Source organism: Pangasianodon hypophthalmus, chromosome 15 (assembly GCF_027358585.1).
Source record: "Pangasianodon hypophthalmus isolate fPanHyp1 chromosome 15, fPanHyp1.pri, whole genome shotgun sequence".
Taxonomy (NCBI): Eukaryota; Metazoa; Chordata; class Actinopteri; order Siluriformes; family Pangasiidae; genus Pangasianodon; species Pangasianodon hypophthalmus.
The window spans coordinates 9,833,262-9,977,440 of NC_069724.1; the positions used below are offsets into that span (position 1 = coordinate 9,833,262).

Below are 144,179 nucleotides of genomic sequence, written 5' to 3' on the forward strand. Positions count from 1 at the left end.
ACGTCCTCCTTCCTGTGGTAGAAAACCTACTGACTTTTACAAAGCACTGACACTGGAGACTCCTTCCATAAATGTTAAATAAACGTCCCCTCACGGAATATCAATAATTACATGTCTTTCTTTGTTAAATAACACCACATTTTAATCTATTTATTATTAAAGTTCGATTATGTGAGCATCTGGCATAAGTCCCAGGGAAAGAGCTGTTACTACAGAAAAGATAATTAATATTAATTAATATAAAGTATTAATTAATATTAATATTAATATAATTAATATAAACCTAGGTATTAATATAAACCTATGATTTGCAGCTGCACTACTGACAGAGCTGCTGTTATAGAAAATACATCAACACCTTCTGATTAATCAGATTCCAGAAATCAGTAGCGTTATCGTATAATATGATATCAATCTGTTTTAAATGCATCCTGGGTCATACTGATACTCAAAATGAGTGAAATGACCAGGTGTAAATGGAGCCTATGGCATCATATACACTCACTGTCCACTTTATTAGGAACACCTGTGCATTCATGCTGTTATCTAATCAGCCAATCAAGTGGCAGCAGCACAATGCAAAATATCATGCAGATACATTTCAAGAGGCTCAGTTAATGTTCACATCAAACACCAGAATGGGGAAAAGTGTGATCTCTGTGACTTTAACTGTTGCATGGTTATAGGTATCAGATGGGCTGGTTTGAGTATTTCAGAAACTGTTACTCTCCTGGGATTTTCACACACAACAGTCACTAGAGTTGTTGGTGCGAAAAACAAAAAACACACTGTGAGCAGATGGTCTGCAGGCTGAAACACCTTGTTGATGATAGAGAACAGAGGAGAATGAACAGTCTGGTTTGAACTGATAGGAAGTCTTTAGTAACTCAAAAATGCACTCTTTACAACCGTGGTGCGCAGAAAAGCATCTCAGTACGGACAACACATCAAACCTTGAGATGGATGGCTACAACAGCAGATTTTGGTACCAAAATCCGTGCCATGATCAAAATTCCAGAGATAACACTTTTTCTTCATTCTGATGTTTGATATGAACATTAACTGAAGCTCTTGACCTGTATCTGCATGATTTTTTTGCATTGCGCTGCTGCCACATGATTGGCTGATTAGATAACTGCAAAAAAAAAAGTGGGCGGTTAATGTACATTACAGATTGACTTATTCTGAAAATTTCTAAAAAAGACTCAGAGACAATTTTTTGGCATTAGTATTTTACTAAAAAAATGATCAAAATAAATATTTACAATTGATGACAGAGAACACCAGAGTAGTTTGAACTTTACAGAGCTACAGAGCAAAGATCAATGTAACACAATCCTCACTGCGTAGCAGGGCAGCTGTATCTTATTTGTGTGTGTGTAAGTACGTGTGTGTGTAGGTAGCTTGTAGGTGCTTGTAACAGTAGGCAGCGTTTTCTTTTTTTTCAGCTGGAACGTCTAACCTACTACATTTGAAAGCAAAATTGCATTTTGCCTAATTGGGTGCATTTTATTCAAAACCACAATTCTACAGTTCAGACAAAATTGAAAACCTTCCGCTCATGAACACACTCCAACAGAAACGTACTTTTGTTGAATATTTTTGCAACAATTAAACGTTTGATCTGTCTGTGAATATATCAAGGATAGGCTATGAATTGCAAATTGTAAAAACAGTTAGAATCATAGAATCATAAAAAACTTTAATTTGATGTGACACTTTAATTTAAAATTTTTAATTTTTTTGAGGGAATAGATTTTCAAGGTTTAGGAGTTCACTGTGTCTGTCAGAGTGCGAGAGAGAGAGAAAGAGAGAGAGAGAGAGAGGCTGAGAGAGAGAGAGAGAGAGGGGCTGAGAGAGAGAGAGGCTGAGAGACATAGAGAAAGAACTAGTGAGAGACGAGGTGTAGTTGCTTATGATTAGGAGACCTGAAATTGCACTTTCTAAGGTAAAATGCCAGCTTTGAGCAGGAATTTGTTGAGCGTTCAGTGTCCCATTTTGGTGCCCTGAAGCATAGAGGATGTCCTTTGTGTCCAGATGTCCAGTGAAATCCAGCATGGACATATTCACTTGATGGTCTCGAGACAACTCCACTGCTACAGGTTCTGGAGGAGAACGTGCTCAAGGCCTGATTGAGGTCACACAGTGTTTTGTAGAAAAGGCCAAAGCTGGGCTCTGACCATGGCTCTCGACTATGCAGTGTCTTCAGCATCTTTTCTACCTAGTTCACTTTCTGAAAAGGCTCCACCCACTCATAGTCTCGTCTGATTCATAAGCACACGGCTGCTCAGAGGCAAATACGGAAATTTCAACCTGACGTGAACCTTTTTTTTTTTTTTTAAATATACGAATCAACCAAAATAAAGTCTGTTTCTGAGGAAAATAAAACAGTCTATAAAGGTCCATGTTCTACAACAGCACAGTGAGTAAGCGGGGCATGGCGTCGAGGATGGGCGTCCAGGTTTATTTAGATATACCGTAAAACTGCCTTTCCCCGAGTATCGGCTTGAGGACGTAGTCAGTGTTGATAACATGCCCGTTGAATTCAGTTTATAGAGATTTATATACTGTATGTCTATATAAATAAATCATTTTTTTATTCCTTTACAATTTTCTATCATTTATTGCATTTTTCTAACTAGGAGAAAATAAAAAAAAGAGAATTATACTTTTGTCCACGACAGAATTGACTATTTACACATGTTTAAAAAGCAAGCGAGTGTGTACAGTCTTTAGTTCTATTTACAAAGCAGTGTAAATAATTTCTTTAGTTATGATTTTAGAATATACAAGAACTCTTCACAGTTTTTTAGTACGTATTTATCATTAATACTGTTTGAATTATTCTTATTATTCATGTTACAGCTGAAACCCTCCTGTATGACCCATTTTAGTTATCAATACTGAATTGATATTTATATCTCTTCTTTAGATTTTCCCAAAAAGTTCTGGGTGTGTTTCTGAATGACAGTTTTCTGGTCCTCTGGTCATCTTTGCTCCACTTGAACGCAAGTTCTTAATACAGGTTTCAAGCGCACACCTCTCAGGAGCTGGGCTGAAAACATCTCATCACGGCCACACGTGGGAATTTTGAGTCCTTTTCCGTATTTTCAGTATATGGAGCAACTGAAGTGGGCCATTTATCCCTCGGATTGTGATCGTAGCTGTTTTGCGTTGGTTGGATTTGTAGATCGGTGGGATTTAAGGCACTTGAATGTTTTTGGTCTTCACGGCAGGTCGGATGAGACCAGAGCCAGCCCGGAGCTCTGACGCAGGGAGGGGCCGGCATGCACGGCCTTGGGGCAGTCAGGGGTCAGGACACGGCCGTTCTCGCCCACGCTGCCTGTGATGGACAGCCGAGCCTTGTTCCGCATGGCTTCGGTGAAGGTCAGCTGTATTAGGAAACAAAAGAAAATGCAGAAAGAAAGAAACAAACACAGAAAGAGAGAGAAAATGAGTCCATAGATTTATCGAGAGGAAAAAAAGGAGCATTTAAAGGTTATGTTGTGAGCACACATTATTAGCAAGCATGGACAAAACAGCAGATTTAAACACAATTGAGCGATGAAGCATCTCAAATACATCTGGCCGAGCCCTGCAGAGCTTATGTAAGAAATAACGCTCAATAAAGCGTCTGAACATCGTTGAAAATAATGTAGGCGGAGGGAAAAATTTTTTTATGTCAATTTGTTAATTTTTCTGCACAGCTCCTATAAATACCTCCTTTCTGTCATCCATGTTATTTATTATTTTTTTCTTGATGTAGCGAGACGTTTAATCTAGGCCTATCCTGATGTGTTATTGATAATCGTCATGGTTACATTCCAGCATGGTTACGTAGTAACAGCATCACAGATTATTAATTAAGTCTTCTAATTATTGCTCAAAGACGTGCTTGTGCTTCACTGCGAGTTTTGCTTGAGCAGGCTAAGATGTCGTATGAGGTTGCCTGGTAACAGTGAATCATGAAACTGACATGGTCATGGCAGATGTCATATGCAGTCAGGAGTTGTCATGACAGATATCCAGTGAGATTAGACTGTCATGTTACTAGGACATGATATAATAATGTATGATGCCATGTTAGTTTGTTACACATGCTATTTTTTTATTTTTTTTTTTAAGAGTACTATAGTTAGACTATGTATTGTCTCAGTCTTAGAAGCTCCAGCTGTGGGCCAATAACTTTTGCACACTTTTCTGGCCACAAGCTTCTGGATCTTGAAGGTTGAAATCTCCATGTGTATGTACTTATTTGGTTTCCAATGAAAAGATGAATAAGTTAAATGTTGTGACACAATGCTTTTCAAAAAATATAACGACTGGATTGAAAACAGTTCATGACATACTGTCTACATTTTATTTTGGCAATCAAAGTCAAATGGCCTCTTTCTGTAAACGTAGGCATGTCTTGGCCATGTTTAGTGGCAAAACTACAAGACCAGGTTACATTCCTAAAGGTCTGGCTTGCATGACTAGCATTTGTATGACAACACATTATGTCAAGTTAATAATCTTTAATACTGCAGCACTACTATGCAACCAAATATCATAACAGCTGTCACTATTACTATATTAATAACTATATATTAATAAGATTGTTAACATGACACTGGGTATGTCAGTGGACATAAACATGTGATGATCATGATCATGATCATGTCAGTCTTATGGCACGTTTGTGTTCTAGTGATGGTTTTCTGTTTTTTTTTCCCGTTTATTCTGCAGTAAGACTGTAACGATAATTTATTATCGTTATATTACTCGAAAAATTACTACTTGAAAAAAAAATGCAGATTTACAGGTCTAAGATTCAATTTTGTAATTTTAGTCACATCTATTAATACATGCGATTCTTCAACTTGTCAGTTAAATGATCCCTGAAAATGGTCCTAAATAAATGCATCATTTGGCACACTATATATATATTTTATGTGTTTTAATTAAAAATATGTGGTCTAAAAAAGATATTGCATGAAAGTACTTAACAACTGTGTTAGAGAGGTTGTAATATCAAGCTAAAGATCAACAAATTCAATATGTACCATGGGAAAATAAACAAAAGCAAATCTGAAGCACTAAAGTTAAAGGATTAAATTATGATAGTGCCTCCGAGACTAATGCTAACATGCATTCTTGCTGTAGTAGAAAAAATAGTAATTAATATTCAATTGCATTCAATACTAAATTATTTCATTATAATTTGTATGCTAATTCATTTTTAAAAAAAATTAAACTAAAAAAGACGTAATCTGACAGCCCTATGATCTATGCAGGGCAAGTGCCTCCATTTTGGGTACAATAACACATGTGCAAATGCAGACGTCTCCACTTGGATTACACGGAACGGAAATGAGGACGTCACAGACACAAGCAGGCTTTACCACACGCTCAACATGGCAAGCGGTACTGCGGCATTACAGATGAGCTCCACTTACAACGACGGGACACCTACGTACGCCTGAGAGCCTACATCTCTACGCCATCAGTCCCGTAGACGTTGTAACCCTCCCTATATGTGGCTAAGCTCTGGGTGCTGTGGGTGGGGCTAGGCTGAGGCGTGGGGCGGGGGCTAGGGACAAGGGCGGGGCTTGGGACAGGGGCGGGAGAGGGAGGGGTTTGGCATTCAGGCGCGTCCACCTTCATTCTCTTGGCCTCATTTCGCGACTTGTAGCAGAACTCGATGAGGGCCACCAGCATGGCCAGGCCCAGACCCCCGACCAGGATGTAGAAGACCCCAGCCACGTTACTGAGGCTCAGGGCCTGCGAGCTCTTGTCCTGGAGGCGGGAGGATGGAGGGGACACAGTTAGAAAGATGAAATATATGTAAAAGAAAAGATAAATCACAACACAGACATTCACTCACAAATCATAATTCTACTCACTCACAGCTATGATTACTACAAGACTACATTCTATATCTCTCTCGATCTATCACACACATTTTCTAACAAACACACACTCACAGACATACACACACACACATCTATAATGCATACATAAATAAATTCTTACTGCTATGATGTGTCTCCAGACTATACTATTTGCATCCTTTTAGCATTGATGCTTTTATCTCTTTATTCTAATCAGGCATCAATCCTTTGACTGCAGTTTAACCTGGAGCAATTAGAGCATAATTACCCTACATTCACACTACCAAGCTACAAAGTGGCAGGTTCATTTTCTACGCAAATGTGCAACATGGAGCCACGATTTCAACCACAACGTTGCGGTGCGACGAGCAACATTTGAACTTTCTCAATTCTACACAAATTAGGTATGACGTTTTAAATCTAAACAACTGGCTCAAATAATTCCTCGCTCGCCCATTCCTCGTTCCCTACTCACAACTTTAGCTCCTACCTGCAATTAGTTCCAATTTACTGTTTGACGTACAAAAATGGAAGGAAACCTTTTAACTGTGATTTCATCTGTCATAACCTGTCATTTACAACCTCTCATTAAATGTGTATAGAGACAATTTGAGTAAAAATAAAGCTGGGAAGGGAGCAGCAGAGATTGTCGGTGCCTCTGGTGAGTGTATGTAGGTAGTACAGTCAGCTTGCTTTTCTAATCTGCTAATGAAGCTAGTACAAAAACTAGCAAAAAACATGTACACCACCACAATGGATTTGAAATAAAACAATCACGATGTGATCGAAGTGTAGACTTTCAGCTTTATTTTAAGAGGTTCCACAAAAATAAGGCATTTACCATTTAGGAATTACAGCCATTTTCAGCAAAGTACTTCCATTTTCAGGGGCTCAAAGGTATTTGGACAATTGACTGACAAGAAGTTAATTGACCAGGTGCGGTCCATTCCCTCATTACTTCAAGACAAATGAAGCAGATAAAAGGTCTGGAGTTGATATCAGGTACTGAGTTGGCAGTTGGCAGCTACCAATATGAACTCCAAGGAGATCTCAATGCAAGTGAAGGAGGCCATCATTAGGCTGAAAAAAACAACATAAATCTATAAGAGAGATAGAAAAAACCTTAGGTGTGGCCAAATCAACAGTTAATCTTAAAAGGAAAGAAAGCACTGGTGAGCTCACAACATCGAAAAGCCTGGAAGACCACGGAAGATAACTAAAGTGGATGAGCGCAGAATCCTTTCCTTGGTGAAGAAAAAACCCTTCACAACTTCAACAGAAGTCAAGAATGCTCTGGAGAAGGGAGGAGTATCATTGTCAAAATCTACAATCAAGAGACGCCTTCATGAATGTAAATACAGAGGGTTTACAACAAGGTGCAAACCGCTTGTAACATTCAAGAACAGGAAAGCCAGATTAGACTATCTAAAAAAGCCTCCCATGTTCTGGAATAAGATTCTTTGGACTGATGAAACCAAGATTAACTTGTACCAGAATGATGGGAAGAGAAAAGTATGGTGAAAGAAAGGAACAGCTCATGATTCAAAGTATACCACATCATGTGTCAAATATGGTGGAGGAAGTGTTATGGCATGGGCATGTATGGCTGCCAATTTAACGGGCTCACTGGTGTTTACTGATGATGTGACTGCTGACAGAAGTAGCAAGATGAATTCTGAGGCATACAGGGCTATACTCTCTACTCACATTCAGCCAAATGCTACAAAACTGATAGGACTCCGCTTCACACTGCCGGTGGATAATGACCCTAAACACACTGCGAAAGCAACTCAAGACTTTTTGAAGGCAAGGAAATGGAATATTCTTCAATGGCCAAGTCAGTCGCCTATAGAGTCAGTCAACCCAATAGAGCATGCTTTTCACTTACTGAAGACAAGACTGAAGGCAGAAAGACCCACAAACAAGCAGCAACTGAAGGTGGCTGCAGTGAAGGCCTGGCAAAGCATCTCCGGGGAGGAAACTCAGAATTTGAGTTTTGAGAACATGGGCTCCAGACTTCAGGCAGTCACTGACTGCAAAGGATTTTCATTCAAGTATTAAAAATATGGTTATATTTACAATTATGTCGCTTTGTCCAAATACCTTTGAGCCCCTGAAAATGGAAGTACTTTGTTGAAAATGTAATTCCTAAATGGTAAATGCCATATTTTTGTGGAACCTCTTAAAATAAAGCTGAAAGTCTACACTTCGATCGCATCTTGATTGTTTTATTTCAAATCCATTGTGGTGGTGTATAAAGGCAAAATCACAAAAACTCTGCCATTGTCCAAATACTTCCAGACCTGACTGTATATATGTATACACAGTATCTACTATTGCTTCTCATTGTAACTTGGAAACTGGAAAAAAAAAAAAGCGAACGCAAGACCCTCAAAAGAGGCACGCTACAAGTGACACGAGCGACTTGTTGCTTGCTAGTGTGAACACAGGGTTACTCAGCTCTGGTGTGCATTACTAAGCCCTGTTCTTCCACACTGTGAGCTGTCTGACACTGCATATTTGGACAAATCAGTAGCCCGGGTTCCTGGAACAAGCAGACTTCATGACTGCTTTATTTGCTTTTCATTTGTAGTTGTTTTGGGCAAGTAGGTTCAACCAGTTGGGTCTTCATAACACATTCATAAGCACTACATTAATTTGCATGTTTTTTTAATGCTGAAGGATTTACTATGCACACTATGTATCAAAATTTGTGAGGTAACATTGTATGGCTTATTTTTCTGTATTGTATAATAAAGAATACAGGTAGTATTTTTCACTGCCGGCACAATCTTAGAGAGAGTTTGTAAGTTAGTATGTAGTAATGTGCAAGTTGTAATAATGTCATTTCCCAGTGAAGTGAAAAAACATGGCTGCCTTCACAAAATTGTGCCTTTTGTTTGCTCTATCAGAGAACGTGAAGCTCATAAAAAGCTACTTTAACCTCAGGTTTACAGTTACAGGCCTAAAGGCAATTGGTACTGTTTTATTACAGTGAACATTAAACATTTATGCAATATTTTGGTAATTTCTGCACAACAACAGCGGACAATAGTGAGTAGCTTAGCAACAAGCTAGCCAGCAGACAACAGCGAGTAGGGTTAGCAGCATGCTAGCTGGCTAACTTTAGTGATAACTCTAACGTTGACGATTACCTTCACAAAACAGTGATTAGTATGATCAATGTTATAGATTTAACCAAATGCTGTGTCTGTATAATAATTGATCTAAAGCCAATACTGCTATTATCGAATTTTAAAATAAAGACAGCGGTCATAACACTGTTCATGTTGACAAGTTGAAATTTCATGTTGAGAGGGTGTTTTCAGTGGTTTTTACCAGGAATTACAAGTTGCAACTTTGCTTCGAATGCAGCAATAGTTTGGATAACAATTATATAGAGTTTATTTTGGAATAAATGCAGTACACAATCTTAGACTTGAAGGCAACCAGATGAATGATTTTCAGAGCCTTAAACTGAATTAATAAATTATCTGGTACGACATTGTTATTAATGTCATTAATGTACACTACTAATGTATTCTACAACTTCATTATGTAAGAAACTCATGTGTCAGCTAAATGAACAGCCATGTAATGGATACTTTACAGAACATGTCTAGTGTCATGAATGTGCTGTTACTATAAACGAGGTAATAGCTTTTAAGATAAGAATAAATAAACCAAATCTAAATATTTTGGATAAAACTATAAAATTCATATACCGCAAAGTGCTATACTACAAAAAAAAACCTGTAATGGTTTGACATAAAGCCTTTTTTAAATCCAGCATTACTTCATAAAAGATTTATAAAATGCTTCTGAATGTGATATGAACGTCCAGTAACGTGTTATCTTATATTTAATTCCAACATTAAAGCCAATTACCGTATTTTCCGGACAATAAGCCACTGTGGAGTATAAATTGTGTCTGCTTAGAGAGAAAATAATCATTGTATACTTTGCCACTCAAAGGATTTTTAAACATGGAGAATTTTTTTTTTTAATGACAGTTAACTCAATACTTGTAGTTAAATAAGCAAAAATTAAACACGTTCCATCAAATACCTGAATCTTTGTAGTTAAGGACCTCCACTCCCAGATTCTAATGGGACTCTAAAAAAAAATTTATTTATAATACTCCAAATATGTGCCTAGTTATGTAGATTCATCCTGATCTACCTTTTCCAGTTACATCTAGATTTTCCCCCCACGTTTATCACTTATACCTTCTTCCTACATTAAAAATGGAAAACAAATGATTTTCAATTCAGAGCTGATCTTCCCCCTTCTCCACTGACTTTAGGTTATCAGTTTGGTTATAGTTTATAAATTATGCAGATAATGCCCAATGAAGCATCCTGATATCACAAGCTTTGAAAATGTATGGTTTCTGCATATCTGCATGATACGCAAATAGCGAAGTCATTTTATTTTGTTAAATTTGCTCATCCCCCCATGTAATCTCTATCCAATGTTGGACACCTGCTAGCCAATCAAAAGCAAGTACTGTATATTCTATGGCCATGCTATGATGTTATTATAATAAGTTAATGAGGTTCCATATCTCACATTCACTTTATGCAGCATGTTAAGGAAGTCATTTTAATTTATTAGGAATTTGCATATGATTTGTTATTCATATGATCTGTTAAATGAATATATTTATGTTAAAGACTTATGTTATTTAAGTATTTATGTTGTGAAAGAAAAATTATTTAAATTTTAAAAATCATTTAATCACAACACTTACTATAAGAAACGAAAAAAAAAGCGACTTATAGTCCGGAATGTATGCTAATATTTTTTTCTCTCAGGTAAAATATTGGACTGTCCTGCTGTAGTGAGACACTGTAAACTGAGCGAAGAACTCGGTCCAATTGTTATTTTCATTTATTACATAAGGGATGTATAGTAACACTGGCATCTCTTTCTCCGTCAGCATGCTGTATCTGAATGCATGATTGCTCTCTCTCTCTCTCTCTCTCCTTCTCTATTTCTCACTCGTTCTCACTGACACACAGGCTGTCACCATGTCTGTGCGAGCAATAGACAACAGTGATGGTCCCAGACTTGAGGAGACTGACCTTACTTCCCGAGTCCTTGGGTCCACACTCGCCCTTATCGTACCACCATTTGTTTTTCAGCTTGTCTAAGATGCCTGATTCACTCAGTTTCAAAACGGCAAGGTTTACGGGAGTTCTTCAACCACGCAGGGGAAATAACATAAATAACATCATAGGACATGTTATTTTATGTTATTCAGTTACATTAGCTGACACAGCAGTTGCAGTGGCAAAGTGATAGAGTGCAGGGTCCCACTGGAGTACATGTCTCTATGCTCCTTCAGCAGGAAGAGTCCAGGCCTGGGACTGGAGCTACAGACATGTGCATGGGACCCTGCTCCATCGCTTTAGGCAACGGGCACATACTGCCACGGCCTGGTTCTTGTAAAAAAAAGCTTGGGACGCAGTTACTGTTAGCCCACAACTATTGGCGAACACCAGCAGTAAAACACATATGTGATTATGCATGTGATATTTTTTTGTTCTCCAAAAATGTGAGGATATGTTTTAAATAAATTTTGTGTTTCCATCAAATTTATGCACATACTACAAATGCTGAAATAAAAAAAAATTGCTTATTATTTTTAGGTGAGACATATTCTGACATATTCTTAGGTGAGACATTTTTGCAATAAAATGCTTACATAATGACATAATTTCCTACAAATTAAATTCTAATAAAAATATTGGCAAACCAAAAAGCCCTCTTTGGACCAAAAAAAAAAAATCCTTTTTGAAAATCCGAAATCTAAGGTATCTTCGAAATAATATGATTATATTATAATATAAATATATATATATATATATATATATATAGATAGATAGATAGATAGATAGAAGAAAGTTCCACTATTTAAACAGTATTTTATCAGTATTTAAAAACATACTGTGATTTAATTTTTGCTAATGTATGGACTTACTCTTTGTCACTGATTGAACAATTCAAACTACGTCACTGCCGGCGGATTTATTTAAACATTTAAACAAACTAATACATGTGTTACTTTGTTAACATTGCTTATGGTGTATTAATGCTGAAGTTCATAGTTTGCTAATGTTAACCACAGCAGTAAATAATGTTAGTGTAAAGGAAACTGTAATATAAAGCGTTACCGTTTTCTCATTTTTTTCATGAGTTTCCCACTAACATTTGTTACAGAAAGAGAATGGACTGCTGATAAATGTTTATGTCCAGTTCTTCTCATTCTCCTGCTTTTCGTGCTCTTCTGTTGTGTGGGTCTGTCTTTGGAGAAGCATGATGAAAATCTGGTCATGTGACAGTAAATTAATTTCTGATTGGCACTATAGTTTTTCACATACTGTACATTGTATTGAATCTGTTTTTTTCCCTTTTTTTCTGCATAAATTCCCTTTGATGGAAACCAGCCCAATGTTTTCAGGAATTGTGCACAAAGCCGTCTTTTGGAAGCTGGAAGCTGTTAAATATTCAAGAAATGGTCATGGTGCTTCATCTAAGCTCTTCACAATGACACGGCTTTGACTAGTTTCCTGTGCCAGCGTAAAACACGTCTGCTGCAGTTCCTGTTAAAAGCGGCTGAATGGATCCTGCATTATTCATCCTAAAAGATGGATGTCTCTTCCAGCAGAGAATAGGAATGACACAAGGAAGCCAATAACATTTTTTTATGTGATAAATTGCGGAAGAAATAGAAAACGTGATACATCCCCTCTAAATACAGTGCATGTATACCATCAAAGTCCCAGCTGAAAGCGAATATTTGTGCTCTGACAGTAACTGCTTTCCTTCGTGTCTCATTACAATCTGAATAAGGTTAAAGTGATGCTCGGATGTGTGTGGCTGTGATGTGGCCCCGGCAGATGCGCCCGTTGCTGAGGAATCTTTTTACCCGCGTTTGTCGGCATAGTGGCTAACCTTCTCACCACCTCCTCCGCTGCCACACTCTCCTTTGTCGTACCACCACTTGTTTTTCAATTTGTCCAACAGGCCTTGTTCATTCAGTTTTAAAACTGCCAGGTTAACTGCACTTCTTGAAACGATAAAACATAGTTTGTCAGAGTGAGCAGGATCCAATCAGAGGAAAGAAAAAAAGCAGTTATAGGGGTGGAAAGTTTTAGTCCCCGTTCCCCACTTTCCCCATATGAATCACATTAATGCACTGGACAAACCTCTCTTTTAAAAAAAGTCTGGGCCCAGATCTCATCTCTGAGGTACACCTCACCTGTGGTACTTGTCTGAGAAGCCAAACAGGAAGTGATGCTCTTACCATCATCACTATTTGTTGTTTCCAGTAGAGAGAAATCATTCAGTGTCATTTGTACAGGGAACTTTATGTAGCTTATGTCTCAAAATTTTTTCTAAACTGCTATAACATCCATAACACCACACTTTTCTGAATGGTCAGATTTTTTTTAATTAAATGAGCAATTTAAATAAATCCAGGAAACACTTATTTTATATTAGGTATGACAGTAAAATATAAAGCCAATTTGCTAGCAATCATATAGCTATTCAGTTTCTCTGCCCATTTTTTATTTTTAGATTTTTTAGCTGCAACTAATCTACTAATTAATCACTGAATAGTTTGTGTTAAAAAAATCTATGCTCAATATCTCAATGAAACTTGGATGAAATTTGGAGAATGGCTATGAAGATGGCGCTATCAGCCTTGGTGATATTAGCCAGACAGCTAGTTTGACTAGCCAGTCCCTTTGATTGTATCCTGCTTAAGTTTTCAGGAGTTATCCACAAAGACAAGACACCTTTAGAAACTGTTCTGGTATATTCTCAAGACTACAGGTTTCTATTTTATCAGGCTTCTATTGGTTTCTATTTTTAAAAGGCTAAGTAGATGGAGCTATCAGTAGCCAGGTAGGCAGTTTATTATGTAAATGTGTTGCATTAATATATTACCAAATTCTGTGTAATATATACGATTTGTTTATATATATATATACGAAACTAGCAAAACGTTCGAATACAGCTTGCCTCTTCAAATCCAATTTTCTGTAAACAATTGTGAGGTAGGTCTCAGAGGTGAGGTGGACTGAGAGAGACGAGATTTATAACCAAACACTGTTGCTCCTTTCCCATGTTTTGATGTAAATTACACATGCCTAATTTGTTTCTAACAAGAACAACAAAGGAGCACTAATATAAAAGAACTGGGAAAATCGATATCTCCACTGGCTACACATCTACTCTCTCTTATTCCTTCACCCTTCCCCCCGTCTTCTGCTCTCTCTCATGCGTCCTCATTAGTCAATATTGCTTTGAGATACACAGAGGACCTTTGCAGTATTGAAAACCTGTTTTTGTCCCCCTGGGCTGTCTACAGATGAACTGAGCATCTTGAGAAGTGCTGATTAAGCCTGATCTCTTGCTCGACGTGAGATTTCTAGCACTACATCAATACCTTTGGTGTCTATTAGTTCTGATATAAATGGTGAGGTAAAGCGTGAACAAATCAGCATATGCATAATCAAAATGAATGCCTCATATTAGGCTTTTTCCCTGCTGTTGTAAATTTAAGGTGTTTTTTTTTTCCAGCCTCGTACCACTAAAGTGATTTTGGATGTTCCAACTTCTGATAACCCAGTCTCTTAGAAAAAATGTTGGCATGCAACTTATCTCCAGCACATTCCATGTGTTGAATATCAACACTCTGGCACAAGCATACGTTGCATAGCAACGTATAAAACTAACACGGCGTGATAACGCAGGTATTTTCAAAACACCGAAAATATCTGTATTCTCAGTATTCTAAAGAATTTACAGGATAAAAACGATCCTCATTTTGAAAATAGCCACGTTAATATACTCCAGTACCAGGTGACTAGCAAACCCTTTTTGTTTGCAGTCTAATCATATGTCATAAAAAGCACAAACTTTATGCATGAATTGGGCTCAATATGTTTAAAAAAGAGGTAGAATTATTTATTACGTATCGATTTTACTCAAATATCTCATATACTGCATTCGAGCATTCAACAAATGCTTGTGCCATAATGTTGATATTCAAAGTAGAGCAGGTGCTACAAATAAGTTGCATATGAACGGTTTTTCTGTGAGACTGGGTTGCTTTTGGATTTTAAGGCCACATGTCAATTTCACATCCTGAACTGGTGAGTTAAGTTACAGCATGTTTAGCTAGCTTTTCCACAGACAGCATGGTACAGTAACAAATTAGACAAACCCATTTTCCTGTTATTTTCAATGCCAAGTCAGCCATACTGTAACCAAGTGTGCTGAATTTGGTTACCCTGTTTGCCAGGATACCACAAGTACCATCGATTGGTCAAACAAAAAATTGCTGTTCAACCACCATTTTCAAAAAACAAACAAACAAACAAACAAACAAAAACAACTAGCTAGAATACCTCAAAATTCCTATTGAGTACAATGGAAAAAGGTTTATTTGATCACCTGCTTTCTGTCTCGACACATAAAATCAAATCGTGTGTAAAAGGAGATTGCGTGATGACATTTAACAAACTGTACTGTGCTGTGCAGGGAAAAAGCTGATTAGCTGGTGACTAGCTGTCTCCTTACCACTCCTCCACAGTTAGCTAACACAACTGCTTGCTGTTTGATTGTATTAGCTAACTATGGAGGTACGATATCATGCAGAGTTTTACGGTATGTAAATTATTCTGAATCCAGAACCAGGCATAACCTGCTCAAGGACCTGTGTCCAGTGTAAAAGTGCTATTAGCTGTTTCCTTACTGTACCTCCAAAATTAGCTGAACTCTTTAGCTAACAGATCTTCTTGCAGTTCGTCTGCGTTAGCGTTCAAGTGGAGGTCTGGTATCACCTTGCATGGTATGATATGCAGATTTTTCTGAATCCAGAACCATCCATACCCTGGCTGAGGACCTGAGTCTGGTGGAAAAACTCCATTAGCTGTCTCCTTTCCATACCTCCACAGTTAGCTAGCACAACTCCTTGCTGTTTCCTCGAGTTAGCTAGCTAGAAACACCTTTGCTTTTTCAAGTAGGTATTAGCATAGCTCCTTTGTTGGTAATTATAAGAGGAGGGATTAATTATGCTTATTCCTACAATTTTATAAAGCACTGTGTGAGAGTTCTATATTTTATTTATGAGCAAAATAAACCTTGGGAGACAATCAGTGCTTACACCAGTCAGATGGAAATTATTTTTGGTCTGATATTTATATTATTTCAATTATAATTTTATTCAAGTCGTATGCCAAGTAACACCAACCCCCCCCGGCCCCCCAACGTAATCTCTATCCTTGCATATTAAAACTTTGCAAAGTTTTAATTCAATTATGATCTGGGAAATTATTTTTAAATTATCAAGAGAGGTTTATCCTGAATGCAACACTCATAAAGAAAGCCCACTGGAGCAAAGACAGAGACGAGATGGGGAAAGAATGCAGTAAAGCCCGTCGGAGCTGAGGAGTGAACAGACAGAAGAGCGTTAAAAAGCGTTGGAGAGTCAGAGCCCAGAAAAAGCCTCAGAAAAGCCATGCTCTGACACTGCACTCCTGTCTGTGGGAGGATCACACGCAGGAGAAGTGACAGGCAGACAACAGTAACTCCAGTGAAATGTCTGACCCAGGAGGCTACAGTCGTCTGTAAGTGACTCTCCTCACTGAGTGTTCGACTTCCTGAGCAGACCGAATGTGGGAGTTTACAGACTGAACAGGATTAATTAGTCACACTCAGTTTGCTTTGGATTTTTGCTGTAAATCTTTTGCTGTACATGCCCACACATACATATCTGAACATTCACATGCAGGAGAAGAATTCTAGCATTTTGCTTTATGCTTCCACTCTGTCAGTCTGTAAATTCACTGAGGGTGAGGATTTGTGCTTCTGTCGCAAGACATGAAGCCACTGTGGCTTTAAATAAAATAGCTAAACACACTTATGGGAGAGTGCTAATTGTTCACTTCTGCATACATTACTGAGCAGGCATCTGTGATTGCATAGTATTACACCTAGGTGGTCCTCCCTGCGGAGCTGTTCCTCTTGACTTACCCTTATTGCTAGCTTACTACATCATTTTATACCACAGTAGTGTTGAGTTCTTGAATCTGATTGGTCAGAAGCTATTGATTAATTTGCAGTTTTTCCAGCTGTAATTCAAATCAAAGGTTAATATTACCATGCTCGTTTAATATGCTCTAATGCTTGATGTTATTTGACAAAGAAAATCATTGATGTGGTGAAGTTTTCTGTAAGGTGGGGTTTATTTAAAATTTTTGGAAGGAGTCTCCATTACTAGGTTTCTGCCAAAAGAAAGTCTTTAGGAAGAATGACGTAAAAAACCTCAGAAAAACCCAGAACCTTTTTTTGTCTTAGTAACTTCAAGAGAAAGTGAGGGAATGACTTTCTGATATAAGAGTAATAAAACACTTTGGGACATGCTAGTATAGGACCAACTGCAGTATGGTAACACATCACACTATACTGTCCTTGATTATTTCCCTAAAACACCACATTCTGAAATATTTTATTCCTTAATTTTAATAATTAATATTAGAATGTAACAGCTTCTGACTTAACTATAGCTAGTTAATTATGTTTATATACTCCAGTGATAACTCCTTGGTTGTGGTTAATATGCACAACCAAGTTTTGCAGGTTTAATGCTACTTGGTACGGTCAGCTCCAGAATTATTGGCACCCTTGGTAAATAATGGGGATTATGAAAATGTTATGACAATTGTCTTGGTTTTTAATTAGGCTAATCTCACACTGCAAAGTATGTGAGAAGTCTAACCTTTAAATGAAGTAAATTTAATCTAAGGAAAAAAAACTCATCAAAAAATATGTGTCACAAATATTGGCACACCTACATGCTCCCCTTGCTATCAAAGCAGTACTAAGTCTTCTCCCATAATGCTTAATAAGATTGGAGTTAACAATATGGGTGATTTTAGTCAATGGCACAGCATATACAGTATCATTAAAGAACAGTATCTATTACGATGGGGTGGAACAGCTCACGAGAGGACCACCACACCGTTCTTCCTACCCAGACAGCAGGGCCAATTACGCTCTCTTATCTCTTAGCCTCAAGGCCATGGACGGTAAATTTTATCATTAGTGTGAATGTGAGACAGTGTCAGACCAGGCCGGGTGCTCACTGGGCTCTTGTCTCAGTCGTAAAATCCATATCGCCGTCAACATAACATTTCTAGCATTGTCAAGTACATATAAACAACATCTGCATGCAACTCAATTACCTGAGTGAAGCATCTCATAAATCATATGCTATAAAACAAAACACGCAGTAACTCCACACTAAAATGCTTAAGAATGCAATAAAAGTGAAACGAAACAAAACAAAAATCAAGTAGAGGTAGGCACGCCAGGGAAGGTGGAATACCATAACAACACGTGACATATTGTTATACTACTCCACCCACCTTAACTGTGAGCCCTTGGGCGTAGCCACTCCGTAGCCTTTGGAGTCCAGGTTGCCTCCGACCTTCATGGTGTCGCAGGGCTTGCGCTGCTCCGTGTACTCGTTCATGGTGGATTCCAGTAGGAAGGCGTACTTCCCCTTGGACTTTCTCACCCGAGCCACGCCCTCTGCCGTGGTCTTGGTGAACACTGTGGGCTCAGCTGACTTCATGTAGCTCCACATTTTCTCATATACGGCGATCTTTGACCTCTAGGAGATGGCAGACAGTGGCATGTAAATGCAGGGGGTCAAATTATTGGGGTCAAACTATAGGGGGTCAAACTCTATTAGTAATTTTGTAACTGTAAATTTGTAAGTGCATTATTAGTCATTTTGTAATTGTAAATTTGTAATTTACGCCTTGTGTATTATTTTCTTATGTCCTTAATTTATGTCTTATGCTCCTGGAGGATTCACAGAGTAAGAATTTCATTGTATGGTGTAACAGACTGTTTCCTGTACGTATGACAATAAACGCTTGAATCTTGAATCTTGAAAAGTCATGGTAGGTTGTGAATGGGACAAATTCTAAAATTCTTAAACGTCATACACAGTGAGAAATAATCATAGCTCTTTATTTGAAGGCAATGATCATAATGACTGACATGCATAAGCAATAAATAACGTACATTACATGAGGACATGAAAGGGCTAGTAAATAACCTTGTATTTGATGGAATATAAAAAAATGTATAGAAAGACATGGGTTCTTAAAAACAGTGCCCTCCGTAATTATTAGCACCCGTCATTAAAATAATCAAAAAATATATAAACTTATGAATTTTACAAATTTTTTACAATTTGTTCCTACTAGGCATTGGTTCCAAAATTACTGCCACCCTTAAAATGACTATTTTAATGTGACACCTGCTCAATAACACAAGAAGAATACAAGCACCGAGTCTCTTGCTTTAATGTTTAACAAGGTTGGAGACACTTGTAGTGGATCTTTTTCCACTCCACCATGCATTTTAAGCTCCTTTGTAATAGGTTTGTGCATGTGGACTTCGCTCTTCAATTCAGCAATGCATTTGCAATGCTTTCAAGCAGCTTGCTGTTGTGAAAGTGGCATTTAACGGTTGATAAACACAAGAATCTAAACTGCACAATGCTAAAACAGATGTTTGAGCTTTTTTTTTTCCCTCCCTTCACCATATTTCTCACTGTGTGTGCGGAACAGTCGGCTCATGGGCCCAGTTCCTGGCAAATTTCCAATTGTTTCAGACATGTGAAACTTATAGCCCTAATTTTTGCTTAGTGGTATTGTTAACTGTACTGTGCAGGTCAATAGCCATCTGTCTCTTTTGATTTTGTTTTTTTTTTACTATGCCAAAAAGGATTCCACATTTGTGCAACATCATATTTATACCTTGTGGTTAAAGGGAACAACAGAATTCCTGGGGGCTGAGACTGACTATTTCTTTGCAGTTCTTTAAAATATCTCTTAGAGTGTCAGTAATTTTGTTTCAATAATCAATAATTTTGTAACTAGTTTCTCTTACTTTTTGAGTGGAAAATTTTGAATTATTGTGTGTAATGTTTATTTTATCCAATCATTTCTTCACATTTTTAACAGTAATTTTAGAGGGCACTGTAAGAGCTAGTCTTATAAATGGAGTAAACAATTTTAGTAAATGAAATTCCGTAGATGAACCTACAGCTCTGCACTGAGGACATTTCCTTGAAACAAAGCCCTTATAAATATGGAAATAACTGTCCTAGACAAATATGTGTATGTGTATAATGTAATTTATATAGGAAACACAGAAGGGTGCCATTTATAGACTTCCAATATGATATAATCTTGGCAACATTGACTGTTTATTAAAACTCAGGCAGTTCTTATGATTGTGTTATGAAGTCCATATTTCCTTTTACATCAATACTAACCCAGTTTACAAACCATTTCATGTCATCTTGAGAATAATGACATGGTCTGCTCATATACCCACGCATTATTCTCTAAATATGTTCTTCAATAGTTCTGCATGTGTTTTAATGTCTTCATGAAAATTTCCTTTAAATAAATGTAACTAAGAAATCTTCTTCATTTACTCGTGACATAAAGCTAATAAGCTAATCATGACAGCTTGATTAGTTTTCTCATTGTGCTCCACTCACCCTGAAAAACTCTTTGGTGGAGCCTGAGTCTAGAGTGCCGTATGCTATGTCTGTCTGCTTGGCCAGGTCTTCGGCACTCTCGATAGGCGACACCATTCTCTCTACGGTGAGGAAGGCAGCCAAGTTAGCCGTGTAGGAGGAGATGATGATTAAGGTGAAGAACCACCAGACACCTCCTACGATACGACCGGACAGAGACCTGAACCGTGGGAGAGGAAACGAGGGAAGAAGAGGACAAAAGGAATACAGGTGATATGGAGAGAGAGGACAGCAGAGGAAAAGAGAAAGAAGAGAAAGATCAGTCAGCAGAGTGTGCCAAGCAAAGATTAGGAAATCTATAATCAAGCATGATGAGGCCACGGCTTATCCCCTCGGCATGGAACTGAAAATGAAACATGCAGTGGACCACCGGAGCGTCGCGGCGCTGAGAGAGAAACATGCCCAGAATACTGACGAGCAACCGATTTCCCTGAGCTTACGGCGTGTTCCACCTCATAGAAACAGCCCTCAAGCATAGATGAATGAGTACCAGATAGTCAGGGATCACAAACCCTGCTCCAAATTTAGAAACTTGCCTGGGGTCCTTGCTGATAGTCTGTGACATCGGCTAGTTTAAGATCTTCTCTCGTGAAAAGGACACTTTGATGGGATGCCATGGTGACAGATCGGCATTCGTGGTGGGCAGGAGGGGACGTCACTGACAAGAATTTCCACGGAGGCGGCACAGCAAAAACTAGCACCGCTTACATTTACACCTTGTGTTGATTATGCAAAATCAAAAGGGACGCTGTGAATTTATTTATTTATTTTTTTCCATTCAGAGATTTCTTGAATCCTAACTGTAATGATGGAGACGAAACATTAAAATTGTAATTTCCTGAATCACAAATCCATAATCAGATTTGCAAATGGTCTGTTCACACTGTGTTCTAAATGGAACAGAAATGAAAGAAAAAATAATATGAGATGTTTTTGGCTTTAAAATAATAAATCTCCCATAAATAGTAAAGTTCCCATATTTCTCCTTTGCTTGTTTTTCATTTTGGGGCTAAAATTAATGAAAGATCTTGAATGATGCGTTTCAGCAATTACTGAGTAGCAAGACAGGTAGATTAAAGATTGCCGTTAGTGCAAGATACTGCTAATATAAATCACTACATGCTTTATAAAAAGAGGATGACGGTAAAGGAGAAAGAGACGGTGGCTGAAATATCAGTAGCATTTTCCAAGTGATGCAGTTTAAGGCAATTTTAATAATCCAAAATTTATTTCTTCAAATATTGATCCAATGTTTATGAAAATATCTTTTTTTTTTTTTATGAAAACAGAACAAGGATCCAAAGTACACATCATATCCAGAGAACCGCCTGTAGAATAGCTCCCTTGTTCTTCCAGCTTGACCCTGTTCATGCAGAAATGTAATGCAGTGGGCTTTTTTTTCATATTAGGATTCAAAATTATGAATATTTAATTTGTAGACTTCGTGAAACAAGTAGAAACGTATGCCAAGAATGGCTGAATGGCTGCAGGGAGCTGAGGGGGCAAGAAGTTGAAACTTCAAAACATGAATAATTCTCTGCAAATCCATAACATGAGCACAAATGTGTGAATATTATTTGTAGTGAGGAACATACATACAAAATATTTTAAATATTCATTACTTATTAATATTTATCACATTTATGTCAAGATACATTTACGGAATTAACTATGGATTTACGATATATAAAACTACTTTTATTGTTGCATATTTCTGTTACTTTTGACATTTATTTCTCCAGCCTGACCGGGAGAAAGGCTGGTAGCTGCAGTCTTTTCAAATCCCATATGAAATATGCTGTCTTCTGCTAAGCACGTTCCCACATGCAGACACACAGTCCGTCACGGTGACGTCTGAGGGACAGAGTCGTCTGGGATCGCTGTAAGCATGACTAATCGATCTGACCCTGTGAGACAAAGTCGATTTAATAAAAGCCTCAATTGAGCGGACACGACACCAGTAACTCGAGGTGTGTGGTGCTCCACTGCTCCATCGCCTGGCATACGGGATCATTCATAAGCAGATATAATCCAGGGACAAACACACCTTCTCCCACATGCCTCCCATGTCGCTGTGTATAATGCGGCCTCTCTGATCACCACCAAACGGTTAAAAGTGTGACTGTCACTGTAGCGCACACACATACACACCTGCCACCATGGCAGGACAGGAAGCATTAGTGGAGTGCGATAAGCATGTTATTGCTACTGAAGACTGGCTTCATAAGTGCAGTCAGTACATTATGTCCTTGCTAGTGCATTGTTTGGAGTTATTAGATATTGAAAGGACACATCAGTCAGTGTTCAGGTGATGAAACTAAGGACACTTTCATACATTCAGTCTATTTGCTGAATCTGAAGTCTATTTGCTATGAAGTCATAGCAAAATGTATATATTTTTGGTTGCTTGGTTTGCTATTTGATTTGGCTTAGTAACACACCGGACATAATAAAAAGAAAAAAAAAAAAACTGGTTGAAGGTTGAGGGGCATGTAAGTCTGAAAAACATACCAATAAAACACTTTTATTCATTGGACAGACAATACTTTTCAAAAGAGCATGTAAAAATCACCCAAGCACAGTGAAGGCAGAGTCAGAGCAAAAGAAATGATTAGGTAATTATTTAAATAACTAGTTTAAAACATTTTGTGTGTCTCATCCAGTGATTATTTTCTCTTTTTGTTCATCAGTCCAGAAATCCGGAACACATGGCATCGCTATATCTCTGTCCTCTGGTCCTCATGGCTCATTATAGCAGCTCTCATCTACAAAAAAATGCTGCAACCCAAAACACATGTCTGGTTCACTTCCTGTTATTGCAGTTGGGAACAGAGTTCACTTGGAAGCGGACTGAGAACACCTCGCTCAGAAGCTCTTGGACCGATTGTTTTGGTATATACCCGAGTATGATTGCTGTGCTTTCGCCTGCCTAAAGAACAGCACCAAGGGGGAACAACCACACACTTGTTCCATTCAAATGGAATAAACACTGCATATGGGAAAGCGTGCCAGAATGCCAGAGTGAAACTGAGAGAATTGGGTTGTAGACTGTGCGATTTCAGCAGTCTTTTAAAATGTCACACTGTATGATTGATGATCCCCCCCACAAAATCTTGGCTGAATTCTATAAAAGACTGTTTGATAGTGGGTTCATCATGTCATCATGCATTGAAGATCCTCTAAGGATAGACCTGTGATTAAAGAAAATGACATTCATTAATCAGCACAATCTACAGAAAATTGGCCCACATAAACAGAAAAAAGTCTTCATGATAATAGTACCAATTTTATGCCTAGAGAAAACAGGTTTTAAAAGCCAAAGAAGAGGAGTTTGGAGCTGTCCGTGCTTGGGTTTAAAGAGAACAACGTGGAATGCCCATTATTCTAAGTGACCCTGAGGTAATATAGTAGCTTTGGAACACACTGTACCAGGGGCCAGGCATGTAGGCATGTAACGTTATAATAATTATCGTGAGCATGTCAGTATTTTAAATGATGGCTTACTCAAACATAAACATTTCATTCCACTTTCAAGTTTTGTATAATACTATGCTGTCGTCCTATTGGTGGCTTTTACATAAGCATCATAGCAGCTCGGAGATTTTAATTTAAAATTTCAGACACTGCTAGACCTTTGCCATCAGCTGTCTTTGTTCACAAAGGCACTACCAGCGAGCACATCACATTATGTGTTCCAAGACCACTGATCTGAACTCACGACCAAAGAATTTTTTTGCGATGTTACAATTTTTGCCTGCGACACAAAATCAGGCCAGAAATCATACAGCATAAAGCCGGCTTAACACCCAAGATCAGTGGAGGCTCTTCAGGCAAGAGCTAGCTCTAATCTGTATCTGGAAAACCGTTCCACTGTGAGCAAAATTATGAATAAGTGTAGAGGGAATAGAAGAGAAAATAGGGAGGGATTGATGGAGAAGTGAGGGGGGTAGGGACCTTGAAACACTGTAGATAAATGAAAGGTCACTGCCTGTAGCCCCGGTAAGCCTACAGTGCTTTATTTATTCATGGCTTGCTCTCTGCTGGCTTGATTAAGATTTAATACCTGCAAATCAGTTTCTCCACGCATGAGACCGAAGCCATGCACCATCGCTCTCCACATTACCGATCTCTAATTCTAATTTTGCTGGGAGGAATAACAGCAAGCATTCCCATTAACAGCACACAATCATTTCTCCAAATATCAGGATTTAACCAACAATCCAGTCAAAAATGAAATGCACACAGTGCCCCCCTTCTTGCAAAAGTAGGAAATCAACCAATGACATGTTTGATGTGTAAAGTTTGGAAGAAAAAAAAAAAACAGATGACAATTTTCCAATCTTCAACTGTCCAGTTGTGCCCACTGTATCCTCAGATTCCTCTTCTTGGCTAACAGGAGTGGAACCTGATGTGCTCTTCTACTCTGGTAGACCATCTGCTACAAAGTTCAGTGTGTTGTGCATTCTGAGATGTTTTTCTCCTCACCACGGTTGTAAAGCGTAGTTATTTGAGTTAACATAGCCTTCCTGTCAGATTGAACCAGTCTGGCCATTCTCCCCTGATATCACTCATCAACAAAGCTTTTCTGCTCGCAGTACTGTCGCTCCATTCTGTACAAACTTTAGACACTGTTGTGTGTGAAAATCGCAGGAGATCTTCCATTGCCACAACATCCAGTGACTTTTGTCTGATTATATTGTATTACCAGACCTGCTCACCTTTATGTATTTTACACAGGAGCTCTGCAATGGAGCACGCTATTAGGAGCTATCATTTAGGTAAAAGAGCAGTCGTCTTTCCCAAATAAAAATGGCAGATGAGCCAGTCGACATATTAATCTTTAATGATTTGCACACGATTGATTTGTTTTGAACTCCCTGATATTAACTGACACCTCCTGATAATCTAACATGCTCTTCCTCATATCTAGCATGCTCTCGACTGAACTTGCACAGACACACTTGCTTTCTGTCAGGGTATATGGAGAATGTTCTGAGTTCATTAATGTGAAACAAAATCTATCAGTGTATGTGAGATTTAGTTAACATTACACAAGTGTATAGTTAACATCAGTTCTTTCAATTTTTGGCCAAAAAAAAATGACCTGAAAATATTAAATAGGCCTTCAGTGAAGTCCAAATCTAACAATTTACAAATAATGTTAAAGTGATGATAATTAGAAAATGATTAAATATGCTGTTTTTTTGGCACTGCAGATGCATCACTTTGTGCAGCAGCAGGATACTTAGCCATGTGGACATTAGACAACTGATTTGTAAAAGCATTACATATTGAAAATGGACTTTTTTTATACTGTGCTTTACTGCAGAATCACTTAAAAATCTAACTGAAAAACAAAACAAAACTGAGTTGTCATGATTGCAGCTGCCGGTAAAGAGCTCTAGACTACACAGCTGATAATATTATTATGCCCTCCCCTACTCTAATTAAACCCGAGGAAGCTTAGGCTATCAGACGATTAAATCATTCTTCATTTTAAAAAAATTATGAGCATGGAAAAATCAATATCACCTCCTACCTACTGTAACTTTACCTGAGTCTAAAGCTTGTGTGTCGTGACACCAAACCATGGGCCGGATTCAGAGCTCAATTCACACTTGCAAAGTAAGAATTTAATACCAAGATGTAACCATTGGCATTAAAAATTCTGTCCTGGAACTTAAGCCCATTTTTCTTGTTTCATAGCAGCTTTTTGGTGAGATATGGTCTCGAATGAGGAGCAGCTATCTTATTAAATGAAAGCAAGTTTTCAGTAGTTAATATGACAGGAATATTCATGCAGCAATATAGAGGCAATATATTAGACTCCTATTGGATGCTGTCCAGTAGGATATGCCATCATTCATACATTATATGGCCAAAGGTTTGTGGATACCTTACCATTACACCCAGATGTGCTTTTTCAACATCCCATTCAGCATTTAGTCCCCATTTGCTGTTATAATAACCTCCACTCTTCTGGGAAGGCTTTCCACTAGATTTTGGAGTGTGGCTGTGGAGATTTGCCCATTCAGCCACAAGAGCATTAGTGAGGTCAGGCACTGATGTCAGATGAGATTATGTATGTCCGCATTACAATTCATCCCAAAGGTGTTCAGTGGGGGGTTGAGATCAGGGCTGTGTACAGGCCACTAGATTTCTTCCACTATAACCTTTGCAAACCATGTCTCCACAGACCTCACTTTGCACCAAGGGTCATCGTCATGCTGGAACATTTTTAGGCTAGGCCCCGTAGGGTGTGATGGTGAGGTGTCCATAAACTTTTGGATATAGGTTATATCTTCATGTTTGTCTTTTTTTTTTCCATTTTTCCAAGTTTAAATTTTTTTTTGCCTTTATGTTACATTATATTACACTTGACAGCAACAAAAAATGTGTTTCTCCTCCTGCATTTTCTATCCCTCTTTTTCTGGGCTCAGAGGCAAGTGCTTGTGTTTAATGGCGGTAGTCTATATGCTACTTCAAAACACCTACCTCAGACACCTCTACCCAAGACAAATCACCTTGGAGGTGTGAACTACATGCAGATTTGTATACTATTAGCAGAGAGCTCAGAAAATCAACTGCATAATGTATGTCTGAATATGAGGACGTTCCTTTTTTTATATATGACGTGTGTCACATGTAAACAAGTCTGAGATTACCTAACAACTCATGTCTTTTTGTGGCAAGTGTATTGACTAAGGCATTTTTTTTTACAAAGTGCAATAGCACTTTCAGGTTGTCTTCTTGCCTTTCATCCGGTGTTTCCAATATCCAGATCCACTGCAACCCTGACCAGGCTAAAGTGCATTAACCTCATAGCTCTAGTGCCAAACTAAATAAGACACCAACATGTCACTTATTCACAGCATTATATAAAATTACAGTTTCAAGAGTTGTAAGAGTTCCTGACACATGAATGATTTGACTTTCTAAAACCATGCTGTATAGTCATAGTTTTGCATAGCAAGAGCCAAATGTCCTCATCTGTAGTGTGATCTCCACTCTCCTCCCTCCTCTCACTCTTAACGCTGGCCTGATGAGTGAATCATATCCTCTCACAAGCATCACAGGCTTCCTCCTGATCTTTCCCACCCCTTAGTCCTGCAATCATTTCTCACCGATTTCCGGAATAATAGACACTATTGAATGGAAGCAATTACTTACTACAATTACATGATCGACCCTCAAATACTAAAAGTGGAGGGAGAAAAAGAAAAGGAGGGAGAGAAATAAAAGGAGCGTTCTAGGTGGGCTGGAGAAATCCAGAGATACATAGGAGCAAGACGAAGGACTGAAATTTTTCTCCCCATCACACCTACCAAATACATCCACCACCTTATCCACATGTACACACTTGCAGCTGTATTTTCAGTTCCTCTACACTGGCTCTATCTACTACACACACATGCAGAAAATAGGTAAAAATTCAAAGCACTGAAGCATAAAGTATGCATAGAAAGAGGGAAATTTCCCTGCATGGCAGAAATAGCATATCCAAAGGCTTTACAGAGGAGAGGTGCAACAACGAAATGCAAAGCACACCAATCCGAGTGGCAGTATTAACATAACTCAGTTTGCCATCTTCTGCTGCAATTTCAGACTTGCTGCACAGACTAATATATGTATTATCGATCCAGAGATGGATTCCTAAGCTGCCTGTCTGATAACCACTGACCTCTTGCATTACCATACCAAATAGGAGTCAAGTCATTCTCCTGATAGTTGTTCAGAGGACTATGAGTCATCACCTGTACTATGCCATAACCCAAGCTGCATTCTGCAATCTGTATCCCATGTCATTATCTGATCTGGGAACTCCTTGTGTTGTTACTCGAACTGCAATCCCCATGTTGTTACTTGATCTGGAATCCCTGTGGTGTTACCCAAGCTGCATCAACCAAGCCTCTATATATACCTCATGTTGGTACCCAATCTGCCACCCTTGTCTTAATCTGATCTGTGTGCCATGATGTTACTCATTTTGTGTTCTGTGTTGTTTCTTGATCTACATCCTGTATTGTTACCCAGTCTGCATCCCCCATGTTGTTACTCCCCAAAATGTGCCTCTTGTGTTGTTACACAAGTTGCAGATACCATAATTGCAACCCCCTTGTCATTATGCAGTCTGCATCCCCATGTTGTCACCTGATCTGCCACCCTCTTGTTGGTACTCACTCTGTGCCCTTGTTACCTGATATGTAGTCTCAGCCTCAGACATCCACAGTTTATGAAGCATCTAATAGCTTTTGAACATTCTTCTCGCCACAAACTTCAGAATATTACAGAAGATCTTCTGTGCACTGGTTTTCAGCAAAAAAAAAAAAAAAAGTTTCAGGGTATGATATAGTCTCTGGACTCAAAAAAGTTGAAGGAACACTGCTTTTAAAAGTTATACAAGAGTTTTAATGAGATAATCTTGTGTGTTTGCAGATAGGCTATAAGTCATTATGGGTCGTGATTCGTGATTCCTGTACTGTTACCCATTTTACACCTCTGTATCATTACCCAATCTACATCCTGTGTCATTTCCCAATCTGTGACTCCTGTGTGATTACCCAATCTACATCCCCTGTGTCATTACCCAATCTGTGACTCGTGTTGTTACCTAATCTACATCCCCTGTGTCATTACCCAGTCTGTGTCTCCTATGCCATACCCAATCTGTGACTCCTGTGTCATTACCCAATCTTACCTGTGTCGTTAACCAATCTGTGACTTCTGTGTCGTTACCCAATCTGTAACTCCTGGGTCGATGCTCAGTCTGTGTCACCTGATCTGTTGTTAATGTGCACCCCTGTGTTGTTACCCAATCTGTGACTCCTCTGTTATTAATGTGCACCCACTGTGTCATCAACTACTGTGACTCTTGTGTCGGTATCTTATCTCTGAATCTTGTGCTGTTACCCAATCTGTGACTCCTGTGTCATTACACGATCTGTGACTCCTGTGTCATTACACGATCTGTGACTCTTGTGTCATTACCTGACCTGTGATTCCTGTGTCATTACCTGACCTGTGACTCCTGTGTCATTACCCGATCTGTGACTCCTGTGTCATTACCCGATCTGTGACTCCTGTGTCATTACACGATCTGTGACTCCTGTGTCATTACCTGACCTGTGACTCCTGTGTCATTACCTGACCTGTGACTCCTGTGTCATTACCTGATCTGTGACTCCTGTGTCATTACCCGATCTGTGACTCCTGTGTCATTACACGATCTGTGACTCCTGTGTCATTATCTGACCTGTGACTCCTGTGTCATTATCTGACCTGTGACTCCTGTGTCATTACACGATCTGTGACTCCTGTGTCATTACCCGATCTGTGACTCCTGTGTCATTACACGATCTGTGACTCCTGTGTCATTACCCGATCTGTGACTCCTGTGTCATTATCTGACCTGTGACTCCTGTGTCATTACCCGATCTGTGACTCCTGTGTCATTACCTGACCTGTGACTCCTGTGTCATTACCCGATCTGTGACTCCTGTGTCATTATCTGACCTGTGACTCCTGTGTCATTACCCGATCTGTGACTCCTGTGTCATTACACGATCTGTGACTCCTGTGTCATTACACGATCTGTGACTCCTGTGTCATTACACGATCTGTGACTCCTGTGTCATTACCCGATCTGTGACTCCTGTGTCATTACCTGACCTGTGACTCCTGTGTCATTACCCGATCTGTGACTCCTGTGTCATTACCTGACCTGTGACTCCTGTGTCATTACCCGATCTGTGACTCCTTTATGAACACTTTTCCGATTCTGACACAGTATAGCACAGTGCAGCATTTTAGAAAGCAAATTCTGGCTTGCTCTTAAAAATCACTATAGTCTTCTGCAGTGCTTCTGCAACCAGGAGGTGAAGCTGACGTCAGAGTGACGCATCTCACTCAGACGTAAGCATTTCAATGCATGGCTGTCTTTATTTAAATGTCTCTCTTGTTTTTTTATGCTACAAAAATGACTATATATATCAGTGATGTATTTTTCATGAAGTTGTAGTTTTGATTAATTTACATTTAAAAGCATAAATTAAATAATAAATCATATAAATGATTTTTTTCAGGCCAGTGTGTCCTCATTTTTTTTTTTGTTTCAGATTTTGGTCATTTTTGTCTGAAAAGGAAGTTAAGGATAGATATTGTCTATTTATGATTATGATCCTGTCCAACATCATCAGAAAATGTCCTCTGCACATTTTCATACCACACCTTTCGATCATTCGCCCAGTTTTGTTCAAGTGTTGCCTTTTTTTTTTGCAAGTCTGCAAAGCTGACCGACCAGGACGGCTAAAAAATAATGAATATAAGATGCATAAAATGGTTAAGGGCCAAAGTGCAGGAAATGCAATATGAATTAAGTCCTATAATTCAATTTAGTGTTCTCTGTCAAATGATGATTAATAATTCAAATTCACCCAGACTCCCAAATCTTTAGCATGAAGAATTCCTTCTGCACATTTAATGCTCATGAGCATGAGGAGAATTTCCTCTGCCCAGCTTTTGCACTTATCAGTATGCGACTAGGTTAGGTGGAAGAAATAGGAGTGCAACACAATGCCCTGCGATCCCTTGCAGTGTTATTGCATCAACTTCACACAAATCACAGAACATATATTAACACTGAAGAGATAGCAGATGAAAGCTTATTTAAGCAGTATTTAAAAACGGTAGTGCATCCTGTTTTTCCAGTCTGGTTCATCACTAAATGCAGCTTTTACCTCTTTACATTTCATGCAATTTATTATGCAATAGTATGTAGTATGTCTAGTATGCCTCACTGTAATGATGAATCTTATAGACCTATATGAAATCCTAAATGAGTCTTCTTATCAAAGATAGATCAAAACCATAAGCCCGCTATAGCACTGCTGGAGCAGGCTATAGTGTTGAGTGTTTGGGCTCTATGGTTCTGACGTTGTTCTAAGTACCTGCTGTTTTCCACCACGTGTTGCTCTTTTTATTGCTCCTTTGTTCTCCTGGTCCTGACATGTGAGTCAATTCTTATCTGGTGAGGGGGGACTGAAAAATAAAATCTTTTTTTTTTCTGTCCTTAATTGACAAAAAGGTCTTAAAATGCTCTATCATGGTCAATGCAGAGAGACTGAACGAGAGAGAGAGAGGGAGAGAGAGAGAGAGAGAGAGAGAGCTGGCATCAGAGATAGCCACAAAAAGCCTGAGGTCATCTCAGCAGGTGAACAAATTATACACAAACAAATAACACAAAACAGCCGACTGCCCACAGCAGCACAATAATGAATATGTGTACCATGTAATTCAAAGGCTTTTTTCACAAGACAAATGAGCGTATGAGGACAGTGAGTTACACAACAATAGGCGATGACTCCCTTGATCCCTCACCGCAAAAATTCCCAGAGATTTGTAAAACACGGTCAGTTTTGACAGCAACACAACACATGTGAGACATGTCTGACTCAGACACGGACAATGTACTGGATATGTGCACAAAAACATAAATGAACTGACACAGCAAAGGATATGTCTATGTAATAAATCAAAATTCAATTACAGCCAATTCCCGAGCACTACCTGAGTCCTGAATGATAGCAACAATCTGAGAGGGAGCGAATACTACGTTCACACCAGCAGCAATTTTTTTTTTTTTTTTTTACCTTGCTTTGCTCAGATTGCTATATGCTGATCATTAGTTATTTAGTGGGCATGTCCTATCTTTAGTTACCAGCAGCTTTCACTGGTAGGGCTAGGCTAGTGCAAAATCCACACAAATAATGATATCCCTACAAGCTAGCACCAGAACATATACTAAACCCCTGACTTTTTAACAAATCAGATGTCTTCCAGCTAAAAATAAAAATTCTGGAGAGAAACGTTTGTGCATAAATTGCATCATTGTCTGCTTTTTTAAAAAAAAAAGAATGGCAAAAAAATACCATCCCTGTTTTATTGTGATTATATCAAAAACACTTCAAGCCTTACCAGTTGTCTCAGGACCTTCAAGTAGAGATGGATATGTGGAACCAAAAACCATGGAAAATGTTTCTCAGAGGGGGAAAATCAAAGCATACCACTATACATCAATTCCACCACATTTCTAATTTCACCACGCTTCTAATTTGCATAAAGTTAAACACTGCACAACGTTTTCACTTTGCTTGCCCACTTTGGGATTGCTGGAAATCGCCAGCTCTCATTGAAAAGAAATTATATATAGATTTTGTTACTTCGCTGCTGGTGTGAATGCAGGGTTACAAATGCTTCCTTCAAGACATGTAAAGCCAGACAGTGCAACTTTTCAAAACATCATAGGGCATCTGAACATGTCTGAACAGAGCTAACTGCTTTATTATGTATAGGTGAGCTAACAGACATCTGAGATTGGCTAGCATCAATCCGATCAACAGGGAAAACTCCCGGCCTTGGATGGCTGTGGGGTCACTGGGGTTCGAGCTGGTTATTAGACAATGATGGAGAGAAATCTTATACAGTTGCACCACTCAGAGTACCTTGAACATGGCATTTTGTCTAGATAAGATGAGACATATACTGTGCAGAATGACAGTAGCTCCCCTCTCCCCGCAGACACCGTGGTAAATCCATTTGCATTAAGACCAGTCCTTGGCTGAATACTGATTATGAGTCTCTCAGCTCTGGTTCTACTCTTTGCAAATTACATGCACTTTTCAGGCAAGTTCGGACACCCTTTGGTACATTGCCATGGTAACAACACAGCTGCACGGCTATTTCAGGTGCCTCGTATTACCATATCAATGCTCAATGAGACCTTTTCATGAGCTAACTCGAGGTTAAGAGACTAATTCCACTTCTTTCTCCAATCAGTATTCCTTTAAAGAAGCCAGCCCTTGGGCAATCAAGCACAGAGGTGAGAGAGTTAAGCACTTACCTGGGTGAGATGTCACACCCCTGCTGCATGAAGGCTCCCAGGGAGAACCAGAGACTGTTGAAGATGCCGAACTCGTTGGGGGGCTGGTCACTGGGCGGACCGTCGGTGCCCTCCTCGGGCTCCTCGGTATGCCACTCATACGGGCTGAAGCGGCTGACCAGGAAGAGCACCACGCTCACGCCAATGTAGGCGAACACGATGCACATCCAGATCTCGTAGGCCAGTGGGTCCAGGAAGGAGAATACACCTGGCTTGGACTTCTGGGGCTTTTTGATCATGATAGAGATGCCCAAGCTCATGAAAGGCTTAGAGAAGTCAATGACCTCCTCCCGGACCAACGTAATAGTCAATGGGGCCACAGCGATTTCCGCTTTCTGAAACATTCAAGTACATTCATTAGGACATTGTTAGAGGGAGAGATAAACACAAGACATTTTGCTTGGCAGCCACTACAGCAAGCGATGTAGTAAATTAATGTATGTAATTGGCTTTGATTTATACCAGTTTGAGATATCACCATGCTTTAAATTTGTGTCAAACTGCAGAAGCTGAACTATCCCAAGTCTATAATGTCCACTACATTACAGCAAATGCTGAATGATGGTTTACAACCACTTTTTCTACACTTAAATAGTAGCCAATCAGGCAAATGACTATCCATCAAAAGGTCTATCAGCAAGTAACAAGATTAAATATACCACCCAATTATGGCAATGGCTGTAAGTTGGTTTACAAATATTATTTGGTTTACATGACAATGCTTCATGTAAATGACAATAACCTTTAATAAAGTGTTTTAGTACAGGTTTGAAATCAGTCATTACAATGGTTTTATTCTCTATGTTCTCAATATTTTGCAGCAAAATGTATTTCAAAGTGGTTTGTTGGTCATTTAACACTACTTATATCACATTGAATATCTAAGGAATCAAACACTTGGGAATGTACTGTTATAGAAAAATAATCAACAATGGGGTGCTGTAATGTGTCCCAATGTGGAGCGTAGTTACTCTTACCACCCTGAAATAAATTATTTTCGTGTATTGTTTTATTCCTCTTATCCAACATCAATTTGCTAATGATTACAATTTCAAAAAGATAATTACAGAATGACTCTTCAAGTTTCTGAGCAGCTGATTTAATATGGAATGTCCACAAAACAAGTTAGTTCCTGTTTCTAACTTACATTCTCGAGTTACCTGTTCTTGTATCTCGATTTATTTATCTGAGAAACTAGAAAGTGCAAAGTGTTCTGTCGTGAAGACTTTCTCATGTCTGAAAACGTATCAATGATTGAAATGAAATGAAATTAAAACATATCAGTGATTGAAATGAAATCAATGATTATATGGTTAAATAACCACATTCTTCACTTAGTTTATTGTTAGTCTTAGGTTATATGGAGCAATTGCCATACAAGTCACTGTGTAAGTTGTTACTACAAAAATAATAACATACTGAGTGAATGAGTGAGTTAATATAAAGCGATTTGCCTTGCAGCTGGAACAATTTCAATCTGTGGGACTGATAAAATATATGTTAGAGAATAATCCCTCCTTTGTCAATTCATTTTGCAATTTCTCTAATTGGACAAGGATTTGCAAGTTAATGGTGGAAAAAATTACAGAGCCAAGCTGAGGGGTTTAATTCTGAGTGAACAGGATGACCGAATCAATTCAGAGAAATATACTTACAGCAAAAAGACGGAAAAATGGTTGGAACTATGGTCTGGGAGAAATGCAGACCTTCATGGGAAATCCACAAACTTGATTAACAACTATGCCTTAGCAACACTCTCAACCTTGCCCGGGTTGTGCACAGCTCAAAACTAATCCAAAAAGGAAATTAATGCTTATCATTATTGGCTAACACCCACTTTCTGAAAATGAAAAAGAAACCCTTTGAAGGGATATGCTGTATATGCTCAACAAAAATATGTTGACAAGACTTGCCACAGCACGGCGTTAATATACGTCAGCTTGCCAAAGGTTGCTTTTCAGAGGTGGAAGGATTGTCACGCACTTGCACTGTGAGCTTGGCCACAACTTAAGGTTTAGGAAGAAAAGTGCTGACACTTCCTACCTCAAATCCTCACCATGTCTCTGCCAAAGCCTCTGGAGATAAAGTAAGCATATTATTCTTTATAAGAAGAATGTTACTGAACAGACTGGGGCCTTTTTTACGGCAAATTACATGGACACTGACTGCCCTTGAACGGAATATTTTAGCCCAAAGTACAAACTTGCAGTTATGGAAATAGACCTAAACCTCCTGAACTCCCCTTGGATCCCACTCAGAGCCTTAAGGATTTGATTCAGCACATCATGAATCTCATGAAATTTAACTAGCTGATACAACAGAGCAAATCTAACATAACAATCCTCTGCATGTTAGCAACAAGTTTTTTAAACAATGTTTGTTTTTGGACTTCACTGGTGGAGAGATAGCTCCTCTTAATCTCAGTTAAGCTTTAGCTGCCTTCCCCAGCATTTTTCAGTACACACTGTTAGAAAAAGTACCACACAGGGACATTTACCTCAAGGCACAATCCAGGGCTGTCAAAATATATTATATTTATTGAGTAAAATGTCAGAAAAAGTCTACTTTTACTTGTTCTTTTAGTACTTTTTTAATTTTTGTTGCCTATCGTCACAAGTTTTCGAACAGTTTTTCGCTAAATGACACTTGACAACAGATCAAGGAATCTGAACAAATGCATGTCACCTACGCATACTTTAATTTCATTTTTACCACAGCGCTGTTGAATTCTTGTTATTGAGTGGTCAGTAGGTGATGATTAATTTTAGTTTAAGAAGTTTTCTGTAAAATAAACAAGACGTTTAAATAAACAAGACATTTATTTAACATTTATGGAAGGAGTCTCCATAGTTAGTGCTGGATGTAAAGCAGAACTTTAAGATTTCCACCATGGGAAAGTCTTCAGGCCTTTGTGTTTTGCAGTTTTGCAGTAGAACGTGAGGGAACAACTGTTTATAGCTGTTGTAACATAAGTTATGACAGGAACTGACTTGTTTTCTGGCCATTCCACAACATTAAATGTAACTAGAAAGAGACAAAAAGTATGTCTTTAATAACTAAAATAAATAATTGTAGTCTTTGGAAAATTGCTGTGGTATAAGAGGAATAAAACACTTTGAGCTGTTATAGGACAATAATCACCTTCAGGGTGGTAACAGAAGTGTTTGATCCCTTATATTTTCTAAGTAAATGTAAAAAGTACATGTCCTAAGGGTGATTATTTAAGAGCACATATATATATATATATACTCTATTACTCACCCTTAGGACATGTACTTTTTACATTTTATATATATATATATATATATATATATATATATATATATAATATAAATAAATATAAATATATATAAATATAATTATATATAATATATAATATAAAATTTAAGAGCATGTATATAAAGGCATTCAGTTGGATTAATATTTGACAGCATTCCATTATGAAATCTTTAAAATATTTAATTGACTGCAATTTTTAAAGGAAGGTTCTCTCCCCAGTGATAAGCATTTCTAAACTAAAACTAAAACTCCATTTGAACAAAAGTAGTTTGCGGATACATGTCTTACCCCGTACACCAGCTCCCCAACCATGCCATTCCAGATCTTCGTGTCTGGGTCTCGAGCTCCATACTTTCCGTCCGGCACGATAGAGATCTTGTATTTGATGCCAATATGATTGGCGATCTCATTCGCCAGATCCACACAGTATCCCTCATACCTGTCATTACCGTCGTACATCTCCCAGTTTTTCTTCAGCATCACATATGGGCCTTCCTGGAAGGAGCAAACCACATAAGAGGTTCAAACTGGCAACCCGTCAAGAACTCCAGCCAACCCAAGCAAGTGTCGGATTTTTTTTTTTTTTTTTTGGATTTTGGTACATTCGTCACTGATTAGTCATCAAAGAACATAAAACAAAAACAAAAAAACACTGTGCAAGGAAAAAAGAATACCCATTTAATACATATCAACACATCACGTTTGCCAGAACAGAGAAATAAAACATACAGCAAAGGAAATACAACTGCAACACACTAACAGAATTCAGTTTCTGATATTCATATAATTCTACTGTAGAACATCCATTACATTTAGAATTACATCACTAGGTAATAAAAATCATTACATAATAAAACATCTTTTATGCAACACATTATGGAGGTCATAATATAATCAATGAATAGAGGTTATCAATAAAGAAAGTCATAATCAGGGCTAAATAATGTACAAGGTCAGAGAGCCAATGCCATCATTACCATTATTAACTATAACAAGGCACAGTAATACAACGAGCTGTCGATAGCTGTAAATATTCAACTCACAACCACTTACAAAGCAGAATATAAGACTTCAAACACTGTTCAAAACTAATCTCAATGAATTTTTTTATTTTAAAGCTTCATATGCAGCACTACACTAGAATACTTTACACAATCCAAAACTGCTTACATGATCATAACACAGAAATAATTGCCTTAATACCTAAAAATTACAATTAATCCAAGTAGGAAAAAACAAAAACACATTTTCTAGAGACTAGAGAAAGGCTAAACAGCGCAAAAAACACACCACTATGCTTTATTATAATTTGAAAATAACAAATTACCAAGTTTATCAAAATTCATGAAATCCACATCTTGCCAAGTGAGACACATTTCCATAAACACTCTCAAAAACCTGCCTCTCTTCTCAGAGATGTTTTCTAAGCCATATGGCTGGCCCAGAACCATGAAAGGCATAAAGCCCAGCAGGGCGAATCAAGAACTCGCCCCCCAGCAAACAGAGAGCTCTTCATTAAATTCAGACTGATGATTCATTTCATCTTGGATTTTTTTTTTTTGCAGTGTGAGGAGGCAGCATATGCCACATATTTACACACTTTTTATTAGTAGTTTCTATATTTTTAATATTATTCTTGGACAGCTTTGATCAGTCTCAGTGAGTGCAAAGACGACTTTTGGGAATTTCAGGAGAAACGTGTAATTTCATCATGGATTTTGAACGTCTTTTGTTGCCGTTGGTGTAGTACGTCAAACTTAACCTGGACAAAATAGGTGAATATTTAGAGGCCAGATCAAATCACATCAAGACTGATTTAATGTGAATCCATAACAATGTCTTTTTAGTCTAATTAAAGTCAGACCAGGTTGGCCCAATAATGGACATCCCGGGTCAGTTGGCGTTCACTGGGGCAGGAACAATAAAAGTGTAGACAGTTTATTAACAGTGATGCATAGTGCCACTAGTGCAGGCTATCAGCAGGGCCAAGACATGTTTTACTGCAGAATAGTCACTCATGCAGAATTACAACCCAGCAAAAAAACAACAGAAAAAAGCTTGCACGCAAGTGCTTACCTTAAAGGAATGGTTCTGCAAAAAAAAAATTAATCGCTCCAAATGTATTTGCTTATGCAAACTCAATTTTGTAAAATTGCAGGGATAGTTCATAAGTACAAATGTAAGTTTAGAATGTAACTCTAACTATATCACTTCCATTATAGTACACTTTACTGCAGGAAGGAATTGATGGTCTGGTGACTGGTGACAAGTGAAATTTAGGTGAATTATCCCAGCTATTTTGCAATGATAATTTATAAAAAATTTCAATTATGTACAGTACCGTGCAAAAGACCCTATATTTTTTTAGTACAAACTCTGTTCTAGATTTTTAGTTTATGACTTCTATATTATTGATTCAGTACAAAAACATTTTAGGTTTCCAAACATCAGTTTTCCAGCACAAAATTAAATCTTACAGGAAAATGTTTGTATGTCAGTAAAGAAAGCAGCAGATTACATAAGAGACACTTTTCAGACAGAAAAACATAATGAAGGTTTCTGGGTTTTGCTGCAGAAATAAGAAGTAAGTGTGACAGTCAAAGTCTCCAGAAGAACTGTGGCTGCTTCTGCATGGTGCTCATTAAAACTTACAGCTCATTTCCTTAGAAAACTGCACACACTGTACCTGAGACTACTATTTTTTTTTAAAAGTGAAGGATCGTCACAGCAAACATTGACTTTGTTTCATTTATTACTGTTTACTGCTCTTTATAGTATTTTTTTAATGTAGAAACATTTAATTTCATTATTTTTGAAGGCATCTTTGCTCTACAGCATTTCTTTGGATGTGCCAAAGACAGTACTGTATGTTAATCCCTTAAAGTACTGGCCTCTATATAGTATTTAGTAAATACAGTGTAAATACAGTGTAATAGGAAAAGTATGTATTTATGAGTAAAGAATGCAAGTCTCAATCCACTGACGAATCCTGGTAGTTTAAGAGGTTAACAATGGTATCTGAAGCATGTATATACAGATTTGGGAAGTATTTATAGAAAATACTTGACTTAGATGTCCATTAGTTGTTAGCTACAGTAGATGGACTCATGGCTAATGATGCAAATGTCAGACACCAAATATATCCTAAAGCTCTGTGGATGATCCCTGCTATTTTGCAAAATAGTTTATTCAAAATGGGATGTATGTTAATCCCTTAAAGTCCCAGCTTCCATATAGTATTCAATAAATACAGTGTAATAGGAAAATGATGTTATAAGAATAAGGAATACAAGGCTAGTTATAGTTTAAGAGGCTAATGATGTTGTGTGAAGCAGTGTATACAAAGATTTAGGAACTACTTATTTTCCATGAAACAGACACCCATTACTTGTTAGCTACATCAGACTTGCAGCTAACATGCAAATGTCTGATACCAAAGAAGTACTGATCTACTACAATTGGAATAAATAACATTTTTGAGGAACCATTCGACAGAGAGAAATATCAAGCAGGAACAATTCAGAGAAAATGACTTAAACGTCTGAAAATAGTTAGTGTATTCCTAATGAATGCTAAATACTGAAAACTTCTGCTGATTGTAGTGAAAAACCTCCTAACGAATGTATCTGAATGAATGAACCATGCACGCTCGGTACATTTACAACACATCTACAGCACTGCGCAAAAGTCTTAGGCACATGCAAAAACACGCCGAAGAGCAAAGACACCTTCAAAAAAAATTTAATGTTTCTACATTTAAAAAATACTATAAAGAGCAGTAAACAGTAATAAATGAAACAAAGTCAGTGTTTGGTGTGACGACCCTAAAAAATTAGTAGTCTCAGGTACAGTTTGTGCAGTTTTCTAAGGAAATGAGCTGTAAGTTTTAATGAGCACCATGCAGAAGCAGCCACAGTTCTTCTGGAGACTTTGACTGTCACACTTGCTTCTTATTTCTGCAGCAAAACCCAGCAGCCTTCATTACGTTTTTTTGTCTGAAAAGTGGCCTCTTGCGTAATATACTGCTTTCATTACAGACATACAAACATTTTTCTGGAACATTTAATTTAATGCTGGAAAACTAAAGTTTGGAAACCTAAACTGTTTTTGTACTGACTCTATAATGCAGAAGTCATAAAATAAAAATCTTTAACAAATTTGTACTAAAACAAAATAATTGGGTGTCTAAGACTTTGGCACAGTACTGTAGTACACAGTACATTCAACCTATTTGTTTACCCCTAAATGAACACTCCTGCCGATTCATCCCACGCGCCGTTTCCTAATGCATGGATCATTACTGTTCTTGCAGAGTCCATCCATCGTTCAGTTGCTTAATGAGGGCTGGGCTTTGTCTTTGCCTGTGTTTGTCCATGGCTCAGTTTCTCATCGTGGAGCTCATTTCAGCTGGGGAAGCGCCTGTCCATGGCTCAGCATTATTGCTTTTTTCGCTTCAGATCTGTCTGTGACTGTCCATGCCTTAATATAGGGAGGGGGCTCAGTTTTCGGCTCTGCAGTGTCCTTTCTTCTTTCTGCTCAGTTTCTTAAATAAGGATTCTTCAACACGGGCTGAAAAGAGGAGCATTTGCTTCAGGTGTGACTCTCCCATTCCTTGCTGTATCAACATCCATACCTTTTAGGTTACATAATTTCCCTAGTGTGTGCAAACACACTATACACTAAACAGGCTACACACTGTACGCAATAGTTACAAAATAAAAGCGCAATGCAGTGCGACAACATATTTGTGTTGAAAGAGATTCACTTCATGCAGGGTTCTCTCTGTTATACCCATGAAATGAACAATTTCCAAAAAAAAAAAAAAACCCAAACAAAACAGCGACAGAACAAATCAAAACAGCACATCCTGGGCACCATGTAGGGCAGCCATGACACCTTCTGACACATGACAGAGGCAGATGACACACACATTCCTGCGCTGTTGGAAAAATGTTATCAGCAAATGCATGGACCAAAAAGGATGTATATTTGAATGCCAAATCAAGGCACACCAGTACTGGATTAAGATGGCTTAGTAATCTCTCAGGACAGTGATATGACTGACAGGTCAAACACACATTATTGCTAATTTGACACACATCATTTATTAAAATGCAAGTGAATGTAAATGCAAGAGGCAGCTCATTGTGGCCTTTGAACGCTCATTTACACAAGCAGGACACCTCATCAAGTGGAAGCATTTGGATGAGAGACAAACGGTCTTTTTGAGGCTGACAACTGTTCCTGTGTGTGAATATCATTTGTCTAGGAACATGAGAAAACAGATATAATACTCACCATAATAGTCGTCACGATCACTGTCCTGTTCTCCATTCCGGATGTTTCATTTGGAAGCAAGGCTTGGTCCTGGATCAGGACCAACTTATCAGCGTCATTCCAGTAGCCAATCTGAGGAAGACACACATATGAGGTCAGAAGGGACATCTGTGTTATAGTGTTTACCTCATGTGGGTATTATTGTAATTTTGAGTTGAAGTTTCAGAGATGTTTTTCTCCTTGGATTTGGAAATTGGTTGTTTCTATGGCACAGTACAAAATGCCTAAATAAATACACGAACATCTATAATAGCAGTTATGAGAAACCATAGATAACCATTTAAAGAAAGCATGAAATGGAAATCGTGTGTTTTTGTCTGTTAACGTGAAATGGGATAGTTAGTCAGGAAATAATATATGACTGGACTCTGGTTTAATCCAAAATCTGAGTATTATTAGTAAAAAAAATTTTTTTAAATTGTGTTTTGAGTGAATGATGCTGATGAATCATGTAACTGTCTCCGCAGGGACATGTGGAAATGTCAGTTTTGATTTCAGGTTGTCTATAATAGCTTTCACTGGTATGTTTTAAGCTAAAATCTAAAAGCTGGATGTTGGATGGATGTGTACTAGAGTTTAATCCTGAAACTACACTCCCAAATACCTTTAACTCAAAGCTGCTGCTATTTTAGTTTGTGATGTCAGAAACTGACAGAAATTTTTCCAAGTGATAATTAACTGAATTTTCAACAGATAATTATGAATAATTACAGAAACTTGAAATGCCCATAATTCTAAAATGACACCTTATTTGTGAATGTGCATGTAATCAGTGCATGTGTTTGTTCTTGTGAGGTACTGAACAACATGACCTGCATCTGAACACAGCTGCTCTGTGTGGACGTGTTATTACATTGAAGCAGGCTAAACGTGATCCCACTCCAAAGGACGCTAGGGTGAACTTGGAAATGATGTCACCTTGTGTTATATCATGCCGAGTGATGATGGATAAATGGGGGGTGGGGGCAGGCTTAAGCGCTGGGCCTCCCATGACCATACAGGAGCCAGAGGAGTGAGAAGAGCCTGCAGCATCCTCTCAGCTGGCTGATTGATGCTCCTGAAAGGCTCTGGATGCACTCTCCCCCTCCCTGCCCTGCCTCCCTCTATCACTCTCCATCACTCTTCCCCAGGCACGGTGCAGCCAGAAGCCACCACACACCATAAAACACGGTGCAAACACTGAGCCTCCACAGGACACAGAACAGGTGCTTGACAGGAAGCTTTATAGTACCTACTAAAGAGCTGCATGGAAATGGAGACTGTTGGAATACTGCAGTGTTCCACAGTTATCTGCTGGGATGGGGCAAGATTAAAAATATTTCCATTGGTCATGGTCCGTTGGCATGGGGAGAGGCTTTATGGTATTCCCATGGGCAGGAGTGGTAATAAAACGTGCATCAACAGTGAAGAAAAGGTGAGGAAATCAATTGTCATATTTGTCATAGCTTATAATAGTACACTATGTGAGTTAGGAAACAAATTGCTTTACACATATGAGAATACATAAACTGATTTACTGGGGAAAAGAGAAAGCAGCTACATTTACATGCAGCCTAAAAATCTGCTAATAATCTGACTGACAGCTTAATTGGAATAAAAAAATGTGAATAAATAGGATAATAAATGGGTAAAGACCAAAACAATTGAGGCCAACCTAAAAGAAATTACAGTCTGATCAAGCAAGGAAGTCAGTCCATTTATTAATACCTAATTTAATCATTTACCTACATTGGGGATGGGGAGCACATGGGGATATGGTGGCTTGGGTTTGGGACCAATGACTGTATATGTGGGTGTGCAAGTATATTGATTTTACTTTTGTCATAAAATTTTTTTTAGAGCTTTGAGTCATGACTGACTGAGTTACCATTTCCTAGGTAACTGACATTGGTAAATCCATCATGGTAATCTAAATAAAGTAAGTATAAGTAGCTAATATAATGTACCAACTGACAATATACTGGTAAACAACAGTAACAATTTATACTCAACACAAGCTCCTTTTGAGGAAAAAATTGTTGCTGTCCATAATTTTCATCTAGCTCTGGCACCTGCAGTAAGTTACCCATCTGAATGCACTCTTTTATGCTCTACTTGTTCTGTTCGTGGAGTACATATAAAAAGGAGTGACTGGCTAACCTTACCAAGCTAGTTTGAGTGTTAGCTATGGTCATACAGTCATTAGTAATTTGTTAACTATTTGTTAAATTTGTTGTCTTGGTGTATGCCATCACTTTGCTCATTCATGTTGGCTTAGTAGATATAATAGATAGATATAATATCAGCTGATGGTCTGTGAGAACAGTTTACAGCAGAACAAGTCATGGCTTTGCTACAGAACTATCAAGAGCTTCAGGTGCATGTTTCAAAGTGCATGCATGTTCATGAGGCTTGAATGTCATATCCTAAACTGCCAATCACCTCATTAACCACACCCTTTTAATTATCATCAAATAACTCATATAAAGCATGTTTTTCTTAAGGACAAATTTTGGGGGAGATATCAAGGTCAACTGACAGAAAATTATTCCCAAAAATGTGGAGATGTAACCAAAATGTAAGTTTAGCTCATTTTCCATTCACTTATATGGGAAAAGGTGGGGTGAAAATTGTACTGCAGCCAGCCACTACAGAGCCCCAGAGACATTTTGGCTTCATTTTTTTCACCCCTCTTACAACATCCACCCATATATACAGTCATTGGTCAGGACACATGGGGATGGGCTGAAGATTGTTTTGGTATGTATGTAGATGGGGTGGGATGGTATTGGGGCAAATGGGGACAGGATGGGTAAGGGTTTGAGGCACATGAGGATGGTGTTGGGGCACATGGGGATGGGCAGGAGATGGTGTTGGGGCACACAGGAGGTGTGGTGATAGGCCTCATGTGGATAGGGTGGTGCACATACATATGGGGATGAGTCTACTCTGGGGCATATGAGGATTGGGTGAGAAAGATATTGGGCAACATGGGGATGGGGTAGGGATGTGTTTATGGTATATAGGGATGGGGTGGGTAAGGGTTTGATGCACATGGGGATGGGATGGAGAAAGTGTTAAAACACATTGTAGGTGAGGTGAAAAGGGTGTTGGGGCGGATGGGGATAGGTTGGATTGGTGTTGGTACACATAGGCTATAGAGAAGACGGTGTTTGAGCATAGGATAGGATAAGTACATTGTGGGGCACATGGCAATGGGGCTGGGGCAAATAGGGATTTGAATAGGACAGTATTGGGCCACAAGGGGATGGGCTAGAATGGTTTTTCGTACACATGAGAGATGGTTTGGGCGGTGTTAAGTCACATGGGGAAGGGGTTGTGGCACATAGGAATAGGGTAGGATGTGGCTGTGGCACATGGGAATGGGGTGGGAATAGTGTTGGGGTATAAAGGAATGGAGTGGTGATGAGTTGGGTATAGGAGAATGGAGTGGTGATGTGTTGGGGGTATATGGGGATGAGGTGGTGACAAAGATGGAGCACATGGTGACAGGGTGGGCGGTCTTGAGGCAAAGGAGGAATGGAGTGAGGACTGTGTTGGATTATGTGAGGATGGGGTGAGGATGGTGTTGGGTCACATGCAGATGTGAAGGAAAAGGGTTTGAAGCACATAGGGAATGGGGTGCAAATGATGATGCAAATGGTGATTGGATTGGAATGATGTTAGAGATGACAGAAACAGTACCTACTGAGGCCTGCTTTGAAACTGCATAATAATTCAGCTTTAGAGATTTTAAATGTCTTAACTCTAACAAAATATCCTCCAAATGAATATGATAATAGCAGACTGTAACTGTAAATTTGTAATCCTTGAGGCGATTACAAATTATTACAAATTTGTCTTCTACAGTCTTGGCTTTTCACAAAGACAGATTTATTGAGGGCAGCACACACCATTTAAACTAGAAAGTTAAGTATTTCATTTATATAAATTATATGTTACATTATTTAAAACATTTTAATGAGTCACTTAAATGCTAATGTGACTATAAAATGCTTTGCTGTGTAAAGAGATCCATATCTTCAAGTATGCTGGGAAACCCTGAAGCAGTGCCGGAGATATACAAAGGGCACAATCCGCATGAAAACGAATAATTTGTACTGTTTTTGCTAAAACAACTGCATCAGACAAGTCATGGCAAATTAAAGCTAGAGAAAAGAGCATAAATAAGACTGCAACAGCTCTGAACAGATGTAAGTAGACAGACAAGACGACAAATCATGACAACACTTTCTTACAATCAAAGACAAACTGTAAATACACCAGATGTATTTATTCTATATTTTATATAGTATAGTGTAATTTACTTGAATGTGGTAAAAGCTAAATAAATCTTTTTGTATCTATGAAGAGTTATACATTAAAAATGGAAATGGAAAGACAAATCTGTGATGATACAGATGGCACAGATGAGACATGCTGCAGATCTTACTCTTCTGGGGCCGTTGCCTTTCAACTCGAACACGTCCATAGTGTAGTTGACTCGGCGCCCATAGTGGTCAAATTGGACATTTCCTGTTAATCCTTGGAGCCGGACCTGGATTGTGGCGATAAACAATGTAATTACTGCTTATCCAGCTGCTGCCTCTCACACTCCCATTACACTGCCGCTTCTGCTTGCTCTTCAATTATTCTCCTCTCTAAGCTTAACACTTCGTATTGCACTCTCACTATCACTCTCACCTCAACTATTTAACTAACACAACTTCACTTTACTCATCAACTTCTATTTTCACCCTTATAGACTGGCTTAGGTGTCTCTCTCTCTTTTTTTTCTTGAATATACAGCCCTTCAAGAGCTCACACCAGTTCCAGTGGAGGAAAACCATAAATACATAGTAGTACCCAAGATATCCCAGTGTATATACTCCCCTGAAGTGTCCCCCATGTATAGACTACATAGATCTGTGATGGGTGACAAATGAAATGAAAAACAAGTGGTTCTGTTATGTCATGTGGGGGAAATATTTTTGCTGGCATGCTCTGTGCATACTTTCCTCCTCAGAAGGAAGCAGCCTCATTGCAAATCAATACAGTTCTTCTGACTGATCTCCTTTAATCCTGTGATGAAACATTTCTATCCTTGATGAGTGTGGTCTCTTCCGCCTCCATCCACAGGATATGAGGGCTCACTCAATGGTTTGATGAGGATGGCATTGATGTCAATCATATGCTATGGCCTCCACACTCACCAGATCTGAACCAACTGAACACCTTTGGGAGATTTTGGAGTGACGTGTTAGACAGCGCTATCCACCACCATCATCAGAACACCAACTGAGGGAATAGCTTTTAGAAGAATGGTGCTCATCCCTCTAGCACAGTTCCAGTGACTTGTAGTCAAGGTGCAATGACTCTGGTCTGGTGGCTCGTGGTGGCCCAACATCTTACTAAGATACTTTATGTGGTCTCTAAATTATTACAACTTATTCAATTTTTTCAAATCTTTCTTAATATTATTACCATCTGGGTCCAAATGTATCTTGTAAAGGAATCCATTTATGAAGCCTAATCTAACAAGTTAACATAGCTAGCTAGTGTGGCTAGTTATTAGCAAGCCAACTAGCAATTCCACAAATTTTCAGTTGTCAGCTTAGCTAACTAGTTAAACTAGCTAACAATATTGCAAGTAATGCTAAACAACACACTACATGCACAACATAGACTCGATTATTCTTGCTTACTTTTTTAGTGTTTGATTGTAACCCAGTTTTCTCAAAATTTAGTAATAGCTAGCTGATTTTATTATTGTAAACAGCTACCAGTTGAGGAGAATAAAGGCTAACACAAGCTTCTGGTATACACAATCATTTGCGACAGGTAAAAGCAGGGTATTTTATCCCACTGACACTGCGTATCTTCAGTAATCCCTTCTTTCCTACTCCGTCCACTTTCTGGCTCTGCATACCTGTTTTAGTGTGCGCTCCATGTCGATGCCTTGGTTCCAGGGAGCTGCCGGGTTTGCCAGGCAGTCTCCGGCATTGCCCCTGCGTGAGATGTCCACTTTCTGCCTGCGCAGGTTCCTGAAGGCCTCTGCCATCACCATCACTCCATCGTATGTCAGAGCGGAGGTGTACTGCATAGAGAGAAGGTCACGTAAAGGTCATCTAAATACCAAGCATCCTGTGCTGCTCTCGTTCAAATGCATACTACCTCCACCTCTGGGCTTTGTGCTTCATTCCATGATAGTGTAATTTTGATAGAGTTACAGAAAAGAAAAAAACATGCACAAACACAAATATTGCCTTCGTAAATATATGACTGTATCTTTGAAATCAACACAATAAGTTTACTGTATTGTACAGGTTATAGGACATGATATTTTTTAACCTTGTCCTGATTTGTGAGAATTTCAGGAAATCCCTAAATGAGCAAGGGTGGATTTTAAATTAAACTTGATCACAAGATTAAAAAACTTGATAATATTAGGAGTTTCACCTCTGTCGACATTAATAGGATTCCTATTAAATTTAATCTACTTCTTTTTATTACACAATATTATACAGCACCACGTGGGTTGTGCCTTCATCAGTGGATGTTCGTGGATGTCCACTTCTCAGTTGGTCTGCAACACTTCCAGTCTTTCTGAATTTGTTAATAAGTTTGGCAACAGTGTTGTGTGTGATGTGCTTGCCACGTTTCCTGTTAAAGTCCATCGCAGCCTTGCGACAGCTTTCCAATCCAGCCATGAAAATAATTTCAACACGTTCTTCTTTTGTCAAAGGAGTTCTTAAAGGCTATCTGAAAAAAATATAACATAAACTATGAAAAAATTTGAAGCCATTTTGCTAAAAAGTGTTAATTTCCCCTATGTATGGAGAATTTTGGGGCACCCTGTAGTTTACCTAAAATAAGTTAGCAAACTTTGCTAGCTTCTTCATAACAGATAGTTACCACTAACTAGCTAGCTAGCTGTGTTGTGTTGTGTTTGGTAGATGGATAGTTTACCTAATGCTGCTGAACAGCTACATTGTGTAATTAAAACCAGAATTTTATGCTAAATACTATGTTGAAGTGAATAAAGTAAATAGAAGTCAAATGGTGGTGCCATATGCTCAAGTTTTTAAATGGCTGATGAAACTTTACCCTTAGCACAGCTCTTGTTATCCAGAAACATCTGCTATGCTGCAAAATTAGGACAAACCAGTGACATATAAAGCCACGTTGTATATTTGATCATTTTTGTACAAATCTTGCTCAGTTGTTAGTGTTTTTATGGTAGATGTGCTACTCCACAGAAAATCCCCTGGCTAAAGGGAAATTTGCAGTACTATAGCAACAGTGATCAGACATATATAAAGGTATTTAAATAAGGTAAGCACTGTAGCAAATGCTCAGGAATTGAAACAGTGCTGAACTATAGCAACACGTCTTAAATAAAGAGACAAATCAGTGAAATTTGGTTGCTTCAAAAGACAAAGTACTGAGCTTGACAATACACTGCATTTGCTGGTTCAGATAAAGAACAGCTGCATTACAGAAATAACGTCATGCTTCTGTGGCACAAAAAAAGGGTTCAGCGAGTGTGTCAGCATGAACAAGAGAAACCACGCAAATGGGGAATAGAGAAGGGAGAAGAGAGCAGTTAAACACTGAGTTAGACTCATATGAGCATGTCGTTGGACATTTTTTCAGCATGTTAAATTACACATGCATGTTCAGTTTCTGGGGGAGGGGCTTGAGGAGAGAAGGACACTGCGTTCCATGGATACAGTGCATATAAGCACATCTGTCTTCGCTGTTGACAAATGCAAAGAAACATGTGCATGTCTGTATGAGACGTGTGATATGACGATATGACTCACCTCACCCAAGTTTTTCTTTTGCTCTCTCTCTCTCTCTCGCTCTCTCTCTGTCTCTCCTCTCTCTCTGTCTCTCTACATGGACACTGCACAAGTACCAGTATTTTAGCTCTGCTTTTTGCCCCTAGCCCCTAGGGTGTGAATGTTAATAACAAGGTATGCAAATGAACCTGTCAGTCTTTAAAGTGGATTTTAAAGAAATATGTGTTTGATTACAGGCTGTCTGCAAATTATACACGTTTAAGCCTTTTAAAGGCCATTTTAAAGACCACATTTGCAGAAGAGACTTACCAAATACAAAAGCAGTCAAAACAACACATACATAATAATAATCTATTAGTGTTTATTCAGCATCAGCTGCCCCTAGGTGTGAATGAATGTGTGGATGTTTGAGGGCATGGTGCCCCCGTTCCATCCAGGAGTATTCTCACCTCGCACCCAGTGTTCCTGGGATAGGGTCTGGATCCAGTGCAACCCTGACCAGGATAAAGGAGTTACTGAAGATGAATGAATGAAAAATGAAATAAAAAGTAAATGACATTAAACAGCAAATTTAAGGAACTTGCTTTAAACGATCATCAATGACCTTCTGTTAGGCGACATTTTTTTGTCATTTAACTTTTTTTTTTTATAACCATGTAGTATGGAAACTTTACAAGCTGAAAACGAATATCTAATGACTACTGGGTTACTAAAAAAAACATGGCTGGCATCAGCCAATCAGCTTTCTACAGGCATTTTACAGAGTTTGCACTGAGCTACTGCCACAACACTATGGTCTCCTTAGTGTTCTATGCAACTTGGGAAAAATTGGCCAATGTGAATGTTATATGCAAAGGGTGCTTGGACCCCGGAGATCGCTACTTATAGCTATATTTATTGTTCTAATCATGGAATTTGGAGTCACACAGTATAACGAACCCAGAAAATTTTGTAATTGGGTGAAACTATTTACATCAACGTCAGAGAACTGTAACTTTCCCCTTGAGTGCTGATTGGTCAGGGCTAAGAGCTAAGGCTGGGCTTTTGCATAACGTTGAATTTAGGTAATCAGTGCATTATTATAATTCCCTGCTGAAAATGAAACCAATGGGGCATTTTGGAGAACAAATTTGCTTTCAGTGTGCATGTCTGGTCCGTGAACCAGACACTCTGACCTGCTACTGCTACTAAACTCGGTTTTAATCCGCTCTTCTCGAGTGAATAACACTTCTGCCTTTTCTTTCTGTCCCTCCTTTTCCATGCCTCACTGTTCAGCCACTCTTATCTGTTTGAAGGCAGTTCAAAGCTTTGAGAAAAGGTGTAAGAGGTGAAGGACTGCTGGCACAGATTTTTTCCTTTACAAACAAAACACTAAACCCATAGAGAGACCTCAATGCGAAAAACATCAGATTGTCAGAGGAGATGAAGGAGACAGACAGAAGAGCATGGGAGAGAGGAAGAAGGTGGAGATGAAGAAAGCAGGATATGTGTAGAGAGACTAGCACAGCGCTGCAGTCATGTATTAATTATCAAAGATGACGGGAGTTCATTATGTCCTCCAGGCCAGGAGGCGGATGTTACATCATTCCCTTAGATTCATTAGAGAGGCTTTGGGGTGATGCCGAGGAGAAAAGCAGCCTGCCGTTAGCACCAGGGTGGGGGGTTAAAGAGAACGCGTTCAGCCCCATTCATCCTGCAGTAATGCCCTCCGTTTCATCTGGACCTCTGCAGTTCAGAGCGGGGCACAAATTTATCTAAGCCCTTAAACAAGAGGACTGAGCCGGGTGCAGCTGCTGAGGATTCAGATGATGAAGAGGATAGCACAGACTTCAGGGACTCCGAGAATAGCCGTGGCACCAAAAGAGCTTCAATTAAGTGCTAGGCGAGCATTGAGTGTGGCTTTGGCTATGCAAATAACACGGCTTTGAACAAACACACAGAGAGAGGAGGCAATGCCAGATCCATGCTGTTAGACCTGCAGTCAGTCACAATGTGTATGAATCACAGATTTCTATGTCCATATGTGGTCAAACACACAAACACGCACACAAAAAAAACACTGCTGGCCAAGTGTCCCTCTGTGAGCCATTAAAGCCTGTAACCTCTCGAGGACACAGGTCCCAGTCCACGCCAGCAGCGTGTGCTTAGGAAAAGCCGTCCTAATGCAGCATCCCTCAAGGCCACGGCAAGAGGATTTCCTTCAGCACGTCAATCTCATGGCATTCTCTACTGACTGTCATCCTAATCAGTTCCCGTGGGGATGCGCAATCACGGTGAAAGGAAAAGGACTGAAATGCAGCAGCGGCTTGAGCATCTCTGGCAACGTTACACACAGGATGGCTAATGGGAAACTGCTGATGCTGAAAGAAGCTTAATCATTGCATATACAGCGGATCTATAATATACAGAATAATACATTGCATACGGGGCTTTGGGTGATGAAATGTACAGAACACTAGCAAACCAAGTATTCTGCTTAGACTGTTATTATTAGTGGGTTTGACACTGTTTAAATCCTGGTGAAAAATCTTTTCAGTTTTCAGTCCTGCATTAAGATAGACTTGAACAGGTTTTTTTAAAACCATTGAAATAATCTATGTAAACAAATAAAATGCTTCATATATTCATACCACAGTGCTGTTGCTATGACAATCCATAATCAGAAATGAGGAACAGGAACTAGGGTCAAAACTATAGAAAAGCACAACTAGAAAACTCTATGATTCAGACAATCAAAGCGTCGCTTAGACATAATGACAAAAAAGTGTGATATTATAGATAAGACACTGCAACAAACAATGACATACAAATGATATAAGAAACAAAACACAGAACAGGTGAACACAATTGGTTTAAAAAAAAACAAAAAAACAGACAGGGCAAGGGCAGAGACAGATCTAGAACCAAAATTTTATCACATGATGCTTGTCACCATGGGAACCACTACACGAAGAGGGAATCCATGACAGATAGTTCTAGTTTGTCAGGAGAAATCTGCATCTCTATCACTCAAATTTACCTTCTGACAAACTTTACATTCTGGGTAGAATATATTTTAGCAGGAACTGGTACATTTGAATCATGGTGTGAGTGAGTTTACCTTGGGAGGGACGTCTGAGCCGGGGTACTCTCTCTGGTCCAGCTTGTTCCAGCGCTGCAGGAGTTTAATCACCATGGGATTGCTGAAGTCCACCAGCTGAAAGCCTGTCACGTTTGCCCCACCATGCATGAAACGCTCCAGATTGATGTCCTTAAAACCCTGTTGCAGTGGACAAAAGAGAGAGGAAGAGAAATATTCAAGCTGGCCTGTGATAAGCCTGATTCTGTAAACACTCGTCCCCCTGCTTGCCCTCGTGAGCCAATCCCATGCCTGTTCTGTTTTGTCACCGGTGCTGCAGCCCGGAATATGAATTAGACTCGACATCTTGAAAAGGAAAAAGATTAAGAAAACCACAGAGGGAGGAAGGAAGAGTAGGAGGATGTGAATTGAGGAAATATGCAGGAAGGAAGAAGGAGGAAGTAAAGAGGAAAAACAATTTCACTCACCAAATTTGCCATGATGTAATGGTAGCCTTTGACATGCTTGCCAACGCTCACAATCTGCAAACACAACACACACATCGTCACCGTTCACTCGACACCTGAATGAAACGCCTGTGCCACCAGCCGAGGGGGAAATCAGACTTCTGCTGTTTTTAATTAACAGTAATAATAGAGACTGCCTCAGCTTATAATGTTCTGTCAGCGCAGAGATATTAAGTAAATACGGCCTCTCATATCTCAAAGAAGTGTGACAGAGAGGGAAATTATTTTGAAAGGCAATCACGTGAAAATCTGTCACAGCATATAGAAAACGCACTTGCACACTAAATCATTGTAAACAGTTTTAATCTACTTGTTTGTTCAGTTAGAAGTTTTTTAACTATAGACACACTTACATGTAGTACATCTGGTTGTTTACAGATCTTGTATCTGGGTTGTAGGCTTTTAAGCACATGCAGTCATTTGTAGCTAAATGCTTGCAGACTGCAGTAAGCGGGACTGAAGTCTTATTTCTGTATGCATGTAATATGCTAATCAGCTCTTAAGTCTAGACCACCAACATTGTGTTGACCTCATTTCCAGATGTTCTACCAAAAACATGGTTGCCATGTCAAAAATAGGAATTTGCATGCTGTTTTTAACTGCTATGACCTCAGAGTACAGTGGCATTTTCCATGTCAGAAGGAGGATATTTAGACTCTTCGGTCCATAATTTTGAACAGTATTTCTAGACCTATAATAATCATATTATAGATCAGATCTTGCTAGGTATTTCATTTCAGGCCAATATTAACTTTTTTCTGGTCCATAAAAAAACCCATACATAGTTTAAATGGTGTCAGCTGGCAGAAGGGGAGGGCTTGTCAATATTTCATAGCAATTGCAATTGCAAACCATGTAAGCAACAGGCTCTAAAAATGACAAACTGCCTCTTTGATACAGTGCTGATCATTGTAGAAAATACTGTGGTTAACAAACAATTTTTTTTCTCTTTTTCTTTCTTTCATCTTCTGAACATGCACTTGTTTCTTTGTTTTTTTATTCTGTTTGCATACCCCTGATCAGAAGGAGGAAGGAACTCAAAAAGAAGGCACTTAAAATGATGTAAACTGTACAAGTATTGAATAATTGTGTAAATCCTACCCTAAAAAACTTCATGGCCCTCAAGAGGGGATGCTGGTGGGTTTATTGAAGGAAGGAGGAGTACATATATATATATATATATATACACTACATGGCCATAAGTATGGCCAAAAGTATTTGGACACTTGACCATCACACATTTATGTGGTTCTTCCTCAAACTGTTGCCACAATGTTGGAAGCACACAACTGTCTAGAATGTCTTTCTATGTTGTAGTATTACAATTTCCCTTCACTGGAACTAAGTGGCCCAAACCTGTTCCAGCATGACAATGCCCCTGTGCACAACCTGAGGTCCATGAAGACATGATTTGCCAAAGTTGGAGTGGAAGAACTTGGGTGTCCTGCACAGAGCCCTGACCTCAACCCCACTGCACACCTTTGGGATGAACCTGAAACGCTGATTGCACCCCAGACCTCCTCACCCAACATCAGTACCTGACCTTACTAACAATCTTGTGACTGAATGAGCAAATTTAGTCTAAAGCTGTCCCAGAAGTGTGGAGGTTATTATAACAGCAGAGTGGAACTAAATCTGGAATGGGCTGTTCAAAAAGCACATATGGATGTGATGGTCCGGTGTCCAACCTTTGGCCATATAGTATATATGAATATATACACTCACTTATACACTTATAGGAACACCTGAACACCTGCTCATTCATGCATATATCTAATCAGCCAATCATGTGGCAACAAAACAATGTATAAAATCATGCAGATACAGGTCAAAAACTTCAGTTAATGTTCAAATGAAACATCGGAATGGAGAAAAAATGTGATCCCAGTGACTTTAACTGTGGCATGGTTGTCGGTGCCAGACAGGCTTCGAGTATTTCAGAAATACTGCTGTTCTCCTGGGATTTTCATGGGTGCATTCACACACATGTGAAACGATCGGATGTAAAAAAGTCATGTATTTCTCATTTGCTTTTTGTGCGATCATCTGAGTTGTACCTGCTCCAGCATGTTGGTGAGTCGCTCTGGCTCCAGGTCTATGACGAATGTTTTCTCCTGCCTGCGATCCAGGTCCTCCAGGAGCTGCCGGTAGTTTGCGTCATTGAAGTTCTCCACGCAGATTGCACTGACCTGCCAGCCATTCTGACCTGCTTTCTCCATGATGGCCTGCAGGATAGAGTATCCTGTAGAAGAAAAGAGGCTGTCATCATAACTCAGAATGAGGATTGCGAGTTTATTTTGCATGTTTTTCAACACTGCGATGTGCTGAGCAGCTCGACAGCCATAACATTCTAGATAGAAAGCCCTACCATACTGTTCCTAAAAAACCTGTACCACATTTCCATTGAACATCAGTGAATCTAAGTGCTGTGGTAACATATTTCATGTGTTAAGAATCTGTGTAAAAATATTATTTCATTGCTTTGAAAGATATAAAAATGACTGCTGTTAGCTTGTGCATGTATTGTCTTTACTGGAAGGATAGTGTGCTTGCTAAATTAGCATGCTAACTGTCTCAACAAATCTTCTCTACCTATGTTAGCTTACTAGATTATAGCTACACTGTTTATTTAATGAAGATGTGCCAACTAACAATTCTGCTTAGTTAAGCTTAACTAACATTATGTCTCTATCAGTAGTTACATTTTGTTTCATATCTAGTCAAGTTCACTATTCTGAGGCAGCTCAAGTTTTTTTTTTTTTTTAATTGTGTACTTAATGTCATTAGTCAGGTCCACCAGCAAACTAGCATATATTTGGTTAACTCATATTGCGCAACTTAATAATATTCGTTCACTATCAAGAAAACTAAGATTAGGCTAACTATGAAATCATGCTGAAACCTGTATTTTATTCCTGAAGCAGTATGTCAAGCTTAGTGATGATGTCATTTAAGTTTTTGTATTAGCCAAATTAAGTTTTAATTTGGTGAATCAGATTTAACTTGATTTAACAGAGATGCTTGTTACTTGGCAAAATCAGGATGTGTTTCCAGGATGCCAAACCACACAAATGTGTCATTTTATGGCCATTTTAAGGTATGAGTCACCAAAACAGCCCCCTAGCATGTGATATCTGAATAGTAGTGTGAAGATTCTCTTTTCCCAGCAGCTTCTTCTCACCTCCATAAAACAGATCAGCACTTGCCTGAAATAACACGCAAAACTGTGATTCTGAGTTCATTAAGTCACACTAGCAGGCACAAAGAGCTGCACGTTCTCTCAGCTTTGAGATGTTGTTGAGAATCTCAAAGCACTGATGAGTAGAGTTTTAATTTCAGCCTGCCACGTTGCTTTGTGTTAGATATGTTAATGTGGCTGCTGGAGAGACACCCCCAGCCTCCTAGGGCCACTTGACTCCAGGATGAGCAGATGTCCATGTAAAATGGACCCTTATGGTCACAATCAGAAATTGGCACCACCTCCCTTTCGCTTCGATAATTAATGGATTAACCTATGCCTAATCTGGCAAGCTTGCAGTTCACCATTTGGGAATCATGTCTGTTCATGATTGCTAGCCTACTGCTAGCATGTTCTACCATCCATAGCCTAAATTTCCAAATGGTGAGGCACTGGAGCCAGCACTGGCAATCAGTGATATTGTTTTTACCCAACAAGCAGGATGATGGATCGCCTTCCAATTGTATTGGTTCATGTTTTTGTTGTTTATGTTTTTGGTTGGAATCATAGATCATGTGATTCAGAGTGATATAAATCAATATGGTGACCATATTGCATTGATCCTCAATGAATAAGCTGTCTACTGACATGTGAATGTAAACATATACACAAAAAAATGTTTCCCAATTATTTATCCTGAACATCTCTGAATCTAAGTTTTGTAGCAACACATTTTATGTATAAGTATCCGTATAAACATTTAATTTCATTGTTTTAAAACATGTAAAAGTAACTGATGTTAGCTTGTGGATATATTGTATTACTAGAAGGATTGTTTTTCTAGTTAAATTAGCAAAAAAAAAAAGTCACTGTTGTAGCCAATGGAAATTTTGACAATATACAGATATTTTACAGGTACAGAACCTACAGATATTTTACAGGTAGATTATGGACTCAGATTAGTTTAAAGTTGTTCTCTATAGCAAACAAAAAAATTGCATAAATTCTCTTATGTATCATCAATTAAAAGAGGTAATACACTGTGACTGGGAGCCTCCGAATTAAAATCTTGCTTTAGACCTCCCGGGACTGGAAAGTCAGAAAAGTTATAATTGCATGAATATATGGGGTATTATGTTACTGGGGTCTTAAAAAAGAAACCCATTTTATGTAAAATATTAAGATTTTTTCCCCCCTAAATGATCTCAAATATGCAAATTTGTTCGCACAATTCACACACCTCTTTTAAAGCAATTAAGGTTAAAGTTAGAGTTACGAGCAGGGCTCCAGATGTGCCAACATTATTAACCAGAAAATCTGTGCAGAAAAAAAAGCAAAACAAAACATAATTTTACTCCAGAACCCCTAGTGTATTTTTATGCACCAAGTAATACTAAAAAAAAAAAAGAACAGCAAGACAAAAGTCCAGTGTATCTGCTTCGTAACAATATGCAACTTCTCCATTTCTTTTATTGAGCAAAGAGGTCACAGTCCTGTTGACTCACAAGACCGAGGCTTATGAATACAGAGGTCAGAGTTCACCTAGATAAAGTTAACGTAAAGCTTTTTTTTAAATGTCCTGTGTCCTTTACCCTTCAGTGAATTTGCTTTTCTGTGAGGTGAATTTTATACATGTTTGGTCTGAATGCTGTTTTAGCTAGAAAAAAGGTCTCTTCAGGTGTCTCCCATTTAGCTGCAGCAAAGGGTCACAAATCATAAATGTTACAGCTAAACCATAGATGTTGGAAGTGAAACTGGACAAAATCCAACCACACTTTTCCATGAGATCAGGTTGTGTGTTTTTTTTTAACTACCTCTAATGTATAAGGAGCAAGCGACACTTATAGAAAGATTACTGGTTTTGTGGTATCAATACAAATGATTACAGATTTGACTGAAAGTTAAATATCGTTAAAAAAAAAAAAAAAAAGGTCAAATGCATTTAATCAGATTGGCAATTAAATTAAATGGATCAGCATCTAGGCAAAAAAAAAATTCTCATAATCTTCGAGTCTTGTAATGAGTAATTGAAGTTTCTAAAATGAAATGTTAGGAGTAAAAAGTTTGACTGTTGTGTTTATTGGACATGTAATTGAGTAAGACTACAAGAAGTGATTCTGAATAATACTCAAAGTACAATTTTCCTATCATTATATTTAATGAGAATGTATTAATACATATGAACAGCAGCTCATCGGCTCTGGAGTACAGGAAACCCCGGAGATGAAAACCATTTAATACATGTATAATCCGTTTGAAATCAAATTTGGCTTCTCTAGTTTTATATTAGTTTTTTATTCCCATATGGGCAATGGTTTCCCACTGAGGACCAGCACTGGTTACTTGTCAGTCTTCTCTGATATCTGATACATCATCACACCAGCAGAACTCCAGCATAGCTGCAGCTTTCTGCACCAGATAGTTTTAAAACGCCTTCACATTCAATTTACAGCCACAGCCTTTACTTCTAATAACCAACACAGAACAGAGCACTGATTAATATCTGATAAATCTGTAGCCTGAGGCTGTGTGTGTGTGTGTGTGTGTGTGTGTGTGTGTGTGTGTGTGTGCGTGTGCGTGTGTGCTTTTGTATATTTGCCAGCCAGCCCAGCAGGGCAAAGCAACCATGTTAAGCTTTTATTTATTTGTCTGTTTTTTTCTGCAGCGATTATATATTAGATATTCAAAGCATGTCAAATAATTAGATAATTAGATGGTACCCATCTACTCTCTTATCCATGTCCCTAATACACGGGTATCATTATACTGATTCCACACTCGCCTTTTTTAGCCCACTGTATGGTTAAAGTTGGAACAGTGATGATATCATGAATGGCGCAAAACTAACTGTGTTATCTATATTTACATTAAAATGTAATCAATGGATCAATATATACTTAAGTTAAAAAGGTGTTGTGTGTGCTTCGAGGTTGAAAAAAAAAAGGAAGAAGAAGAAAAGAAATAAGTGCATGATGTTACTTGGTGCTTTGCTGGGGGAAAAAAGTGCTCTGCTGTAATGAAAAAGTATTTTGTAACACACAAAACCTGCGCTAGTGGGAAAGCAGCCTGATTCTACATTATTATTCTCCATAAGCATCCTTCTAATGCACGTTATATTAAGTCCCTGTAGTTACTGTATTCTCTGATCATCTTACTGTAACTCACACATCAGGTGCAAAATAGTTTATATGACTGTATATAATAACATAATCCCACTATGGGGTGTCACCTAGAAGAGAATTGATTCCTTTTTGTGTCTGGTTTCTCAAGGTTTGTAGCTGGTACCTAGTGATAAAAAGTGATAAAAGGAACTGACAACATTAAATGTGACTAGAAACCGATGAAATGCATGACGCAATGTTTTTTCATAAATAAAAAAATCAAAGCACTGGCAAACAGCTGTGGTATAAGAGGAATAAAATACTACAGGACGTGCTGTTATTTGAAAATACGCAACATTGGGGTGGTAAAAGGAACTGCGCTTCATGTCGGGCTGCATCACACCACCCTGTCACTGATTATTTTCCTATAACTGCACATCCTGAAATGTTTTATTCCTTACATATATACGTTGAAAAAAATGACCAGACTGTCAATTACACTAGTAAGCACTATATATTACTTGGAGCTGTCCCCTTTTTTTCTGGATTTGATCCTGTGGGTAACTGAGTTGTTTATCCAATGTAGACCTACTCAAAACACACATTCTGTGATGACAGATGAGGATAAAGTCAGATGTATCAGTAGCTCATCTGCCAGACTCTCACAGGAAGAGAGTGTGCGCTTTTAGAAACGTGTCAGAGCAGAAGCCACAGCTCTCCTCCGGGACTCCTGCCAGTGTAGCAGTCTAGCACACTGGGGGAAGAGGAAGAGAGAAGAAAAGACACTGATGGAGAGGAAAGAGAAAAGACAAGGGAGGGGGAAAGACAAGGCTCTGATTCTTCGCTGCGGAAGTGTTCGTTGGGATCTGGGAGCTCAGGATCTGGCGTATGTTCCAGAAGAAACAAAACCACAGCAGCAATTTCTTTTAGGAAAACACTAGCAGGATGGAAAAAAAAAGCCTTCACAAAAAGAGGAGTCCATCACTTCTTACAGCCACTACTGAAATCTACAACTATTAAATACCATTAAGCTCTGAACCTTCTTCACTGATTAGTAAACATATGCTCTTTTTATACTGCATCTGATCACTATGACTAAATGCTATAAACCTACTGTTGATCTGTTTAAATATATTACATATCACCTCATCGCACCAATACATGTGTGTGTGCGTGTGTGTGCTCGAGCCTCACCCCGATCAGTGTCATATAGGAAGACGAAGCGGTTCCAGTCGTAGTGGTCAAGGATGCTGAGCAGAGCTCCTCGTATAGACGGCCTCAACTGCAGCACAAACTGACTCTCGCCCTCGATGGGGAAACTGGGCGTGATGAGGGAGATGTGCAGCGCTCCGCAGAAGGACGTCAGTGTGTGCACGGAGCGCTTGTCGTATAGGCCGAAAATGGCGAATACGCCCCTCGAGTACTGCGAGCAGACTGGAAAAGAAAAAACAGAGAGAAAGAGAAAGTCAGGTACCTAAAAGTTTAATTAAACAACACACCTCAAGGGAGGAAATTCATTCATTTTGCCACTCTATAGCATTTACAAGCAAAGTAGATTAGTGTAGTGTTTGCTTGTAGAATTCATTTAGAGACTCTTCAAATATTTATAAGAGGGCCTGAGAGAGTCGTTTACCCCAATGGGTAACTTACATGAACAAGTGTATGAATTTCATCATCATGTCTCATCATCACCCCTCTGTGTATTATGCCTTTGGATATCAAAGCACTGCTTGTTCTCCACAGACCAAACTACAAAACCACAGACTTGGTTTTGTATGTATGCCTTGGGAAATCGGTCTTTTTTTAACTGAATGCCATCTCTTTATATGCACTGAATTGGTGGGGGAAAAAAAACAGAATGTCTTTAACTGCTTGCAAATAAACAAAGGTTTCAGTGAAATGCATCATGTTCTTGCATCTGACAATAACTATGCTGATAGAAAGCATCCAACTTTGATGTTTTTTCTTTCCTCCTTCCAAACTCATGGCAAAAGACGACCCCACATCTCAGAAAACTTTAAACCAAACAATGCCTTGTTCTGCTCTCCATTTCATCAAGGATATACAGACGAACACCAGGTACCTCGGTGCTCCTGCTATGCTTGACAGTCTCTGTCACAATTATACTTTGCTGAATATAGAACCAGCTGAAGTGTCTTTTGTCTAGTCGTCTTGGTAATTCTCCAAACGACACTGATTGCCGCTCACGTGCATCTGAGGATAATTGTAGATTATTATCCGCATCTTATTGTGCTTTAAATACAGGCTCACTGATAATGCATGTGCCGTGACAGTTATCTTAATGACTGCAGAGCTCACATCTGGCTGAAGGGGGGGTTGGGGTAGCAAAGGAAACACACACGCGCATGTTGAGGCAAGACAGGCAGCATTTCAGACACCTGCATGGACATTTTCCACCAACACAACCAACCATAGATATTCTCATCCTGCTCAAGTAGGACAGAACTGTCACGCTTCTTATCCAGTCTAGTGGAGTGTGTGAGTGCTGCAGCTCTCAAGCCGCCTTTTCACGCTGCAGTCATTCAATTTCACCCGATTTCCACAGTCGACGCGCTTTCGTGTGATGCTGAATTGGTTCTCTTTACTCTGCTTGTCATTCCAGAGCCTTTATACGATTACCCAACATAAAACAATTACTAAAAGAATTGTTGTCTTGCCCTCCATCCCCGTTTTCTCCCTTTCTCTATTAAATGTCCTAATTTAATTTGCTTATTTGCTTATTTCAATGTGCATCAGGATATTTACGCAAAGCACACGGCATTAACTGGAAAATCCAGCCCAATGATTCCATATCACCTGTGAATGCAATTACATAACAGTGCAGATCTCTCCAGCCCTTTATTATGGTTGCAATGGTTTTAGAGACCCAGGCATTGGCAGTCACCTCCATGCAATTCCCTAGCCTAGCTCCATCTCGTTATAGTTTTTCAGACACATCTTCTATCTTCTTTTATCTGCTGGGAGGGGGATGTATGCCGAAATGACTACTGTGAGCCCAATCCCAGGGAAGGGAAAGAGTTAGAGAGAAAGAAAGTGCTAAAGGGGACATGCTGGCTGCTTGTAGCAATCAAAGCAGCAATCACCTTAACAACACTCTCGCCAGCCACCCTCTCCCAAACGTCAGCTCAGCTATGCTCCAGGTTGGCTTGACCTTTTTAAAGGGGCCAAGATTCAGAATGGAACACAGCCCAAGGAAAGCTTCCATCTGACATTATCAAAAAAGACCCACATTTCCTGCTTGGTTTTCATGTTGACACAGAATACCAAAGTAATCAACTTGGCTTTTGGTGCATGCTCTAGAGATTGCGATTAGGATTATTCATTGATCATATACACTGATCGATTCACAGGTTGCTACTACATATCTGTGTGATTGACAGTTAGCCAGAACAATGGTCCATTTAGCCCTGGCCCTGATTGGTGATCACCCCCAAAGAGTACCCAGGAACATTCCAGTTAAATGACCTAGCAGGTCAGAGATGTTATCCTGCGCGTCACACAATCAATGTCGTTCCCTTTGTACATGCCTGTCCTGTTACAGCTAACATGTTTGACCTTGGCTCTGTTCAACAAGCCCTCTCTCGGTCCTCTTCTGAGATCCTAGTCACTCTTCAAGTTGACAGAATCTGGGGACTTGCATGTTACCAACATGTGGCAGCCAAAAAAATTCCATAGCCATCCATAACCAGGAGTCCCAACAGTACGTTACTGGCCTTGCTCTTTGGGTAAGAGAAATGACATTACTCTCTCCTCTGTCAATCAGGGCAACATTAACCAATCATGCGTGTCTGTGAGCTCATGTATGCAGAAAGAGTCAGTTTGTACTTTCCTCTGAGTGTTCAGCTGCCCTGTGACATAGCATGAGCAGGAGGTGGAAGAAATGCTGTGGCTGGCTTCATGTGTCTTTGAGGAAGCATGTGCTAGCTTCGCTCTCCCCAGTTGGTAATTGCCAAGTGATAGGTGAGAACTAGCTAATGTGTGGGATTTGGCAAGTGGCCAAAATGGGAGAAAATGGGGTAAAAACTGGGTAACATTATGTACATTACGGATTCTGATATCTACTATCACTTCGCATCATTATAAATTTTTGGTGTTGAAAAACTGGCTGCCATGATCGACTCAAAGGAATTTTTTTTTTTTTTTTTTTTTTACAAATTTGCTTTATTGCATATGTATTTAGGAGAGATTTCTTCTTACAATACAAAAAACACTGATGGAGATTATTGTCCTGAACCAACTATTCTAATTTTTGTGACTACATGCGCTATTTGACATGGAGGAAAAGCTGCTTCTATGAAGCATGATAAACAAAGCTAAGCTGTCAATGCCAACAAAAAGAACATGTCCAAGAACAGAGTGTTTCAAGCATGTATTGCAAGCATGTATGTTTGCCCATCTGCTGACAGAAAGACAGGTGCAAACAGGGGTTTCTGTTTCATCAGCCAAATGTTAATAAGGTAAGGTGTGCTGGCGTTCATTTGCATGCAGGCTCTTAGTAGTTCATGCGCGAAATTGCCAACCTCCACAAGCACAAAGAGTTGTTAAAACCTCTATAATTAACACTTCTCTTAGTAGAAAAGAGGACAGAACTAAGATTGTTTTCTGCTTTCGACCCTTTTTATATACTCCCAATTCGCTTTTGCCTGATCTGTAATATATATTGGGGGCAAAAAGATATATATATATGACCCAATCAGAGTTTCTTGCTATTGGTTTCCCATCAATGCCCTCTACTTCTCTTCTGTGGTCACTGAGCTTGATAGTCTGGTGAACGTGAGGGAAATAAGTGAGGGCTGAGCAGCTCCCTGATTCAGTGTAGACCATGAAATGCAGGAAAACAGACCCTGCTTTCCACTTCACGCATCAGTGCCGCTGAAACCTCATTCACATGCGCCTGACTTCATTTCCCACATTGCCTCTGGGAGGCTTCCCCTCTCCACCGTGCCCCTCCTCTGAGATACAATCTTAAAGATTATGACATAAAAACAGTCCGGGCAGTGCACAGGACATATGGGGTGAGAGAATGGCTTAGTTTCATAAAGCTTCAATGGGAATAATAGAGAGACTGTGCCTTCGGCTGCCTGTTAATGTGTGATGGTGAGGTGAGGTGAGGTTTTTCTTTGTTGTTCTGTCTCCCAAGGCTGCAGAGAGCTAAGATCAACCCTGCCTTTTCGGGGAAATAAACCTAAACTACACTTATGGGATAGGATGTCTTTTGATAGATGTCTGCAGGTTTCTCTACAGCCCACAGTGCACTATGTGAGGATTTTCTTAGCCGTGGCACTTTCACTGCCAGAGGTTTCAGCATTAAAAAAAGTGCTTGGTATCTTTTGAGTCTTTAAGTTATAACAAAAGTGGGCATTTCTCAATATGCAGGTGTATCTCAATTGTATAAGTTTATCCCAATTGTTGGATATTAATGGCTGGAATTTATGGCAATTATTTTGCCAGAAAAAAGGAATTAAGTAGAATATTGATGATTTGTACTATTGGTCCAGCTTTTTAAAAATCTATTTGGGAAAACAGCAATGATCTTCATATTTCTCCAGTGTCATAAGAAGTGGGATTTGTGGGTCGAGGAGAGTGCTTCAAGGCTCATTTATACATTAATTTGACACTTTATGTATTCACCAATACTGCTTAATATTTATATAATGTTATTACATAATATTACTATTATTTATTGTTATTGCAATATTACTTAATATTTATATAATGTTAACTTAATGCCACTCCAAATACATATTTGAGACTTCACTACTTCATGCATTTTTTTTTTTTTTTGGGGATTTTCTCCCCATTTCTCCCTAATTTAGTCATGGCCAATTCCTACCCATCAGGCAGCTCTCCCCTATCACATGACAGCTACCATCCAGCAACTCTCTTGGACTCCTGGCCACAAATGGCTGTGGCATCATCTGGATTAGAACTCACGATCTCCGGATGGTAGGGTAAACACTTTTCTGTTGCGCTTACTCAGTCTAATTTCGCTTGAGAATGGGGTTGAAAAATTGTAGAACAACGTGCCAGATTAATAATTTTATACTACAGGCACTGCCTTTCCATATCACATGACACACTGTCATTATCAACCACGATTTTACGAATCAAATGACAAAATTTTGGCTATATCGTCCACCCCTCATGTCTATTCTACAAAGGTTCCTTCTTCTAGACAACAGGCAGAAAGCAGAGAACCACAGAAGCATAAAACGTTGAGAGAACAAGACAGAGACAAAGAGGAGAAAGTCAATAAATCTGCCACACATCACTCTTCTTTGGCTTAGTCAGACATTCAGTGTGACTAATTCCAGCTCGCAAATGAATAAATGATCACTTTGTCAGTGGCATTTGGAAATTTTGTCATCACAGACATTAATGGTGAGAGGGGAGGTGATAAAAGTGTGTGTACAAGCGGGAGAGAGGATGAAAGAAAGACGTCAATGAAGCATAATGAGAACACCTGTACACATCAGCTCTGCCATCGCCCTTCCGACCTCCACTCCTCCATGTCTGGCTGTTAAATGTCACAATCACCTCAATCTCTTCCTCACCACTGCCAGCATTTTAAAAGACATTATGCAAAAAACATCTTTAATGCATGTGCAAACGGTGGGAGTGGGAGTGCAGCCAGCCTTGACAGTGCAGAACAAATAATCCAGGAGGCAAGAGAGAGGCGGTGATGAGATGGAAAGCTGGACTGCGGAGTGGTGAAGTGATCCCCACTACATGTAGCAAGCACTACAGTGCTCAGCACAGACAGGAAACTAAGGATGTTTTTCATGCTTGGCTCGGATACTTGAGTCCACACCCAGGTCCGATTCTGGGTTTGTTTGGAGGAGAGGCTCATAATGACAGGTTTGTTTTTATGTAAAAGAATTCCTTCTGAACCATGGATTGATTGAATTCCATACATCAATTTAATGCATGCAGGTTTCCAAAATGATAAGTGCTATGTTCATCGGTTTTTATTTTCCTTTGGTACCAGCACTCAAGCAGCGAAGAACAGCCCTTGCACACAGCGCACCGAGAGCGGAGAGCTTCTATACCGTTTGTGGCTGCTTTATAAAACACACTAGTAGTAGTCTTATGTATACTGTACAGCATACTGCAGTATATGTTATATTTTTAGCGATGCTCTAATTGAATTACATCCATTTGTTCGTGTTTTTACAGTAGATGTGCTTCTCCAGCAGTTACAGAATGATTTATGGATGGACCGCTATGGATAAGCTTGGAGATTGCACAACACTAAAATGCCCATAGATATCAGTGCCATCAGAAATGACAGTGATTGAAAAAAAAAAAAAAAAAAAAAGCTACAATGTTTTAGGTTTAAAATGTGAGTTATAGCCAGTGTGTAGCCAGTTGATCATTTATTTAGCAAGAATTAGCAACATTATCCTGTTAATTACATGGCTAATTACCCAAGAAATCATTAATTTAACCAAATATAATTAATCAAAATAAAGTTCATTACTGGTTACAAGCTACAAGAAAAATAAATGGGACTACAGCAACAAAGAGAGCTATTCTGTGTTTTTGTTATCTTGATTGGTTTGGTATTAAGGTTACATTAAAATCCATCCACATGTCCATCCATCCATCCATCCATCCAACCAGCTGTCTATCCATCCAGCTATCTAGATAAAGGTAGGTGAACCTTGAACACAAGATTTCTAAAGAAACAGTACATTTCTGACAGAAGTCCTTCATCAGCTGAGCAAGCAACATGCTTCTGAGGCTAGAGACAGGGTTACCAGCGGTTATTCAAAATGGTGGATGATAGCCGTAATAGCTGTAGACAAAACATGACATTCATTCCACAGGGTTCCACAGTTCCAAGTGTACAGATGAGCTCCTTCTCCGCACTTTTCCTCTCTTTGTGCAACAACAACTCACGATGCAAACAGAGATGTCATTAATGTTATACCCATCGCTGTGTCTCGCGATTGGACAGGAGAAATCCTTCATTCTGACGGTACGACAAAAAGATGCTCGACAAAAACTGTTTGCCAGACTCTGCCACACCCAGCTGCCCCACCAGTTACCCACCAGCTGTCTACTTTGCCAGCTAATTATCAAAGTCAGCATTAGTAGCCCATAGCAGCAGTAGCCTATTTAGTGTTTCAATGTTTTCACTACATATTTTTCAGGCCTGACAGAGGGATTAAGCTCTGTAACAAAAGCTTTAGCTCATAAAGCAATGCACCAAACAGGAAGTGTCGTTGTAAAGACATTACAAATATCATGTAAAATAAAATGCATGGAAGATTATTATATTGAAGCGATGTACATCAAGCGTATGTTTCCAAAACACATTATACACAAAAATATAACTGTTTTTATCAAAGTAATGAAATGCTTATACATCACCACATATACTGTACATGCACATTCATTTCGCATTACAAGCAAACTTGTTGGTTTAAAGGGTCAAAATATGAATTTCTTTGCAAAGTGTGTTATCTGCCATGTCCAGTATATCCCAGCATATTTAAATCTACATGTTAGCTTTATCTACCTTAATCTAGCTAACATGCTCTACATCAGCTTTGCCAGCATTAAACATATTTCAACCTTAAATGTAAAACATTTACAGTGCTATAAATAAATGCTGAAGAAGTATTGGATCTTTAGACGATTTTGTTTTTTCGTCTGAGCGTGGTCTTGAATGTAAGGCATCAAAGTAAGGACGGTCGTGTGAGAGAACAAAATAAAGTAACCCGTAACTTGGCTGGCAATCCCACCCAGCATAAAGTACTATAATACACATATAGCATAAAGGTAATTCATCATTCATTCATTCATCTTCAGTAACCATTTCATCCTGATTAGGGTCGCTGTGGATTCAAAGGGTAACCCTGGGTGCAAGGTGGGAGAATGCTCCCTGGACTGTCAGCCAATCCATCTATATGCATGTTTTTGGGAGGTGGAATGAAAAAAGAGAACCTGGAGGGAACACGGGGAGAACATGTGAAACTCCACACAGACAGTAATCAGAGCTCAGGACCCTGGAGCTCTCAGGCAAATTCAAATCTTTGTAATTTACTTCACTCAGAAAGCTACTGGTATCATGACAGTACTGGTATTGTTGACTATACTGTATGTAAATAGATTATTTTAATGCAGTAATGTTTTCTTTTTTCATTTTATTTAGTACGTGATTTCAAATTCTATCTATTACTATTCAGCACTTATTTTTATGTCAAAATTTATTATAAAAACAACAACAGATATCTCTTTAAGCCCAGGAGATTCTGTTGTTTCTGACGGACAGTATATATCGTGTTTTATACACAATGTAAAAATGTGGTAGCAATATATTTGCATAAATGTATGTCTTTACACATGCCTGTGCTTAAAGAAACATAAAGAATATGATATTGAATATGATAAATTTAAAAATCTTTGATTACCACAGTTACTGTGTTTTAGAAAGAAACTCTTCATACATATAACATTTAAGGGGATATGTCTTATGCTGTGTTGTAATAGCCTATAATCATATAAATAACAATAAATAGCACTCAGAACCTTTTCATCAAGAACATCTCTCTTAATTTCTTAGTTTCTCAGAAATTAAATCGTTTACTAGAAAATCTATAATAAAGATAATATTTATAGGGACTAAGTTGGTCACCAAAAACATTATGCATGACTGGGATTCATACCTGCAAAAAAAAAAAATATATATATATATATATATATATATATATATATATATATATATATATATATCGTTTACCATCTTAGCTTTCGTGTAGTGTTTTGTTTTTAGGTACAAAGTCCTAAGCTAAGTCCTAAGATTTTAATGCCACATTAAAACGTAGCTGTGAATCATAGAGATTAATCAGCCTGTTCAGCTATCCTTACAAGCACTGATCCGCTGATCTGCCTTCTTATTTCAATAAAGGTAAATGTGTGTGCTGTTCAGTGTCATCGCAGCCAATTCTGAAATAAGTGGATCATCAGTGCGCTGATGTTTGCCTTCATAATCAGACGATACATATTCATATTCTCTCTGAACAAGAATAAACAGAAGCGGAAGTAGCGGCATTTCCATTTCTCACTGAGTTCTTAAAAGGCACATCATTAAGCACACTACGCTGACTCGCCAGTCTGCCATCCCTTTCATCGTTTCCTTTTTTTTAAAAATCCTGACATTGTTTCCTCAGTTTATAACAAACACTCTTCTCTATGCTTCAACATCCCTAATGCTTTCCCAAACGGCAGAATGACAGGGTGTGCCTTGCAGGGAAAGACTGGCCCATTTCTCTCTCTTATACCCACACAGACAAAACACACACCCGTCTCACACACAACCTTTCTTTCATCCAGCTTTGCCCTCTATTTTTCTCTTTCTCGCCTCCCTATAGTAAGGCAAAACCTTTGCTCTAATCTCTGCTCTAGTCTTAGCCTTTCTATCGCTGGGCTTTGTCTTCCCATCTCTCCTTTTTATTCACTCCACGCCTTTTAGCTTCTTATCATCTCCTTCCATCTCTTTCTTCACGAAGCCATTTTTTTTTTTACTCTCTATCTCTTTTCTACATATTGTTCTTCTTTGCCTTTTCTGTTTGACTAGTTTCTTTGTATAACTTTCCTCTCCCTCCCCAGCTCTCTCTCTAACGTCTGAGAGAGTTACGAAAAGATGTAACCCCTTCACAAGCGTAAAAGCTTGCGTACTCTCTGCAGTTCTGTATTTGACGTTGCGTACAAGTGCTCCAGTACTGCAGGTGGCGCTATTAAATTTCTTGACAATTTATCAAACTACAGCAAGAAGATTGCTGCTTGGCAAAGTCATTTGTCTTGGAATGAATCGGTTTTGTAACCAATCACAGGGTTGGTCATGTAGCCTGTTTGTCTTGGTCACCACACGGCAAGCGAAACCTCTGCATAAGGTCCATTTCCTCCGTAATTTCATCACATTAATATTCATAAAGTAAGCTGAGGCCTTCAGTTTATATTCACCTGTCTATCCTCAGAGGTTTACAGCATCAACTATTTTATTTTTTATTATTAGTGTTGCTCTAATACTTATTAAAAGAGCCTGAGTAATTGGTCATGTTAAAATTAGTAATAGTAATAGTAAGATTGCTTCATTTTTATCATCATCCACATGGAGCTAGTATCAGACTGTCTGACAAAATGGAGTCCACTGTCCATCTGTTGCACATAAACACCTGAGAGTAAAACATGAGAATAAAATGTAGCTATGTTTCTTTATCTCTCATTTCAGACACTGGTATGTTAGTCTCATGTTTAAAAATCAGTCTTTCACTTGCTGCTAGCTACAAAAAGTGAAACACCATCAAGCTAGTGTTAGCCTGATAGTCAGACATGTTAGCTAGCAAAACAGATTCAATTGTTAGTGTGGTAGCCACAGTACTTAAAGTGAGCTTAAATGTACTTAGCTACCTTCATAATTAGCAAGTTAGCAAGTTGGCTACTGTGAACAGTGACTAATTTTCCCCTAGAACATTAGCTAGATAAGTGGCTAGCTTTTGAATGCTGTGCCAGTCTTGCCATTTACTAACAATATGTACATGGAAGATTCATATTTTTTTCCACTGAAAATCAACATGGTGCCACATTTGCGATTTCATTTGTATGAATTCTGTCGATTCATTACAATTTGTACTAATCATGAAAACATGTTTGTTGAAAACAGAGACTTTCACTAGGCTGATTTGGGGAGCATTACATATAAGCTCAGACAAAGTCTTTCTAATAAATTCTGTATACTCTATGGCCATCTTGGTGACACTTTGCAGCTATTTTCATTCATACAAGACCAGGCTCCTATTTACATAAATGGGGAGAGACCCATATATCAGGACCGGATTGACCTGATTTGAGCTTTCAAATATGGATGTGAAATAGCTGAAATAATTTTCATATTTGCATCAATTAATGCACATGTTCCTGCACAACTAATTTAACTAAGAATCTGATAGCCCAGGTGTTTTCTGGAAATGTCTTTACCAACATGGTGATTGACCCATTTTGCTGAGGGGTGGATCTTACGTAATAGCCACCATGTTGAGTGTTACACGTTGCCCTGTTCATATTTTTAAGCACTGGCCTGTCTCTGCTCATGCTGTCTCTGGCTCAGATCAGGATTTCGCACAAAGGTTAATTAGTTTGAACAAACTGCGGTTCGATATGCTAAAGTAAGTATTAAAGGCCAAGAATGTGGTAACAGGAAACTTGCACACTAAGATTTCTATCCAAATTTAATGAGTGTTAGTGATAAACAGTTTGAAAAGTTTGTCCATTTCTGGCTATTTAGCTTACTGATAGTTTAGTTATCAATATTTTATTTGTGTATATCTGCAACGTTATCTAGCAGGTAACTAGCTTTATTTAGCAGCTAACTAACTTTATCTAGCAGGTAACTAGAGCAAAATAGCTTGCTAGATGTGTTGGTCTGTTTAAAGTGAAAGATAGGAGACAGAGGAGGCATATATAAGGGTGTATGAGGATGGATGTGTGTGATGCAGATCTACAGAATTTTGATTAGCACACGTCAACACTACAGGACACAACAGGAAAGAGGAACAGTTGGATCTGTTCAAAGCTGAAGCCTGTTCTCTTAATGGAATTCCTGTTACTGGAATTTCGGCTGTCTAAAACAGCATGAAAACAATCAGCAGCGTATGCGGTAATCCAAATAACACAAACCATGGTAGGTAGTGTTAACAAAAACCACAGGACAAAGCATGTCCCCGGAGAACACAGTGCTGCTGGGCCAGAGAGAAGCAATTGTGTTATAAAACATCTCAGTAGACGAGCTCACTGCGGTGTTATCACAGAACACGACGGACATGTGAACCGGAATCAGAGGACGGCTCTCCTGATGGCCTCCTCGGAGCACCTTGGGGAGCTCTGATTAATTCCACCCACGCTTAAATTAAATCTAAAATGAGGGCGGAGGAAGCTGGTCTGTGCAGCACTGTGGCACACACACACACACACATTCTGAAGACTGAAGACTCCTATGTCTGAGGATGATGGGTTTTTGCAGCATAAGCTGTCAGATGTAGTCAAGCTCATAGATGCAAGCCCTCACAACACACACACATCATTCCTAAAGCACTGCAGAGGAAAGAAATGTCAGGGTAAGAATGCAGCATTTGTAAAGAGAATATTCTATACATTTGTTAAGCTATTACAAAAAAACACCTAAAGCATGCTTGCTGGGAAAATCACTAAAGGCTGTCCTTATAAGCACATTTTGGCATCCATCTGAAAATGTATCTGATATATTTGATATCTGATTTTTTTTTTTCTATCTGGCCACGAAACTGCTGGTGCTTGCTTTGTTATTTTACTAAAGTGTTCTTGTAAAATTACACTAATACTAAATAAATAATACTATTTAAGTTAGTAACATGCATAGAAATATCTAGGAATGTAAATGCCAGTTTGTCATTGAACATTTTGCAGGCTGCTGCATAATGACTAGCAATGCAATTAAATAACATTATTAGCTAAAGGCAAAATTCAATACACACGAAACTGAAAACTGTAACTAAAAACTGAAATAAATAATAATAATAATAATAATAATAATAATAATAATAATAATAATCGGACATATAACAATAATAATAATAATAATAATAATAATTATTATTATTATTAACATCATCATCATCTTGCTATTTTCCAACTGTTTTTCAAACAATTTGCTTTTGAAAAATTATTTGAAAAAGCATTAATTAAAATTATTTAATAATTAAAACTAAATTTAGAAAATATACAGTAATGAAAAAAATTTATATGGTCAGCTTATTAACTGATATGACATGCTTTCAGATGGTCTATTAAATCTTTAGTGGAAAAGTCCTTGGGAAAAATGAGAGAACTTAAATATTTTTCTCTTTAGACAGCCGATCATTTTTGGCAGAAAAACAAATCAAGGTAAAATATCTGTGCTTCTTTTAACTGTTTTTCCTGGTCATGAATACAAATATTCAAAATATTTAGTATTCAGAGGCAGGATTATAACAACTTTATAAATATTTTCTGTTAATGTTCAATTTTTTAAACAAGTCTTCATTCAGATCTTTGCATTTAAGTACTTATTGGGAAATGAATATGAAAAGAATGGAAAGTTAATGACTCCTCTACCGCTGCAAATCACAACAGCCCTATGAACCACCTCATATGGAAAAACAACACACTTAATACTGTTTGTCTTTACTTTTCTACACCTGTATATGGTAATGATTTATAATCCCACTATCTGGTTCACCTAGAAAAGGTTTCTTCCTTACCAGTTTTTCTTTGCCACTGTCGCCTCTGGCGTGTTCATTATGATTCTGAATCTACGTGCAGATTTCTGTAAAGCTGCTTTGTGACACTGTCTATTGTTAAAAGTGCTATACTGATAAAATTGAATTGAACTGAATTGAATAGCCACCTCAGCATATCCAAAATATTAATTATAATGAGAAACAATGGGTCTTCATCAGCAGCAGATCTGATCTCTGATCTCCTGCATTTTTTTTGTAAAAGAATCTAAATAAATAGAAGATAAATAGCATTACAAAAATGTACATGATACAGATCTAATTAGGTCAGGAGTGATTAAAAAAAAACAAACATGAATCTTCCCATTAAAATCACCATCTTTTGTTAATATTATTACCTTATAAGATCGTACCAGGTCTCTTCTCAGCTGTCTTTATTCAGCAATACCAGCAGGTGGATTAATTTTGGTTTTGTGTCCCTAATTCACATAAATCCATAGTTTTCTGTTTGATTTCACACTAATTACAGTCACGGTAATTAGCTCTGAATCCAAACAGCACAAGGCTGTGATATTTACAAAGCCAAAAAACAACAACAAAGAGGCGTAAAGCATTTCTGATGCAGGCTCTGAGCCAGGATCCATCGCTCTGTTTATAAGCCCAGGCCCATTTCTGTCAAATTCTTTTTGTATGCTTCTGCTACCGTTTTTTTAACGTTTGTGCATGGTGTGCCTCTTTTCATTGGGGTTGCTCTCTCTGGACATTTTCACGTGTGTGTGTCCAACATGTCCAACAGTCTGGCCACGTGGAGCTCTATACTTCAATGGGCTCTGTCTCACATGTGTCTATAAGAGAGGCAGTAGGGACAACATGATGACGATGGCCAGCTTTAGTTGCATGAAAAACTTCCCAGTATGGTCTCTCACACTTCCTGTGTGGATCATTATGAGCCCATTCACAGCCTGCTGCTCTTCAAACCCGTGTGATCACTCTGCACATTCACACAGCGTGATTAGTGCAGCATTTTTTTTTTTTTTTTTTTTTTTTTTTTGAGTAGATGCTGGCTCAAATGTTCATCATCATTCAGTTTACCCAACTCACACTAATAATCAACTGCCTTTGATTGGATAACTGATCTAGAAGTGATTTAGCATGAGCTGAGTTTCAGATGCTTCATCACTTCTGTGCATGTATAAATTGCTTTTCAGAGATAAATTAGAAAACAGCAATGAACACTCTGCTCAATCCTGAGGATATAATAGTACTGCTTTATAGCAATTCCTTTCATATCCCTATTCCATCTCTTCAGTGCTAGTGTGTTGCCTCTGGCTTGCTCATTAGGGATAAATTCATATATTTAAAATTTATATCCTGGATTTATATATTTCTGTAAAGCTGCTTTGTGACAATGTCCATTGTTAAAAGTGCTACACAAATAAAATTGAATGGAATTGAATTGGAGAAGGTGACAGTTCACAGAACCGCCATTTAAGAAACCATTTTGCAATAAAATGTCATAGTCTAGTAACAAGCAGTTGATGAATATAAAGATTTAATAAATATCTGGCAGTTTAAATCACATTACACATTAGCTAAAATGTCCAAGTTGAATTCAACCAAATATTTCAAGTACCCCTTGCTGCAGAACCAAAAGTCCAGGGGGTAGAGTTGGATATGATCCAGCTCCTCCCACCTGGGCGGATTCACACCAAAAGTCCAGGGGATGGAGACAACTCAGTGTGTTTCAGAGTGGAAAAGTCGGCTATTCCATGTTGTAAAGCATCTCAGGGGTTAGAGATTAGGGCAGGGGCCACTGGTGCCAATGTTCTAGCAGGGCTAAGCCACCCTGTCTTTCAAAGAAAAGAAAAACTGTATAAGGTTTCATTGTTGGCATAAATATCATCTTAGTTGTGGTTAACGAATGTTTTAAAAAAGGATTATTTGGGATTTTTGTGAAACAGAGTGCAACAGCACCCCTAGTGGTAATAGGAAAAATGGTACGAAGAATGGTATGAAACGATACTGTGGGCCAGGTGTAATGAGCCCAGCGCTGTAGCTTCATGCAGTCTATCAGGGAGAGCTGTGACAGGTGAGTACACAGAGTGATACGCCCCCTGGATTCGATCTCCGTTTTGGCTAATGCTGCATTCGACTAAAGGTCGTAACTCATAATTGCTGACCTCCGACTAGGAAAAACCAAACAAAAAGCAAAAACTTGGAATTCCTAATCGGAAACTCAGAACGGTCTCCGAGTACAGCAAGTGACATCAAAACACAGTGCATCTTACCTTAAGATCAATCAACATAAAGACATATTCACTCGTTAAATCTTTTCTAAATCTAGTCTTGAGGAACGTATACAGTACATCACTCATGACAGTTAACTGGCTAGCTTGTTGCTAACAAAAGACAAACATGGAGGCATCCATGTTTTTTCACCCACTTTGTAACTCGAATGCACGAAGGTTGAAAATGACGTCATTCTAAGCTCTGACTTCCCGCTTCCAAGGTACACTATATGGCCAAAAGTTTGTGACCATCATGTCCATATGTGCTTGTTGAACATCTCATTCCAGATTTATTACCCCCTTTGCTGTTATAATAAACTCCACTCTTCTAGGAAAGATTTCCACTAGATTTTTTTGAGCTTGTTTGTGGGGATTTGCCCATTCAGCATTGAGGCAGTGAGGCCAGGCATGGATGTTGGGCGAGGAGGCCTGGGGCATGTTGGTGCTCCAGTTCATGCCAAAGGTGTTCAGTTCAAGGGTCTGTGCAGGCCACTAGAGTGCTTCCACTCCAACCTTGACAAACCATGTCTTCACACACAGAGACATTGCCATGCTGGAACATGTTTGGGCCTCTTAGTTCCAGTGAAGGGAAACTGTAATGCTACAGCATTACAAAGATATTCTATACAATTGTGTGCTTCCAACTTTGTAGCAATAGTTTGGGGAAGAACCACATACGGATTTGATGAAGTGTCCACAAACTTTTGCCCATATCGTGTGAGTCAAATGCAGCATAATATCTTTCAGCCCACTTTGGTGACATGTCCATTATACATCATCCGCAGTCGCTGTACAATCTCAGTCGTGGGTGTAATGAATGTGAATGAAGTGGAATATTAACTGTCTCATCTATCTTTCCCTAAAATGCATTTTTGGAGGAAAAACTAAAAGTAGAGGAACTAAGCACACATTGTACAATCAAAGTACAAACTACAGGAATGGACAGCTTAGACAGAAGCATAAGTTTAGTGTTTTTTCATTTGAATGAAAGGGTTACAACTTTTCTGTTGACCCTGTTTGTTTGCAGGGAAGCCAGTCGAGCCTTACAGACTTGAAACAATAAAAAAAAATATTATAAAATATATATTTATAATAAAAATATATATTATTAAAAATAATATTATAAATCACTAATGCAGCTCCCTATCTGCCTTTAATTGTATGTCTGTGTGTGCTATAATTTGTCCCAATATTATTTACAGCATTTGACAAACACATTTACCTAGAGCAACTTACAGATTATTATTATTAGTAGTAGTATCAATGAGACCTCAATATATAATGTGCTGCACACCCCTAATAGTTTAATTGTCAAGCCATTATTAATAGATATTAGATTTTAGCCCTTCCATCTAATATCACCATCAGCCACTGTTGGATTTAGGTTAGGGTTATAAGAGGAGGAGCAGTATAGGAGTATATAGTAAAAATGAGTGAAACATGTGACATGAGTTGGATCCAGCTCTTAAATATGTTATCCAGCTTACATTTATTACTGCTCCATTCACTGGTTTTGCTGTTGTGAAAAGACCACCATGTCATTTTGGACTGCTGAAAAATTGGTTTGAGTTGATAAATGATTTAAAATCAGGATTTTCCTGAAGGGAAGTGGCAAGGTCAAGTTGATCAGGTGTGTTATAAACACAAGTTGAAAGCAGGCCTGTAACTTTTATTGCACTTCAATATTTGAACCCCAGCTGCCCATAATCCAAGAACATTCAGTCTGAGGCTGACCTGGCTCACAGCACCAAGTTAAAAAAAAACTGAAAAGAAAAGAATCATAATCTGAGTAAACTCTGTCTAAATCCAACCACTGACAACCAGCGACTGAATTCTAACAACAACACTGGAATATTAAGGAATATAAACAAAAATGAAGTGAATTTTCAGAATCAGTCAAATCCCTCCAGAAAGTATTAGTGATTTCTGAAATAAATTGTAGCACTTTGGCATAATTGAGTAACTGCCCACCTCTCATATGTCTTGTAATGTGATGTGACTGAGTAGAATGCCACTGTTCAAATCATTCCCCCTGTCTTTGAATCCAGACAGTGCCACAGCCATCCGTCACCAGGTGTCCAAGGGAGTATAATGGGCCATGCTGTCTGTGTGGGAAGGATGGTGTCACTCCCTCCCCTGTCAATCAGTGCCACACTAATCAATTGTAGATGGCTGTGATGACAGTTAACACTTTCCTATGAATGTTCCTCTGAGTGCCCTGTGACATAGCATGAGCAGCAGTTCGAAAACATGTGGTGGCTTTGGCTTCATGTCTCGGAGGAAGCACGAGCTAGCCCTCACCCTCCTCAGTTGGTAGCTATCATGCGATAAAGGAGAGCTAGCTAGTGAGTGGGAATTAGCAAGAGACCAAATTCAGAGAAAATGGGGTAAAAAAAAGTCAACAAAAATGTTTAAAGTAATAATTGTAGGGAGAAAACTAAAAAAGGGATAAATAAACAGGCTGTGAGGAACCCAATCGTGAAATCTGAACCCAAGCAGTGCCCCGTAAATATTTGAGAATCATCTGAACTCAAGCAAACCTGAAGTAAATAGTCAGGTCCTGTCAGGGTTCAACAGCCACCTTAAACTCTACAGAGATATTAAAAGTGCTGTATTGGTATTGGTGAAGTACGTCTGTTGATATCAGACATATAAATCAATAAAACCTATGTGACAGAGTCAAACACTAATCCAATATAATACAGACTACATACTCATTCTGTCTGAGGTTGACGAGCTGGAACTAAAGCAGCCACAACATTGACACTGACGCTTTTACCTCAGCCAGTGAATGCACATTATTGACAGAGTGTGGTCCTAATGAGCTGGGATGTGCTACACACGAGCGAGTGAGAGGCCTATATCCAGCTCTCCGATCAAACGAAGATGCTCTGAGAGCTGTACATTCCATAAATACAGCAGCGAGGCGAATTTTACAGTTGCCTTAAATGTCAAGGAGAGATGTAATCTCCATGCGCCTTAATGAAGGGTGGAAAAAAGCTCTCAGATCTTTTAGGGGCTTTTATGGGCCCTTTGTGAATTACAAGATGGCCACTTTTAAAATGTGAAAAATGACACTTTTGTTCTCAAGATGTACGCTGACAGAATGAAATCACTAAAGAGTGACAAGGCTGCAGTCATAGCAATCCCTTATCTATTATCACCATGTCTCAGAGTGAGCTCCGAGTCTGTTCCCCTTTAGAAAACTTCTACAGGAACTCAACTGCTGTCACACACCTGGGATGATAATCATCCAAATTGAAATTTGTGTTCAGGTGTATGGCTCCACCTCAGACTGTGCACTTCGCACATTATCCCTAGACAATGACCACTTGGACTACTATGTAACTCAATCTTCAGTAATATAATAAAAGAGTCTAATAAAACAAAAGATTAAAAATGTGTTGCTATTTAACAAGAAAAATGTAAAATTTGTTTAGATGTATATATTGTAGAAGAAGTCTCTAGTGTCAGAGCTTTGTATCAGGATGTTCCACAACAATAAATAATAACTATAAATGGATAAAAAAAATATGACAAGTCTTTCTTTAATAAATAAAAAATATGTAATTGTTGGCAAATCACAGTAAAACACTTGTTTGTACTGTAATTGGAAAATAAGCAACTTCCAGGTGATAACAATAACTCCATTTCATCGTGTTTATTCCTTACTTGGGACCGAATTACTTTTTTGGCTGCAGCTGTGACTCAGTGTATCAGAAAGAGCTTTTATCTCTCTCCACAAGGATCTGTAAAATGAATTTCACTGTACTGTACATGTATGTGACAATAAAGGCTTTTGGCCTGTCTTTCTTTTTTGTCCCATATGGAAGAAAAACGGCCTCGAGGGAAAAACAAGAAGAAAAATCCTTGATGAGCAATATAATAATATATAATAATCAAACCAAATTAGTCAATTCTCACCTTAGTTCATGCAAATCCTAAAATAGAATCTTTTTCCCTTGTGGATTTGCTTCGTATGTGTGCACCGGTGTGTAAATAATTGCTTCTGTGTGTGTGCTGTGCTTGTGCACACGTTTGTAAGAGTAGCGTGCTATCATGATTGATTTCCACGCACAGCGGCAGGTTTGGCCCATGGCTGAATAATTGGGTGTGTTTCCTCCTGCTGGTTGCTCCAGCTGGGAAAGAAGGCATCTCTCAACATTACACAATGCCACTCTTCTCAGCTCAGGGCTCTTCCTCTGCAAAAATGCAGCATTAACAAAAAAGAAAACACACTAGCTGTTCAAATTTGTTTATGGCAATCGCATTTATAAAGCTTCATTTCTGCAATGGCTAAGAAACACACCTTAGCAGCAGTGCTGCGGCAGAGTGTTTGTGATAAAAACTCATGCAGGGAACTGACTGTTCTTGCAGAAAATTGAGAAATGACGCTGACATGACAAACCTCGGTGTCTCACGGGGCTAGAGAACAAGATTGTGTCTTTCTTTCAAGAAACATTACGCAGCCTTTTACGCCAAGATATAATTAAGGCTCTCAAAAGGGGGTTTTGTTACCTGTTCCAAGGATTCACATTTATTTCAGTACTGAAGATTGTGGGAATGAACAATTTCGGCTAAATCAGAAACACTCCATCTGAGCCTGGCTTCCAAAAAGACTTATCTCACAGCACAAGCAAAGCTCTGAGATAACAGACATAAGCGCACTGAGAGAGTGGGACAAACAAAAGCTGTAAAAATGTACAGATTCGACTCACTGCATTGTTCTATATCTATACAATATATATGATATATACATATATACACTCATCAGCCACTTACTGTAATTCATGCACTATCATGTTTCAGGAGCACAATGCAAAAAACCCTGCAGACAGTTAATGTTCAGTTAATGTTCACATCAAACATCAGAGTAAAGAAAAAGTATGACCACCGTGACTTTGATCGTGGCAAAGTTGTCGGTATCAGATGGGCCGGTTTGAGTATTTCATAAACCGCTGTTCTCCTGGGATTTTCACACACAACAGTCTCTAGAGTTTACACAGAATGCTGTGACAGTTCTGTGGGTGGAAACGCCTTGTTGATAAGAGAGGTCAGAGGAAAATGGCCAGGTTGGTTCGAGCTGACAGGAAGGATATAGTAACTCAAATAAGCATTCTTTACAACCATTGTAAGCAGAAAAGCATTCAGAATGCACAACACATCAAACGTTGAGGTGGATAGGCTCCAATCGCAGAAGACGACATCAGGTTCCACTCCTGTCAGCCAAGAAAAGGACTCTGAGGCTATCATGGGCACAGACTCACCAAAACTGGACAGCTGAAGACTGGAAAAAGACCAGGTGATTTTTTTTTCTTCTTCTAGTTGCAAGATTTGCATTTGATCATCATCTGCATGATTTTTTGCATTGTGCTGCTGCCACACGATTGGCTGATTAGATAACTGCATGAATGTGCAGGTGTACAGGTGTTCCCAATAAAGTGGACAGTGAGTGGACGGTGTGTGTGTGTGTGTGTATATATATAAAGGACGGTATATATATCACCCATTCAAAAAACCCATTCTCACTAGTCAAAATATCTTTGTCAGTTTACTAGCTAACTAGCATGTTAATGCATTACTTTAGCTACAGCTATATAGCTGAGCCAATTAGGTTTCTGGACACCAAAAAACATGGAACTGGGCAGCACAGTGGGGCTTTTCCTTGCCCAGTGGACTCACTAATAAATTTATGATTTGTCTATCCCTGAAAAATATTGTCGATTTTGAGCAGAACTGTTTGCATGATCCTGAATCACAAAAATATCATACTGAAGCAGCTCAAAATCATCTTGTATCTTTCATACATTGTGTAGTTAATCACGAATCAAGATACGTATCATACTGCAGAGGTGCCAACATTGCTAACATTCATTCCTTCATTCATTCATCTTCAGCACTTTATCCTAGTCAGAGTTGCTGTAAATTGTGGCGCACAAGATGATTAATTTCTTTCCAGCTGTGAGCCAAGCTACAGTAAGAAAACAGAAAGACAAAAGTCTGGTGTGAACAAAACTTATCAATAAGCAAATCCTCCAATTTTTTTGCCTTTTCTTTTACAGACCAAAGACACCACACTCCCTCCTTGTTTTCTTTCGGCTCACGAGACCAGGCTTGTGAATTCATAGGTCAAAGTTCACCTAGATAAAGTTGGCATGAAGGGAAAATAACCACTACGAGAAGCAAATGCATTTTTCATATCCCACACGCTTTCATCTTAAGTGAATCCATCAATGTGTATTTGCATTTGGACTGACCAGTGCTTCAGCTGAAAAAGCAGAAAAGCATCCTGTATTGCCATAGCAACGTTGCTACGGCTAAACCATAGATGTTGGTTTTTCTGTGTATTGTCAAAAAGGAAGAGAAACACTCTCGGCTCAGCCACATAGCACAGCGGAAACTGCAGTAAAACCCAGCAATTCCACCAAAATCTTCTCACCACAGCGTGTGTGTGTCCAAAAGGATGGTATGTGGTGGCCCTTCACACGGAGCGCTCCAGTGAGTCAGAGCCTCTATAAATCTCTATCAGAGCCAGATAGTGCGCTTGTGACCTCATTACGGACTATAACGAGCATTATCGACACTGCTTGGGCCTGGAATTTATGTCTCTCCGTTCACATAGACACCCTCTATAACACCAGGGCTTTACACAGGGCCGAGAGTACAACAGCCTTTACTGGAGCTCTGTGAAGTTATTGCAACTCCCTAAACTCAACAAAAAAGCCCACAGTGGAGCATCCATCCCTGCCCAAACTCATTTGGTTTTATTAAACCTGCTTTAACAAAACTATACCAAATGGCCTTTTCCTCCATCTAAATTGAGCGAGTAGGTCTAAAAATAAACCTCCATCACACACAGCCTGGAGAGATTCCTGCAAGTCAGAATGGGAAAGAGGACAAATTTGCACACCACATCTTCATCAACCTTAGACTGAAGGAGATGGCACAGCACGGAAAATGGGTTACCTAAAGTTATTACAGGAGACAGACACACACGCATCAGCGGAGATATTGAGCATGACGTATGACTAACGCTATTCAGGTATAAAATCCCGTGAACGATCGCCTCAGGCACAAAGGTCCACAAGTATGACCTAGTCATCCCATTAACATGCTGCTTCCTCTACCAGCCTGGATAAATGACCTTATCTCCACAGTAACAGTATACACTGTTCAGCCCACAATGGAGAGACTTTTTTATCACTTGTAAATGCCAAACATGCATGTACACTGAACACTGACACAGATACACACTCGTATTATAGCAAAGTGCACAGTATGACCAAAGACATCCATGGGCATCCATTACTCACCCAACTTAAATTAGTTCTTAAAATATGATATTATTGATCTATATCAGACGTTAGATAATTATTATTTTGATCTGGCCCAAAAATAAGCTTAAATATTTGATCGGTTTTAATAGCTGTACATCCTCAAACATGCTTTAAAAATCTCTGAACAACCTAATCTCATGAGAATTTCAGACAATTCAAGATAGTTATCTTATACGAATGACTATCTTATACATGCTTATACATGCTAACTATGCATATAAATCAAACCCAGCCCTAAACACAGCTGAGCGTGCTGTTAGAAGAAATCAATCAATGACAGGGTGGTGTGATGCAGCCCGACTTGAAGTGGAGTTACTCTGTTATTTTCCAATAACAGCACAAGCCGAAGTGTTTTATTCCTCTTATGCCACTGCAATTTGCCAGTTATTACATTTTTTTATTTATGAAAGAGAGACATATACTTTTTTCTCAGTTTATAGTTACAGACAATCTTATGGAACGTCCGTGTAACAAGTTGGTTCCTGTTATTGCTTATGCTACAGCAGCTATAAACGATTGGTCCCACACCAGCCTCTGTTTTTTTTTCTCTCTCTTGAAGTTAATAAAGATAAAAAAAAATGTAGCTTGTCATGTTATCGAGAAAATACAACGCATAACTTCCTAAAGACTTTCCTGTGCTGACACTGGAGACTCCTTCCATAAATGTTAAATAAACGTCCCCTTACAGTAAACTTCAGCATATGAACAAATACGTTTTTTAATCTGTTTATGTGTGTGTTGTGAGTTATGAGTGTCTACTATACTATACAAGTTCGGTTGTTACCATAGAAATGATAACATACTAGAACGAGCACATTAACATAAACCCGTGATTTGTAGCTGCACTATTGTCAGAGCTGCTGTTATAGAAAATTGATCAACACCTTCTGACCAATCAGATGCAAGAATTCAACAGCACTGTGGTATAATTTATATTAGATCACGCAAATTGCTATAAAAATGTGCAACTGTGAAACCATGTTGCCCATATACTGTATGTCTTTTTCATTTTTAAACGTTTTAAATGTTTTTTTAACGTTTAAACTCTGCTCACACGGAGTGGAGGTGGGATTCAAACCCTCAACCCTGAAGGCGCGAGGCAATTGTGCTAACCACTAAATCACCTTGCCCCACTGGATGTTTTTTATAAATTCATTTAATCTATTAATGGGCACATGCACCTTGTTTTTTCTCTCCTTTTTTTAGTTTTTTCTTCTGCTTTACTTTTTTCCTGTTTTAAGAGTAGCTTAAATATCCCTGTTAATATATATTATTATATAGTAATGATTAATAATGATTATTATTAATGATCATATTTGTTATTTATTATGCAGCTAGTGAACTGGATGCAAAGCTGCTATAATCTAGTAACTACTCAAAAGCACAAGGTAGAAAAAAAAATAACAGCAGTTTAACATTCAAGATGTTGAAAGAAAGAAAGAAAGAAAGAAAGAATCAGTAATAATAAGTCACTGTTCATTAATTAAAGCAGACCACCATTGTGGTTTTAGAAGGATGTCTGCATCAGTGTTAGCAACTTAAGTGATCAGCTACAGTAGTTTGTGGTTTATTTTTTGGGGTTTATTTTTTGAATTTTTTTTATTATGAGCTAAAAACATTGATTGTATTTTGCTCGTCCCTGCTGTGATTATTATCTCACAAGAACACAAACAGCTCTACAGCATTCAGTGACCTAAATTAGAGAGAAGCCATCACCTGGATTATGTATTTTCTGCACCACTCGGGCAAATGAGCTCTTGCCCCACACAACCTTAAGGGATGTATCAATATCGAGGAAGCTTACACTGCTGTTGAGTTGGGAATAGAAGTAATTGAAGTAAACAAACCCGCTTTTCATTTAAAATCCATTTTCCAGAATTCCCAGAAACGAACAAGTGAAAAATGTTTGGGGATTTTTTTTTTTTTTTTTTTTTTAAATTTTCTGAGCGTGTTTTGCTGTTTCATGCCTCGGGTTAAATCGCAACAAACTTGCACTCAGCTGGATATAAAACGAGTGAATTGGAGCTGTCAGAACAAATTTTACTGTTCAAATACTATTTGGAGTTTCATAATAAAAACGCAAAACATCCTCACTAGAATGCTCTACGTTCTACTTTCAGTCTGTTATTGCACACATTTTCTTGTCATGTGACATAGGAGAATGGGATCTCATGCTAAATGAGGGTCATCGACTGGAGGACTGCCCTCTGGATACATACCCAAAATATTTCAGCAGGTTGAACAGAGAGCTTGACATCTTGGCTTCTGTAGCAGATCCTCTGTTTTGACTAATCACATGCATTTATGTAACTCATTTAGCTGAAGGCAGCTCATCAAGAAAAGGAACAGTTTTCACAGACCATCATACACTATATTGCCAAAAACTGCCTGACCATCACATCCATATGTGCTTTTTTTTTGAACATCCCATTCCAGATTTAATTCTCCTTTTGCTGTTATGATAACTTCCACTATTCTAGGAAGGCTCTCCACTAGATTTTGGAGTGTAGCTGTGGGGGAATTGTGCTCATTCAGCCACAAGAGCATTAGTGAGATCAGGCACTGATGTCAGGTGAAAAAGGCCTGGGGAGCAGTCAGCGTTCCAGTTCATCCCAAAGGTGTTTAGTGGGGTTGAGGTTAGGGCTCTGTGAAGGATATGTCTGAATGGAGCTTGCTTTGTGCACAGGAACATTGTCATGCTGGGACATGTTTGGGCCTCTCAGTTCCAGTGAAGGGAAATGCTACAGCATACAAAGACATCACATACAATTCTGTGCGTCTAACTTTGTGGCAACAAACAGAGAAGCTTACATATGGGTGTGATGGTCAAGTGTCCACAAACATTTGGTCATACAGTGTAGATATTTTATTTAATTTTCCCTCGTAGTAAAGTAAAGGGAGGGCATGGCTTTTAAAAAAAAAGTAGGTGGCAAAAACTGAATATTTAAAGATGACTGGACAGAGAGGTATGCACTCATTCTCCACTTTAAGTTGAAAACAGGTGTCTCATCTGTTCTGAGTCCATGGCACTAGTCCAAAGTGGTAATGTGGAGCTCCACTGTGAAACGAAATGTAACTATTTTAAACTGATCTGTATTTTTATAGCCATGAACTAATCATTAATGCCTAACATTAAAAGGTAACTGTTGTCACCATTCACTCATGTCCGCTGCTTACCCAGTCCTTTGTAAGCAAAGAATTGTATGTAACTAGTATTAGTGTAACTCTCACGTATTTCAATTGAATACGCCTGCTCTAAATTACCAGAAAGAGATCATTTTACTTATTTGTCGCATTATAAAATTTATAAAATTCTAACTTGTGTTGAAATCATGAAAGACTACAGATACAATGACAGATTTCACTGTTTTCTTTGTCTTCTTTGTCTTCAAACCCCTCTACACTACAAGATTTGTCCAAAACAAAACAGCACACACGTTCAGGTTACACTCATAAATCAATGAACCTGACTCTCAGAACCTCAGATCTCGCAGAGTTTCTCGTGAACATGCGTGACTTCAGATAGAAACAAACATGGTGGATAACTGTTCAACTCACAATGCATTGGTTTGGTCTTGATGCTACAGCACTGTTGAATCCTCGAATCGTATTGGTCAGAAAATGTTGAGTAATTTTCTATAACAGCTGCTCTGACAATATTTTCAAGTGTAATGCAAATAATAGGTTTATATTAATGTGCTTGTTTAATATATTATCATTTCAATAGTAACAACTAACAGCTAATTCCCAGGGGTTTGTATGGCGGATGCGCCACATAATCTAAGACTAATAATAAGTTTTCTATGAGGAAACCTTTAACATTTATGGAAGAAGCCTCCAGTGTTAACACTTCGTAGTAGCCAGTAAGTTTCCTGCAGGAAGTGACAAGCTGTGTTTTTTTTTGTCTTATTAACTTCAAGAAAGAGAAAAAAGAAAGGCTGGTGGTAGCTTTTACAACTTCTTTGGATCTTCCACAGCATTAAATGTAACTATAAGCAGATCAAAAATACAACCTATCATTCTTTAATAAATAAAAACATAATCATTGGCAAATTGCAACAGTATAAAAGGAATAAAACATTCAGGATGTGCCATTATAGGAAAATAATCAACTTGTGGGTGGTAACAGTAACTCTGCTTCTCATTGGGCCACATAACACCACCCGGTCATTATAATAGCATGCTCCATTGTGTTTTATTCCCTTACTTGTGACCCAATAAAAATATGTTGACGGTATGGTCATATAAGAGTAAGCATGACCAGTTGTGCCCTTGTCAGTTACACTGGCTGTTGTACACACTGGGGTAATTTCTGACGAGCTGGAAGATGACGGTGAGTCACGCGGGAAGCGTACAGAAGAATGTAACCCACAGGTCAAGCAGACGAGTGCAAATGCGTATTAAAAAGCCTCTGACTGACAGCTATAGCCTGAGGGCAAAGAGGCAAGAGAGCTGAAGCAGAAGAAAAACTGTATATTTACCCTGCCGTGCCCTGTTTGTCCTCTTAAACTGACAGTAACTGGCACGAAAGCTGAAAAGGTCTCATCTCTAGAATGTATAATGAAAGAGCTTGTCTGGGTGTTTTCCTAGAAGACTGTGAAAAGACATAATCAAATGTTTCCTGAAACCACTGCTGCCATTTACCTCCAAGTAAAAGTATGATTAACTTAGGTAAAAATGATCCTGGCATAAGACTTGCTTATCTTGTCCTGAAGGTCTTCTGGTAGATTTGGACGCACAATAGGAATTCATTCTTCGTTAGTAAGAGCTTTATCCTCGTCAGGGTTGTGGTGGATCCAAAACCTATCCCAGACACGCTGGGTGTGAGACAGGAACACGCTACCTGCTGCACCACCGTGTCACTCCCAAATCAGGCAAGCATATTTATTTCTCCCCCGAAAATCATCATTTCCTAAACTCAGAGACTGAAAGAGTGTGTCTTTTTACCCAGTAAGCATCATCTGGTATACTGTATATGCCTCATTTAACAAAACAATGGCTTCCCTTATGGGAAAGACAGAGAAAGAGAGTGAGCAAAAAGGAAGTACAAAGAAAGTCAAATTAGAAAAGAAAATGATAAAAAAAAGAACATATCAAGGCAGAAAAGGAGATAATATATTTGTGTTGTTGTATACATCCTGAAAAAGCAGTTCTGTGAGCTGCTCATGGCCCCTTTGTGTGCCAACATACGTGAGAGCGTGTGTGTATGTATGTGTGTATGTGTGTATGTGTGTGTGTGTGTGTGTGTGCGTGTGTGTGTGTTTTCTACTGTGCCTGCTCCTCCCTGCTCACTCCATTCACACTGAAGAAGAGCCGGCCGTGTAATTGGAAAGCATGCGTATGTGCACGGCCTGGCGCTCTGCCTGCGGCCCATATAATTGAAAGTATGCTGTGTGTCGTGTGACATATAGGCCTCTTACAGCAGCTGTTCCCCAACTTTCACTGCAATGAGTGAACACTGTGGACCAGGAGATGGAAGAGGCAGTAATCCACTTTTATGTGAAGCACTAGTAGACGGCTGTGTAGCAGTGGAACTACTATTCCTACCGCCATTAACCCAAAGAACGCTAGCCTATTTCAGAGTATTTTTTTCTTACTCAGCTTCTAACTTTGGAATTACGACAGCAACTCATACATGCAAAACATATCTTGTTTTTTAAGGCATCGTAGGTTACACAGATTTGTCTTTGGTTGATATATAAATGCTGTGTAAAATACTGTGTGTCATATTTTGGGTTTCATATATTATGCTGAATTTTACCTTCTGTAAAATGACCATTAGAAACCCTAGGTAATATATATCCTGTCTGAATTAACAACGGTAAGACTGTGTTATGTTTTGTGGGAAAACAGGTTTTGTGCTTTTTCTCCAGTATCTAGACACTTCAGAAAGTGCTTGGTCTTTTCTATAATCTCAAACCAAAACCAAAAACGATGCTTCCAGGAATTTTAGGTAAGTTATCGTGTTTCTAGCACAGGTAAAGCCTACAGACATGTTATGGTCATGTGACCTACTCATGATCAACCTATTCAGACACAAGCCCTATAACAAGTGGTATTAATAAAGGTCAAAAGAAGCAGTTTGCATTAAAATGAGATGTACGTACTATACAGTACATAGTAGTAACATCTGGTGTGATGGCCATGCATACCTCCTCTGTAATTTATATAGAGATTGCTTATCCTGTGCAAATCGATTATAAGTACTGCAGACATTCTCTGGGAATGTTACTTAACAGATATACAGTACTGTGCAAAAGTTATAGACCCTTTTGTTTTCAATCAAATGGCCCTTCAGTACTTATTGTTCATTATTTGGTGGCAAACAATAGCAATGGGAAAATGTACAGTACATTAATTCTGTTTTCAGTCAAAGAGCCACACAGTACTTATCTATGAAGGTCAATAATATATTTCAATATTACAAATAACATACTTACAGACTTCATACTGTTTTTACTGTTAGAGACCTTTGTGTGATTTATGAACAATCTTAATGCCTTATGTTATCTGAATAGTACTACACTTTTCCATAGTGTTGGGACTGATACCATTTAATCTTGGAATAACAAACAATATGAAAACAAATAAGGATATTGAAATGAAATGTAATATGAAATGATTGCAATAAAATGTAATGAACAGTAGAAGTTTTTCAGATAAAGTCCCCAGGGAAATGCAGAATTGTTCTTCAGACTCAATATAGAATTTCCTTCAAAGGAGCTCTGGGGAAAAGTCGATCCAGTTAGACCTCTGGCCCAAGCTAATAAAGCCTTCTTCTTATTGCTATGAGGTGGTGGTGAAGGATGGAGGATAAAGATGACATGACAAAAGGCAAAGGCCAAAGATCAAACCAAAATTCATTTAACTAAATTGCACTGTGTATACTTTTCAAAAGCATGATGTTCAGAAGCTCTTTCAGGTCATGTGATGTCTGTAGACGCGTAAAGAGTAGTAATGGCAGCAGGATACAGTTACAAGAATGCCTTACAGATCAGAAAGACAGGAGGAAGACAGAGGGAAAGACACACACACACAGAGAGAGAGAGAGAGAGAGAGAGAGAGAGAGAGAGAGAGAGAGAGAAGGAAGGAAACAGAGACACAGGGAGACAGAGAGACAGACAGAGAAAAGGAAACAGAGACAAAGGGAGACAGAGAGTTGGGAGAGAGAGAGGGAGAGAGAGAGAGAGAGATCACTTAGAAAAAAACAAGATTCATGGGACAGTTCATAAATAACACAGCTACTATCTTCCAAAATGACAGCTGGGTGATGAAATTGGGGGTCAGTGTTTCAAAAAGCCTTGTGCTGAATTCAAAAGCAGCAGGCAGACATAACAACAGCACAGGAAATACAGTTGGATGTTTAAGCGATGACACAGCAATAAAACCTTGTCCTCAGCTCCAGAACTTTAAGAAACGCAGCACTACAGCAGAGAAAATTAGCTGCTGGTGAGAAGTCTGTGGCTGAGAGTGAAACAAAACAGAGGTCAAAAGGTTAATCCAGTCTGGCACTAATAATGACTAATCATGAGTTGGAGCAGTCAATCAACCTCGCTATGTAACACACAGCACATCATGAAGTGCTGTGAAATGTAAAACTTGTAAAACTACAGTGTGCCTTACTGTAAAATAACTCTTTATGCACTGTTAACATTAATTATTTAAAACAGTTATAGGAACAGTGTGTAAAAAATATAATTTACAGTATTCCATTTACCCCAGATGTAGTTAATCAGCTAAGATATATTTTATGACCATTGGCCTCTTTAGTTTTGCACTAGAGCTACAGCGCTATGCACTTCCATTACTATAATACAACCGTTAGCTACATTAGGTGCAAAGTCTAGTAAAAAGCTAATAAAGCAAAAAAATTCAACACCAAACTCATACTGGCAGATTTGGAAAATGTGACATTTTGTTGTTGTTGTTTTTTTAATCCTGTTCTTTTAATTTAATTTCTTTCCTCTGTTTTTCAGTGAAAGCATGCCTCAATAAAGCCCTATTCACCCTAGTGTATTTTTACATGTGGAAGGTGGTGTAATGTAATTATTACTGTAGAATCTCCCATCTTAGTCCCATCTTAATCATGTCATGCCCATAATTTTATAGATAGCACGTTCCTGTTTTTTTTTTTTAGCTAGTATAAAATCATCTGTTTGTACTCTTGATCGTACTTTGCACCCTAGTTTGTCCAGTTACTTTTGGTCTCTTAAAAGGGGTGACCACATATAAAAAGTACTGTAATGCCTACACCGCTCACCCTATTTGGAGATAAATACCCTCAAATTAAAGCTGCCTGCACTTTATGTACATTATTTAATTTCAACTCCTATACTGTCAGATCCGTAAGTATTTGGATAGTGACACAATTTTCGTAATTTTGCCTCTGTACTCCACCACAATGGATTTGAAATGAAGCAGTAAAGATATGCAGACTTTCAGCTGCATATCAAAAATATTGCTTTAACCATTCATGGAGTCCCTCCATTTTCACAGGCTCAAAAGTAATTGGACAAACTAACAATCATAAATATTAGGATTTTTCTAAATACTTGGATGCAAATCCTTTGCAGTCAGTGACTGCCTGAAGTCTGGAACCCATGGACATCATCAAATGCTGAGTTTCCTCCCTCGAGATGCTTTGCCAGGCAAACTTGCTGAAGGCAGAAAGGCCCACAAACAAGCAGCAACTGAAGGCAGCTGCAGTAAAGGCCTGGCAAAGCATCGCAAGCCTTTCTCCCTAAAGCCAGGCTGATGCAATCACACTGTACAGACTGCATTGATGCCAGGCTGAAGAGCACCCAAAAACAAACCCACATTAATTCGAGGTGCAAATAAAGGCTTAATGCTTAGACATTCGATCAACATTTTTCTACATTTTTACAGTTCAACCCAACATCTACAGTATCTCTCCAATATCTCTTTTGTTTTGTTTAATCAGAACACAATCAATAAATCCTCAGTGTGTAATACTGGGTTTAAGAAGGCCTCCAACTCACTCAATAGAGATTATGTGAATGCTTAATTTCACGCACTGCCTGTTAATATCAAATGTGAAGCAATCAAAATGTGCTTAAAGCTCCCACATTGGAAAATGCAATTTTCTTTGTCTTCTCTAATCAGAGATGTGTTGTGTGATCTAAGCAATGTAAAATGCAGTGTAGATTCTTTAAAAACCAGCCCAAAGTTTTAAAAAAAATTATCAATATTAATTGCTGGTCAAATAAACTGTTGTGGCAATGTTTCTGCTCTTCTGCTGACAACAACTCATAATCACATGTGGGTAGAAATTGGTCCTGATAAACATCCCCTATGCGTAATGTGTCACTGGTGACTTTTGAGTGAGATGGCGCTTGCGACCATGACTCACTAGTCCCATTCGTTCATTAATACACTTAGTCCTTGTTTGTTTAGTAATTGGTCGTTTAATATTCAGTACATAATATCAGGACAAATGTGTTCCTTCTCACAACATGCTGGTGATTGTAAAATTCACTCACAGCTAAAAGAATATTAAAATAAAAATCAAATATCATCTCAGAAAAAAATCTGATAAAAATGTACAATATAGGACTCTCAGGTCTCAGTAACACCTCCCATTAAAACTCATAGAAAATCATAGAAAGATAGATTAAATAGCATCAGATATCTGGGTTATTAACATAAAAATGAGCTCTGAATATTTTCCACAGCTCTAAAGGAAAGCTAAGCCTTAACTAGGACTTCTAAATTCAAACAGGTTTTTGAACTTTTTAATAGATTTTAACTGATGTGAACTTATTTTAACTGCAAAAAAATGCAAAAAAAACTGAGTAACACAAATCAACAGAGCAAGCTAAACCAACAAAGCTATGAAGATAGTAAAAAAAAGAAAAAGAACAAAAAAAGCAATTGTATATGCATCCAGCATGCATTGCGTTTGGGATCGTATCAGCCAACCGGCCTCAGGCAGTAATCTGTCTCACACCCTGACTAGATATGAACCCTAGAAAAGAATTCTAAAATATGGACGACTTGGGTGCAACGAAACAATCTCTGGTGATCCGACTTCTGTTATGCTGACAGCTGGCTGACTTTACACGCTCCACCTTGCTAACTAGCTCATTTGCATACTGCACAGGAGAAATGAGATTCATTCACAATGTATACGACGTTACACACAGACTCATCCCTAATTCTAACAGAAGCACATAATTCTCTGTCATTTTCTTTTGTATGAACTGCTGGTTTTCGGTACTACACCATTCTGCACACTTATGTAGAAGAAATAATATAAAATAAGTGAGCATTTACTGTGCAGTTAGTATATAGGAACAGTCAAATTACACATTGCACAGCAAGGCACTAGTATTTCCACATGAGAAGATAACGAAACTTTTAACCATGTTGGGTGATGTGATATGGTACATTAATACCAAATTTAATGTACCTAGCATAGAAAAGATTGTTCTAGAAATGTAGCTATTGAGCTGCACAGGTTGAAAGCTCTTGGGGAGAGAGGCACCAGCCTAGCCGATGTGTATGTAGTCTAGGTTATGTGATTATAAAAAATACATTTTAAAAACAATAACCTTGCAGATCTTTGTCAGTTCTTAAAACTCAGGGTATGATGTTTGAACACCTTGTGCTCTCATCACTGATAGAGAGCAAAAGGGTGGCCAACCTGAGAGCAGAGAGCAGTATTAGCAAGTGTGTTCATTAAAAATGAGTGCAAAGTGCCATGAACTGCACACAAAGGTATTCATGAGTGAGGAGCAATGAAGTGATCATGCAGAGAAACTCTCGAATATGAGAGCACTTCAGTTCTGCGAAGACTGAGCACTAAGACGTGCGCTTCCTTTCCCCCTTAGCTCACAAGTCAAGTCCATTGAGGTATGAACTACAGCAGAAAAGGGTTATTTGTGATTTTTATTTCATTAATATTTTTACAATTTGGTTTAAATATACGGTGGATCTAAGCAGTCTTCACACCCCTATTAAAATGGCAGGTTATTATGATGTAAAAAATTTAACCCGGATAAATCATGTCAGATCTTTTTTCCACCTTTAATGTAACCAACCAGCAAAAACAAAGCATTTAAACGAAGCATTTTAGGAGAGAAAAAAATTTAAAACTTACAATAAACTGGCTGCACAAGTGTGCACCCCATTTTATAATGGAGTATGTGACATTCAGACTCATGTTGAAAAGTAATTATCATGTACCTGTCGTCAATGCAGTGATTCGGATTAACCCCAAATAAAGATCAGCTGTTCCTGTAGGATTTTCTTGGTTTTATCCGACTATCAAAGCCATGGTCCACAAAGAGCTCCGGATCTTGAAAGGTATCGATCAGGAGAGGGGTATAAAAGAATTTCCAAAACATTAGATGTACCATGGAACACCATGAAGGCCATCATCACGAACTGGAGCAAACGGGACACCACAGTCACATTACCAATGCAGGATATCCCTCCAAAATAGACGAAAGGCCAAGAGGAAAAATTATCAGTGATGCTGCCAAAAGACCTACGGCAACATTAAAGGAGCTGCAGGAAACACTGGCAAGTGCTGGTCACAACCTGCATGTGTCAACCACCTCTCGTATTCTTCACATGTCTGGGATATGAGGTTAGGTGGATAAATGCAAGACCCTTCTCATGAAAAAAAAAAAAAAAAAAACATCCAAGCCTGCACAAATCACCTCAAACCATGTGGCAAAATGTGTCATGGTCTGATGAGCCCAAAGTAGAACTTTCTGGGCGTAATTCTAAAAGATATGTTTGGCACAGAAACAAGACAGCTTTTCATCCCTGCCAAAAAAACATTCCCACCGTGAAGCATGGTGGTGGCAGCATGCTATGGGGCTGCTTCGCTTCAGCCGGGACTGGGGCTCTAGTCATGATATCATGAACCATGGATAGCTCCACATACCAATCTATTTTGAAACAAAACCTGCAGGCCTCTGTTAGACAGCTGAAGATGAAGAAAAAAATTCACCTTCCAGCATGATAAAGCACAAACCCAAATCAACAACAAAAAAAAAGGCTTCAGAAGGAGAAGGTCAATGTTTTGGAATGGCCCAGTCAGAGCCCAGATCTAAATCCTATCGTAAACCTGTGGAATGACTTGAAGAGGGCTGCGCACAGGAGATCCCATTGCAATTTGATAGCTCTGGAGCATTTTTGCAATGAAGAGTAGAATAAAAGTGCCAAATGAAGATGTGCTAAGTTGACTTAGACTCTCATCCAAAATGACATGTTGTGACGTATTACAAGCAAAAGTTGCTTTAGCAAAGTATTAACCAGGTTATTTTAAGCCTTTTCTTTTTTCAGTTTTCCCTAAAACCTTTCTATTTGTTTTTTACCTTGGATTTTACTGGTTCCTATATCACATTAAAGCTGGAAAAAGAGTCATCTTGGTCAGATCACAAAAACCTGCAATTTTAACAGGGGTGTGTAGAATTTTTATATCCACTATAAAGCATTTTGCTATTATTATCATTATTATTATTGTTGTTGTTGTTGTTGTTTCCACATGGTAACCCAAATAAGATGATTCCGTTACCGGCACAGGCCTAGAGATACAATTTAAATTATGATCACAATACTCCATACTCCAATACAATTTGAAGAAGCCATTAAAGGTCCTTTTTTCTTAATTATTCTGTTTCTAGATTCCTCACTTCCTTTAGAATTCTCATTCTCATTACAGATTTTCTAAACTGCTCCCATTTGAAAAGGTAATTGCAAGGCAGCTAGTCTGTCGAATATGACTGAAAAAATGTGTATTTGTTTTGTAGGATTTGATTTGGCATAGTATGTGCCTCTTCACCTGCCACCTACCCTTAGCATCTAAATCCCCTGGCCTGGTTCCACAGATCAGCAGAAGCCTGCTATGAACCTCTAATTTCTCCAACTTTAATTAGTCTGCATCAATCACACGTCAATCTCCGTCCAATTCCTCCCCCATCTCTCTCGCCCTCTCTCTCTCTTCTCATTTCTTGGCAGCATTTACTCACCCTGTTTTCTCCCCATAAACATTAAAGAGATGTGGATGCACTTTGTGAAACACTTTATTGCAGGGTAAAGAAACAATCACGCCATCCTAGTAAACTGCTTTTAATTGTACACAAGAGAGGAGGATGTTGAGAGCTGGGATTTGATCTGTGCTGCTTTGACTTCCATATTCTCACATCCCAGTGTGCCAGACCACTCTGTGTGACTCACATAACGTAGGCTTTATTTACACCATGCATTAACATGTGATCTGTATCTGCATCACTTCTGCCCTGATTCTGTCTCTATTTATGCATTGTTATCGTAGTTGCCTTCCTTATATGGTCAGTGTTTCCTGTTCTAGTTAGCCCGTTGATATGGAAGTTAACTGGTTATTATTCGTTCTCACCTGTTGCTTGTTAAGCCTGTCAGGTTCATCTATTTAAACTCTCATTGCTTCTCCTCTGTCTTGGCAGAATATTGTATTATTTTCTTGCTATTCCAAATAGCATGATGAGCACTATATGCTTTGATTATAATGGACTATAGTGCTATTCGAAAAGGATTATTTTACTGGGTGACATCTAACCTTTTTACACATCTCCACTGAATTTAATCATATTTTAATTGTGAGAATTTTTCTTCCTCAATTATTTAAATATAATTATCTGTAAGTTAATTAACTTCATTGGATCTTTATTACTGACTGTTCTAAAGTGCTGACACTGGAGACTCCTTTTTAAAATGTTAAATAAACACCTTGTTCCAGAAAGCTTCACCATATCGACAATTACATGTTTGTTTAGGTGGAGCATCTACCATACAAGAAACAATAATGTATTAGTATCATTAATATAAACTAAAATATAAAAACTAAATTAATATAAAATTAGCATATTAATATAAATCTTGCAGGTGGAAATACTGCCAGAGCTGCTGTTATGGAAACTTAATCAATATCTAAGTACCAATAAGGTTTGAGAATTCAACAGTGGTGTAGTATGAAGAAAAAAATGTTTATCTTTCAAAACAGAAAAGAGAACAGTTCTAAACGAAGCCTCGAGTCAAAAGCCTGTCTAGTGTAGTTAGCCACACTCTCCCACAGCAAAGGCTTTTTATTCACCCTCACTCCCGTGTCAGCTTTTTCTGACCTTCCACATTCTCATTCTTCATCCAACACTTTTCATCCTGCTTCAGGCCATCACTCAAACAGAAGCAGGTGATTGATACAGCAGAGGGGTTTTGCTACGTTGCTAAACACTAGGATGGGTGGGAGTGTTCACTCCACACCTGCTTTAGAAGTCAAGGACATTGCAGATACACTACATCAACATAACAGCAATTTGATTTCTCAGATATAACATGTTATTTGTGCTGACGTAGTTGGTACACTACATGGCCAAAAGTATGTGGACACCTGACCATTACACCCATGTGTGGGTCTCTGCCACAAAAGTGAAAGAACACCATTGTCTAGAATGTCTTTGTATGCTGTAGCATTAAAATTTGCCTTCACTGGAACTAAGAGGCTCAAACCTGTTCCAGCATGACAATGCCCCTGTGAGGTCAAAGACATGATTTGCCAAGTTTGTAGTGGAAGAACTTGAGTGTCCTGCATAGAGCCCTGACCTCAACCCCACTGAACACCTTTGGGATGAACTGGACCTCTGACTGCACCCCAGACCTCCTCACCCAACATCAGTACACGACCTCACTAACGCTCTTGTCCCTGAATGGGCAAATCCCCATGGCTACACTCCAAAATCTAGTGGAAAGCCTTCCCAGAAGAGTGGAGGTTATTATAACAGCAAAGGGAGACTGGTATATGATGTTCAAAAAGCACATATGGGTGTGATGGTCAGGTGTCCACAAACTTTTGGCCATATAGTGTATTTTATTTTATTGATGACTTGGGAATAAGAGTGAAATTAAAAAGACTAGAGAAACAGGGGAACATGGCATGTGTGTGATTTATGCTTCAATTTGTGATTGCCCAGAGGACAATGTCTCAGGCAGAACGATTACATTAAATTTAACCCTTTCCATATTATATTCTCTGTCAAACAGGAATAAAATGTGTTGCAACTAACACAACTACACTAAAATAACGATTATGTCATTGTTGCAATACTATTTCACAATTCACAAACCTAACAAGTATTACAATTTAAACTTATGTCAAATGTGACAAATAAATAATTGCAAAAGAAGCTTGAAATTAGCCAATTACCATTGCTAATCTAAGCTACACACCGTAGCTAAAAAACACTGAATGTGTCCCTGAAAATAAAAATAAAATCTCACTCTCACTTTAAGTAACTGCTTTATCCTAGTCATCCCAGGTTTACCATGCACACGCACTTTCACACACTCATTCACAACTCGGGGCAATTTATCTTAGCAAGTCCACCTAGAGGTGGGAGGAAACCAGAGAACACAAAGGAAACCCATGCAGACACAGGGAGAACATATACAGAATCTCCACACAGACTAGGATCAGGATCAGGATCGAACCCTGGAACTGTGAGGCCGCAACACTACCCATTGTGCCACCATGCCGCTAAAAATAAAAAAATTATTTAATGTATAACAAGCACAAATGTAGGTGAACCTTAGATAGGCCAAATACATTTGAAACAACTTTTTTTTTTTTTACCTCAATATAACACACACTCAGAAGAGGGCTAGGAACTAAATTAGCTATATTCTTTATACATGAACTAACAGATGACTACCATGGGCTCATATCCCTCTGAATCTAGATGAACTTTAAGGAGAAACATCGATATTTTGACCCGTAGGGCTGCCGAGAAGTAGCTCCGATTCCCAAAAATAAAATAGCGCTTGACATTTTATTTAATTCCACTCGTTTTTTTCAGTCCTAACCATTTCATGGCGGGTTGCTACTGGATAAATCACTGTATCCCTAGAAATATTATACAATGTCAAAAAAGTTACAGAGACATCTTTTTATACCATTGCTGCTAAGTGGTGGAGGCATTATATTTTCGGGTTGTCCGTGCACCCGTGCATCCTTCCAAGATTCTTCTTGTGCATTATCTCAAGAACGAGTGGTTCAATGTTAACCAGCAGATGAACTGATTAGATTTTGGAACTGATGCAAACAGGGTCAAGGTCAAATATCTGAAATACTGAAATAGTTTTTCTTCTGTAGCAGCCTGTTTTTCATACCGAGATGTTACATGTCATGTTCAGGAACTCTGGTAAGGAAGTCTTTATATAAACTGGGTTTACTCATAAACATCACTATCAAATTTCATTTAAATTACTTGTCATTGGAGAACCAACATCTACAATTTGAATTCAATCCTTCCTGGACTAGGGCTCCACAAATACAACTTGTTTACACTTATTTTTATTTCCAATTTTGTCATTGCTCTTTAACATCCACTTCACCTCTAATGCACAACAACTACCAGTCAAGAGGAGAGAAGACTAATACGGGCTTCTTGCGATACACCTGAAATCAGCCCCTCCATCTTTTATTAAACTGCTGTAGCTAATCACTATGCTTTTCTATACTGCACCGACTGTCAAGAGCTGTTCTGCTCCAGAAGAAACAGAAGGACCATTCTTCAGGCGCTGAAAAGCAGGTCCAATCTTGCTTGCGTGGACTCCTGGCAACAGATTCAAATTTGGGATCTTCTGATGATGGACCACTCTGGATATATTCATTCAAAGGGACCATGTGTCTAAAAGCTGTTCACAAAATCTGGTTGCTAAGTGGATATTTTCACTCAAGATGGCCGCATGTCCAGATGGCTACTCAAGATGGCTGCCCAAATGGAAACTACCTTTTCATTCTCATCTCTTTTTATGTGAGTTTTCGCATACGTAAAGGACTTGCATAAATATTATTCACTCACCAGGAATAGCTATACATCAGAAAATCATGCAGTCTATCTTTAACACATGGTTACATGGTTAGACATGGCTAACAAACAACTGGAACCAGGTAACATACAAAGGACACCGGTGCTTCCAAGGATCACTATACCGCTCATCAGGCAACACCCCTGGCACAGTGAAAGAAAGTGGGGCAAGTACAGGCTAAGCAGCTCACCATACAAACCTCTGCTCCGAGCTTTGTCCTCGTTAACGCCAATTCTCTTGCAAACAAAAAGGACAACTTTAGACTGCATTTTTCTGAAGGGGCAGTATTCATGCACCATGATTTTTACCAAGCCTTGGCTACACTCCTCGATCCCCGTTGAAGCTATTGCGCTAACAGCCTGCATGCTACACTGTGGGAACAGGACAAAGGACTCTGGCAAGAACAAAGGTGTTTTTTTTTCATTTACATACATAATGCCTAGCGTATCTACTCTCAATCTATTGGCAGACACTGTTACCCTTCTCACTGAATCTCAGTGAATTTTTTTATTTGAACTGTATTTGCACAGTGACAATTAAGGTATTGTATTCATTTTTAAAATTGACAAATGAAGGCTGACAAAGCATGGCTGATGCCAGAGGAAGCCTGACAGGTAGCTCCTGTCTTTAGTGTCAACGTTCCTGCCTGCAGTCTTTATGTGTAGCCCTGTGGTGATCCATCACTTCAGCAAGGTCTTGCTGATTTCTCAAGCGTTACAATAAGGATGTTGTGATTGGGAGTCTTGCTGGCCTGGGGAGAGCCTTTCAAAGAAGTTCAGAGAAGGTACTTTGCCCGGCCCAAAAAAACGGCAAACGATGGAGCGCAGTGAATAAAATTAATAGAAAATATCTTGCTCATGGTCCAAGAATTTATAGTGAGAACTATGAAGGACGTCCCAAGGCATTTAATCACTGGGAGAAATATAGTTTTCTTTTTTTTTTTTTTTACAATGATCACTGCACACTGGGGTTAGAGAAGAGGAAAAAATACCACAGCTAACACAAAGGGCTCAAATAAAGCCATGACTGTGAAGGGAATAATGGCCAATGAATTTTTATGTCTGTCTGGCTATGCGGAGACGTGTGTGAAAACTGGAAAGGGAAATACTCTGTGGGACTCATGACTTTTCCATCCACATTAATCTCTCATTAGAAAGAACCACTGTTGCACCACAATCGTTCCAACAACATGCCCTTAGCAGCACAAACCTCCACCTCCAGTTCCTAGAGACTCATCTCAGCCTCAGCCTTCTCAGGCGGAGATGATCTGTGCCTTTCCAAACTTCAGACTAGACCCACAGAGACATAGCCACTAGAGAGCCCTAATCAGGAGGAGAATCCCAACCACTTAAAGACTGCTCAGAGTCATGCCACAAGGGGCGAGACAGGAAACGGTTCAGCAGAGTGTGAAAAATAGCATGAGACACATGCTCTGACTTTCGGATAAATTGAAATTGAAGGGAGCTCACAAACCAAGGGATAGATGTCTAAGAACCTAAACATAAACACATACAAAACCAAATGTCTTGTTCATACATAGTGGATAAATTGGCAGTGAATATACCTTTTCTCACTTGTACCTATATAAGTCAGACTTGAGAGCTAGGTAGTTATCTACCTAATGTTTGGAAACCACTAAGGAACAGTCATGATAGCTAATACAGTAACTTAGCATACTGTGACATTTTTAAGCTAAGAACACATTAGTTATGTTAGTTGTTTAAACGAGAGATAAAATTTGGTTTATATTATAGAGATAAAATCATAACTGCGTTTTGTTTTTCTGCTCTTGACAGACAGCATTTCTACATCTCTCTAATGCTAGGTCTGTCTAGATGATAAGAATGACAATACAATACTGATGTCAACACAAAACAATACTGATGTCACATTTTGGCATGAATAATCACAATTCTGGTTCATGAGATGCCTGTGTCTGTCTTTTATCCTTTTCTTATACAACAGCAGTTTTGAATTCTCAAATCTGTTTGGTCTGATTTTGTGTGACAGCAGTTCTGACAGTCGTTCCAGGTGCAAATCAAGGGTTAACAGTAATGAGCTCATTCTAATACGTTACTGTTTCTATAGTAACAGCTTACACAGGGACTTGAGAGATGTTTATTTAGCATTTTTGGAAGGAACCTCCAGTGTCAGCACTTTGTACCTGTCAGAGGTGAAACTGTAACTCCCCCTATGGAAGAGACGTCAGGGCAGAAGAGTTTGCACTTTTGCAATTTCTTGGTACACGCTGCATTTTTAGTCTTACTGACTTTGAAAGAAAGTCAAAAAACATTGGTGGGAGAATAAATGTTTATAGCTTCTATAATGTACGTGAAACTAACTTGTTTTGTGGAGGTTCCACATCATTAAATGTAAACTATAAACAGATAAGTACCAAATGTCATTGTTTAATAACTAAAAAAATATATAATTGTTGGCAAATTACTGTTGTATAAAAGGAATAAAACACTCTGAGACATGCTGTTATTGGAAACCAATCAACTTCAGGGTTGAACCAAACCCCCCAAGTGTGTTATTGCTTACAAAGAGTAACAAGCTTAAATGCTGTTGAACAATTCATGAACCATTATTAGCATGGTGATGCAGAGGAAGTACACAAGTTGCATGGTTTGCACGGATAGTTTCCCGTCAATCACATTCCCACTTCCATTTCATTCCTCCCACACCACACATCTCCTCTTCTCCGTCAAACCGCATCAGATCACCACTGACACCTACTGCAGACGGTTGCAGGATGGCACTGAGGAATTACCATCGACTTATGCAAACACTATTCCTGCACAATAATGAAAGCATGAGTGGATAGACAGGCCAGGAGAGATAGGTTGCTGCACCATAGAAGAACGAGACTAACACTGTTCTCAGAGGGTTCCTATCTGCAGAAACAGTTGCCCAGAAGCCTCAGGCAGTGAACGTCACTGCTTCTCTCTGGCTCTTGCCTCTGATTCTTGGTAACCAAATCACATGCAAGACAAGGGAGAGTGGCACTGCAGCACAGGCAATGTCATGGTTTCAATCACACACACAATGTACACACATGTACAATGCAGTTCAGTTTTTCAGCACAATGGGCACAGTAAAAGAGCGTGTCTATGTTTATGCATGTAGAAATCAAATGAGACAGCAAATGCTGGAGGGAAGAATTCACATACATATATACGGATACATAAAAAGCTTTAGTACAAGGAACACAGTACAACATCTTATTATATTTATAAAATAGCTGACATGAAAGTCCGGTGTGTTCTTTGTAATTATATTTTGTCTTGATTTATTTAGTCTTGATTTGCCTACAAGACACTGAGAATTAATTAAGAAGGTGTCAGTTTCATAATCCAATCCTCAACACAGGCAGATAAGAATCAGGAAGAATCAGGGTGACACAAGAACACAGAAAACTCCCATAAACATTTGAGATATATTAGGTTTGAGATATGCTAACTTACGTTTAGGCTAGCCGCTTCCAGTTAGCGTAAAGTTACTACAGGTGGTTATTGCTAGCTAGGAAACTTAGTCAATGCAATATCCAGATTCAAAAAACTTCCAAATTACAAACTGCTTGTATGAAATGATCAAATATTATCCATTTCTCACCTTTTTTTTTCAGATTTAGACTTTTTTTTTTCTCTAATTCCCAATTTGCACCTACTAGCTACTACTGGTCTTTGCCAGTGCATAACAGCTAACAGTCTGGGAGGCTAATGTGTTTCCTCCTGAAAGCCAAAAGCCAGCAACCATGACATTTTCAAACATCATAGAACAAGTAAAAGAGCTTGAAGCAGAGCACTAACCGCCCTTTCCTGTATACATTTCTGTATACATTTTGTCATACTGTCAGAAATAAATTCAAGGCTAAGTTGTCACTATAAACTTGAGTCTTTTAATTCATTCTTGTTGCTGAGTCACCATCTGATGCATCCTGATATTTAGGTAGGATTGAGGATTTTTAGCTATTTAAACCACACTCACTGTATTTGTGTTCTTCAGTTTTGGAAATGGATTTCAGATGGTGCCAAGCATGTATATAATGAGAAAAGTCCAAATAATACTGACAATCGCCCAGAGTTCTTGCTAATCTCCATTTTAGTCCAGTTGATTCAACAATCTAAACCCACGAGAGAGGGAAAAAAAGCAGCTTAAATTTTTGGTCCTTGAATATGATTTGAACCCAAGCACAAATATCAAATATCACCTCTCTCTAAAGTGGAGCTCTTGAAACCATCCATTTGAAGAGCAGTCGAATTCCCCCATGCTGTGACTGCATCTCAGTGAGAGAGGGAAACGGCAGTGTGGCGATGATATCAGACGAACTGATAGCACTGTATTGCTGATACAACGGAATTACACAGAAAACAGCTCCAACCATGACCAAATCTGACAATTTCCCCATGAAGGTCAAAGGAACCCTGGCTACTGGGGTATTGCGGTCAAACGACTCTCAGTCACGCCTCACCGCACATGCTCAGCGCTCTCTGCTTAATTTAGCCATTGATTGGATTGATTGAACGAAATAAGGGACTATCAACGGGGGAAGAAACTGGGGGATGAATTGGAGGAGCAGACTGCAGAAGGCAAAAGGCTCATCGGAAACGAATAATCTGTCCTCTGCTCACCCCACCATCGCAGCCACGGCTCCCCGGGTGAGGAATAAAAGCCCTTGTGTGCAACAAACTGCAAGCAGATTCGTGCCCAACAGAGGAAATGAGGAGGGAGGAAAGGTGGAACGTTGAGGATGAACCATACTACTCCCAGCTGCTGGAATATCACACTTACACACACACACACACACACACATACACACACATGGCAAACACTGCTGTTTCTCCACTGTGATTTACATAGGTCCCAAAATGGCGAGTAATTGACTGAGCGGCTAATCTGCTTAACTGAAACTGATTGTTCATACACAGTAATGACACCAGCACTTATCAGGCTGTCGTGAATTACTGATAGCACACCATATGCGTTTAATCTCACAAGCAAATTAAACGGGCCACATAAATTTCCGACATATCCGTCATTATTGCCCAGAAGGATTCCTATCTTTATGAACAGACCCTTGAACGACTGGAAGACAGTGCGTGGGATATAAAAGGTATAAAGCAGAGGGCATATGAGCAATGGTGGGAAAAAAGTGACACAGTATATTATCTTAATGTACAAATTGGTAATGACACTGATACAGCAGAGGATGGTAACGGGGCAGGTCGGGCCAATCCCATATTTTCATTCTGGATATAATACCGATATCATAACTGACGTCCATGCCTTGTCTGAAAGTCTAAGAGCTTCTTTCTGCTAAATCATGAATGATAATGTCATGTTTACTGGTAATCTGTCTCAAAAATACAATTGTTCAAGGGTCTTTCTGCTCTATATATGACTTCAGACTTGACTTGTAACACTCATTAAAAACTGTTTGTGCATGAATTTTGCATGATGTGTAAAACAGTATATTTGTTGTTCAAATAAAATAAATTTATGCCAAAATATGCCACTCCAGCCAACTTATTCAGGTAGCCCGGGCACCCCTTGCTCTGGGTTCCTATTCCAGTGAAGTGACTTGATGGCAATACTGGTATACAGAAAGTAGGCATGCATTTGACTGTTGTCTGTTCAAACAAAATGGTGGCACCAAAGACACTGACAAACAGCTTAACACAGAGACACCCTGACAATTGAATGCACTTGGACAATTTCCATTTTCCTGTACAATTTTTGCTTCCAAGGATCATCTTGGGACCCCCTGTCTACTCATGGCTCTAGGAATAAACCCACCTTCCCTTCCTTCATGACACTGGCCTGTTACCACGGCCTTCACAATCTCCTAGCAGAATTTGTATGCTATTGTTTTATGACAATGGCAGGAACCTTGACAAGATGCACGCATTTGAAGGGAGGTAATTCGAAATGGTGCACTTACACTGTGTGTGGCTAATCAGTATGGAGGGGAATATGGGTGACTTTTGCGAACTGCTTTGCTCAATTTTCCCAAAAGAGGTTCTTTTCTGACCTTATGAAGGCTTCACAAGGGAGCATAAACCAACATTTAACAAGCTTGTATGCTGTTGGTTTTATTCACACAAGTATGCAAGACAGGTCTTTCGTTAGCATCTCTGCAGTAAGTATTTACCAATATAAAGAAGTCTCGCTTTGATAAATTAATGTGTCTGTTATACTGACACAAACAGACAAGTCCATTCCATGGATTTCACCTCTATTACACACCACAGCCAGCATACCGAAAAGGCTTGTCACTGCCTTAAGTTCTGAACATTCCACTACAGATGAAGTGAACAGAAAAAAAGGCAAGCAAAGCTCAGTGTGGCACAGAAGAAGAAGCATGAGCTGAGGCTGACGTGTGGGTCAGAGCAGACTGTGGATGGCTGACGTGATGGCTGCCCCTTCTCTGTGCTTACTTTACGCTAGTGTGCCTGATCCTGATGGGAAGTGACAAAAGGCTGAATGTTGCAGAGAATAGTGGGGGAGTCTTGCTGTGAACGCAGCACGAAAAAGGTCTTTGCTGGCCTAGACTGCCCCCGGGTGCGATGCGGCTCTCTTAGCAATGCACCGTTCTCTCTCTTCTAGAGTACGCACGTACGAGTCGTACCAGCTGACAAACCGTGTCAGACATAGCTTGACATCTAAACTGAGGCAAGTGGACAAACATGCATAGATGAAAACAAATATACACAATGCAAACGCAAATTTCAGCGTGAGCTCACATGAGCTGTGAGCGGTGTTTTCTTTTAACTGGGGGATGGGTGCACACACACACACATAGACACACAGAGTAATGCCACTGTTTCTGAGTGCACTTAGTCTGTATTTGTGTCATTAAAGAGCCGGAGGACAGGTCTGCCAGAGAGGCACAAGCACTGGTTGGACAAAAGCCAGGAAGTGGCTCATCACAGTTTAGCATGTGTAATGCCACCGTACCGCCACTACTGCTCTCAGGTAGCAACTCTGCCCCATACTCCTCTCATTATCAGCTCTTTCTTTCACACCAGTGTCCATTAACAAGTCTCAGGTTTCTAGCAACAGCTCAAGTCCAAGCAACACCCAACCATTTGACAAGACCTCCCCCCAGTGACACTTCTTCAGTCCTTCTCCTGGCTAATTAAGCAGCTTGAATGGATAAAGCTGTTAATATTTTTAAAGCAACTCCGGCTCGGACTCACAGGCATTGGTGACGGCGAAGCTGTTAGCTGTCTCAATGTTGTCCACGTGGGGCACCAGGTTAAAGGGTGCCTCTGACGCATTGGGGCTCGTGTTGTGCAGAAATATGGCCAAGCGAAAGGCAGTGTACTCCTGATCTGTGTTTCTGATGAACAACCCGCCTGCAGGGGTGAGACAGAGAGAGAGAAGGAAAAAAGAGAGAGAGCGAGAGAGCAAGATTATATTCTGTGCCAAAGAAGAGGACTGTTATTTGATTATGGATGAGAGAAATGGCTTAATGATGGACATCCACAATGTGCGCCGAATGGAAATCAAAGGTCCGAACCCGGTCCAAAATGAAAAGCGAACACTGTAGTGTGCACAATTGGACATCTGCATGATTTCAAACTGAATAGAGCATTTTATTAAATCAGGGGTGACACAGTGGGACAGACTGACATGAATTCATCCGTTTATTCATTCATATATTTATTTATTTATTTATATATCCATTTATTTATTTATTAAGCAAGAAGGGAGGGTGTAAGAAACGTGACACAGAGCTTGATGCAGTGCTGGAATACAATTAAGGAAGGCACTTTGGAGTGGCAGAGGAATGCGCGCGCAATGGGAATGGCTGAAAACGCTCAAACGCGTGCTGAATTCTAAACAAAGAATTTGCGCAATAAAAAAAAAAAAAACAACGTGTCAGCAAAAAAAAAGAAAAAAAGTTTTATTTCTACTGATATAATAGTCCCATTCGCTCTATCCAGGCAGAGCATCCCGGTTAGTGGTGTTCAGGGCGCACTGCAGTGGCGCGCGCCGGATTACGTGACAGTGAACGGATGGCAGGATTCACACCGATCGATTAACATTACTAAATAGACTCTACTATTTAACACACACACACACACACACACACATATGCACATTTGCGAGTCTGCTCTTTCCTTTTAAAATGTTTCCCCTGAAAGTTGACACGCGCATGCGATCATGCACACTTGATGACAGAAGGGATGAAGGATGAAGGATGGAGGATGAAGGAGTCTCGGCTCTCCAGGGAACCTTAACGCAACTCACCGATCTGAACGCTGCTCGGAAAAGCCCCCATGGCGAGTCCGCGAACGCAGGAAAATATCAGTAAAAGCTGATGGCAAGAAATCCTCATTTTGTTCGGCTAAAACTATGGAGAGACGTGGAGCATGACGTCAGCCGGGTGAAAAAGGAACGGCAAAAAAAACCCAGGACAGGCAGATATCAGCAATCCATCTCCATCTCCTCCGCCGCTGCTGCTGCTGCTCTTCCCCCCGCAGTGGCGCGAACCCTGGTGCAGAAAGTCCGTCCGCCAGCAGACGCTCCACATGCAAGACGAGGGGTGGGGAGAGGGGATCTCGGCACACGGTGTTGCCAGATTGCGTGCTTTTACACTCTTTTACTAATCGAGATGCATCGCACCGAGGATTTCATTTATTTATTTATTTATTTTGGTACTCGTCTCTACCAATATCAATACTGAAATGAGTAACCTACTTAGTATTACGCATTCAGGGGCGTCATGGAGCATTTTTTTTTTGTTTTTTTGCTCTGTCTATATTGCTTCCTTCTACAATGAACACCTAATGCAGGGATGTCCAATCTCATCCAGAAAGTGCTGTTGTGGGTGCAGGTTTTCACTCCAATCAAGCAGGAACTACACTTGATTCCACCTGTTTAATCAGTTGATCCTGGCTTTCAATAGACTATCAGGTGTAGCTGCTACATGGTTGGATGAAAACCTGCACCCACACCAACCTTTTCTGGGTAAGATTGGACACGTCTGACCTAATGTATGCTGGGGTGTCCAATCTCATCCAGAAAGGGCTGGTGTGGGTGCAGGTTTTCAATCCAATCAAGCAGGAGCTACACTTGATTCCACCTGATTCCACCTGATTAATCAGTTGACCCTGGCTTTCAATAGACTATCAGGTGTAGCTGCTACTTGGTTGGATGAAAACCTGCACAACAGCCCCTTCTGGGTAAGATTGGACACCCCAGCATACATTAGGTCAGAGGTGTCCAATCTTATCCAGAAGGGGCTGTAGTGCAGGTTTTCATTCCAACCAAGCAACTGATTCCACCTGTTTAATTAGTTCATCTTGTGCTATAATGGACTATCAGGTGTGGTTCCTGCTTGTTTGGAATAAAACCCTGCACCCACACCGGCCCATTGAAGATAAGCTTGGACACCCCTGCCTTATGCAGAGTTTTATATTTATCCTGTTTATGGTGTTTAAAACTATCTTTAATAGTGAGCACAAAGGCATGCAGAGTGATATCAGTGACCGTGGTCATTAGGCAAAGTGTAGATCTGGTGAAAGGAAGCCTGACTCAGAGCTCAGTGCTTGCAGAACTATGCTCTCACAAGGGAGAGTCTTTGTGCATGCTTGCGTCACTGCTTCATGCTCATGTATACCATTGTGTGCGGGCAATTCACAGCAGCTTGTGTTGATTTTTAATGACCACGTTCGTTGATATTGCTCTGCACACCCAGCAGCCCTTGTTCACTCTATTAAAGATACAGTTTAAATGCCATAAGATGTTTGATCAGGTTGCATGTATTGTAGAAAGATGCTGTAGATCCTCTTGATATTTTCACAGAGCACAGTTTACGGACTGCTTTGCTTTGATTGCTGTCATTAATCGTGAAATATGTCCAGATCTCTGTCATTTCATGTCGTTCTGTTGTTACACATTATACAACAGTTAGTTCTGGTCCACTAAACTGATTGAACGAGCGGCACGCCAAAAGTGCTAGTTATAGTGCTAGTTAATTTACTATAACCACACTGGGACTCACTCTGCTGATCTGTGTTCGCCATATAAAATTCAATTTCCTAATTTAAAAAGGCTATTACAATAGTGTTAGTGACTTCATCAGCAGACATGACAAACAGTACATTTTTCATGAATGTAACTTTTGACTTAAAATATGAAAGATCATCAAATGAAGGTGAAATGGAAAAGGGAAGCCAGATTCAAGTTGAATGTAAAAACCAACGTGAGCTAGCTAGCTAGCTATTTCCGCTTGCGCCACAAAAATAAACAAAACATTAGGCCATATTATGCCTGAAATGTCAGTTACTCAATATTAATTCTTGTTTATAGAACTGTTGTATAAAACAATCATGCAGTTATACTGAATATTGGCACAGCTGTGATTAGCTACAGCACCTGGTCACATTCAGTAAAAGCGCACTCTTGCTTGTGCGATATTACTTAACTAGAGTGACAGTGGACACTAGGCTTATGTCACATAGTATGACATGTTTTTTTTTAAATTTATTTATTTATTTTTTTTTTTACAAACATGAGTGATATGAGTAAATAAGCACATAACCTGACCAATACCCAATACTAGTATAGGATCAATGCATCCCTATCTTTTAATCACCCTGCTCTTTGGTTAGTCATATTTTAGGTTTGCATATGCATATTCATTTACTTTTTGGACTGGTTCATTTATTGTTGTTGTTTGTTTGTTTGTTTGTTTGTTTGAAACAATGGTTTAGGGGAATCCAATCCAATCTGGCAACCCTAGACACTGTAGAGGGGAGCGTCTACCGGGAGCTGCACGCACACATGCGCTTTTTTCCACCATCGTGCGTTTCTTTAGGCTGTTATCACTGCCCTTTTTACAGTGTAGAGAGACTAATGGTCAAGAGAGCAATCGCTTCTAATTCTGTACTAGCGGTCTGCAGTCCTCGTTCTCAATACAGCAACAGACAATGGATAAGAACCATTTTGCGCATTTGAATGGAGCTCGAGGCTTGAAGTTGTAGTGTTGGTTTTAACGGTTCTGCAGCCCAGGATATGCTGCAGAATCTTAACATGTGAGAGCAAAACGAGGCAACAACAAAAAAAAGACTTTAAAAGGGGAACAGAAAGGCAAGACTGTGTTGGTGCATCATTGTTAAATGTGTGTGAGTGGAATGCAGTTTAGACAGTAGTGCATCCCAGAGATGTCCATCATTGCCTTGGCCTGTCTCTCAGAGATAAAGGTACTACACTGTCCCTGTTCCTTGTCTTTGGGATGGTACCATCAACCCTAACCCTAACCCTATCCTATCCTAACTTATCCTATCCTATCCTATCCCTAACCCCTCTCTTTTGTATCTTTTACATGGGAAGAGCATGTACCTTTAATAAGCTTTATAGAGTACATCAGTGGTCTTTGAGGTCTAATTATGTACCTTATGTACCTTCCAGATGAAAAAAGGTACAACAGATGTACCCTTGATGGTACCACCCCAGGGACAAGGGAAAAGCACAGTTTGTCACCTTTATTTGTTGGACTGTATTATCAATCTGTTTTAATTTGGTTCATCTTTGATCTGTACAGAAGCACTGAGATGACGTGGTTATAAGTTGTGGCAACAAAATAATAAGATTAGGCCATGAGTTAAGTTTCTCGATATCTATTTTGTGGCCACAAAATATTTAATTTGTGGCATTTGTATTATAAAATGAGTTAGACAGAGAAATTGAATTAAACCATTGAGACCACAGGAACCTAAGTATGCAGATTCATTCATTCATCTTCAGTAACCGCTTTATCCTGGTCAGGGTTGTAGTGGATCAGGAGCCTATCATGAGAACACTGGGCGTAAGGCAGGAATACACCCTAAATGGGATGCCAGTCCATCACAAGGCACTATGCACACACACATTTGCACACTCATCCACACCTGATGGCGATTTAGAGTAACCAGTCTGCCTACTGGCATGTTTTTAGGAGGTGGGAGGAAACTGGAGAACCTGGACGAAACCCACACGGACACAGCAAGAACATGCCGGCTCAGGATTGAAGTAGTGACCCTGGTGTGTGATGTGGCAATGCTACCCGCTGCACTGTTGTGCTGCCCTAAGCATGGAGGACCTATTGGAGGAATGACCTTCTGGAGTCGCTGATGTTTCAACATGGATAGGCTTATAGAAATACCCCACAAATTCTCAAGGCAAATAGACTTCTTCACCTCAGAGGCACCATAGATCTGGCCCCTATGGACATAGCCCCTATAGAGTGGAGACAGAAAGCCAAACAGCAGCTAAACTAGCTAGCTAGCCTGTTTACACTGCAATGTTTGCTATGTCTCAGTGTCGGATATTTCAGCATAGGACTACAAGAAAATACTAACCTTAAGCAGTGGTGCAAAGCGACCTGATCCGTATGCGCTGAGGTTGACGATGTGACCTGCTGGCCTACCATCGAATGGCCTGACGTATACAGCTATCTAGTGGAGAAACCAAGCATCTACACCAAAGGAAAACTGAAGGCATACAAGTCATTAGATGCATACAATTATGTACTTTGTGGCCACACACAGGACATGCAATACATTGTAATTCCTGATGATCTCTTCGGATTTCCTGAAGTCAGAGATTTCCTGAAGTCTGTGCGTGGCTTGTTTCTTGCTCGGGCCAGAAGGTATGAGATAAAAATGTAGATAGCTTTGTTTTGCTTTTCTATTTTGACACCCCACAACATGATGACATTTTACCAGTAGTTTTTGACAGAGGGTAGGCTGTACACAGACAGGCTGTAGATATATTAAAGACCTTTTTTGCACTTCATATGTGCCATTCCTAGCATGCCTCCAGCGAACTTTTTGCCTCCATTGCGTGCGCATCTTCATGTCACATGACATGAAAAAAAGTCTACGCATCTTTTTTATTCATATGAAGTGTGACGTCTTGTTTACAGCCATAGACATATTTTCTTTGTAAAAGAAAGATATCTGGGGGCCAAAATGTGTACTTGTGCCTCTGCTCAAAAGACATGTTATAGGCTTTCATGCTGTCTTAAATCTCGATGTTTGGGAGGAAAAAAAACCTGATTCTGATATCTTTTGAAAGTCTCTGTTATCACCAGGATATTAAAAGACCTTTAAAGAGAGACATTTACTTTTCCTCCTTCAATTCCCTTATGTGACTGTGTTTTCCATCACCTACTTCTCTGTTTTACCCTTCAGTCAGTGTCCCACTGTGACCGGGCAGCACTTATAGAGGAGGCATTGATTTTTGCTGTAGTCAATATGCAAACACCGAGGAGGAGGTTCACAGTTCACTCAGCGGATATTCATCAAGCCAAATGCAGTTCACAGATGACTTTTATTTTCAAAACACAGCCTGAAGCGAGTTAAATGAAAAATGAGTTCTAAATGTCACTAAAGCTAATGTCGCCCCACACATACACACACAAATCGCTTTTCGCTTAGGTGTTTTTTTGAGTAAATATTTGACAGCTTGTGGCCTATCTATCTTTCTGCCTGTCTATATGCCTTTTGGTCAGGTTTTCTGTCTGTCTCTCTTTCTGTCAGTCAGTTTGTCTGTCTGACTCAGGCCAAATTTGCTTTTAATTTTTTTTTTCAGTTGATTTTTCATGTTTTAGATGGTTGTTGTTGCAGTATGCATTCTGCTATTTTGTTTGTTTGCTTATTTGTTTTGTTTGATTGCATAAATATGCACTTATTTTTTTAAATTTTATTACAGGTGCATTTATTTTCATTACATATACATTCAAAATCCATACAAAATGCTTCATGGATTTTTTTTCCATATACTATTTGTGTTAATCATCCTCTGCTCTTTATCAGTACTTGGTTGGAAATTTTTTGGTGGAATGTTTCTCAACCCAGTAATGACGCTGAGGTATCACTTATATCAGCATCACACATTACATGTCAGTGTTACTGTTTTAATGAGGATGAACCACCAACCAAATAACATCTAATCAGTGGAGGTTCTATGGTGCAAAGCTACAGTCGTTGCACATCTACAGTAATTGTATGTCCACAAAGTGACCTGGAAGGTGTAGCTGATAAAATGGCCAATGAATGATGCTACAAGGGAACTGGTAACCTGTGAAACTGGTAACTCTGTGTGTCCTCCTTTTAAATAAGCTGTTTGTGCTTAAAAGCCTGTGGTGCTGTCTATGGTGCTGAAAGCTTGGCAGAACTCTTCTCTACCACTGTGGCTTCCTAATTTACATAAACGCTACTTGGTTTGTGTCAAGAACAGACCACTGAAAGAATAAGCAATTTCATCTTTAATTTCACAAAACCCAAAGCAATGTGATAACATTACAGTGTTTATAAGGTTACCACCATGTGTATATTCCTCTGCATTTGCTCTTGAGATCTTGTAATTTACTTTTTAATGCATCAAATTAAACCTGTGCAGTGTTGCAAATGATTCATATTTCCAGTGTCAAACTGAGCATCTACTCCATTACTATCTCTGTCACTTTTATAAACTCAGATATATATGAGAAGTGTCAATATAAATTACTGAGGAACCAGTTAATATATTTTCAGCAAAAATGCTAAGCAAGTATCTATACTAGAGCTATACTAGAGCAGTTCCTTTAAGTCCTGTAAGTTGTGAGGTGGAGCCTCCATGGTTTGGATTTGTTTGTCCAGCACATCCCACAGATGCTCGATCAGATTGAGATCTGGGGAATTTGGAGGCAAGTCAACACCTTGAACTCTTTGTTCCTTAAACCATTCCTGAACAATTTTTGCAGTGTGGCAGGGTGCACTATCCTGCTGAAAGAGGCCACTGCCATTAGGGAATACTGTTGCCGTGAAGAGGTGTACTTGGACTGCAACAATGTTTAGGTAGGTGGTACGTGCCAAATTGACATCCACATGAATGCCAGGACCCAAGGTTTCCCAGCAGAACATTGCCCAGAGCATCACACTGCCTCTGCTGGCTTGCCTTCTTCCCATAGTGCATGCTGGTGCCATCTCTTCCCCAGGTAAGCAACGCACACACACCCGGCTGTCCACATGACGTAAAAGAAAACATGATTCATCAGACCAGGCCACCTTCTTCCATCATTCCATGGTCCAGTTCTGATGCTCACGTGCCCACTGTGGGCACTTTCGGTGGTGGATAGGGGTCAGCATGGGCACTCTGACTGGTCTGCAGCTACGCAGCCCCATACGCAGCAAGCTGCGATGTACTGTGTGTTCTGACACCTTTCAATCATGTCCAGCATTAACTTTTTCAGCATTTCGTGCTACAGTAGCTCTTCTGTGGGATCAGACCAGACGGGCTAGCCTTCACTCCCCATGCATATCAATGAGCCTTGGGCTCCCATGACCCTGTCGCCTGTTGTCTTTCCTTGGACCACTTTTGGTAGGTACGAACCACTGCATACTAGGAACACCCCACAAGACCTTCCATTTTGGAGATGCACTGACCCATCTAGCCATCACAATTTGTCCCTTGTCAAAGTCACTCAGATCCTTACGCTTGCCCATTTTTCCTGCTTCCAGCACATCAACTTTAAGAACTGACCAGTGCCATTGTAACGAGATAATCAATGTTATTCACTTCACCTGTCAGTGGTTTTAATGTTATGGCTGAAGTGTGTGTGTGTGTGTGTGTATGCACACATACAGAAATACACACACATACACACATATATTCTTATATATATATATATACACACCACTCAATGTTGCATGCATCTTAATTCAATTTGAATTAATGAAATTAAAATGCTTGATGATCCAAGCAGACAGAATTGCAGACATGGATCTTACATATTTTTTATATATAGTTTATATAGTTTCTCTTTATACTATATATAGTTTATATAGTTTTCATTTGAAGTACAACAGGTGGAGTCCTAAATGCACAGACTGGTCCATTAAGCTTCTGTGATTTGTTTAGACCAGGACTCCATCAAACTGCCATCGTGGAGAGCCACAAAATGAGTGTTTAGCACTCTGTCTCATTTTCACACTTTAGTCAGCTTATCAGTTAACTAGCAAGGCCTTCATATGCTGACTTTAGCATGTTTGAAAAGAGAAAACACAAATTATTGTAAGCTGGTTATCAACATGGCTGTCAAAAAGCTGTTGATAATAAGTAAGTAAGCCTTTGCATGATCTCCTACAATAATTCAACATATAATAAAACAATTTATACCACTGCTGTTGGATTCTCAATTCTGATTGGTCAGAGGATTATAAAATATGATTTATTATCTATAATGGCAGCTCTGACAGTAGTGCAGGGACAAAACATCATTTGTTTCTATTAATACACTTGTTCTAATATGTTACCATTTCTATAGTAACACTTTACACATTATTATGTATGATGGACACTCCAGATACGTGGGCTGCAAATGTGTGTAATTGTTGGCGTAATTATTCATATAAGTTTTCTGTATTTATGATTTATGGAAGGTATCTCCAATGTCAGCAGTACCAACAGTCAGAGGTAAACCTTACGTTTTCCAACATGGCAACATGTCTTCAGGACAGAGGAGTTTGCACTTTGCAACCTGTTGTTTTTTTTATTTCTAACTTAATAAGAGAGAATAAGAGAGGCTGATGAGGGAACGACTGTTTGTAGCTGCTATAACGTAAGTGAAAACAGGAACTAACTTATTTCACAGACATTTCACAACATTAAATATAACTATAAATGGACATTCTTTAATAAAAAATGTAAACAAAAATAATAATACATTTTAAAAAGTGTCATTCTTTAATAAACACTTTGTTATTGGAAAATAATCAAGTAACTCTGCTTAGCATCAGGGCACATCACACCACCCCATAACAGATTTTTCTATAACAGCATATCCTTCATGTTTTATTCCTTATAAAACCTCCATATGGCATGGACTTTCTTACACTCTCTGCACGTGTTGTGTGTGTTTGGTCAGAGATTTCTGGAGCAAATCCATTAAAATCCCCAACATTTCTCATGTAGATGAGAAGAAACAATGTAGATATTTCTTATTTAAATGGTGGCAGTCATATAGAGTTATTGTTTGAAAGCCTTCCTTGTTAGAGTAGAAAAAATGGGCCTGCCAGTTAGCATGATTCCTAAATCAATGACTTGAAATATCTAATCTCACTACTACTCGTACTGTAGAATTATGACTGGATGAGCTATTGGAAAGATTGGAACGTGTTGCCTGAATTCATTACTGATGTCAGTTTGTTGTAGGCATTTGTCATGTCATACTTAATTGAGGTTTCTACTGAGTAGTAGCAGGAGAAAATAACACAAACCGATAAGCATTCTGCTCTGTTACAAAAACTGTGAGGCCAGGACATACTGCACGTGTCTTTAAAATTGGATTGAAAATAAGCACTATTTTAAACTCATTCAAACTGCCCTTAAATATATCCAATAAAAGCAAAGAACAAGTTTACATAATACACTGGTTTAAAAGTAAGGCTCCTAAAGAGTGTGAGTATTCAACATGTCTATTATAAAACACAATGGCCGAAGTTTAAGGACAGAATGGCTCTATAACTCCTGCGGTTTCCTGCAGCCATGTTTTACAGCACAACCGAGAGCCTGGATGAGACTGAATATGTGTAAAGTGAAGTGACTAGAATATGTGTAAAATCGTATTTGTTTTCATTTCTCACACCATTTGCAAATCTAAGAACATATACAATGTTTGCAAAGATTGTTTTACCAAATGCAAGGGCTCAGACAATGTAAAAAAATTCCTCATATGATAACCGAATATCCCAGTTTTGGGGATATTACATCCAAGGATGATTATTTACTTCAAAATTGTCCAAGTGGCTTTGTTCTGGGACTTTTTCTTATGGTGCGCTGCCAGTGCAAAGTTTTTGAAACCTGGAGTTTATATTTTATTACAGTTTAATCACTATTATTGGCATAGATGAAACAAAATGATACAGAACAGCAATTAAATCAGGGAACCTAAATCTTTGTGGAACTTACTAACTGCTTGCTCTCAGATCCTAATGGGACTCTAAATAAACGCTTTAATAAAGGCAGGCACACTTAGAGGATGAAGCTGTTAAGCCTGTAGATAGACTCATGGACAGTGCTAGTAACAAATAGAAAACGTAAATACAATTTTGGCCTTTTTCTAGAATTTGTCTTTTCTAGATTAGATCTAGATTGTCATTTCTAACATTTCTCAATTCACTGAACATTTATCAATAAACATTTCTTCATTCACTTATACCTTTTTATTCCTTTTAACATTTTAGAGTATTTAAAACAAGGTTATTTAAACAAAATGAAAAAATATAGGCTGTTCAAATAGTTTCTGGCAGTGGAACTAAATATCTTTGAGTATTTCATCTAATGTTACCTTTCTAGCTTTGGTTTCAGACATTTGGAAATTTGGGGATAGTCTGTAATATTAGTGAGGTAGTTTGTATGCGGATTCTCTAATGTTAGCTCTATTTGGAGATTTTCACTACTAGTAGATAGCTAGATTTGCTTTGTGATCTTGGTTTATGTTTATAGTTTCTTTAGGGATTTTCTCTGTTAGATATCTAGCATTATTTGAGGATCCCACTATCCGGTGTCACCCAGAAGAGGATGGCTTTCCTTTTGAGTCTGGCTCTTCTCAGGGTTTCTTCCTCACGTCATCTCAGGAGTTTTTCTTTGCCACTGAAAGTGATAACAGGAATTAACTTGATTTATGGATGTTCCACACATGAAATGTAACTAGAAACATATTAAAGTATCACATTTTATTCGTTAAAAAGAAAAACTGTAATCAATTTTAAATTGCTGTGGTATAAGAGAAATTAAAATAAAAACTTAAAAACTATAAAATAAAACAAGGGACATACTGTTATTGGGAAAAAATATCAACTTTGGGGTGGTAATAGTAACTCTCCTTCATCACTGATTATTTTCTTATAACAGCACCACCCACTGTGTTTTATGCCTTACCTCTATCACAGCTCTGTCAAAATAATATGCATTTGCAGTCTACCAATTTGCATTATAGGCTGATTGGCATCTCTAAATTGTCAGTAGTGTGTGAATGGGTGTGTGAGTGTGTGTGCAGTTGTGCCCTGCGATGGGTGGCACCCTGTCTAGCGTGTCCCTCACCTTGTGCCGAAGTCCCCTGGGATAGGCTCCAGGCTCCCCACGACCCTGTGTACTGTGTAGGATAAGCAGTACAGAAAATAGATGGATGGATGGAAATTTGCATCACTTGAAGTGACAATCTTCTAGGCCATATTAAGACATTTATTTCATTCTCCAATCAAGGCATTTTGTTCCATATGGCCAAATTAAATATAATGATCAGATGGCTGGGGAACCACAACACGCCATGCTTAGACTCCTTAGACTCTTTACAGGCTGTTCATTCTAAAAGAATTCAGATATTGTATACTGTCTATTGTAGATTTTGTTTATCTTCTATTCACTGGACTCGTCTCTCTGTGCATGTCAAGTGTCTGTAGAACAAAAGAAACCTGAGAGTCATTTAGTCAATTCCAACATGCACTTTCGCTTAGACAAAGTGAAGAAAATCACTTAATGCAGTTAAGTGGTGTCTAAGAGCTAGTCTTTTTATAGTGTGCATGGATACAACATCTTCTTAAACCACTACGGTACAAGAGCATACCAAATAATATGTGTTATAGATGTTATGGATCTGCGTTATGTGGATGTAATTCCTTGGATAGCCTAAAGACAGCAATTGTTAAGAAGAGTTTACATTCAAGTCTCCATCACTTGTTGATAACCAACAACCAACAGTTGATAACTTCAGTGTGATACAAGAAACTTAAAGTTCTAATCTCTAATGATGCGCATACTCAAGTTCCTTTTAACACACTTAGCACTGGCTGACTTTATTCAGTTATAGAAGTGAAATGATTTATAATCATACTACCCGGTGTCATCCAGATGAGGATGGGTTCCCTTCTGAGTCTGGTTCCTCTCACAGTTTCTTCCTCTTGTCACCTCAGGGAGTTCTTCCTTGCCACCGTCATCTCTGGCCTGCTCATTAGGGATAATATTATATCCGGATTTCTGTAAAGCTGCTTTGTGACAATGTGATTGTTAAAAGTGCTATACAAATGAAATTGAATTGAATTGAATTGAATACAACAGGACTTTTTCTTAATGAAATGATTCATGTTGGAATTGTGTAATTAAATGTGTGTGTGTGTGTGTGTGTCTATGTGTTTGTGTGTCTGTGTGTGTGTGAAAACGTCAGCATTTCTTTCACTTGGTCTGCTGAAACATTTTCTATCATTTCAGAAGCAAACTTCTTCTGGGATGTGTTCACTGAAGCAGACAGACAGAGCAGCAGTGAAACACATGACATTTTCCCCAGGCAATTTTCCTTTATGTCCATCGCGATACCTTCCCTCACCCTCACCCTTCTCTGTTTATTTCAAGAGGTGAGCTGACTCATAGGAGGCGAATGAGAGTATTTTTAGATATAATTTACCCCCCCACTCTGCAATGAACACTTTAACACACACACACACACACACCAGCTCCTTTCATTAGTCTATACTAGCCATTAGAGCTAATAGGTATATTGATGTATATGAAAGGGCAGTAGTCATCTAAACACATAGAAGTGAATGGGGCATATGAGGATACCTACAAAATATAGAAGTTTTTTAATGAAAGATATCTCTACTATGAGGTGAAAAAGAGCACAGTAGAAACAATTCTTGTTTAGTAGTCTGCATTTTCCACAATTTCCTAATTAGGGCATTCATTACTGGCTCAGGAAGGCATGTAGGTGCAGTGGGTAGCTCTGTGTCCTCACAGTTCCAGGGTCCCTGGTTATCCTGACTCTGGGTTACTGTCTGTGTGGAGTTTCACAGGTTCACTCTGTGTCTATTAGGGTTTCTTCCCACCTAACTAAATAGTCACTTGCTCTCTAGATTAGATTAATTATTATTATGATAAAGATGAAATAAAAATTGGTTTAACTTGGGCAATAAGGCAGTTGTCTACCTTCATTGTAGCTTTGGAGGCAAAAAATCAAGAGAATCGGAGCTGCTTGTGTTGACTGTATGCAGCTGCAGTTAGGGAGGACATCACAGCGTGTACCAGTGAATGTCCCAAAGGTAGACACATTGTTATTTTTAGTTACACTGCATTACATTGTTGAAATATTGGCAGTGAAAAATGTTTGATTCATGTTGTAAATCTCCTTATACTCATTCGCTCATTTTTCACCAGCATTTTGTCCTCCAGGTTTATTTCATTCTTATGCCCCCAACTGGCAACCTGATTTGTCAAGTAAAAAAAGAACTTGGTGTCACTCAGCACATTTCTGAAAAAAATGGCACTATTACATAGACTAGAGTGTGTTATTCTACTTATACCACCAGCGATTACAATGTTTATTAATGAACGACACATTTTAATGGTTATTTAGATTTAATGTTGTGGAACATCCAAGAGACAAGTTAGTTCCTGTTATCGCTTATGTTATAGTCATTCCCTCACCAGCCTCTTCTTCTTCTCCTCTCTCTCTCTCTCCCTCTCTGTCTCTCTCTCTCTCTCTCTCTCTGTCTCTCTCAGCTTTCTTCTTCTTTTCTTTTATGGAGGAACCGGAAAGTGCAAACTCCTCTGTCCTCCTCCATGCTGGGAAACTTTACATAGCACTGTGACTGTTACAAAGTGCTAACAGCCAAGACTCCTTCCATAAATGTTATATAAATGTATCCTAACAAAATGCATCAACACATCAACCATTATACATTGTTAGATTTATTAGATCTTAGATTATGTGGAGTGTTTGCAGCATACGTGCCTGTGTATGAGCTGTTACTACAGAAACAATAACATTAATAAATGTCAATTAATACATGTTAATTGTTAGTTTCTTATTGTGCTGAAGTTCATGAATGCTGAAGTTCATGGTTTGTTATTGTTAACTAATGCAGTAAGTAATATTAGTTAATGGAACCATAATGTAAAATGTTGTATACATTTGTATGGTGGCAGCTCCATCTAAGACTGTCCATCACATGCCTACAGCCTGATCGGCACTGAACCTGGCATTGCAGGTGGCAAATCCACAAGATTGCTCCATGTCACCAATTCAGGCTGAGCTCAACCAGGTAATGTGGGTGGCCCAGTCACCAGACGCTTGCCTAGACACGACCCCCAGCCTGGTTCCTGCCTCAGTTTTGCAGACGATGCTCGCTGTTTACAGTTCCTTTCCTCACCTATAATTACAAACCGTGTAGTGATAGAAAGTAAAATGTTGCAAGTACAGGTAGCAGAAATGGGCTTAATCTCTGTGATAGGGTGAGGAGCTCAACAATCCAGGTGAGCCTTAGAGCCATATTGGATATGTGTCACTGCACAGAGACCCCAGGGCAGGCCCAGGATCTGCTGGATAGAGAAGTTTAGGCTGACCTTCTCAGTGTGTTGCCACTGTAATGCCTACCAGAAGGAAAATGAATGAATGAATGAATGAATGAATGATAAAATAGCTTAACAAACTGGTCACTTAGTGTATATAGTTGTGTGTGCAGAGACCTTGTGAATTTGCAGGTGCAATATTGATCCCACTGCATACATGCATAGAAATGAGATCATGAACAATTCTACTCGACTTGATTTGGAATCAGATGCAAACTGATGATGGGGAAATTAGTCACTGATACTGATATGGTACTGATAATCTTGAGAATTTAGTATAGTGCATCATAGTGATGTAAGAACAAGACCTCATGCCTTTTTTTTTTTGCTCCTGTCACTACAGTAATCCCCAGTGCATGTATTTTCAAAGTACCTCCCATCACTGGGCCACAGGGCCACCCCAGGGCAATAAACAGAGGTGAGGAGATCACACACTGCTTACTTGGCAAATGTATTTAAAGATTTATTGATTAATTGATTGTCTTAATCCTACACTCACAAGCTAGCACCTGCTGTACAGCCACTCTGTTCTCCTCTCAAGCAGAACATTTTAATTGAAGTCACAGCTCTCTTTCTCTTAGATTTTCTCTCTGTTTCTCACTGGTGCACTCTCTCTCTCTCTCTCTCTCTCTCTCTTTCTCTTCTGGTTCAATAGTACCTTTATGAATGTATACGAGTTCACCATTGATTCATGATTGAAGATTTTATGTTTTTAATAAAATGTTTTTCCCCTGCTGGGAAACGGTATACAATCTGCACACCATTGGAATTATCATGATGCCCAGTGATTGTGATCTCACACACAGGCATGCATGCACGCACGCACACACACATGCACACACACAACCTAAAAAATGGAAACATTTTAGCTCTTGAAATTATTTAATTAAAAGCTGCAGAATGTCCCAAAAGATCAAACCTGTCAGATATTCCTATCACTGTGGGGACATTTGGTCTCCACCAAGCTATAAAACATGCCTTCCCTCACACACATGCACACACATCACACATCCATCAGAGCATCCTTTGTGCTTTTCGTCTACAGCAGGGCCCTAAGCTCTTGAGTCACATTTACAGATTGTCATTTGCATACGACTCTGTGCCCTTGTTCTTCATGACGAGAGGAAGTGGAGGCTCTGTGTGTGTAGCAGCCTGAGGAGCTTACAGGCTTTAATGCCTCGGAGAACTGAAGATAATGCACAGGAGGAGAATGTGGCAGGCGTGTGTCATACTGCAGCAAATGCATTAACCTCTGTTAGTGCCAGACTAGTAAAGAAGATGCATCTCTCTCTCTCTCTCTGTCTGTCAGTCTCTCTCTTTGGTTGACCGTCTATTGTTGGGTTACGACAGTGTTTACCGTATCAGAAATCATTACAAGTAGAACCCGTTTTTTCAGAAGCTAAGTTCTCTAAATTATCCAATGAACCCTTCAAGAACCCTTCAAAGGAATACAAAGTACTGAGATAGTTCAGCTAAATATGTATTAAGAAGAAAATAATTGCCAATAAGTTGTATTTTGTACCCACACACTTACCTAGTTAAAGCATATACTCTTTAAAAAAGGGTTCTTTAAAGGTTCTTTAATGCTTTGTTGGATAATTAAGGGTTTTTAGCATCCAAATAAGGCTTCTAGTCTTTCTGATAGGAAAACACTTTGTTGTTGGGTTCTTAAATGGTTATGATAAAGAGACACTGAACAATCCTTGATGGTTCTAGAGTGTCTAAGAATGTAAATTTTCCACTCTCACGAGGACTGTCTCATTTATTCATGATGATGACATCATCTCTGAAGGTCATAGTGAAATTGTGCTGTAAAGTGAAATCTACAGTCTTTGAAAAATGTATCTTCAATGGTTCATTAACTTGCAACAATGGGTTCTTCTTGGAACTCTTTCTGTTGGACTTTGTTGTAGGGTTCTACCTAGGACCTTTAAGGTTTCCCCCAAAGGGACAACCGAAGAACGCTTACATTGCTGGATGTGAAGGGGAGATGGTGGGAACTGGAATAAACATGATACACTGATGCTGCATTTTTGCTTTGCTGGTTCTCTTTATCTCTCCCTGTAGACTGCAGTGGAGAGCAGCTTTACTGGAGAGAGCTGCTTCTGTGTGTCAGCTAAGAGTGTAGAATACATTCATGTACTCACTCACTAGAGGAATTAAAATGCAGCATGTGTTTTTTTTTATTTTACTTGAAACCCTACATCTCATAAATCAAATGTCTGTGTGTTGTGATTAGAGCTTGTATCATTCATTACTCACTCTTTCTCCTTGTATTTCTTGTATCATTCATTACTCACTCTTTCTCCTGGTATTTTCTTTCCTCACACACTCTATCTCTGTCCCATGATTTTATCTAGGTGTAAAGGACATTTTAATCTATGCTTTTTTTTAAATTACATGTAAACAAGACCTGTAGAACAGGCAATATTTTAACTTACTGTGAGACAATGAAACATTGTGAAACACTCAATATGTGAAATTCAGGACGTTATTGCGTAACATAGTGTTACTCGGAAAATAGCCACAAGAGAACCCCAGAGCATTTACTCCTCAATGTGTAACAGCTTTGAGGAATAATTTAGCTGTCAAGTTACCTTGGTCAAATTACCTCTTTACAGCACTTTTTTGTTTTTTTGGTATATTTACATGTTTCACTTGTTTTTCTTGGGTTGTGAAAATGCAGTTTAATTTCAAGAAGTGGATCATTTTTAGTTTCCTCCCATCTAGGTGGATTGGCTAAAATAAATTGCCCCTAAATGTGAATGAGTGTATGAATGTGTGTGCGCATGGTGCCCTGAGATGGACTGGTGTCCCATCCACAGTATATTCCTGCCTCATGCCCAGTGTACCTGGGATAGGCTCCCAAGTCACCACAATTCTGACAAGGATAAAGTTACTGAAAGTGAGTGAATGAATGTTTAATATAAAATTTTTCCAAGAAAGAAAGACCTAAAGAAAAATAAAGAAATAGAATAAAAGAGGACACTGATTGTCAATACATGTGTATAAGCATTCAGAGGTTTCTAGCTATAAGTGTTATAAGCTTAGAGCCCCAGGTCCACAAGGGCAATCTGAGATTGAATATATATATATATATATATATATATATATATATATATATATATATATATATATATATACAGGGGGTGATTAGGATGCCACTTAGGGTCACCAAAGATTCACAAAAAGCCCTGACCCAGCCTATTTTTTTATTTTATCCAACCTGCCAAGAAGTTGAAAGCCTTGGTTTTCTTTGAAAAGCTACTGGAAAATAAGATTAGAACTAAAATTTGCTGAAAAATTATGGTATGGTCCTTCAGGGTTTTGTTGGGTCATAGTCTGAAATTAACCCTGGTTTGAAACACATTTTTTTTCTATGGTTACGTTTATATTTGTAGTATTTCCGTACATGATTAAATCATGTTTGCTATCTCTAGTTTTATTTCCTCTATAACCTTATCTACATATAACTGTTCTGCATGTCTGGACACAATATATTCAAAACAGTAGCAAACAGGACATTGTTAGTGAGAAAATATTATTAAATTCTTGGGTTCTCATACAATATGGCTTAAATTTTACCAGTCTAGTAACTTGGCTGACAAGAAAAAGAATGGTTAAGGATATGCCTCAACAGCTGTAATAACAGCATAATATTTATGCAATATATTTTCACAAACCACAGCCTAGTACATATACATATCTTGGCTTATTGATATGTAAAGTAATGAAGTGTTTTCGAGAAAAAGCACAATTGTCCTTCGGGGCAGGCACGTCCCCCTAATGCCTAATGGCCATAGCTCTGGATGTAAAACAGCTAAGCTTGTATCATGTTCATCTTCAGTGCTTTATCCTGGCCTGGACCCCAAGTCTATATGGGAGGATGTGGCTTTTCAGGACACTGAGTGCAAGGAGGGAATACATTCTGGATGGGATGCTAGTCCCTCACAGTACATGCTGTATATACACATTCAGACTTAAGGATAACCCACGTACAACCCACCTACCAGCATGAAGGTAGTAGGAAACTAGAGGAAACACAGGGCTGCAAATCTCCACACAGACAGTAATCTGAGCTCAGGAGCAAAACGGGGACCCAGGAGCTGTGAGGCCACAAAAGTCAGCTTGTATTAAAGGTGAATTTATTGATAGCAAAGTATTTTGGATATTTGCAATCGGACCAACAGGGCCTGTAGTGAGAAAGCTGGCTTTATTTGACAGTTCATCACATAACAGTAGTGAACTCATTCAGTATGAGGCACAGCAAAGCACTTTGCGGTTATAATTGAGAAAATTAAATGTGAATAAATTGAAGTAAACTACTAAAAGGCAGCTTTTTTTAAATGCACTGCCATGATTGTGATTAAGCAACATCAGCATTTTCAGTATCTGAATACACATAAGTCTCTTCAAAGCCAGATTCTCAAGGGCAAATGCAAATGTTACTGCCTTCATTGAAACCATGGATCTACTGAACAACAGACATTTAAGGGGCTTGACATATTTCTCCAACTCAAAAATAAAACCAGACATGCATATGGTTCAAGAAAATGAGTGCTTGGGAGCTGTACCAACATCAGTCCTGTTTCCCCTCCACTTTGATGCATGTTGTTAATATTCACACCATTTACACTGCTGAAAATGCATGCATGCAGCAGATACATTCACCAACACACACAGCATTTCCTCCCAGAACTCCCAGAACGCTCACTGCAGAATGAGTAATTGCAAGCAATTTCAAAAGAAACTGTTTTCCTTCTCTCACTGAGGAAAGAATCCAGAGCATTGCTGATGTGGTGCTGGCCCAATAAGTCACCCTGAAATTATTTTTCACTTTACTTCCTGCTCTGTAGCTTACACTGCATCTACAGTTAATAAAATTAAAAAGCTACACAAAAATAATTCCACTGAATAATGCATTCTGCTCTCGATAACCTATTCTCACACAAGCACATTATTCTGAAAATTATTAAAACAAACTTCTAAATATATGGAAAAGTGACATGAAGTAGATCTCTCATTTACATGTTATGTGCATGAAATGAATTTAGAATTGCAATCACTTGTCGTGAATCAATAGCCATATAACTACAAATAACTTAAAATACAATAGTGTTTTCTCAATACGGACTTGCTTTACTGGGATGAAAGTTCTTGCCAAGTTACTTTGTAAGAAGATTCTGGTCTGTATTTGTCTTTATCCTGAAGTTAGCTAGCCAACTTAGCTGGATCTTCTTAGCGACGCTGGATTAAAAAAATGTCTAAGATGGTTTAACTGGTTTCCCAGCCTGGTCTAGCTAGTGTTAGGCTAGCCTAGTTGGTTGGTCAGTTTGTCTCAGAGGTTGATCTTCCAGCCTGACCAGCTACAACCTGCCTGTAAGTGTCCAAAACTCCTCTGAACCTTTCAACCAGACCAGCCTGATCAGCCAGACCCAACCTGTCAATCTAGACCCAGCCTGGCCAGATAGAACCAACCTGTCAAGCTAAAACTATCAAACCAGATCAGCTGTGCCACATTGACCAGCTAGAACCACCCAGACCTTCTAGAACCAATCTCTAAGTGAACAAAACTCCTCTAAAACCATCAAACCAGAACGCCCTGGCTATATAAAACCAGTCTGACCCTTCAGAACAAGCCTGACCTGCTAATACCCATATGAAAGGGGTCTAAATCCCCTATAAACCATCAAACCAAACCAGCCACAGTAGATAGAACCAGTCTGTAAGTGTCCAAAACCTCTCCAAATCCTTCAAACCAGACCAGCCACACTAGGAATAATCAGTCTGTAAATGTCCAAAACCACTCTAAAACTAGCAAATCAGAACAACCACGCTAGCTATAACCTGTCTGTAAGTGTCAAAACCCCTTGTTAAACCACCAAATCATACATGCCCTGACCAGCAGCAAAGTTGCTAGAGTAATATATGGAACTAAAGTTTGAATGTTCAGTCTCCAACTCAAGTCAGTCTCAGCAGAAATCAACAGTCCTGCACACACAATGCTCACAAATTTCTATTAAATTAATGATCTAGCAGCTTGTGCTATATACATTGAACTAGGTGACATGATTATGACCAGCTAGAGCTATATGGACATACTTTTAGCTCTGTATCTGGAGTTTCATACTTGGATTACTTTTACTAGAGTCATTTTACATTATGGTGTTATTCAAGTATAAATGTTGGCTTTTTTTATACAACACTGCCTATTAAAAGTCAACACTGTCCATTTCTTTCCTCTTTTTCAGAATATGGGTTTAAAGTGTTTTTATACTGACTAATCTGCTATTCCAACAAATGATGTGTCTTCAGTGTGTTCTCTTTGGCAAGTCATCTACCAGTTCAAGAGCATTTCTGGGTATTTTGTTCTGAGTTGTTGCTCCTAGTCTCAAGGTTTCCTAATGTCTTAGTTTCCTTTTTACGAGTTCCAGTTTCCAGTTAGTCACTTGGTTATTGGTAAGCAAATCTGCCTTTGATCTTACTGTTGCTGTGGACGCTATGATTCTTATTAGGTTGGGGATATACTGTATAACAATAATGGTTGAAAACAAAAGTTTTTTGTCATAAATTAATTAATTAATTAATTAAGTCATTAATTTAATTTATAATTACACCACTCTACTATGTGAACTTTGAAAATTTATGTCTGCTAAGTGGCAATGTGTACCTTTTACTTTATAGATAGAGCTGAAGAATAAATCTTGCCATATACTCAAGCACACAGGGCCATATTCAGAGTTGATTTGCACATGCTTAGTGAGGATTTAGTACCAAAATTGTGCACATCTGTATTCAGAACTCAGACGTAATTACAGCCTTAAATACTGCTGGGATCAAATCTTTGCCATCAGGCAACTCATGAAAGAAAGAATTCATAGTTTGCATAGATTTGAGAGCCGCTTTGGATTGTGTGCATTGGCCAGCATTATGGAAAAAATTAGCATGTGTCCCAGAAAGTCATCCACCTTCTCCACCTTCTCCAAGCAATGTCTGAGGAGTTTTGCACCCAGTTTGCCAGGCTTTTCAATGTCTTCAATACAGAGATCAAAGCCATCATGAGGAAACATTCGAGGGAAGGTGAGGAGTTCACTATAATGAAAACCACATTGTAAGAGATCTGATGTTTACTGCCAACAGTGCCATATTTGCTGAATCCAGTTGTGAAGTCACAAACATCCTCTACAACATTGCACACCTCATTGCACACCTCATTGCAAGGTGTTCAAATATCTGGGGTCACTGGTCCAGGGGAAGAAAGTGGCATCCACAGCCAAAATTCTGTGAGAAGATTCTGTTCTCAGTAATAGTTGAATGCAAATTAACTTTAATCTGATAGGTGATGCCACAAGACATAACAATGCCAAGTGCATTTCCTTAAACATGAATATAAACAATGCAATTGCTACCAAGTAAAATACAGTCTCCTCTGAAAGTATTGGAACAACAAGGCCACATTTGGATTTTCTCCAGGGCTGGTTATTACATGAGGTTTGGAGAAGCTATACACCTACTCAAGGACACTAAAACAGGTGAGGCAAGATAGTTAATATATTTCACATTTGATATTGTTTGACATCAATTGATATTTGGGTCTAACTTGCATAACAAGTGTAGAATAAAATGTATCTTCTGTTGTTTTTCTTTCTAAACAGCATTTTAAAAGTCTATTGAGATTCCTATTTCAGTCATTTGATGACCACACCTTCATCAATGGCTCAAATCAAATGACGAAATATTATCTATATAAAATACAAACATTTATTAGACGTGTCTGCTCTTATGGGATGCCAAATATAAAAAGTTTTTTTTTTTTTTTTAACAAATGTAAAAAGTTTAACACACTTTTCTTTCTGAATTTTTTTAACATTTAGACATTTACATTTAGATAATGACTGACTTAAAATTTACATTTTAAACATTTAGATTTATATTTAACATTTACATTTGGAAAAGTTTTAATACTCTATTCTATCTATCATTTAGATTTATATTTTTTTTAACATTTGAGGCCATTGTGATACATTTAGAAAGTGTTTCATGTAAAAATGTTTCAGTGTAAATCTTAAATCTAAGTCTAAATATTAAATGTAAATGTTAAATATACATTTAAATGCCAAATATACATGTAAATGTTAATCATAAATCTAAATGTTAAACGCATAAATTAAATGGTTTGTTCATATGCTAATTTTTCCCTTCCTCTGAGTTTTGCATCATTGGGAAAACATAGCCCTGGCAGCTTCGCCAGTGTCGCTACTTTTAAGCCATTTTGTGCTAGTTTTAGAACAAGTTTGTGGGTGTAAAAGGAAGTCAGTGGAAAAGCACTCATTTGGGACAGCGTTGTCATAGAACCACTGCTGAGCAGATATTATTTGGGAAGTGCACCAATGTAAACTGGTAAATAATGATTGTCCTTCCTCGAAAATAGCTCTTTAGTGATATGTCTCTATGGTCAATTATGGGTTATATTCTCTCTTCTTTCTGTCAGTTCATATTGTTCAAACCACAAAGCCCAGTGAGATTAATTCAGCACCTTGAACAGAACTCCATTAACTAGTGAGCAGTGCCTCTGCAATCATTAATGCCTTTAACTTCTCCATTCTAAAACAGTAAGCAATTATGTATTAAAGCCACTATATATCTGAGTGTTTACAGCTTATAGTTATGAAGTATAAATGATTTATTTTAAATGTAATGGATAAAACATGGAGTGGTGTGCTGTTGTGGGAAAATCAGCAACGGGGTGATGTGATGCAGCCCAACATGATGTGGAGTTACTGTTTCCACCCCAAAGTCGAGTATATTCCTATAACTGCATGCTCCACATTGTTTTATTCATCTTATACCTCAGCAATTTCCCAGTGATTACAACTTTTTATTTATTAAAGAATGACACCATGTTTTTTGAATCCATTTATAGTTATGTTTAGTGTTGTCGAATGTCTGCAAAACAAGTTACTTCCCATTATGACTTATGTAGTAACAGGTATAAACAGTCATTTCCTTCTGACCAATCAGATTTGAGAATTTGACAGCACTGTGGTATAATGATTAATTTTATTCTATTTTATTGGAACCAACATATGATAGTCTATTACTGTGTGTAGTTTAATGAGAACTTTCAACTGCATATAATTTGCTGTAAGGTAGTACATGTATTACCTATATTTAATTGATTTATTTTATTACATTGTTCCCCTTATAATTTTATTTTACAAAAAAAAACCTTGACAAAGCTTGTTAGATAGGACACTTAGGACCTGACTCCATGTTTCATTAAAGCCTTTGTTTTCCTCTTTGCTCTTTTTGATTCTTGCATGCCATCTGCTTAGTTATTATATACCACCTGTATGTTGTCACATTTTGTTTAGCTAAGCTTCTGCCAGGTGAATATAAATAAACTGTATAGACATCACTATTTCCATACTGAGCTATGAGATAGACTGGCAGGAGCATGATGTAGCTGAGTGAAGAAAATGAAGAAGATATGGATATATGCTGTCGGAGCCAAATTTTACCGACAAACACAATTTGAAATATGAAACAAGCAACTTAATTCTTAATGCAACTTAATGCAACATTTTTCAATAAATTCAAAATACCCTGTCAATTTCTGAAACCAGGGAAATATACACATAATTTATATTAAGCATATTTAAACATCCTAGCACACAACTAATGATAATATATTCATAATTAGTCTACTACATTAATATTTTGCTTGGGAGTGCTTGCAGAACAACTCCTTGGGGTGCACAAACTTTAGCCAAGGTGGGCCTGGCCTCCAAAAGCCCACCCATGGTGCTGGGGCCTTAAGAAGTTAAACCTGCTTTGAATGTGAAATTAGTTTTTGCATAGTAATTTTGATCATTTGATAATTATTAGATAAGTCTGCATGATTTATAATAAAATTGAACTAATTACCTGTCTGTAACTGACAGTGCGTGAATACAAGGTGAATAAATCTGTGCAAACTACAGGCTCTAAAATGAGCCTTTCAAATGCACTGCCATGACCTGTGGTAGAGCCATGTCAGCATCTTCAGTCTCTGAACACTCATTAGTCTTTTTAGCTCAAGGTGAAACTTTGTTCAAAACCACATTTTCAAGGACATGCATACACCAACGCACTGAACATAAAGTTAATCACATTGTTGTTCAGATTGATATTTTAATATGATAATGCAATCTGTGCGTTGTCTCCTATTCTGTTCCTCTCTCGCTGTTTCTACTAGTGAACTGTGTAGCGCTTGCATGAACCTAGATCAATATAACTATCATCAGGTCTCAAAGAAATTTCAGTATTTCTAGTTTCATCACATTTTACCAGTATGTTCTTAGAAATATCCATTAAAAGTATGCAGATTTGGCTAAATAGTTATATATTATACTTTCATCTACATTTTTACTGTCTGGGCATACATGGTGATGTTCATCAGTGGTGTGCATCTTGCCACGAATGTCAGCTGGTGAATCTGCTGGCCATTCGAAATGCGCCGTTGCACCCTCTCCTTCTTATTGAGATTCTCTTTGATGGAATTGGCATGAATCTGGGCGGGCCATTAGACCGGTCAGCATGAGGATATTGCGTTGTATTAGTTCTGGTGGGCTATGTGATGCACTCAAAGCCATTCGAAAGTGGCGAAGAGAGACAAGTTGGGTCAGAGCATTCAAAGACAGCTGATTCCACTCCGGTCCAAGTAGCAATCCGAATTTTCAGACATGTTTTTTCCCCTGCCTGGTTGCACAAACCTTATAGACCCACATAGAGACTCCTCCTGGAGTGAATGTGTGCACATGCACAACACATGCTGATGTCACATCCAAGCAACACCATTGCCATTTATGTAGGCCAATGATACTCTCTACAACTGAACACACGGAAGAGTATGTGTCACTGTAGAATCTTTCCACTGAACTATGTGATTTGACAAAATCAAATTCATTCTGACTAGGTGCCCTTATAGCAATATGAGTGTAGTCAGTTGCACCAATTACATTTGGGAAACTGGTCATTGCCTCAAATTGCACTTTGATGTTGGTTTGTTCACCCACTGTGTAAGGAAATCCGATGTACCAACTTGTCAAATTAATTATGCCAACAAATACAGCTATCATGATGACACTTAAGGATGATTGGAATATGTCTGATCTATTAGCTAATTTTCTCTTTCACATTTCAGACCCATTTTTTAAATGTACCCACAGTTTGAATTCCCTGTTTTGGAGTTCCCACAGTAGATAGGCCTCAGGCAGTGGTGGGGATACTGAGTATCTGGAGGCAGAGTGCCTTGCAGTTTGACTTTTTCCCAATAGACAAAAGGGTTCCTTCTATGAAATTTAGAGTATCAAGATGGAAAACTCTGTCTGTTGTTTGTGTACATATACAGCAAATAGTCATGTTGAGTATTCAGCCTTCTTTGAGAAGGGGAATCAGGTACTGGAGAGGGTTTGTCCTAGTCACTCCGTAGTGCTACTGGTGGACCTCAGTGCACATGCTAAGAATGATGGAGATAATTGGAAATATGGGAGGAATGGCCTCATGGATCTGAAATTGTGTGGTAGAAAGTTACTAGACCTCTGTGCAAACTATGGATTGTCAATAACAAACACTTTGAGATTGACAAACAGATTGGGTCAGTGGCAGAAGTGTTACTGGTCTGTGGTGGTGAAGCCCTTGTTGGCTCCTCCTAAGCTGCATCAGGTACATCCCACTGGCTGGAGACACCAGGACAGACCCAGGACCCAGTGGAAATATTACATCTCTTGGTCTTAAGAACACATGAGGATTCCCCCAGGAGGAGCTGAAATCTGTAGTTTGGGATAGAGAAATCTGGGTTAATCCTCTCAGCCTATTGCCACTGTGACCCTCACCAGGCAAAGACCAAAGAAAACCTGAAGGCAAATTGCTTAAACAAGGTCACAGGTTTCCTTCTGATGACTGTTCCCTGCAGATCATGTTTATGCAAGCAATTCTGCATATTAGAATGGTGCACCACTCAGTTTAAGGCGTCAGCTTAACTTTCCTGCAGGCTCTTAGTGTCATATTGGGGATTTGCTTTGCTTTTCTTGCCAGTAGACAGCCAGCTCTATCTAAAGTTTTTTTTTGACATTTCGGACAGTGGGAATTGTGAGCTGGAAGCACTCTGATATCTTTTTATAGACTTCCCTTCCTTTGAAGGCATTATGTAGCTTAATTTTCAATTCCTCAGTCAGCTGCTTAGAGGAGCCCATGGTTGTTGTATTAGCACAAGAATTGAAGAGTCAGAGAATTTACTATACTCTGGAGTTGTTATTTCTAATAATTCTTGACCTGCCTAACAGTCCTAATGAGCCAATTAAGGCCTAACAAGTCAATTACAACTTTACAACTAGAAAGGTTTCTAAACTTTTGCACATGCCTCAATTACTATTTCCTAAATTTAAACTCCTCAAATATAAAGTAATTGTGCATTAACATTAACAAAGTTAAAATAGTTTGATGCAGCAGTATTTACTTTTTTCATTTGTAAACAGTATGCCTGCCACATCAATTCTAATGAAGCAGAGCCTAATTTACTCACACATCTGTAACTTACGATTGCTTGCATTTGGTTTGGTCAAGCTGAAATTTGGTTTGGTGCATCTACAGTACCCCCCAAAAGTATTGGAACAGCAAGTCCATTTCTTTTGTTTTTGCTCTGTACTGAAGACAATTGGGTTTGAGATCAAAAGATGAAGATCAGAATTTCAGCTTTCATTTTCTGATATTTACATCTAGATGTGTTAAACGAGTTAGAACATGGCATGGTCTGTTTGAACACACCCATCTTTTTTCCCAGGTGTGCCCTGTTAGATTGATTGCATAAACAGTTAATAATTCTGAATGTCTACTCTTGGTTTGAACCCTGGGTTTTGTCTGTAAAGACTGCATTTGTTGTTAAAAAAGGATAAACCAACATGAAGACCAGAGAGCTGTCAATGGGAGAAAAGCAAGCCATTTTGAAGCTGAGAAAAGAGTGAAAATTAATCAGAGCCTTTGTACAAGCATTGGGCATAGCCAATATAGCAACTGGGAATTTCCTAAAAAAAAGAAAAAAATAACCACAGGTGTACTAACAACCAGACATCGAACAGGTCGGCCAAGGAACAGCAGCAGTTGATGACAGAAACATTGTGAGAAACAGCTGTGAAGAAAAATCCAAAAACAATAGTCAGTGACATCACCAACAACCTCCACCGGGCAAGGGTGAAGGTATCACAATCTACGGTTCAAATAAGACTTCAAGAGCAAAAATATAGAGGCCATACCACAAAATGGAAACCACTCATCAGCAGTAAGAATCTGAAGGCCAGATTGGACTTCACAAAGAAATACATAGATGAGCCACAAAAGTTCTGGAACCAAGATTGACCTCTACCACCGCGATGGAAAGGCCTAAGTGAGGAGAAAGAAAGGATCTGCTCATGATCCAAAACATCATCGGTCAAGCATGGTGGAGGTCGTGGCTTGGGTTTGCATGGCTGCTTCTGGAACAGACTCACTAATCATTATTGATGATGTAACTCATGATGGCAGCAGCAGAATGAATTCATAAGAAGAGAGCAGAAATATAGAGGGAAGGCCAGATTGGAATTTCCAAAGAAATACAGAAATGAGCCACAAAAGTTCTGGAACCAAGATTGACCTCTACCAAAGTGATGGAAAGTTCAAAGTGTGGAGAAAGGAATCCTAAACATATAAGCTCATCGGTCAAGCATGGTGGAGGTAGTGTCATGGCTTGGGCTTGCATGGCTGCTTCTGGAACAGGCTCACTAATTGTTATTGATGATGTAACTCATGACGGCAGCAGCAGAATGAATTCAGAAGTCTAAAGAAACATTCTGTCTGTCCAATGCATCCAGTCTAATTGGGATGAACTTCATCATGCAAGACAATGCCAAAACACACTGTCAACAGAACAAAAGATTTCATCAGGGAAAAACAGGAAGGTTTTAGACTGGCCAAGTCAATCACCGGAGTTTTATGCACAAAAAACTAAGCATTTCTCTTGGAAAATAAGGTACAGAGTGAAATTTTTTTGATAAATAACAGCAATTTGCCAGCAATTTTTAAATTTCAATTTATTAATGAATGACAATTTTTAACCATTTATAGTTACATTTAATGTTGTAGAATGTCTGTGAGACTCGAGTTTACACTTTAAAGTTTCTCTGACAAAAAATGACAAAACATCTTTTTTTATTAACTTACTAACTTCAAGAGAGAGAAAAAAAAGAGATTAGCTAGTGTAATATAATGGATAGTGTTGGGTTCAAGACCACCTTACCTGAGACTGTCAATACCAAGATCATAGCCAATGGAGTCATAGTCAAGACCGATTGGGGGGGGCAACACTAGACCAGCACCACACATGGCCGAGTCCATGTGATGACCGAGACCAGATGCTTAGATGTGATCCAGAATGCAGCTGCACAAGTGGTTTTCAACCTTCCTAAGTTCTCCCACACCACCCCATTGCTACGCTCCCTCCACTGGCTTCCTGTAGCTGCCCGCATCAGATTTAAAACACTGATGCTTGCCTACAAAGCCAAAAACGGACCAGCATCCACTTATCTCAAAGCACTTATCACATACCGCATGGCACCATGCTCCCTCTGATCCTCTAGCACTGCTCGACTGGTCCCACCATCTGTCAGGGTACAAGGAAGGCGTGCATCTGGTAGTATCATGAACAATTCTTGGTATTTTAAAACAAGAAGGTACTTACCACAGATAAATTTACAGTTATGGAACTTTTATCTGTGTTTTGGTGAACTAGCTAGCTCCCTTTCATTCCTGTTGTCATCTGTGTGTAGTTTTATTATCAGTCTTGTTCTATTGTCATCCCAGTCTATGCATACTTCTTTATTGATATTGTGCTTTTGATAAGTCATACATGTGTTACAACTGCATGTTACTTCACATCATTCTTAGGAGTTGCAGTCCCCAGCTCTTATGAAGCTCCACATGCTATCTGTTTTTTCCTTTTGTTTTTTTCCCTGTCTGTTTTTTATATTTTGTTCCCAGACTGTGATTTGAATACTTTTTGCATTGTCTGACAAATGATTTATTATATGTGAATATTGCACGTGTTTCTTAGGAAGACTGCTTTTATTGTTCAAACAAAGCAAGGCATTTAGATTTTCTAGAGTTCTGTGACTGAGTTGAGTGAAGAATGGAAAAATCAGAGACCAGGACAGCTGGAAATAAAGAGCTGAGTGAAAGAGGGCAATGGAGCAATAAAGTGGAGTTTCTACTGGCTGTGGCAGGAAATATTGTTGGTCTGGGCAACGTCTGGAGATTCCCGTATCTGTGTTTCAAAAATGGAGGAGGTAAAGACCTGAAAGAAGGCAAAATGATCTAAGCAATGAGGCAACATGACTTTTTTAATGTGCCTTGTTTGTGTAACTTGTTTGTGTAGGTGCATTCTTGATACCTTACATTCTGTTTGCTGTGACTTGCGGTGTGCCGCTCTTTTTGCTGGACATTTGTATCGGCCAGTACACAAAACAGAGTCCAGCTGCATTCTGGGGAAGACTCTGTCCATTAGCAGAAGGTAATTAATTTATTGCGTTTATCCACTTATTCTGCAAAGAATGCAGGTAGAATCATTACTAATATAAATAATAGTAATTGGTGATAAAGAATATGCCTGGCCTCCATCAACCAATAAACATCAGCTTAGTTACAGGTTTTTGACTTTACACAGAAGGATTTGCTAATGTAGTATGACTTTAAAATGAACTACTCTTGGCAGGTTTTGGTCATGGAGGCTGTGTAATTTCACTGTACAGCTGCATTTGCTACAATATTCTCCTGGCCTGGGCTCTTTTCTACTTCATTATGTCTTTGAGCTCCCAGTTACCATGGATCACTTGTGGTAATTTTTGGAACACAGGTACAATAAAAGGCTTATTGATGTACATAGACTGAGAGTGGATGTTTTATAGATTAGAAATATGTGTGGTGGCCTGGGAAAACCTTTTGACATTTTATTAATTTTGCAATTTCCTGGGGTTGTATTTATGGCATAGAACAAGTTAAATGTTTGTGCATAAGAGCCACCAGTATACACAAGAACATTGGTATTTATCACACTGTGCTTACTCACAGCTGTAAGCAGTAGCCATTGATAAACCCCACACATTTTAAATTGATGTGCTTGTGTACTACCACACTTATTTACATAAAGAAACTCCCCCGAATCACCATATACATGTAAACAACTTCCTTTTAAAAAGCCCAGTAATCCGCTCAAGGCACTGCTTGTTGTGGATGACATGGAACATGTCAAAAGGTCTGAGAACTTCACTGGCATTGAAGTAAAGATTCTGTTGCACGAAGTAGAGTAAAACCACTACAATTTAGTTAGCACCTTTACAAGTGGTTTGTCTAATAAATAAATATGTTTTTTAATAAAGATTTTATGAGTACTTGTGTGCATTCTAATTCCCCAATTAAATTTAGAAACTCTGCAATGGCATGAAAATTTGTCTTTTTTTCTGTCTTTTCTGCTGCCAGTTTTGTTAATGTAATGTATTATGGCTTGGGTGATATGAATGAAGGTAAGACATGTTGGACTCGCAGGTGATTGGAAAATGCCAGACCTGTCTCCAGCTTCTCTTTGGAATGTGCCCATATCTAAAAGTCCTGGAATAAATATCAAGTAAAATTGCACTGGGCAAACAAAACTGATGATCCATTCCTCTCTCAGCATAGAAATTCCAGTGGTGCCTAAAACACATTCCTCACCCTGCAAAGCTGCATGAGCCAAATCTTTAAGCATGGCGTCATCCCAATCAGTCTTTAGATGTGTCTACAATTTTTTACTTTACACTTTGTCTGTCACCTGTCTGCATCAGATTGTGAGCACCAAAATAAGCAATTCTTCTCTCAATTATGCTGATATGATTGACAGTAAGTGGGATGGAAGCTCCTCATAATCAGTTTACCTATTGCTACACTTACAGCTGTTTTAGGTGTGTAACTGGTAACCGTTGAAGGGTTTTCCCAGATCATGAGCACCGTAATAAACCTTTTGAACCTTCTAGCTGATAGCAAAAGGACAGTGAATCACATTGTCATTCAGAACAATGGTTTTAATATACAATTGTGTACTTTATGGTTTGCTTCCTGTTTTATTCCTCTCTCTCTACCTATTAGTGAACTGTGTGGAACTCACATCAAACCAGATCAATATGATTCCCAACAGCACTCAAGGACATTTCAGTATTTCATCTGTCACTGAATTCTGGGAGTATGTTCATAAAAAACACTGTTTAAAAATAATTACAGTCTATCATATAGATTTATCAACTTCACTAACATTTCTTCTGCTGATCACCAGGAGACGAGTGCTGAACATATCCCATGGTATTGAGATACTGGGTAAATTGATTTAGGAGCTTTTTCTCTGTTTACTGGCTAGTTGGGTGGCCTGTTACTTCTGCATCTGGAAAGGGGTCAAGTCTACTGGAAAGGTCAGATTTTGGTTTGCTAAATATTTGCACAAATTATTCTTCAAACTCACAGTTTACATAAATTTACACAATAAGAATTATTAATAATTAGCTGAATAATATATAAAGTAAATGATAAAATGATTAAAAAAAACATTGGCTTGTAAAAGTCTTTGTAGAAGTGTGAGAATAACCTATATGATTTTTGTCAGGCAGTGTATTTTACAGCCATCTTTCCATATGTGATGTTGTTCTTGCTGCTGTTAAGAGGTCTAACTTTACCTGGTGCGCTGACTGGTATAAAGTATTACCTGTATCCACAACCCTCACGCCTCACAGACCCACAGGTAGTGGAGTCATGACTGTCAAATTATTTTTGTCCATAGTTGAGACCAGACACATTCTGTGTGATGAAATCTAGATTGGTCACATCCGAAAAAAAAAATAAATAAATAAAAACATAAAATAAAAAAATAAAATCTAAACTTCTGCTTTATTGGAATGTCACATAGGTTTGGATTGATGCAGGGACTCAGATTTTCTTCTCCTACAGTTTGGCAACTGGTAGCTTAGCTGCTCTTGGAAGTTACAATAGTTACAAAACCAACTGCTATAGGTGAGCACCCAGCAAAAAGAGATTATGATTGCAATGTTTGCATGTCTTGCTTATGCTGAATAATAACTAAATTCATGTATGTTTGTTTTGCCTTGTAGATACAGCATTTGGCTGTGTGTGCTCAATAGCTGCACTAGTTTCGTAGCTGGATTTGTGGTCTTTTCTGTTCTTGGGTTCATGGCAGAGAAGTTGGGAGTTGACATTGAAGGCGTAGCACAGCCAGGTGGTTTGCACACCTATTGCAAAATCTCCAAAATCACATTTATTATAGCAAAAACATTAAAATAAACACACAAAAATATACAGCTTGTTTCTTTCTAAAGGTCCAGGTCTGGCATTTATAACCTACCCTCAGGCAGTAGCCATGATGCCACTGCCACAGCTGTGGTCAGCCTGTTTCTTTATCATGTTGATTTTATTGGGCCTGGATACACAGGTAATGTAGGAAGTTGTCGAGGTTTTGGCTTTGGGTTTAGCTAGCTTTTTGCGTGGCATTGTAAAAAAGTACCTCTTTTACATCTGTTTAGTTTGTTGGACTTGAGCTGATAACATCCTCTGCAATTGATATGTTCCCAACTGTGCTGCGGAGGCCTTACAGGAGGGAGCTCTTCCTCTTATTCTTCTGCACTGCCTGCTTCTGCTTTCAGATTCTAATGACAACCCAGGTAATAATACACACATGGTACACATGTACCTGATATATATATATACAATGATTTGCTGGTTTATTAGGTACAAATACCTTGTGCTTACATGCATTGACCATGTCAATGAGTGTAATTTTACCATATGTACAATGTACAAGAGGCATAAAAAGATGGTGAGTCACAGTAAACCACATGCTTAATCCTCTGAAGGGCCCTAAATAGACCTATGAATTGCAGGCTGAGTTTAAGGCAGGGCAGATGGAGTTTTAGGTTCCTTGTAAGGAGCTGCACCCAATCCATTGGTAGGAATTTGTCAGCTGAAAACATGTGCATCCTTTCAGCCCTGTAGAAACAGTAAACCACAGGTGGATTGACTCTTTGCATAGGGTTTCATGGGAATAGCAGGGGTTGCCCAGGACACAGGGACTGAGAGCTGTGGTAAACTGGCAGGGGGGTTTTGTGACAGTGACTCTGCAAAAACCTTATGAATTACTGGAAGTTGTCTTCCAAGTGGATTATGGATACAGTCCTCAAGTAAGACTCATGGTTATTCCCAATTTCCTAGGAACACATTTCACACTCTGAATGTGAGTACTGGTAGCCAGTTTTTCATAAGGGGATGAGCCGACTTGGTAGAGGTGTAGGTACTACATGACAAGATGTATAGTGCTCTGAAATGGGCAATTTCCCATTCTGGAACCCTTCCTATCAGCTTGCAAAGACAGACTAACAGAAGACAGATACAGCATAGGTAATGAACTACAGGAGATGAATCATAATGAGGCTGGGCTGGTGGTTAGCCACTTATGAGTACTGGAAAACCTGGTCTTAGACAGATTGGGATGTGACACTGGCAAACTTCATATACATGTAATAGGTGTACCTGATAAAACCTGAATAAAAATGTGCGTAGTTACATAATAAATAAAGTTGTACCATGTATAGTATAGGAGTGCCTAATAAACTGGCAGAGTTTTTAATCTACAAATTACTGTATCTTATTGTAACTCTTCAATAAAAAAATATTTTATCATTTTCAAGATGTGTCTAATGCACAGAGATCATGTTTTCATTATTTTGTTCTTTTCCTAGGGAGGAGTCTACATCTTCCAACTTATTGATTATTATGGAAGTAGTGGGGCTTGCTTACTTTTTATGTGTCTGATTGAAACTCTAGTAATTGGCTGGATTTTTGGTATGTTTTATTGTTTATTTCATACAAGTCTTTTCCTATATACTATGTATACACCGAGTGCATTCTTCAAATACTGCTGGCGTTATTTCACACCACTGATGTGCCTTGTAAGTTATTTATCTTACATCTTGTGCATATTCTAATAAATTTTTGAAAGGAGTCTCTAGTATCTGTGTTTTGTCAGAGATAAAGCTGTAACTTTAATTTCTTTGGACACAAAATTAAGAGAGGAAAAAAGAGAGGCTGGTGAAAAAAAGTGTAAAAAAACTGAAAAAAAAAAACTGCCTCTCTGCCTCACTTTTATAACTTATCCTGTTATACGTATGTATAATGTAACAGGAACTAACATATTTTGCAGCTATTCCACAACATTCACTGTGACCATCAATCAATAAAAACTATGATGTGTTGTTCTTTTACAAATACAAAAATGTTAGCATTGGCAAACTGCTGTGTTATAAGGGGAAACAGTTCAGAATTTGCTCTTATAAGGAAATAGTCAACTGCAGGGTGGTAACAGTAACTCTGTTTCCTGTTGAGCCACATCACACCACCCTGTCGGTTGATTCTTTTCCTCAACAGCATGTTTTATTCCTTACTTATGCACACTGTGTATCAGCAAAACCTTCAGAGTCCATTATAGTTCTTGATCATCATCATCAGTTTATCTTGCTTACTCAACCTTTCCCTTGCTTTTAGTGAGCTTTCATTTTTTACCTGGCAAAATATAAGCCTCTCATGTATAACAATGTTTCTGTATATCCAAACTGGGCCTATGGTCTTGGATGGCTCATGACCACATTTTCCCCTGTTCTGGTCATTACGTGGGGTTTGGTGAAGCTATACACCCACTCAGGGTCACTAAAACAGGTAAGGAAAATTATACTAAGCAGCCTCACCCTTAACATATTTCATTGTTGATATTTTCTCTCATTTGATCTGTATCTTTGTATAACATATTGGTTGCATAACAAGTGTAGAATAAAATCTCTTGTTTTTCTTTCTGAGCAGCATTTTAAAAGTCTGTGTACTCCAGATGACAAACTCCCGATGACCCGAATGCAAAGAGCACAGCTGCAGATCAGTGAGACTCTAATGGCGGGAATTTGATGACCACACATTCATCAATGGCTCCAATCCATGCACAAGAAATTATCCACATAGAAATATACTGAGTTGTCATTTTATTAGGTACCAATACATTGCTGTTCTCATTACTGCACTCAGTAGTGCATATTACTGCACATTATAATTACTTAATGTAGCCCATGTGTTGTTCCCACTCTAATCCATCCATCAGTGAAAAGGGACCACCATTTACATTTACATTTACAGCATTTAGCAGATACACTTATCCAGAGCAA

At 38.8% G+C, this 144,179-nt stretch overlaps 1 protein-coding gene and 1 pseudogene across 5 annotated transcripts; one reads left to right on the top strand and one right to left on the bottom strand.

The window, feature by feature from the left end:
- Positions 1-1,223: 1,223 nt before the first annotated feature.
- On the bottom strand, positions 1,224-109,040 carry gria4b (glutamate receptor, ionotropic, AMPA 4b). Of its 5 annotated transcripts, none has more exons than XM_026938474.3 (16): positions 108,754-109,039; positions 107,697-107,855; positions 60,913-61,152; positions 55,497-55,681; positions 53,401-53,454; positions 52,955-53,113; positions 47,979-48,146; positions 46,503-46,607; positions 42,032-42,142; positions 37,022-37,228; positions 33,416-33,789; positions 20,479-20,677; positions 18,320-18,567; positions 10,961-11,075; positions 5,641-5,778; positions 1,224-3,392 (listed from the first exon to the last, which is right to left on the bottom strand). In XM_026938474.3, exons 1-16 carry the CDS (start codon positions 108,839-108,841, stop codon positions 3,228-3,230), a joined length of 2,715 nt encoding a protein of 904 aa, XP_026794275.1. In that variant the 5' UTR covers positions 108,842-109,039; the 3' UTR covers positions 1,224-3,227. The 5 variants fall into 5 exon arrangements, with proteins under 5 accessions (XP_026794275.1, XP_026794274.1, XP_053096368.1 ...); XM_026938473.3 differs by lacking the exon at positions 10,961-11,075 and adding an exon at positions 12,834-12,948; XM_053240393.1 differs by lacking the exon at positions 1,224-3,392 and adding an exon at positions 3,401-5,572 and having other exon boundaries at positions 5,633-5,778; positions 108,754-109,040.
- A 28,980-nt stretch (positions 109,041-138,020) lies between these two features.
- LOC117599161 (sodium- and chloride-dependent GABA transporter 3-like) lies at positions 138,021-143,925 on the top strand (annotated as a pseudogene).
- Positions 143,926-144,179: the final 254 nt, after the last annotated feature.

Excerpts from the sequence above, each read along its gene's own strand:
- gria4b (XM_026938472.3), bottom strand. The coding sequence starts at position 108,841 with ATGAGGATTTCTTGCCATCAGCTTTTACTGATATTTTCCTGCGTTCGC. Across the intron at positions 12,949-18,319 it reads CCCAAGGGCTCACAGTTAAG|AAGTGCAGTTAACCTGGCAG; the intron begins GTGGGTGGAGTA and ends TATCGTTTCAAG. Across the intron at positions 5,779-12,833 it reads GCGGAGGAGGTGGTGAGAAG|GACAAGAGCTCGCAGGCCCT; the intron begins GTTAGCCACTAT and ends TCCCGCCTCCAG.